The 140579-nt window shown below is 54.5% G+C and overlaps 2 protein-coding genes, 1 long non-coding RNA gene and 1 pseudogene across 10 annotated transcripts; 2 read left to right on the plus strand and 2 right to left on the minus strand.

The window, feature by feature from the left end:
- The first annotated feature begins 6475 nt into the window (after nt 1-6475).
- On the plus strand, nt 6476-62502 carry PFKP (phosphofructokinase, platelet). 7 transcript variants are annotated; one of them, XM_047067141.1, is made up of 23 exons: nt 6476-6618; nt 19153-19226; nt 29400-29477; nt 32478-32667; nt 33599-33764; nt 36430-36474; nt 36586-36694; nt 39252-39347; nt 40488-40580; nt 41173-41298; nt 43424-43488; nt 43948-44017; nt 44143-44289; nt 46783-46853; nt 48494-48581; nt 49400-49552; nt 53075-53227; nt 55324-55488; nt 55559-55620; nt 56912-57023; nt 58160-58259; nt 61734-61836; nt 62096-62502. In XM_047067141.1, exons 1-23 carry the CDS (start codon nt 6507-6509, stop codon nt 62241-62243), a joined length of 2526 nt encoding a protein of 841 aa, XP_046923097.1. In that variant the 5' UTR covers nt 6476-6506; the 3' UTR covers nt 62244-62502. The 7 variants fall into 7 exon arrangements, 6 of the variants coding, with proteins under 6 accessions (XP_046923097.1, XP_046923092.1, XP_046923096.1 ...); XM_047067137.1 differs by lacking the exons at nt 6476-6618; nt 53075-53227 and adding exons at nt 18606-18662; nt 18801-19041; XR_006959912.1 differs by lacking the exons at nt 53075-53227; nt 62096-62502 and adding an exon at nt 61272-61446 and having other exon boundaries at nt 61734-61825.
- An 815-nt stretch (nt 62503-63317) lies between these two features.
- On the minus strand, nt 63318-106871 carry PITRM1 (pitrilysin metallopeptidase 1). 2 transcript variants are annotated; one of them, XM_047067134.1, is made up of 27 exons: nt 106789-106871; nt 104180-104279; nt 101604-101710; nt 101116-101267; nt 100500-100614; nt 100324-100420; nt 98967-99127; nt 90912-91038; nt 90558-90646; nt 89698-89826; nt 88960-89073; nt 88681-88777; nt 88015-88149; nt 76143-76281; nt 71897-72013; nt 71175-71307; nt 70036-70156; nt 69857-69933; nt 69440-69605; nt 69092-69192; nt 67385-67505; nt 66641-66712; nt 66096-66208; nt 65040-65165; nt 64227-64372; nt 63826-63928; nt 63318-63728 (listed from the first exon to the last, which is right to left on the minus strand). In XM_047067134.1, exons 1-27 carry the CDS (start codon nt 106839-106841, stop codon nt 63635-63637), a joined length of 3105 nt encoding a protein of 1034 aa, XP_046923090.1. In that variant the 5' UTR covers nt 106842-106871; the 3' UTR covers nt 63318-63634. The 2 variants fall into 2 exon arrangements, with proteins under 2 accessions (XP_046923090.1, XP_046923091.1); XM_047067135.1 differs by lacking the exons at nt 98967-99127; nt 100324-100420; nt 100500-100614; nt 101116-101267.
- LOC124502467 (uncharacterized) lies at nt 66189-67571 on the plus strand. Its single transcript, XR_006959913.1, has 2 exons — nt 66189-66616; nt 66852-67571. It is a non-coding gene; the product is annotated as an uncharacterized LOC124502467 (long non-coding RNA).
- Nucleotides 74552-74667, minus strand: LOC124502842 (uncharacterized; annotated as a pseudogene).
- Nucleotides 106872-140579: the final 33708 nt, after the last annotated feature.

A 140579-nucleotide genomic window follows, 5' to 3' on the forward strand; every position in this document is an offset into this window, starting at 1 on the left:
GGGCTGGGCTCGAGGGGAGGAGGGGCGGTGTAGGAGGGGTCGGGAGGTGGAGGTGGGGAGGGTCTGGGGCTGGGCACGAGGGGAGGAGGTGTCGAGGGGAGGAGGGGTTGGTGTGGGAGGGGTCAGGAGGGGGAGGTGGGGAGGGGCGGTGTGGGAGGGGTCGGGAGGAGGGGCGGCGTGGGAAGGGACGGGAGGTGGAGGTGGGGAGGGGAGGGGGTGGGCATGACGGGAGGAGGGGCAGTGTGGGAGAAGGCGGAGCAGGTTTGGTGGTGATGGAGGCCCCGGCCTGGGCTGCAGGGAACCAGAGATGGTGAGCGTCAGTCCCCCCTTCCCGCCCGTGTGTCTGTCTGTCTGTCTCCGTCCTCCAGGCTCCTCTGCTAAGCAGGCTGACTTGTCCCCATGACGAGCGAATGGCCCCAGAAAGCGCCCTTCACCGGGGCCCTGACAGCAGAGGGCCTAAGTGACCCGGTCAGTGGGGCGCCAGGGAAACAGGGGAGTGACCCCCGGGCCTGCCGCCTCTCGGGACCGCCGTGAGGGGGACAAGCAGGTCCCAGGGACGCGGCCTGTGCAGAGGTGCTCAGCCTTGCTCGGCTGGACGCGCGCTTGAACTGAGGAAATACGGCCCGAGGGAATGGCTCAGGGCCGGAGGGGGGGTCGCCAGCAGAAGACTAGTCAGTCCAAGGGCGTCCACATGTCCCCTCTCGGTGGGAGACCCGGGAGCTCCGAGGTGGCTCTGGGGGCTGCGGTGGGGCGGGGGCGGGGGGCAGGAGGCGCCGTCTGAGCACAACAGACTCAGGCCCAAGACGGCCAGCTTCCTCCCAGACCCCTTAGTCCCCGTTCGGTCTGGGCTCAAACATCCCCAGCTGAGCTCAGCCTCCTAATATAAGAGTGCTTGCAGGGGCGCCTGGGGGGCGCAGTCGGTTAAGCGTCCGACTTCAGCCAGGTCGCGATCTCGCGGTCCGTGAGCCCGAGCCCCGCGTCAGGCTCTGGGCGGATGGCTCGGAGCCTGGAGCCTGTTTCCGGTTCTGTGTCTCCCTCTCTCTCTGCCCCTCCCCCGTTCATGCTCTGTCTCTCTCCGTCCCAAAAATAAATAAACGTTGAAAAAAAAAATTTTAAAAAAATTAAAAAAAAGAGTGCTTGCAGGTGGGCAGCTGGAGAGAGGCCGTCCACGACTCAGGACTCAGAGATGTCTGCGCCCCCCCCCCCCCAGGGCTGGTGACCAGGGCTGTGCCCTCCAGCTGCATCCCGGGCCCGGCCACGCCCACTGCCCCCCGGCCCATGAGTCCCCTCGACGGTCAGCGGGCGCCAGCTGCGTGTGCACGTACGCACTTGGGGGCAGAGGAAGAGGTCTGTGGCTTGCGTCAGACCCTCAGAAAGTTTACCCCCCAAATGTTAAAACCTCCCGCTGGATGCCGGCACCTGCCACGGACGCACGTATGGTCTGTGCGCCCGTTTGCAAGCTGAAAAAGGGTTACTGTTTATGGCTTTGGCCTCAGATACTTCGGTGTTCGCTCTCGACCGGCTCAGCCACGAATCACTTCCATTCCGAGAGTAAGGAGCCCTAGAGACCAGTCGTTATAAATTCAAACTTTCAGACGCCCGCAGAGGACACAGGTGTGCGTAGGCAACATGCCAACGTGCATTCAGGTTAGCAACGCGCAGCGACCACAGGTCATGTATCTGACCTGCTGTGTGTGCTAGTCACGGCTGTCTGGAGAGACGGAAGCAGCGGGATATACTTACACACACACGAAGAGCTGTGTCATCGGGCAGCTCTAGAGGCTGAGATGTCCCCCTGTCCGTGCGCGGACTGGGGATCCGGGACAGCCGGTCCAAACCCACAGGCCAAGAACCGCGAGTGCGGGAGAAGGTGGATGTCCCAGCTCACGCAGCACGCAGAGGGCACCAGTGCCCCTTTCTCCTCCTTTTTAGCCTATCCGTGCCTTCAGCGGGTTGGGGGAGGCCCACCCACAGCGGGAGGGAAATCTGCTTTACTGAGTGCCTGCACTCAAATGCTAACGGGATCCGGAAACAGCCTCGGAGACACGCCCAGAGGCGTATTTAACCAGACATCTGGGCAGCCTATGACCCACTCAAGGGACACGTAAGATTACCCATGAGGCCGTAACCGCGCTTGAATCAGCGTTTCCTTTTCCAGCTGGGAAGTTCCTCTATGACTTCTGTTTCAAGCCGTCTCTCTCCCTCCTCAGCCACGCACCGGTAACTGTGGATGTGCTAAGACAATGTGCGTCTGAAAGAACGGGTCAAGCCCTCCACCCAGTCACCACGTCCCTCTCACACAGGACTGTGGCCTCCTGTTGCTTCGATGTGTTAGAAGCACAAGGAAGTCTCCACTAATCAACCTGCGCCAACGTCGCAAGAAGGAAAACGTTATTCTGCGAGAGGCTCCAGTTCCCTGACGGAGTTACCTCGAGGGTCAAAACTCGGAACAGCTAAGACACTGCCAAAACTCTGTACCTGGCAGATGTAAGGAGACCGTCTTCTTTTCCACGTTTTCCCCAGCGTCTAGATATTCTAAGTGGCTCAGGGCAATGTGATTCTGCATCGAGGTCCTGGAAAGCATCCAACTGCTCTATATATAATTTAAAGTTTGGCCGTTAGACTCAGAGCAGAATTATTTTTAAACGTGGACAAGGACACAGAAAGACAGCAGGCCGGGGGAGGAAGGGGCTGCCGAGGCATTCCCTAGTCTAGCAGATGACTGAGCACTGGTTCGCGGACTTACCAAATTCTGGGAAGAAGGAGAAGGGATGTGAGGCATGCGGAAAAGGGTGATGGCTATGGAGTGTTCTTGCCGATTAGCTCCAAGCTGTCCCCATGGTCGGAAAGGAAGGAAATTGCCAAGATGAGGGACGGAGTTACAGCCTGCAGCCTGGGCAGGGCTGAGGCCCTTTGACCAACAGCCCGGAAGGAAAAGAATCCTGCCAGCAGCGTGGGGGGCTGTGTGCAGAAGGCAGACCCTTCCCTGCGGAGCCTCAGATGAGCCTTGAGACCCCGGCCGACGCCTTGCTGCAGCCTGTGACAGACTTTGGGCAGCGGCTAACAGAGCTGCCTGAGTCCCTGACCCCTGGACAGTTATTCCTGTGACGTGAGCGTGTGCTGGTATGCCACAAAAGTTTGGGGCTCCTTTTAGGCAGCGATGGGGAACTAGCCCTCAGGTCATGTGCTTCTGGAGGTCCCTACGGCCCGCAATCTCCCCTCTCCTATCAGGGATTCTATCCTAAGGCCAAAGCTACATAAAAAAAAAAAAAAAAAAAAAAAAAAAAATCAGTCGAAGGTTTGAAAAAAACTATTGAGATACATGTGTTGCAAAAGAATGAGAAAGGAGACGTGGTTCTGTGTTTCCACCTTAGCTGGAGAGCTGACCCTCCCAGCCGTGGGTCTGAGCTCCAGCACAGGTGGGGAAGAGTAATGTTCACGCACATGAACCACAACTCTGCACACATAGACCTCAGCTTCTGCAAAACAGACAAAACCTTGGGGGATCTGACAAGTCTCGGCCTTATCTCTTTTTTTTTTTTTTTAATTTTTTTTTCAACGTTTTTATTTATTTTTGGGACAGAAAGAGACAGAGCATGAACGGGGGAGGGGCAGAGAGAGAGGGAGACACAGAATCGGAAACAGGCTCCAGGCTCCGAGCCATCAGCCCAGAGCCCGACGCGGGGCTCGAACTCCCGGACCGCGAGATCGTGACCTGGCTGAAGTCGGACGCTTAACCGACTGCGCCACCCAGGCGCCCCATCGGCCTTATCTCTTTTTGAACTCACTCTCACATGTTTATACCCAAACCACACTTGCTCATTGCAGGAAAAGAGAATTCTCACAGTAATCAAAAGGAAATAAAAATATCTCGATCTGCTCACATGTAGATGCACGCACGTGTGCACGCACACACATAGGCTTGTGGTTTTTGTCTCTCATGACATACCCTGAACATATCTCCATGTCAATAGATACTTATCTTCAGAATAGTAACAATAATTGAAAACTTCCAGTGTGTGTTTTTTTGAGGCATGTGACTCTTTTCTTTTTTTTTTATTTTTTTTTTAATTTTTTTTAATGTTTTTTATTTATTTTTGAGACAGAGAGAGACAGAGCATGAACGGGGGAGGGGCAGAGAGAGAGGGAGACACAGAATCGGAAACCAGGCTCCAGGCTCTGAGCCATCAGCCCAGAGCCCGACGCGGGGCTCGAACTCACGGACCGTGAGATCGTGACCTGAGCCGAAGTCGGACTCTTAACCGACTGAGCCACCCAGGCGCCCCTCTTTTCTTTTTTTAATGTTTATTTATTTATTTTGAGAGAGCACGTGCAGGAGGGACAGAGAGACTGAGGGAGAGAAAGGAAGAGAGAGAATCCCACGCGGGCTCTGGGCAGTCAGCACAGAGCCCGACGTGGGGCTGGAACTCGTGTACTGTGAGATGATGGCCTAAGCGTCTGATGCTTAATGACTGAACCCCCAGGCGCCCCTCAGGTGTATATTTTTACAATAATTTACTTAACCTATTGTCATGTTTGGACTCCGTTCATTTCTATTGTTTTTGTCTGTTGCAGACAATTCAATGACAATGACCAATCTCTAACTTCAAATTTAAAAAGTATCAATTGTCCAAGAAGCTATAAAGGGCTTTTGGCCAAAATAAAATTCAGCGTGCACCAACTTTCTGAAGCGTAGGATGCTCTAGGAAGGGGTGGGTGATTCTAGAACACACACCCGAGGCTGGGGGTTCACGGCCTGTGGGTGCAGCCTGGCTCCCTCCTCTGCCCTGGGAGAGCGAAGGGCACCCACCAGCCACCTACCGGCCCCTCCCCCAAAGGCCCAGCCTTCCTTTTCTGCAGCCCCTACCCTGCTCAGGCTCACGGGCAGTCACCCAGACTTGGCAATCATCAGCACACTCCCCGGGCTTGTTAAAAATACATACTGCCGGCCGCACTCCAAAGGTGGGCCTCAGGGGTTGTGCTGGGGGAGGGGAAACCAGGCCCGGTGGCTCTGAGGACCGCGGTTTAGGGACTCACCAGTAATTCTGACCTCCAGCCTCGTCTCTTTCACAATACAGTTTTGATGCTCAGAGAGGTAAGCTAGGGGCTGGGGTGGAGCTGGGACGGGGCAGGCACCCCATAAAGGTGTGTACCCCCATCATTTGGCTGGGGGGGGCGCCTACAGAAATGGTTGTTCGTGTTGCTGTCACAGAGTTCTCTGGGTTATCTCCACGAGTCCGGGGGCTCTTTTTCCACCTTGTACCCACTGGACAAACATTCCCTGAGCGGCTGCAGGCTCAGGCGTGTGCTATCCCCACCCTGCACGGTCCATGGGCGTCTGTGAGCGGTCTTCTTTGGGGTAACTGTGACCCAGCACAGGGCCGTGCGCCGGGTCACACAGGCCTCTAAGAGGGACCGGCTCCACGTCCGAAGCAGGTAACTGGCAGTGAGCTGAGCTCTGCAAAAAGTCGGCCGGTCCATCCGTCACCGACATGCTGCATAGGAATGTTTTAGGTTTGGACATTCCCAACAGAGTGTGGGAGCTTCTGGCTGACGACGCAGGAGCTAGTCGGGGTCCTTAGGTAAGAACTTAGGTCTTAGATCCCCCCACCCCAAGCCTTTCCTGCCCCCCGCCCCAGCCCCCCCGGCTTCTGGACATCCAGGTCTGGCGCCAGGATGTCGCTAAGGCCACCTCGCGGGGTCACTTCCTTCTCCTCCTGCCGGGGGCGGGCCCAGGGCTTGGACACCGCCAGCCAGCGCTGCCCACTTTTGCCCACCGACGGGAGGATCGCGGCACGTCCCCCCGCCCCGGGCCGCAGGTGAAAGCAGGGAGAGCCCGAGAGAAAGCGGGGGGCGCCCGCAGCGCCGCCCGGGAAGAATCCAGCGGGAAGCGGGGAGCGCCTCGGTCGGGGTTCCGGTCCCCTACGTGGCGCGCTCCCTTCAAAGGCTGCGATCCCGCCCACCTAGGACGCTCCGCCCACCCGCGGTGCCAGTCCCGCCACCTGCGGGGCCCCCTACCCACCCCGCGCTCTCTCCCGCCCGCTCCCTTCCCCCCCGCCCCCGCCAGCGCCCGCTACGCCCGCCCCCTGCGATGCTCCGCCCACCGGGATACACCCGCCACCTGCGGCGCTCGCGGCCACCTGCCAGGCTCCCCCCGGCCGCTGCGATCCCGCCCACCGGGACGCCCCGCCCACCAGCGGTGCGCCCTCCACCTGCAGCTCGTCCCCCACCCCGTGCCACCTGGAGCCCCCTCCCCCCCGCCCCGCCTTGCCCCCGCCCACCTGCCGCGCTAGCTCCGCCTGCCCCCCCTCCCGGATTGCCCCCACCTGCCGCGCTCCCCCACCGGCGGCTGGCGCGCCCCGGCCCCGCCCCCGCGCCCCGGAGCCCGCCCCAGGCCGCCCATTGGCGCACGCGGCGCGGCCGGGGCGGACGGTTCCGAGTGGCGGCGGCGCGGGCGGGGTCCAGGCTGCTGCGCGCCCGCCCCGGCACTGCTCGGCCTGCTCGCCATGGACGACGACGACGTCTCCGCCCGCAAGGGCTCCTTCCGAAAGTTCCTGGAGCACCTCTCCGGGGCCGGCAAGGCCATCGGCGTGCTGACCAGCGGCGGGGATGCCCAAGGTGCGCGGCCGCCCGGCCGGCCGGGGAGGGGTGATGGGAGGAGGGCCCGGGAAGCGGGGACGGGGTGCCCGGGGCGAGCGGGGAGCGGCGATGGGAGCCCCGAAGAGGCGAGGAGGAGGGGGTGCGCGGATAAGACGGGGGGTGGGGGCCCGCCCCGGCGCCCGGGAGCCGCAGGGGGGCCTTCCGGGGCACGAGTGGGCGGAGCGGCCTCGGAAGGGGTGGCTGCGGCGGCGGGGGGGGCGGGCAGGAGGAGGGGGGTTGTGGCCCGGGGACGCTTTATCAGGAAGATCGGTTAATTCCCCACCCCCACGTTTATGTTTTAAACTGGGGCTGGGGACGGGGTCTCCCGAGGTCATTTCTCCTCGGAGTCGTAGGGCGGGGCGATGCCCCTCCGAGGCTTGGGGAGAGCGCGGCCCCCCGGATGCCGCGGCCCCGTCCCCCTCGACCCCCCTCCCCTTGCGGGAAGAACGGCCGGTCCCCGCCGCGCGTCCTGCGGATTCGCGTCCCCGCGCGGCGCGGGCGGGCTCCCCGCTGTTGCATTGCGGGGCGCGGCGGGGAGCGCGAGGGGACCCGCGCGGGGGGCCCCGGCCCGGTTTCCGCCGCTCCGCGGACAAAACCGAAGACGGGAATGGGTCGCTAGGCCCGCCCCGCCGGCCTCCTCTGGGGGGGAAGGACCAGGAAGCCGGGGACTCCGGGGCGTCGCCAGCGCCCGGGGCGCGGACTCCAGCCCTCCCCGCCACCCCCACCATGTGGAGGCCGCCTTGGGGAGAGGGGGACGCAAGCCCGGGGCCGCGGACACCCAAGAGATGTTTATAGTTTAGAGGGGGGGGGTGACCCGGCCACGCCCGGCCTCTGGCGCTGGGTGCACGTGGGGCCACAGGAGCTCTCGGACGGTGGGGTTTCCTGGCCCAGGTGCATCGATGGGTGGGGCGCGCCGACCGCTGGGAAGTGGACCCGAGGCGTCCTCGCAGCCTAGAGATGGCCGGGGCCGCAGGCGCCCACCCAGCTGGGTCTGCTGGTGTTTTCTCCCCCCTCCTGCTCCAGCCGGACGCGGGCGCGGTTCTGGGCCACGCGAGGCGGAAGGATGCTGGAGCGCGCTGCCTGGCACTTCCCCTCCCCCCCGCCCACCGCGCCCGTGACCTTCCCGTTGCCCTTGAGCCGGGCGTGGCTGGCGCGGGGGCGGCAGGTTGGGGCGCTGTGGCCTCAGCCCCGCCCTTCGCGCGTCTACGTGATGCAGGGCCAGTCGCCACCCTCGCGCCCTGCGCCCTTGGCCCTGGGCACCCGGCGCGGGGACTGCGTGCTGCCCGCACCGCGGAGCGGGATTCCCGGCGGGAGTCCCGGCGGGAGCCGCCTCTTCCACCCTGGGAGGCAGCCGTGCTGCTCACCGCCCCCCTTCCCCCACCCACACAGGCCCGCCTTCCCTTCCGGAGGGGGGACCCCCGGCTGATCGAGCAGTTCCCCCGGTGACCTAGTATTCTAGTAAAGTGATCCCGGGAGTAAACATTCCGGAGGCGCGAAGTGTTGTGACAGGGCACTGGCCCGGCCTGGAAACACGGGGGAACACTGTATTGTCGCTTAAGTAAACACCCAAGGTGTGCCACGTGGAGTCCGGGTGGGGTCGCCGTGGGGCTCAGAGTGGCTTCCCCGTCAACCGGCGGCTTGAAAAGCACGTGCGTGTGGAGACGTGGGCTGGCACACGTTCCGAAGCATCCTGGGTGAATCTTAATCTGGGCCTCGACAGGGGGATGCACCGTTGGGCAGGAAGACGAACTGGCTTTTAAACCACAGGGCTTCAGGGTCAGAGTTTCAAGGTTGTTTTACAATTAAGGCTCTGTGTCTGGTGAAAATACATGGACGGGTCATTCTTTTAAACCCCCGTCCAAAAGCTTGCTCAGCTACCTGGTAGGTGACGTGCACGGACTCGAGGTGATGGCACAGGAGAGTCAGCATTTTCTGTCCCTTCTCCTGGCTCAGCCACCTGTGAGTAGTTGTAAGTAACAAGAGGCCAGTTGAGTCCACACAGCTGGTCACTGGGAGAGGAAACGTTGAGACCCAGACGTGAGAAGGCCGCTCGGGTGGTGTCAGATTAATGGGAAACGCCTGACACTCTCAGCTGGGCATCGGGCTGCCCCTGGGAGAGCCTCCCGTGGTCTGGGCATTTATCCGGCGGAGCTGAGGCCTTGGACTCCGTGCTGTCTGGAACTCCATGGGAAGCAGCATCTCCTGCTTTGGTATTTTGAGCTCTGACTGAGGGTCTGAGAAAGCTCCTCCTGGCGTGTGCTCGGTCAGTCTCAGCAGCAGCAGATTTAGAGACCCCTGGAGAAGGTTGTTCCTAGAGATGCTAAGACGCTCTGTTCTTTCCCCATTTTATCTTGATTCCAGATTCTGTCAGCCAAGGTAGGAGAGTTTTGCTCACAGCTAAAGATCCCGGAGAGCATGTGCAAGCCTTAATTTCAAGGTAGTTTTCTTTTTTCTTTAATTTTTAGAAATCTTTTTATTTATTTTTGAGAGAGAGAGAGAGCATGAGCGCATGAGCGGGGGAGGGGCAGAGAAAGAGGGAGACACGGAATCCGAAGCAGGCTCCAGGCTCCGAGCCGTCAGCACAGAGCCCGACGCGGGGCTCGAACTCACGGACCGCGAGATCATGACCTGAGCCGAAGTCGGACGCTTAACCAACTGAGCCCCCCAGGAGCCCCACAAGGTAGTTTGCTAATCCGGTGTGGAATGATGGTCGGATTCCACGTGGAGATGACCATGGCTACTATTTGGGGGGCCGGGAGCGCTACGCTTCCCGCCTCCAGGCCTCATTACGTTACTCCACGGTGCGTATGTCTTCATTTTCGAGGTGGGGAGAAGGTCCTACAGACTCGCGGGTGACTTCGTTCAGGTCACGCGGCGCATACGTGGCAGTTGGCAGGATTTAGGCAAAGCCCTGTGAGCTCTCAATCCCCGGTACTTCCCAGCAGGCCATGCTCTCCGGGGGCCTTTCTTCGGGGAGGCTGTAAAGTTCAGGTCCAAGTTAACGCTCCAAAGTGTGCAAAGCCCAGCTTGCTCAACACTATATGGATGGTTTTTCCACAGCTTTGCGAGGAGAGCAGAAAAGGCCTGTTTACAGCGATAGCACTGGGGTAGCCGAAGCAGCCCCACGTCGATACCCGAGTGATGGAGTGCTTTTGTTTTCTACTCGAGTTTCGTGTAATTATTTAAAAAATAAGAAGAAGAAAGAAAAAAAAAATCCCCTCATCTGTATTCCCACAGCCCCCCGCCCCGCCCCTTAAGGAAGGCAATTCCTAGCCCTTATTGTTCTTCTCCTTCTTTGGGTTTCTTCTGTTGTCGCAAGGACGTCTGCAAGTTTAAACTGATTTTCCACCTTGCTGGATGGACAGCCTTTCCGTGACTAAGCAGCCACCCTCCAGCAAGATTGTGTCACTCACCAGACATGATTCAGAGTGTGGGCTCCGGGAGGCCGGGTGCAGCTGAGAAGGTGCAGGAACCCGGGGCAGCGAGGCTGGGAAGGCTGAGTCCCTCTTTGACCTGACGCAAAGCAAGCATGAGTACGGTATTCGGGGAGCTCACATGAACGGAGTCTCGATCAGCCTTTCCAGCATCAGCAAGAATAACTCGCGGGATGAGTACCTGCCGTCTGGGCTGTGCAGGTGCTGCTCTGTGCTAATTTTTTTTCAACGTTTTTTTTTTTTTTTTTTTAATTTATTTTTGGGACAGAGAGAGACAGAGCATGAACGGGGGAGGGGCAGAGAGAGAGGGAGACACAGAATCGGAAACAGGCTCCAGGCTCCGAGCCATCAGCCCAGAGCCCGACGCGGGGCTCGAACTCACGGACCGCGAGATCGTGACCTGGCTGAAGTCGGATGCTTAACCGACTGCGCCACCCAGGCGCCCCTGCTCTGTGCTAATTTAGTGCACACGGGGGGCAGGCGGGCTTTGTGGGGAGCTGCCTGCCTTCAGCTCTAAGTGGTAGACAGGGCCGGGCCGCGTGGGTGCAGAGGGCCCGGGAGGCGGGGGACCCCGGTGTCTCTCCCCAAGTGCGTTTCTGGGGTCCAGCACAGGACGCGGCACGGGGCAGGCTCTCGAGCGTTTGCTGCACGGCTCCCCTGACTCTCCCCGAGGCCTGTGGGCCACTCCCTGTCGCAAAATGCCGGGCGGCTGGAGTTCTGGCTCCTTCCTTTTCTCATGAAGTCATTTCGATGCCTGAACCTCACTAATCAAAAGCAGTCCTTCTGCAGAGCGGTGCCTGGGAACGCCAAGGCCTCGAAGATTCGAACTTGAGCACCGTGGTCGGGAATGTGAGGCTCTGGTCTCGGGGCCTCAGGCACGAGGGTGGTCCTGCCGTTGAACACGCGACAGGAGCCCAGCTCGATGCAGAGGGAAGCGGGGGCCGGTGGGCATCTTGTCTCCGAGGGCTCTGGGGCCCCTCACTGCCCTGGAACTCTGTCTGCGTACGTTCTGTAATGGGTTTTTTTTTTTTTCCACTTAAAATGTAATAATTAATTTAGCAAAAACTGTTGCGTCCTGGCAGCGGTGTGTTAGAATCACAGCGGTAACCCCGTGAGCGCCGCGGGCAATCAGCCATCGCACCGTTTTCTGGAACTGTGGCACACGCACCGTGTGGCACACCCAGGTGACTTAGACTCTGGACACTTGGTCGTCTTTCAGAAAAACTCAAACCCGGTTACGGGAAGCAAACAGCTTTGGCTCGGAACTGAAACGTTTCATCGGGGGGAGCCGGGGGCCCCCGGGGGCCGCTCTGCCCACCAGAGGGGCCACCAGGAGCCATCACCGTTAGAAACACAGAGACGGGCCGGGACGGGGTGACAGCAAACGTGGGGACCCAGAACTGTATGCTTGCTGCGATTGTAATTAGGTCAGGAGGGTGTATTTGGACAAAGGGCAGGGGGCTTTATGTTAAAAATGGCCGGGGTACTGTGTGTCCGCCTCCCTCTTCTCAGCAAGCTCCGCGGGGCGCACTGTCTGTATTTGGTGCACCTGCCCGGGGGGCCCCCCCACCCCTTTTTCCCAGATGTCTTTGCCGCCATGTACTTAGCGTGCCTGGAATTACACACGTTGTACCTGTCAGGACGAGAGTGTGGAGAGAGTGTGGAGCCGGGCCTCCCAGAACCCTGGGGCCGTTGGGGGTGAATAGCCTGGTTCCTGCTCTCCACCAGGGTCCCGCCGGGGTCCCACTCTCCCCTGGGCAGGGCCTCCAGTGCTCATTTGCATAACAAAGCCGCAGAATCGCTCACCTGCTGTCCTCTCCCCAACTCCCTTCTTGCTCCCCCTGCCTCTCCCCTCCTCCCCAGTGAGGGTCTTCCATCCAGGGACGCTGCCCCGCCCTGCTGCCCCTGGGGGCTCTGGAGCTTTGTCCCCCTGGTTTCGCAGAAGCCACCCAGGGGTCTTGCGGAGGCGCGTTCTGGTGTCGCGGGTCTGGGCACCGCACCTCTGGTCCCTCTGGTCGGCTCAGGGCCACGCTGGAGTCGGGGTCCACGGGGCAGCTCGGCCCATCAGGACGAGGACCTTGACTGGGAGGGTTACGCATAGGACTCCTTGCACAGAGCGTGTAAACAAGTGATGTGGCTGGACGTGTCTTCGACTGGGAAACGGTTGGCAGAGTAGGTGCGGTGGCCGCCCGCGGCCCTTCCTCCTCGGCTCAGCTCTGGATTAATATTCCGGGGGTTTGATTCCCCTTCCCGTGTCCTCCTCCCATCAATGAGCGAGGCTGCCTGGGTGCGGAGTGATGCCCGGGGCAGACGGCGGACGCCCTCTGTCAGGGAGCTGGACCCGGCAGAGAGCCTGTTTCTGGAAGGCCCGGGACACCTGTGCGCAGAGACTCTCCACACGCCCCATGGGGGGCTGAGGGGTGAACCAGCGCACAGTACCCTGGCATGGGGGCGGGGGGGGGGCGTGCAGGGGCTGGGGGAAGAGGTCAGGGCCAGGTGGGTGAGGTTCCGGGGAGGGGCAGGCAGTGAGGACTTTGGATTTGCCTTGTGGGTTCAGGGAAGCCACCTGAGGTGTGGGTGCAAAGCCCAAGTTTAGGGTCTCATGGGGAGCAGGATTGGGCCATAGCTGGAGGGTTGCAGGACTGGAGCTGGGCCCCTGGCAAGACGCCCCTATGGCGGGGACCCAGGAGGGTCGGGTGACTTTGCAGGTGGAGGGTTTGGCCTCAGGTAGGAGCTCACGGTAGGGCAGGAAGAAAGGCAGAGCCGGGAGCAGCGGTGGAAGCAGGCAGGTTGGTAGAATGTTCTTGATAGCCTTGCTTAGACTAGTGAACAATGGGAGGTCCAGGGAAAACCCATCAGCAGGGGATGAGCTGTTAGGTGCCTGGAATATTCTCCGCCTTTCCAAGGAGCTTTGCTCTGATGCTCCCGGCAAGAGACCACACCACTGTTACGGTGTGGGTTCAGAAGTAGATTCCACTGCTGTGCGATAGAAACCAGGCTCCCATGTGAGGCCCATTATGGATGTCACCGTGTAGCCACCGCATTACAGAAGGGAAAACGGGGGCTCCTGGGGGGCTCGGTCGGTTGAGCGTCCGACTTCGGCCCAGTTCATGATCTCACGGTTCGTGGGTTCGGGGCCCACATCGGACTCTGTGCTGACAGCTCGGAGCCTGGAGCCTGTTTTGGATTCTGTGTCTCCCTCTCTCTGCTCCTCTCTTGCTCATGCTGTCTCTCTCTCTCTTTCTCTCTCTCCCTCTAAAATATAAATAAACATAAACAAATTTTAAAAAGGGAAAAGAAACAGGCGACGTTAATTGTAAATGCGTATTTTATTCAATCTAGTATTTCAGTCCGTCATTAATATAAAGACCATTAATAGGACGTTTCACTTTTCTGTTTCCGTGCTGAGCCTTGACATGCGCTCTGTTATCGGACACAGTGCATCTTGGCACAGTCCGGGGCCGCCCCAGGGACAGTGGGGCTTCAGCCCCCGCGGTGGTCGTGGCTGCTTGGATATAAAGGGTCCCCCCCCGCCCCCCAGCCTTTGTGTGGAAGCTCGGATGGCGTGCAGGGGACTGCTGGCTGTGGTCTCGGTGTCCGTGGTGGGCACTGGGACGCGGCGTGTGGCAGGCTCGGAGTGCCCGGCCTCTCCCGCTCCCTGTCACCCAGGCTTCCCCGGGGTGGGCACGCTGGCCCCGCTCCACCTCCCACCGGACCCCGCACCCAGTCCCCCAGCCCCGCTCTGCCCGCGCTCTCCTCCTTGGCGGTGTATTGGTTTCTCGGGCCCGGGAACCGTCCCGTTTGGCCAGTGATGTAGGGCACCAGTGCCTGGCGAGGAGACGATGCCCCATCCGTGTGCACCGGACGGCTGGACGAGTGAACGCGTGCCCACGTTTTCCCCCGACTTTTCACGCGGGCAGTGATGTGGATAGCACAGGATGGGGGGGAGCTCCCAGCTTGCCAACTGATCCCGGGGGAGGCAGCCCCAGACACAGCTCTCCTGGTGACCTCCCCCCTCGCCCCTCCTGCCTACATTATTAAACGGGGAGGCTTAACGGAGAATCTCAGGAGCAGGAGCAAGGTAACGGTGCTTTAGCTTGTTTTCTGACACACACTGACGGCTGCTTCGGTACAAAGAGGCACGTGAATTCAGACAGAGGCCGGTGAGAGGGCTGAACAGCTGGGCTTTATTTTTCCAAAAGGAATTTAAGTAGGGACTAATTAGGGAAGGGAAGGTGACGAGTGGGGAAAATCGCTCCATACCGCTAAGAGGGTTAAGTCGGGAGGTTGATTATACTCTTCTGATCACGTGGGAAACACAGGACGAGCCCCACTTATTTTTATTAGAATCAGCATATCCCTTACTTCTTACAGATGAAGTTTCTTTTCTTTTTTTTTTAAGTTTACTTGTTATTTATTTTTGAGAGAGTGAGAGAGAGAGAGAGAGGGAGACAGAGACTCCCGAGCAGACTCTGCACTGTCAGCACAGAGCCTGACACTTAAGTTTACTTGTTATTTATTTTTGAGAGAGAGAGAGGGGGGGGGGGAGGGGAGGGGCAGAGAGAGAGGGAGACAGAGACTCCCGAGCAGACTCTGCACTGTCAGCACAGAGCCCGACACAGGGCTCGATCCCACAAACCCTGAGATCAGGACCCGAGCTGAAACCGCGAGTCAGACGCTTGGCCGACTGAGCCACCCAGGCGCCCCAAGATTCCTCAGAGTTTAAACGTCATCAGAACAGACCCCAGGAAGCGTTTGGAAACAGGTCCACGGCGCTCCCTGACCTCCAGGGCGGGAAGATCTGACCAGACGCTCCTACCTGCACCCTAGTTTGGTGAGAAGCGGCGAATACGGAAGATCAGAACAACTTAAGGGTCCGATGTTTCTGCTGCGTCTCAAGTCACCTGCACACATTTCCCACCTCGCTGCCCCCCCGTTTTCCCAAGGTTTGGTCGTTCTGGGTGCCCGTAACCGGACTCCACATTCCCTGAAGGCCGGGTTTACATTTCTGCCAACGACGAGGCGACTGCTCTCGAAGCACCAAGATTCTGACTCAAGATGACATTTCCCCGTGATAACGATTAGGAGAGTTGCTTTGCTTCCCCGACGTGGCCACCGAAGCGAAAGCGAAAGCACGAGGAAGGAACCTGTGATGCAGGCTGTTGGGGAGCAGGGGTGTCTTCCCCTTTCCCTGGCTTTTGTCCTCCTGGGTCCCCTCCCTGGAAGGCGGCCACCTGCCGGCCCAGCCCCGCCCGGTGGGAGGAGGACCCACGAGGGCTGACTAACCACAGGCCCCGCCCCGAGCACTTAGACAGGAATTGGGGCCCCGGGGGCACCTGGATCCCTCGCGGTTGGCTTTGGGGATTCCGGCACAGCCTTCCTGCTGCAGAATCTGCACCAGCTCTACGTCTGACTGAAGGCCAAGGCTTACCCGCCCGGTTTTGTTCCCTGGGCGTCTCAGTTTCTGCGCCCGGAGCCTGACTTCCTCATCCGCCCAGGGGGGCTCCGGACCCCACAGGCTTCCTGTGAGCGAGCGTCCACCCCAGCTGGTTATTAGCCACAGGCACGGCCCCTCCCCAGGCCCCAGGCGGAGCTCCGAGCTGTGGCAAGAGGCCAGCGGGCTTCACTAGATGACTCACTTGCAAGTAAGTGAGTTAAAGCCCAGTGAGTCTTGGAGGGGGTTTTCAGGATGTACTGGCCGGACTGTTCTCCGTCTGCCCCTCCCCGGGAACTTGGTGGAAATGCTCGGGCTCCTCCCTCCCCCAGAAGCCCCCAGGGACTCTGCCGGGGCCCAGGGGGATACCCAGCGCTAGGTGGGCACTGAGTGGGATGTGAGTGTAGGAGTGGGGTGCAGGGGTGGGGTGCAGAAGTGAGTGCAGGGGTGAGTGCAGAGGGAGGATGCAGGGGTGGGAGGCAGGGGTGACTGCAGAGGTGAGTGCAGGGGTGGGAGGCAGGGGTGGGATGCAGGCAGGGGGCCTCCGATGACAGGTTACAGTCGGGGCAGGCTTTGATCCCACAGGGACTCGGGGGTGTCCCCTCCGGATCATGTCTACTTGTCACAGTTCCTTCCTTCAGCCGCTTACGTGGCGCAAAAGCCGCATTTATCGTGCCTGTGTGAGGGGCCCCTTGGGAATGACGCCTCGTAAAGGAGGGGCGTTCAGGAGGGTGACGGCCCGGAAGTCGATGTTTATCATACTTCCCACCCGGTGACGGTGCCGTTGAAGGGCTCGGGGTCAGTTTCCCTGTGACGGTGGCTGCAGCGTAAGCCCCGGAATCCTGGAGCCTGCTGGGGGGGACGCTAAGCAGCTGTGTTGTCCCCCCAGCCGCCCACCTGACACGGCCGCGGGGGACGCACAGGCCGCCCGCACAGGTGTGAGAGCCCACACTGTGCCACTCCTCCAGGGACGAGGGGTGGGTGGGGGCTCGCGGGGAGTCTCTGGGGGTCTGGGGCCCCATCTGCAGGTCGAGGGAGGGCATCCAGTGTGTCTGACCGGGACGCGGTGACATTTCGGGGGGAGCTGTGGGCTTGTGCTGTGGAGACGACTGACCGTGAGATTCCAGGTCGAGCATCCAGGTGGGGCCGAGCAGGTGGATAGAGTCCCCGTGCTGGACAACCTGTCCCTGAGGAGTTTGGCTTGACGCGTGCAGGCCCTGTCGAATCGAGGGCAGGGACATGGGCATATCCGAGTTTGTGGGTGCTGACGCAGGAGGCCCCGGGGCGCCTGGGGGGCTCCGTCGGTTAAGCATCTGACTCTTGATTTCCAGCTCAGATCATGATGTCACTGATCTGTGCTAAGCATGAGTCTGCTTGAGAGTCTCACTCTCTGCCCCTCCCCCACCCGTGTGTGCACCTGTGTGTGTGTGTGTGTGTGTGCGCGCGTGCACGTGTGCACATGCTCTGTCTCTCAAAATAAACATTTTATTTTTTTTTTTATAAATTTTTTTTTTCAACGTTTATTTATTTTTGGGACAGAGAGAGACAGAGCATGAACAGGGGAGGGGCAGAGAGAGAGGGAGACACAGAATCGGAAACAGGCTCCAGGCTCCGAGCCATCAGCCCAGAGCCCGACGCGGGGCTCGAACTCACGGACTGCGAGATCATGACCTGGCTGAAGTCGGACGCTTAACCGACTGCACCACCCAGGCGCCCCTCAAAATAAACATTTTAAATGGATAAATGAACTTATTAATTTATTTTGAGAGAGCGAGCGAGAGGGAGGGTGGTAGGAAGGGACAGAGAGAGAGGGAGAATCCTTGCTGACCCCGCAGAGCCGAAATCTCATGAGCCATGATGAAGACCTGAGCCGAAATCAAGAGTCAGACGCTTAACTGGCTGAGCCACCCAGGCACCCTGTAATACTTTAAAAAAATTTTTTTAATGTTTATTTATTTTTGAGAGAGCGAGAGACAGAGTGTGAGCAGGGGAAGGGGCAGAGAGAGGGAGACACAGAATCCGAAGCAGGCTCCAGGCTCCGAGCTGTCAGCACGGACCGCGAGATCGTGGGCTCGAACCCACAGACCGCGAGATCGTGACCTCAGCCGAAGTCGGCCACTTAACTGACCGAGCCACCCAGGCGCCCCGTAGTTTTTTAACAAGAAGAACGTATTTATAAATTGCTTGTGTCGTGACTAACCAGAGACAAACAGCCGTTCCAGTCCTCTGGCCGTGGTGTAGATAAGGTTAGAGGCACAGGGCGGGATGTGGGGCAAACGTGGGGAGAAATGCCAGTTTCGAGGGCAGAGGCTGTCGTGGTGTGTGGGTCCAGCGTGGGCAGCAGCACGGAGAGCACGTACGGGAAAGGCAGCACGTGGGGGGCGTGGAGGCTGTGCCCTGATGTGCAGCGTCTGAGGGTCCGGAGGACCGAACAGCTGTTAATCCGTAGGTCCTCAAACGGGGTTCGACCGGGAAGTGATGGCTCGCAGATGTGCACGTGTCCGCGGACGTGTATGTTTTACGTGTGCGTTAAACGTGGACTTATTTCTAAGGTCTGGGCCCCAAGCTCGTCCAGCCACGTGAGTACTGTAGCCTTTGAGAGCTGACAGCCGTGTTCTCGGGTCTCAGACGTGGCTCAGCTGTGACCATCTCTGCCTGTCTTCTGAGTGGCTTTGCCCTCCCGGTACGTACGAATTTCGTGTCCGTGTCTGTAACGCTCCTGGGAGCCAGGTGCCTTCCGTGTATTACCAGGGGTGGCCTTTCCTGCGTGGCCCGTGTTCTCCAGCCTCTGCAGTCCTGACATTTGTGTCTGAAACGTGAGTTAGCGGGGGAGGCGGGGGAGCGACCCGATGTCCCGCATGTCGGCTGGGAGCCGGGAGCTGCCTGTTCAAGGCCTGGGACCGACCGTCCCCTCCCGAATCCTGGTCTCGCGGGCCGGCCTCTTCGTGATGACACAGGGTTTGCAGTTTCCTGTTCCCTCCGCTCTCCCCAGGGCTTACCCGGCCCAGGTGCGCCGCTCAAAAGTGGGGCTCCCGTGGAGAGCGAGTCGGGGCGTCGTGAGAGCACGAGGCTGTGTCGCACAAAACCGCTTTAATCCCCTCTAGGTAGCGTCCTCTGGGCAAGTGTGGAGCATGTCCGAGATTTATCTTGAGGAGGTATTTATTCATACCGTATCGGGCTGGCTTTTCTTTTAATAAACGGCGTGACTTAGTTTGAATTTAAGGCCCTTCACTGAGACATCCTTTACACCGCCAGCTGCTAACGAAATAACGATTTTCCTCCTCCGGTCGCAGAGGCAGCCCTCGTCCGTGTCAAGTTGAGTCCGTCTAACTACAGATAAGCCCCGGTCTCTCTGCTGTCTCGCCGATGGGCTGTGTTGCCTACCAACTCCTCCGGGCCGGGGTCCCGCCTCTGTCTGCGGTGACCGTCAGGGTGCCCCGGGCTCTGGGACAGTGACGCGCCCCGGCCGTGTGCCCTCAGCGCGCCGGCCGCCTGGCCCTGACCCCGGACGTGCACGCCAGGCCCGTCGTCCGTGTGAGGAGCCCGCCGCGCGGGCTCGTGGGTCCCCCATGGTCACAGCGGGTTAAATGGCAGCACGCGAATCGCCACAGTCTGGTCACTGACTCTGTCCCCTTCCTTCCGCAGGTATGAATGCTGCTGTCCGTGCTGTGGTGCGCATGGGAATATACGTGGGGGCCAAGGTGTACTTTATCTATGAGGTCAGTGTTGCGTCTCCCTCCCGCTTTCTCTGACTCGGGGACCCGTGCCTCACGCTTGCCCGGGCGCTGTTGACCCAACACGAGATGACGGGTGGTGGGCACGCCCCTCAGGCCAAAGCAGGGCCCCGTGTGCAGGGAGGGGGCGTGCCCCAGGGAGTGGGGAGGTCGCACTCCTGGTCTGGGTGCAGGTCTGTGAGGTTTGTGCCAGGGGTGAGGGGCTGGGGGGGAGCACGCGGGGCGCAAAATGCCGCTTCGTGTTACCTGCTGGCCCCGTGGGATGACCGTATTTGTCTGCAGCCCTCCTTCCTTACGGAAGTGATCTGTCACTCATTATGGGGCTGAACGCGAATAAACATTGAGGTAACTGGGAGAAAGAGGCCACTTTGAGCTTTGTGTCACCACCGGGAAACCCAGACCACCTCCCCGGCAACCCTTTCCGTACCAACTTCAAATGAAGAGTCTGAGGTGAGCCAGGGGCCACGGGCTGTGATGTCCCACTTTCCAGGGGCTGACCACGTAGCGGTAGGCGAGGTTTGGAGGGGAGGCGCCCGTGTAGTTTGGACCCGGGCGTTTACGTCAAAAACTATGAGGGATAAATAATCTCTGTTTAGGTTTTAAATTTATGAAACCTGACAAAGCGGAAAACACGGAAAGAAGAGAGCACATTTGTGTTTTATTCTGATCCTCCCCAAGACTGTATGTGAGAGTCTAGAAGGGGATCTGAATGTTAAAAAATTACAGCAAATGGGGGGGTGCCTGGGGGGGCTCCGTCGGTTGAGCGTCCGACTTCGGCTCAGGTCATGATCTCGCGGTTCGTGGGTTCGAGCCCCGTGTCAGGCTCGATGCTGACAGCTCAGAGCCTGGAACCTGCTTTCGATTCTGTGTCTCCCTCTCTCTCTCTGCCCCTCTCCTGCTCACGCTCTCTCTCTCTCTTTGTCTCAGAAATAAACATTTAAAATTAAAAAAAAACTACAGCAAATATATTTTGTGCAGTGTTTTCCGCCACGATCCCTCTCCACACTTCAGGTTTCTGCGATATCCCACCACTGGGGACTCCCATTTACGTGACCCCTCGTTTGCGGGATCATTCCTCTCCCGTGCGACTGGTGACACCCCACTTTTCAAATGTCCTGACACAGGAGACCCGTGATGGTGTGTGAAGCCATTAGGTGTTTTGTGCGATTACCGCGATCCCAGCGCAGGGCGCCGACGGGATGGCCCGGGCGGCAGGGATGGTGGGGGGGGGGGGGCGGTATTTTGCCACAGTGGTTCCTGAAACCGGCTCCAGGCCCTGACCTCCCCCCCACCCTGCCCTGGCCCCCCAGAGCTGGCCCGGGCTCTCCTCCTTCTGGGAAGGGGCGGGTCACAAGCCTTTGCTCGTCGGGCTGGATAACAGTTTGTGTGTTGTTTGCTGGAAAGGTGTTTTTTTTGCCCCATTCTTGGCTTTGCTCTTCCGAGCTGCGGCTCTGTGGCTCTGGGGTTTGCGTCTCTCCGATTTGGGCGCTGTGAAAAGGATGGGCCCAATCAAAGCGTTTCCAGACTGTTGTCTGGGGTGCCTTCGGGGTCACGTCACCCCTGTGGGCGTTGGCCCTGGGCCGGGGCGCTGGTGTGGACAGAGCCCGCCCCTCCGGTGGGTGTTTAGCTTGCTACAGTTGCCCGCGTGTGTTCCTGCCGCTGCCGGGGACCGCGTGCACGCGCACCGAAGCCCTCTGCCTTTCCATTTGGTTCCATTTCACCCTGGGGAGGGGCTGCCTCTGCCTTGGAGCTCCAGCCGGAACCCCCCCCTTCTCCCGCCTGCTGGGGGCTGGGGCGGACTCGGACCAGGTTCCTCTCTCGTGACCGACAGCGTGTTTTCGATTCAGTGCAGACGATTCTGCCTGGACTCTGGGCGTGCAGCACGTGGGCCCCACAGTGTTTGTCCCCCTCGCTGGGGACGCTGTGGGGGTTCTCCAGGCTCCAGCTCTGTCACCAGCGGCCACTGGGTCTGGAGGGTGACTGCGGGTGCTGGAGGGAGGGGAAGGAAGTCATTTCCGTTATTTCATAGTTGAAGAAACTGACTGGTGTGTGTCTTTCAAAAAAAGAGACTTTGCTTTTTCTGTGTCTTTTCGTCACGGGCAGAGCTGGGGAGAAAGCCCCAGTCCCCCATCCGGCCGGTGACGGGGATGGGACCTACCCCCGGGGACGCTGAAGTCTGCAGACATTTCGCGGCTGTCACGTTATTAGGGCTCCCGGCATGTGGTACCTGGGGACCAGGGACGCCACTCAGCTCCCTGCGGTGCCCAGAACAGTGGCCACAACAGGGAGTTAGTTACCTGGCCCCGAATGTCCACACTGCCCAGGTCAACAGGCGGAGGAGGGCGTGCGGTGGGCCTGGTGGCCGTGTGCATGCCAAACCTTTGGGTGTTGAATCCGGCCTAGTAACTGTCAGCATTAATCCTTGTCTGGTTTAAGAGTTCTGTTGTGGTTTTGTTTGTCGTCACTGGCCCTGTGTCCTGGGGGTATTGAGATGGGATAGTCAGATGAGATCTCTACCACCAGACTTCACAGTGTCCCCAGTTCAGGAATCGCCTTGGGGCACATCAGCTATGCCCGCCCCCAGGAACGTGGGTTCCTTGGGAGAAGAGCATCTTGGGTTTTCTCTGGAAGAGTCTTGACACAGGAAAGCAGACTTCTTCTCCCCATCGTGGGCTCCGCTGCCCGCTCTCGTCCCGACCACTTTTGGGGCCGTATTCTCGGTGCCCTCCCTGAAGGGGTGGGGTGGGTGGGGTCCTGTCGGCTGGGCGAGCCCGGCATCCCGCCCCTCCCCGCAGGTGGGCAGTGCTGAGTCCTGAGTCTGAACAGATCCCATTTCTTTCAGGGAGGGTCTGTGTGCAGGGTGGTGTAATAACTGCTTTACTGGTGACTGGCACCTCGGGAAGAAGGTGCCGGGGACAAGAGCAGAGGGCAGTGTCTGTGGCTCGGCCCCAGGAACGGCCGGCCCGTGAGTCCCAGCGATGGGGAGCTAACGGGGGCAGCCTGGGGAGGGGCTCCCTTGAACCGAAGGCATCCGTCTGGAGAAGACACCTTGCTTCTCGTGACACCCCTCCCCCCCACCCCCAAAAGAGGAATTCTAGGGAACAGCCTGTCCTTTCTGTCCCCATGGGGGGCCGTCCTGGGCTCACTCAAAACCCTGTCGCCTCCCACCCTCAGACTTTGCACCGGGAACCGATAGCATCTCATCGAAGTGAATCCGTTCAGGTACCATCAGCTCTCTGTCACCGACGTGAAGGACCCTGTCTTTGAAATCCACCCGACTCCGAAATCTGCTGGGTTTTTTCCTAATTCATTCGGGCAGCAAAATGCTCACCCTTTACCCGCCCGCCTGGTGTGACCGTCCCTAGGACGGGCAGGGGGCACCGGCCGGGACCACCCCCTTCCCCACAGTCGTGACAGAAGTGTCTCCAGACGTGGGCAGTGGTGCTGGGCACAGTCACCCCCGTTGGGGGCGGCCGTCCGAGACCTCTTGGGGCTCAGATTTACAGGACGTTTGGTTTTCTTTCTCCAAAACCTCACTCAGCAGCCTATCCAGCTGCCTGTCGGTGTGTATAGCCCCCCGGAGCTTGACTGGAGCTTTCGAGGTTCCCCGCGCGCCTGAAGAGTTAAACGGGTTAGTGTTACATAAAGGAAGGGTTTTTGGGTTTTTTCCCTCAGCAGAAAGTTTGTGGGAAGCGTACTGATGGGAAATCGCTGGCAGTCCTGCTTCAGGCCTGGCACCCGGATTGTTCTGTCTGGCTGCCGCCGGGACTGCTGTAAATCCGGGCCAGGACCACGTGCTGTTGTGCTGAGCCCTTGGGCACCGTCTGGCGAGGAGGGGGCGGGGGGCCGATTAACCCGTTCTTCCCACCTGGTGAGTCAGTTGTCGGTTTTTCTCCTTTTCCTTCCAGGCTCGGGTTTTTCCTTAGAGACCTACAGGTGTCTCTAGCTGTCCGGGGACGGCGATGACGGGCACATCACATGGTTCCACAGGACTGTGCCCGGGACGAGGTCCCGGGGTTGAGGAGGGCCGTTAAGCCCTCTGTTCCTCCTGTCTTTGGTTCTGGAGGCCAGTTCTCAGGTCTCCTATAATCTGCAGACTCAAAATCCTATTAGCAGAAGGTTTTTCTGCAGATTTACAGAAGTTATAGCTCTTTAAACATGACTCACTTAAAAGTCTTTCTTCTTTTTTGTGTGTTTATTTTTTATTTTACGGAGAGAGGCGGGGAGCTGGGGAGGGGCAGAGGGAGACAGAATCCCAGGCGGGCTCCCTGCTCAGAGCACAGCCCGACGCGGGGCTCGATCCCACGACCCTGGGATCATGACCGGAGCCGAAACCAAGAGGTGGACGCTCGGGGGACTGATCCCCCACCCCAGGCGCGCCCGGAGTCTCTCCTCTCTGAGATAGCGCTTACCAGTTGGGCATGGGCACACAGACCTGGAAATACCCACAGGCCCGTCTCTGGTCTTCCGAACCCTGAATAAAGGCAGGAGTGATTCCCGGCACATTCAGCAGCCGACCTTCTTGTTAAAAGCACGCATGTCAGACTTCCTGGAGAGAGGGGCCTCGGCCAGGTCAGAGCCGCGACCCCGGCCAGGTCAGAGCCGCGACCCCGGCCTGGCCGGCTTGGGCTGCAGGCGGAGACCCTGCTCGTCAGAGCTGACTTAATGCCCTGATAAACCAGCTCTAATCTGTCTGTTAACAGAGGGGTGTCGTTTTCCCCTTCCGAACAGAAACCCCGTTTGCCACGGGGCACGTGACTTCTGACGGGCTGCCTGCGTTCACCGTCTTTAAGCAGGAAATGTCATGCTCGGGGCAGAAAGACAGTGACCACCCAACCCCCACTTTCCAGCCAGGCCGGGTGGGACAGCAGCGGTCCCCTCCTGGCCTGCCCTCCTCTGCTGGGCGTGGGGCGTCTGGGTGTGGTGGGACGTGGGTGCCCCCCGTGCTCCTGACCGGGGATGGCGAGCAGGCCAGGTTGCCCAGGGTGACTGCTGGGGGGCGTGCTGGCCTGCTCGGACCCACCCCACCCCTGCCTCCGCCTCCCCCCACTCTCCACCCCGAGTGCTGGGAAGGCCAGGTGGCCAGAACCACACTGTCTTCTCCTGCAGGTCTGACGCTTAACTGTTTCTACATTTTAACTTCCTTAGAGTCAGAACTACTAACCCACAAAGCACCTGTCTAAAAACAGTAGTAGGATGGCCCGAACGAGCAGTCAAGTGTGTGTCCCTTGCAGCTGACTTGCGGGGTCGGCTGCCCAGCTCCAGCAGGCCCGTCCGCACGGTTACTGGGTTCACAAAGGTCCTGTGGCCGCATGCAGCCGGATGACAGAGGTAACGGGCATAGGGCTGAGCGTCTCTCCCACTGAGGGCCCGCTCCGCGACCCGTCCTCGGACCGTCCACATGCTGGTCCTGCTTGACACGGCCTTGCCCCGGTTCCCAGTTTAGTGTTTTAATCTCGGAAATATAATCTCCTTCTGGGCCTTTGCCCCGCCCTGTGGTATCACCGCGGGGCCATGTCATGCTGATTTGCCGTGACCCGCTGTGGCCGTGGGTTTTGTGACCGGCCTGGGACTCTGTGTCATCCGCTTCGGCGTGGAGACATCCGATAACGCCGGGGGGCTAACGCAGCACGCCGGTGGACCGGCCGGTCTCCACAGGCACACCGTGCGGGGCTCCGCCGGGGCCCGTCCTGTTCTAACCAACTGTAGAATTCGAGAGTCTGACCGCAGCTCGGTGGGACACGTGCGGAGGCGGCTCTGGGGCATCGTCCCGGAGGTCCCGGCGCCCTGAGCGCTCTCAGACCCGCTAGGCTGGAGCATCTCGGTCCCAAAGAGCCCTGGGGTTGGGGGGGGTGCGGTGAACTGGGCGCTGGGTCTGGGAGGGCCTGCTGTGTCACCGGGGGGTCCGCCCAGAATCTCCTGCAGCAAAACAGCCGACGTTCCTGGGCTTCGAGGGCACCACCGTGGAGGACCCGTGCCCGCCGCTGTCCCACGCCCACCTGGTTTAGCAGGATGGCATTTCCTGACTCCAAAGCCTCCAGCGGTCGAGAGCGCACCTCTCGTGTGCTTGCCGTTAAGTCCTGTCGGTGACGTGCTCTCATTTGTGAAGGACTAAAGCGGGAAGCCAAAACACGTATCTACGCAAAGCAGCAGAAGCCCGGGAGAGGTCTCTGGTGTCAGCGGTCACATCCAGAAGACGCTTCGCGGTCGCGATCTTGGCCACAGCGTCTCCGCTGGCAGCTGGAACGCGTGCCACTCAGACGGCGAGATGCCGGGCGAAAAATGCCAGAAACGGGATCCGGAAGGAGGATCGTCTGGCTGAGGAGACGGGTGGACGCCTGCAACGTGAGCCTTCTAAATCACAAAGCGTCCTTCCCATAGCACGGGACTCCGGTGTCCTTCTGGGCCTTTAATTAAAAAAAATTACGCAGGGGGCGCCTGGGTGGCGCAGTCGGTTGAGCGTCCGACTTCAGCCAGGTCACGATCTCGCGGTCCGGGAGTTCGAGCCCCGCGTCGGGCTCTGGGCTGATGGCTCAGAGCCTGGAGCCTGTTTCCGATTCTGTGTCTCCCTCTCTCTCTGCCCCTCCCCCGTTCATGCTCTGTCTCTCTCTGTCCCAAAAATAAATAAATAAACGTTGAAAAAAAAAAAATTACGCAGTATGAGGTCTCTCGTGAGAGGAAGCCACCCACCGTGGACTGGTTCCGACTCTTCTCAGAGCCGATTTAACAGGTGCCTAAAAATGCAGGTCAGAGTGACCTCTGAAGGCAGCACGGGGTCCTGGGGACAGACTGGGCCCCCAGGCCTCCCTGGACATTGCTCAGGACGGTTCCAAGGGGGTCAAACTGACTTCAGAGTCTGGGGCACGTTTGGGGACGTCACCAAGAGGTGCCGCTCGAAGCCTCCACAGGTCGTCACACTTGGTGCGGCCGCGAAGGGTCTCTCTCTGGCTCAACACCGTGCAAACGAGGGCCAGCCAGGCGGGGAGCGTTACTCTGGGGTAGAAACTCAGTGCGGTTCTTCCGGCTTTTGCGTGCCTTTACTCCCGTGTGAGTCATGGAACTCGCTCTGAAGTCAGACTCCAAAGAGGATGGCAGAACATATTTTGGGCTCTTGGCTGTATTGGAATAGGCATTCAAACCTCGAACGAGGCTTCAGTAGAAAACAGCTCGTCTGAGCTTGTAAATTATGGTACGTTTGTGTAAAACCAGCCTTCTTGATTTAGTCACGTCTTCCTGGGAAGCGAAGGATGGCTTAAAACTGCGCTCAGATGTGCCCGAGCCCCCGGCCCCTGCCAGTCACTTCCTGCGGCCCAGCCCACGGGTGCTTCCTTTCCCGTAGACAGCCGCGCCGCGCGAAATAAACCGTCTAGGGAGGATATTCTGCCTTTCCAAGTGCGTGTCATGTTTTCTAGGAGGATTTCCCACATTCCTACTCCAGGAGCAAAGGGATTCGGAAATGTTTTTGTTGAGTCAGTGTTCAAGGCTGAGCGGTGACAATACAGGCAGAGGGAAATTTGCGTTCCCCACAGAGGCGCCGCGGGCAGAAGCTGTGGAATGCCGTGTGGGGCACACGAGTTGCCCGAACTGTCCAGGGGTCCGTGCCGCCAGCCAGGTGCAGCGGAGACAGCCCTCGACAAGCTGGGGACACTGCCCCGGCCTCCGCGTCCTCGCCGGCACTGGGGCGCCCGGGGCGGCCCCTTCCCCCGGGTGTCCTTGGTGACCTCAGGACGGAGGGTGCCGGAATTACTCTGGCGGCCGTCGGAGCGGGGGAGCGGGGTGTTGGCTTTCTGGGTGTTGCTGAGGGGTTAGCGCGCGTCACCCTGCCGTGCGCGGGACGGCCCTGGTTTTCACCTGCCGTTCTGGCCTCGTTCAAGATGTTTTCTCTCGTCGTCGGCCCACGCGGGTTTGGGGCTGAGGCATCGTGCTGTGCGCTGGGTCCAGTTCAGCGCAGGCCTGTGTCCTGTGACACGTGCTGTGTCCCTGCATCCCAGGCTTCAGAGAACGGAGCTCGGAAAGCCGGCACCGCCACGGACGTCGAGTGCTGTTCCCGTATCTGAGGAGTGGCATGGCGTGTGGTGCGTGCAGAGTGACGGGGGGTGGGGGGGGTAGTTCTTAGCAGAAACTGGGGAGTTACTTGGCAGGGCTTGGTGACAGGCAGTCCTGAGGCCGGAGGCTCCCTCCCTCTGCGTCCTCTCCCTGCTCTCTGTCTGTCTGTCTGTCGTCTGTCTACTGTCTAGCTACCCGTCTCTCTACCTGTTTGTAACACGCTGCTCACTGTCCCTGGGAGTCCCTTAGAAGCAGGGAGGGCCTGCCTTTGCATTGGTCCCGGGGCAGCGTGTGCGGTCGGTGACTCACAGCTGGCACAGCACAACTCACACCTCTCGGGAGCCCCCCTGCCAGGGGCCGGGCCTGGCCCACGTCACCCTCCACAGACATCCTCGGCGGCCCCATACGTTATATGCACAGGGCTAAAAACGCACACCCGGTAGGCTTTGTCGCTGCCCCATGAAGACGGCCTATTCTGGGGAGCTGTGGGGAGCCCGAGCCCGGGGGTCACGTCCTCAGTACAGGAGGCGTGGGGCGGCCCGCCAGCTCCAAGGCGAACCTGCTCACAGCTCCTCTGCCCCACTTTAGTCCATTCCATTTGTCCCTCTGCTGTTTGTCACACAGAACACCAGACTGTGACACGTGCATGGGTGTACGTGTATTTAGATGTTCGCATACTACATGGTGTAAAACGTTATGTGACTATAATACATTGTATGCAACATATGTTCCGTGTAACATATAAAGTATGTATTTGCTATATTTACGATTGTAATTATATTGCTATTTTGTAAACGCATATGGTTGTATATTGTACACAACATATTACGTGTTACGTACAATGTGTATCTATGTAGCCTATAAAAATATATACACAGACACAGGTGTGTGTTGATAGCCTGGTGTTATGTGTGTGACAAACAGGAAAGAGAGAGGTGGTCTGGAGTGAAATAGAACAGAGAGGTTGAAGGCAGGTTCATTCTGTATAATTTATAGACATACATCACGTATGTATTCTCGCTATATAACACAGAAATAGTAAGTTCTATAATACGATGTTTCAGGATGTAAAGATAACGGTAATGTATCGTATGTCACGGTATACGATATAATATGTTAACGTGTATCATATATTATTACGATACAGTATATTAACACGGTACGTTACATCATATGGGAACATATTTTTGACGGGTAAGCACGGGTTCACGCAGTGATTGCCCGTAAAGGCTCCTGCCCTGTTGATTAACTTTCACACGCGGTTCCCTACTCGGTGGGCCATTTCATTTTGAAAAAATCCTTACTTTTTTCTTTCCTCTTGACCTCCACGAGGGTAGGAGATACGAATCCACCGTAACAATCTATTATGATCAACTTTCAAAGTGGTTAGTGCCTGTTCCTTTTTAAGGTTAAATGTCCTGGGGAGAGAGAGTCCGGGCGGTAAAGACGCAAACGGGTGTGTCTGTCTTCCTCGATCTCGTGCGGTCTGTGGGGAAAAGCGAGATGCCCTTAGAGCCGGGAGGTCCTGGTCCTCGGGCGCCTTGACCCCTGCTGGCTCACCGCCCCCTCCGGCGAGTCAGATGCAGCTAAGCACAGGGTGAGGCGGACCGATGGCTGCGGTGATCCTCAGCCGTGCTTTTCAGAAGCCGAACGCGGTACGGCGTGTGTGTCGAGAGCGGCACGGATAGCGGCCCGGGGAAACTGAGGCCCAGACGGGAATGCTTTCTTGCACGCGCGGCGATTGACACCACTGTTTGCACGTGAGTTTGTCACATTACGATCAGCGTTAGGGGAAGTATCTCCCCTTTCAGCCTGCGTGGACCTGTCAGGTGACAGGCAAACTGGCTTAGTCCCCGTAGTGCCCCGGACGAGTCTGGCAAGAAATTCCCATTTGTTGGGGGTTAGACTGAGGAAGATTTTGTGCACATTTGCCACCTAGAAGCAGCACGGGTGGCGCCCTGCTCGGAACTGCTGGGGTCCTGGGGGCTCAGAGTCCTTCCTCACTCCTCGCACTTACTTTTTCACAGAATGTACAGGTGGATCTGACGTCTCAGTAGAGTTGAACCCGGTGTTTTTTTTTTTTTTACAAGGATGTCCACCCTCTTTCCGCAGGGTTACCAAGGCATGGTTGATGGCGGCAGTAACATCGTGGAAGCCAACTGGGAAAGCGTCTCCAGCATTCTGCAAGTGGTACGTGCTCACTTCCCATACTCTCTGTGTCTCCAAAGTAAGTCACTCTGGTAGTTGGAAACCTTTGGTCCTTTGGCTCCGGTGATGCTGGAGGCACGTTAACGTGCTGGCTGGCATTACCGTCCTCGTCCACTTCTGTGGTAGGGACACATCCTCAATCGGTGGCTTAATTAAACTTTTCAACACGCTTTGCGTCGTGCCAGCAGAGGATTATTCTTGCACTGGAGAGTCACGCGTGACAGCTGGGGTTCACTTGCGGACCTTGTCGTGGATTTCGGGTTTGTTTCTGGTTTGTTTTTTTTTTTAATTTTTTTTTTTAACGTTTTATTTATTTTTGAGACAGGGAGAGACAGAGCATGAACGGGGGAGGGGCAGAGAGAGAGGGAGACACAGAATCCGAAACAGGCTCCAGGCTCCGAGGGGTCAGCACAGAGCCCGACGCGGGGCTCGAGCTCACGGACCGCGAGATCGTGACCTGGCTGAAGTCGGCCGCCCAACCGACTGCGCCACCCAGGCGCCCCTGTTTCTGGTTTTTTCAGGCCGGATTGATGTTGAGGCAGCTTCAGCTTGTTGGTGCCTGCTGGTTGTTCGAGAGCCACCGGGCCTGGGAACGATCCCCGCCGTTGGCCTCCGAGGGCTGCGGGCTTCAGCGGGAACGCAGCTCCCTGTGCCGGGCTAAGCCAGATGTGGCTGCCGGCTTTGGCTGTGCACGGCCGTGGGACCGTCCTGCTGTGGGCAAGACGGGTGCCGTCCCGGGACGTAAAAGGAGCCTGCCCGGACGTCTCGTGCCGGATGAATTCCCCAAACACGGTCGCTCCGTGAAGGTCCGAACCGGTGGAGAATGGATGGCAGGGAAAGAATGGATTTCACAACACAGGTCTTTACTGGTGGTTCCGCACCAGTTAACGTGTCGCTCACGTTGAGCGTTTTTCAGTAGAAGGAAACCGGACTGATAGACTCTCGCTGAAGGTGCTCGTGCGACAGAAGGACGGACGGAGTAGATGGTGTCTGAGTGTGAACGGAATGTATTCACCGTAGGAAGGAAGGAAGTCCCGCAACTCGGGACGGCACGGGCGGACCTCGGGGTGTTGTGCTGAGGGGGGATGAGTCAGACCCAGACAACGTCCGTACGGTCTCACGTGCAGGTGAGATCTAGAAAAGCTGAACCCGCAGAAACAGAGCAGAGCGGTGGCCGCCCAGGGCTGGGGGTGGGGGAAACGGGGAGTTGCTGGTCCAAGGGCACGGACTCCCAGGTTGGGGGTGAGTAACCTCCAGACCTAACGTACAGCATGGTGGCTATGCTTAATAATTCTGTTTTGTACACTCGAGAGTTGCTAAGGGAGTAGATCTTCGTTCTCAACACACGTGCGCGCGCACAGAGGTTACGGAGGTGATGGAGATGATAATGAACTTGCTTATGGCGATCATTTCACAGTGTAGATGTGCGTTGAATCATCGTGTCCTAGGCCTTAAAAACTCTTAACAACGCTGTATGATATGATGCTGAAAGTTGCCAAGAGTAGATATTAAACGCTCTCACCACAAAAGAAAGCTCATGTTGTGAACGGATAAGCAGGTCAGTGAGCCTTCTCGTGGCGACCCCTTCGCAACACGTGCATGCATCAAATCAGCACGTTGTGCGCCCCAACTTACATCACGCTCTAGGGGCGTTACATCTCCGTGGCCCCCGGTGGGGAGGAGATCGCCGGGTGTACGTTGTGAGGCTGGTTACACACTCGTAGGTCCTATCCTCTGCCCTCCCCGGAAACAGGCCGGAGGGACTTTTACAGCCGTCAGCACTTAGAACGCTATTTGCAAAAAATGAGGACGCGTCTTCTGAATTCCAGGCAGCAAACCCACGTGTGACAGGACCATTTCCGGTCTGGTGCCGCGACCGCCCAGGGAGATAGGAACCCAGGCGGGGTTGTGTGGGGCGCGGAGGGCGACTCGTTGGCGATCCTCAGTCGTGGCTTAGCTCCTGAGGCCCCGCGAGCCCCTCGGTGTTTATGGGCTGTGCCCGCTTGACCTCCAGTTGTCAGCAATCCCAGGACCCTCGAGTCGCTCTCGGTCACATCAGAGTGACCAGTCCCTCTTTGTCCTTGCCCGGCACCTTCCGCCCCGGCTCACCTTTGCTGGGCCACACCGTGCCGCTGTCTCCGCCATACTTCCCGTCAGTCGCACGGGCTCCTTGGGGTGCAGAGCACTGTGCCTTATGAACTGAGCTCGTACGTGAAGGATTGTGTGCAAATGGAGGTGTTATAAGTGAATTCACGATGCATGTAAAGAAATCCTGCTTTCTTTTATTTATTTTTTACTTCTTTAATTTTTTTTTAATGTTTATTTTTGAGAGACAGAGACAGAGCGTGAGCAGGGGTGGGGCAGAGAGAGAGGGAGGCACAGAATCCGAGGCAGGCTCCAGGCTCCGAGCTGTTAGCACAGAGCCTGACGTGGGGCTCGAACTCATAGACCTGGGAGATCATGACCTGATCCGAAGTCGGACGCTTCACAGACTGAGCCCCCCAGGCGCCCCTGCTTTCTTTTAACTCGTGACTAGGGGTCTTTCAGTTTTGAGAGACCGAGTGTGAAAAGCCCTGACTTGTCTCTCCTGGAAATGTGGGTGATCCAACTGAAGTTTTCTTACGACTTAGCCTTTAATAGAGGGCGGGGGGAGCGGGGGGAGATGTTAAGACACAGATGTCTTTGGCTCACAGGTTTCTATTCTGCCCGCGTGGGGAGCTCCAGGAGAACGGGGGCCTTGGTACCCGGGCGGCTGGCCGTGCCCATTCTCCGGTCACAGCTGCTGGCCCGCGCCCGCCCGTGGGAGGCTCGGTGGGTGGGGGCCGTGGCCGCCCCCGCCGTCCTGCTTCAGCCCGGGCCTGGGGACGGCTGGGTTATCTTGCGGGCTCCTGTGTTCTCTGCGTGTTCACTGACGCGCTGGTAACGCCCCGTGTCAGCTCCTGCGGGGAGAAGGCACGGACACGTGGTCTGGTTTCTTTCCAGGGAGGCACCATCATAGGCAGCGCTCGCTGCAAGGCCTTCCGCACCCGGGAGGGTCGGCTGAAAGCCGCTGGGAACCTGGTTCAGCGGGGCATCACCAACCTGTGTGTGATCGGCGGGGACGGAAGTCTCACCGGGGCCAACATCTTCCGGAAGGAGTGGAGCGGGCTGCTCAAAGAGATGGCCGAAAATGGTACGTCTGTGCGCCCGCCTGTCCCCCGGGGGGTTTTCTGTTCCCTCCGTTCATTTGCCGTTCCCCTCGGAGCGCTCCGAACTCACGCGTCCGCCCAGCTGACGGTCGCGGGGCGTTTGGAGGTGAGGGTGCGGGTGTCCACCACCCCGTGCGTCCGGCTCTGCCGGGGACCCCCCGGTGTCTGCCTTGTTGCGAGACTTGAGGTGACTTGTAGCGGAGGACCTTCTGTGTTCCGCGGCCCGTACCTTGGAAGGGTGCTGGTGCGGAGGTGAGGCTTGGCATCCGACACGGCCCGCGGCAGCTCATGGCCTCAAGGGACAGCCCCTTCTGACGGGTGGGAAGCTGCCAGGAGCAGGGGCCCCAAGTCTGCGCCGTCTGTCCGTGGATGGGCGGGCGGCCGTCAGGTCCCGCGGCACCTGCCGCCCGCTGCACTCGGGCCCACAGCAGGCTCTGTGGCGGCACAGGGGGGTCACCGCCGAGTCCCTGCCCGCGCCCCCCTCGGCAGCTCTCTCCCGAGACCCGGAGGCGGGTCCCCACCACCGCCCCCCACGTCGGTGAGAAATCCGCGGGAGCACACGCAGCGTCCCTAAGCTCCCGGGCCTGTGCGACTGACACCCCCTCACACGGAGGGACGCGTGCCCGAGGCCGCCGACGGAGAGACGTCGGGTTTTACTAAAGCCGGACGCAGCGCGCTCCCCCTTCCCTTTCTGCGCTGAGCCCCTGTGCCCGGCTGGTGACATCTCCCGGCCGCAGGGTGGCTGCCGTGCCCTCAGCGCGCGGACTGAGCTTGTTCAGAAAACACAACGACACGTGGGAAACCGGGGCGGAGTGGCGGCTTTGTCTCCCCGGGGCGCCCCGCTTCTCGCTGGCCGAGTGCCTGCGGGGTCGGCGGCGGCCCGTGTTCAGGGCCTGCGGTCTGTGTCCCACGCAGGCGACATCGACAGGAAGGAGGTGCAGAAGCACGCCTACCTCAACGTCGTGGGCATGGTTGGCTCCATCGACAACGACTTCTGCGGCACTGACATGACCATCGGCACCGACTCCGCCTTGCACAGGATTATCGAGGTCGTGGACGCCATCATGACCACCGCCCAGAGGTGAGCCGGGAGCGGGCGCTCGGCTGGGACGGGCCGCGGAGCAGATGTCCCTGCCAGCCCCGGGAGGTCCCCTGGTGGGCATTCTGGGCTGCGGTGTGGACCTCAGTCCCGACCCCGGGAGGTCCCCTGGTGGGCGTTCTGTGCTGCGGTGTGGACCTCAGTCCCGACCCCGGGAGGTCCCCTGGGGGGCGTTCTGTGCTGCAGTGTAGACCTCAGTCCCGACCCCGGGAGGATCTGAGATGGGCGTCCTGTGCTGCGGTGTAGACCTCAGTCCCAACCCTTGTGGGCGTTCTGTGCTGCGGTGTGGACCTCAGTCCCGACCCCGGGAGGTCCCCTGATGGGCGTTCTGGGCTGCGGTGTGGACGTCAGTCCCGACCCCGGGAGGTCCCCTGGTGGGCGTTCTGGGCTGCGGCGTGGACCTCAGTCCTGACCCCGGGAGGTCCCCTGGGGGGCGTTCTGTGCTGCAGTGTAGACCTCAGTCCCGACCCCAGGAGGATCTGAGATGGGCGTCCTGTGCTGCGGTGTAGACCTCAGTCCCAACCCTTGTGGGCGTTCTGTGCTGCGGTGTGGACCTCAGTCCCGACCCCGGGAGGTCCCCTGATGGGCGTTCTGGGCTGCGGTGTGGACGTCAGTCCCGACCCCGGGAGGTCCCCTGGTGGGCGTTCTGGGCTGCGGCGTGGACCTCAGTCCTGACCCCGGGAGGTCCCCAGATGACTGTTCTGTGCTGCGGTGTAGACCTCAGTCCTGACCCCGGGAGGTCCCCGATGGGCGTTCTGGGCTGCGGTGTGGACGTCAGTCCCAACCCCAGGAGGTCCCCTGGTGGGCGTTCTGGGCTGCGGTGTAGACCTCAGTCCCGACCCTGGGAGGTCCCCTGGTGGGCGTTCTGGGCTGCGGTGTGGACGTCAGTCCCGACCCCGGGAGGTCCCCTGGTGGGCGTTCTGGGCTGCGGTGTGGACCTCAGTCCCGACCCCGGGAGGTCCCCTGGTGGGCGTTCTGTGCTGCGGTGTGGACGTCAGTCCCGACCCCGGGAGGTCCCCTGGTGGGCGTTCTGGGCTGCGGTGTGGACCTCAGTCCCGACCCCGGGAGGTCCCCTGGTGGGCGTTCTGGGCTGCGGTGTGGACCTCAGTCCCGACCCCGGGAGGTCCCCTGATGGGCGTTCTGGGCTGCGGTGTGGACGTCAGTCCCGACCCCGGGAGGTCCCCTGGTGGGCATTCTGTGCTGCGGTGTGGACCTCAGTCCTGACCCCGGGAGGTCCCCTGGTGGGCGTTCTGGGCTGCGGCGTGGACCTCAGTCCTGACCCCGGGAGGTCCCCAGATGACTGTTCTGTGCTGCGGTGTAGACCTCAGTCCTGACCCCGGGAGGTCCCCTGATGGGCGTTCTGGGCTGCGGTGTGGACGTCAGTCCCAACCCCAGGAGGTCCCCTGGTGGGCGTTCTGGGCTGCGGTGTAGACCTCAGTCCCGACCCTGGGAGGTCCCCTGGTGGGCGTTCTGTGCTGCGGTGTGGACGTCAGTCCCGACCCCGGGAGGTCCCCTGGTGGGCGTTCTGGGCTGCGGTGTGGACCTCAGTCCCGACCCCAGGAGGTCCCCTGGTGGGCGTTCTGTGCTGCGGTGTGGACGTCAGTCCCGACCCCGGGAGGTCCCCTGGTGGGCGTTCTGGGCTGCGGTGTGGACCTCAGTCCCGACCCCGGGAGGTCCCCTGGTGGGCGTTCTGTGCTGCGGTGTGGACGTCAGTCCCGACCCCGGGAGGTCCCCTGGTGGGCGTTCTGGGCTGCGGTGTGGACCTCAGTCCCGACCCTGGGAGGTCCCCTGGTGGGCGTTCTGTGCTGCGGTGTGGACGTCAGTCCCGACCCCGGGAGGTCCCCTGGTGGGCGTTCTGGGCTGCGGTGTAGACCTCAGTCCCGACCCCGGGAGGTCCCCTGGTGGGTGTTCTGTGCTGCGGTGTGGACCTCAGTCCCAACCCCGGGAGGTCCCCTGGGGGGCGTTCTGTGCTGCAGTGTAGACCTCAGTCCCGACCCCGGGAGGATCTGAGATGGGCGTCCTGTGCTGCGGTGTGGACCTCAGTCCCGACCCCGGGAGGTCCCCTGGTGGGCGTTCTGTGCTGCGGTGTGGACCTCAGTCCCGACCCCGGGAGGTCCCCTGGTGGGCGTTCTGTGCTGCGGTGTAGACCTCAGTCCCAACCCTGGTGGGCGTTCTGTGCTGCGGTGTAGACCTCAGTCCTGACCCCGGGAGGTCCCCTGGTGGGCGTTCTGTGCTGCGGTGTGGACCTCAGTCCCAACCCTGGTGGGCGTTCTGTGCTGCGGTGTAGACCTCAGTCCCGACCCCGGGAGGTCCCCTGGTGGGCGTTCTGTGCTGCGGTGTGGACGTCAGTCCCAACCCCGGGAGGTCCCCTGGTGGGCGTTCTGGGCTGCGGTGTGGACCTCAGTCCCGACCCCGGGAGGTCCCCTGGTGGGCGTTCTGTGCTGTGGTGTGGACCTCGGTCCCGACCCTGGTGGGCGTTCTGGGCTGCGGTGTAGCATCTTGTAGAAAGTGGGTGCTCTCTGAACTCAGGCACTGCCATCGGCAGGAAGCGGCTTTGCTTCCAACTTGGCTGTCGCAGTGCCTCTCTCTGTGCTTTTCATGCTGTTCCCAGGGGTGGTAAGTCGATGTTTCCTCGTGTCTTTTGCAGCCACCAGAGGACCTTTGTGCTTGAGGTCATGGGGAGACACTGCGGGTACGTATGTGCGGGTGCCGTCTGCGTGGCCAGGACCCTCAGCCTGGCCCCTTGGCCGGTCCACGCGGGAGCCCGCCGCTGCCTTACGAAGCCACCGCCCTTTCCAAATAGGTACCTAGCCCTGGTGAGCGCCCTGGCCTGCGGGGCAGACTGGGTGTTCCTTCCAGAATCTCCCCCGGAAGAAGGCTGGCAGGAGAACATGTGCGTCAAGCTCTCGGAGGTAACGCGCGTCCCGTTTCCCGTGCCTCGCAGCGGCTCCGGTCACGCCGCTCTGACCGTGACGGGTGACAGCCGTGGGATTTCCGGCGGGGACGGACTTGGAGACACGTGGGAAGTGTGGGGCTCTGAAGCGAGGTTGAGCCCAGGGCGTCGGGTCTCCTCGTGGCTCCGTCTGCTCCCCAGCGATGCAGAGTGCGGGAGAGAAACGCCCAGAACGCTGCTCTCCCTGCACGGCGGCCGCTGGTGCTTGAGGTGGTAGAGGCCGTGGCCGTGAAAGGAGTCGAACCTGGGGAGCAAATCTGCTTCCTGTTCCTCCTGCGCTTGCCAGCGTGAACAGCCCTGCGCTCTGACCGCCGTTTCCGCACACGCCGTGCGGCCCAGGTCACAGCCCCCCAGCTCCCCCTTGTGGCCCCCGCCCCTCTGGGCGTGCCTCCCGTTGGATCGTTTACCGGTCGCCCAGAACCAGGCTTCTCCCGTCCTCGCGTCTGTCGTCTGTGGCTCCCGCCGTGCGTTATTAGCCCCGGGGAGGCACACGAGGTCAGCTCTCAGGACAGAGTCCCCGTGCCTGGTGAATTTCCCTGCCGTGTCACCGCTGCCCTGCGGGGATGTCTTTAAGCGTGTGGCGTAGGCCACTGACGGTCACACTTAGCAGACACTTGGGCTGAGGGTGCACCAGGGACACGTGTGCGGTAAGACATTGCCGTCACCTTCAACGTGACGGGTTCCGAGAAAGGACTGTGGGCAACAGACCGAGTACGCTCTGACCTAAAAACAGCGTAAGAAACTCCTGACGGACGCCGCGCCCTTGCCGGGAAGAGCCCCGCACGTAGGAAGATGAAGCTTAGGCAGGGGACCGATGAAGCCACCGACGTCCCGGGTACGGGCGTTACCAGTGACGTAGCAGACACGCTCGGTGTTTCTCGCCTCTGACCCGGGGACGTGGGAGGCACCCCCACCGGCCCGTTGGCGTGGGGCCACACATGGCTGGCTCGTGAGAAGCACAGTGCTTCTGCATGGCTCACCACCCACCCCCCCCCCCCCCGGTGGGGGCCGTACCCGTCCCTGCCCGCCACCGGTCCCCCTGCCCCCGGCCTGGCCCAGGACCATGCCGTCTCGGGCCACGTTCTGGCCTTCGGGACGAGGAGACGCAGGCCTGCTCTGGGGCCGCGCACAGCGGGTCAGAGGGGCAGCGGTGAGGCTGTTACCTGGGGGGTGGGCGCTCGTGTTTAGCTTTGCCCGTCGTTTCCGTAACCGTGTGGTCTTCTCTGCAAACGTCCTTGGGTTTCAGACTTTGTAAACGGCACTGCGAGCTGGGACGAGGACAAGAACGTGGTGGGGTCCCCGCGTTAGGTGTCGGCAGACTGAGGGCGAAACGCTGATCATTCTATCCGCAAGGAATTTTTATCGGGCGTGAACGTGGCGCTGGGAGCATTTCCCCAAATGTCCCGCCCGATAAACGGGCCCGGGAAGCACACCTCACAGCGTCCGCCAGATTCTGGCTACTTGGGTTTGAAATCGGAAAGGCCGCCCCGAGGCAAGACCCGGGCTCGGGCCCCGGCCCCAGGTTCCTCCGCTGTGCCGCGGGGAGATGCTTCAGCTCCCAGTGACCCGAGGGGATTCGTGGGTGCACGGGGCCCAGTGGGGAGCCAGGGCTCCTGCCGTGCCCTGTTCGGGGCTCGGGGCCTCCCTCCCCACGTGAGTGTGGGTGGCGTGTGGCCACGTGGCCAATCCCGTATTCGTGGACACGTCGTAATCACTTGCGACCACATCTTCGCACGTCTGAGTTGCTCCAAGTAGGGCAGCTTAGTATCTGTCTAGTAGAGGGGAAAACCACCCCGCAGCAAACAGCCTGTGTCCTTGTGACAGCCCCCTCCCCCCGAGGGACTGCCCACCTGTGTGACGTCTCCCGGCCTCCCCGGGAGGGTCTTTCACTTGGGACTCGGTAGACAATGTCCTTGCTGACCGTGGTTTCAGCACATCGCGGGGTGACACCCCCTCCCCCCCCCAGGGGGCTGCGGGGACAGCAGGTGTGGGCTCAGTGCCAGGCTGGCCGGTCCTGCACAGGTGCGGCTTTCCCACGTGCGTACTCTCTGTGCGACCCGCCCCCCCCCGACCTTCTGCACGGGACTGGGGCTCCGTGCTCCCCCTGCCCGCCCAGGCCTGGGGCTCTGTGCTCCCTTTGCAGGGGCAGGAATTCCCTGCCAGGTTCACAGTGAGTGGGTGGGAGGCTCTGGCTTCAGGAGGAGATCAGAAGCCTGGTTTGCGGTATAGACGCGCTGCTGGGGCCGATGGCCGAGCTCACCGCCTTCTGGGACCAGATGGCAAACGAGCGTGGTCCCCAGCCTGGAGTCACCTGGATGCTGGCCTGTGTCCGGGGTGACCAGCCTCCCCCCACCCCGACCCCCCTCACCCAGAGCGCCTTCACCCGCCCGCGGTAGTCGGTGACCCGTGTGCAAACTTGGGTGAAGATCTCTACCTGGAAAGAGGCCAGTGCGTTTGGGGCAAAGGGCCCTGGGTTTGTCTCTTGTTAAAAACGATTTCGGTGTCCTGTTTCCTAGAACCGTGCCCGGAAGAAAAGACTGAATATCATCATTGTGGCGGAAGGTGCCATCGACACCCAAAATAAACCCATTACCTCTGAGCAAATCAAGGAGGTGAGTGTGTCTGGTTTCGTAATGCTCAGGCGCCAGCCTAGAAGTGGGGGATTTTAACAAGGCTGGCGGGGTTCGCGTTTGGAACGTTGTGTTATTATCATGAAAACATTTTTTGTTCTTCCTGATGTTTAAAAATGTTTTGGTAATGACTCATAACTTTTAACGGCAGGAGACTCCCGCGGCTCCCGCGTACTGTCCTGAATATCCCCAGAGGCCTGGGAGCCGCCCTGACAGTTGAAACGCAGCAGGGGAGGGACAGGGACAGGGGGTCCCGGCTCCGGGCGCCAGCCGCCCGCCAGCGACAGGGGTCGGGCCCCAGTGTTCTCACAAACAAGATTGCCTTGTTGGGTTCACGCCCGTGCTGCGTCCGGCCTCCAGGGCAGCCTTGTTGCAGCAGGGCTCGCCCGAGGGCGCTGGCTTGTCACAAGGACCCGGGACAGGAGGGATGGGCCGGCTCTCCCGTTAGGCCGGCGATGGCTCATGTCTGGACAGAACGCGGGGGAGACAGACAGACGGGCAGGCAGCCTCCGGTTGAAGCTGTCCATCAGGGCAAAGGACGTTATCGGCTGCCTTTGCGAACTGGTTTCTCTGTCCTGCCTTTCGTTCCTTCCCAGACCAGCCGTGCAGCTGAGTATTAGAACAGGGGGATCTGTCTGGGAAAGTTATCTGCCGTTATCGACAAGAAGTAATCAATAAGATCAAAGGCTTTCCTTTTCCCGCTTAATCAAAGTTGAGATTGAATCATGGGATACGAGAGCAGGAAGGACCACAGGCGCCACCTGGCCCGGCCCGTTGCTGGTACAGGAGTAAGCGGGGTGAGTGCGGATGGCAGCCCGGCCCGGTGACGCTCACGTGGGGCCGCCCTGGGGGGACCCCGTGGCTGACCACGGCGTCCACGCTGTGCTTTTCACTTACAGCTGTGCAGATTTACGGTGACTGGGGGGGAAACGTCTGCATTTCTAGAAGGTATTGGTAACGATGTGCCCTGATCTCAGCTCACCATTCACCTAAACGTTCCTCTAGGAAGCGAACTTTAGACACTGGAAGTCTCCCCCGCGTAGGTCCGAGGAAAGGACTCCCGAGTCCCCAGCCCCGGCACAGAGCGTGAGATGACGTCCTGTGTCGCTCTGTTTCCCACAGCTTGTGGTCACGCAGCTGGGGTACGACACGCGGGTGACCATCCTTGGACACGTGCAGAGAGGCGGGACTCCTTCGGCCTTTGACAGGATTTTGGTGAGTGAGGATAGACGTCGTGGGGCGCCTCCCCCCAGGAGCGAGAAGGAGCGTGTTACCGGGAAGTCCGACGCTCGCAGAGCCATCCGGTGGCCATCCGGTGAAGAGCGTCCCTGCCTGCAGAGCCCGTGGCTCGTCCTGGAGACCCGCTCGGCACCCCCCCCCGGCACCCAGACGCTGGGGGACCCCCAAACACAGGATGCTGAGGGGGAGGGCGACGCATGCAGGTTTCTAGACGCGGGCCCCAGGGTCAGCAGAGGCCAGTCCAGACTCGTGGGTATTGGTCTGGGTCTCTTTGCACCTCCGAGCCCCCTTCAGGGCCCCCCGCCAGCCACCGCCTAGTGGGGTCGAAATCTCGTCGAAATCTCCCCGTTGGCGGTGGGTTAGACATGATAGGATAGACCGTAAGGAGCTCATCAGGACCCATGCCAGGGGGACGGGGGGTCGGGGGCACGCTGGGTCCGGCCGAACACGGGCCAGGCCTCTGCTCACGGGTGCGTCTGTCTGCTCACGGTCGTGCCTCCCAGGAGCTGGTGGACGTGCTGCCCGGACCCGTGACCTTGCCTTTGACCTTCGCGATTGTCACTTACAGGCCAGTCGCATGGGGGTGGAGGCCGTGGTCGCCCTTCTCCAGGCCACCCCAGAGACCCCGGCCTGCGTGGTGTCGCTGAGCGGGAACCAGGCCGTCCGCCTGCCCCTGGTGGAGTGTGTGCAGATGGTGAGTTCGCCTGGGACGCGGCCGCCGCCCGTGGGGGAGGCAGGGGCTCGGTGACACCAGGACGGAGGCAGCGTGCAGCGGAACCTCCCCCAAGATGAGCTCCGTCTGTCGGGAAGGAGCGTGTGCACATCACCCGTTTCTGCCAACAGGACGAGATGTGTCGGGACCCGGGTCTGTGAGGCATCCGGGGCGGGGGGCTTCACGGGGTGCGGTGGACGGGGCGGAGCCTCTCCGATGGCAGCCGCCCCTGCCCTCTGTCCCCGAGGACATTCCCATCTGAGACGTGGCGCTGGAATGCCTAGCTGGGGTGACATCCTGGGGTGCACCGGCCTCCTTCGGGCCCCGGGGGTGGGGCCCCTGCACGCAGCAAAGCGGGCTGGGGTTTTCGAGGCAATTGGGCACTACGTGAGGTGGCAGCGAGCTGCATCAGACGTTGTCAGTGTCTTGTCTTTCCCGAGGCCTGTTACTGTCCTTTTATTTGGCCTTTCCGGTGGCTCTGAAGCGTTTGTACTTTATAACCTGTGCAGAGAGGTGATGAAGCAATTCGGTCTTGGACTTGTTGCAAGTGGCCGTAGAAACGTAATTGCCAGAAGGCTTTGGAGTGAATAAATGTGTGTGCAAGTGTGCATGGCTACGTGTGTGTATGTGTGCGCATGTTTCTGTGTGTGCAAGTGTGCATGGCAGTGTGTGCGTGCATGTATGTATATGTGTGCACAGCTGCGTGTTTGTGCATGGCTACACGTGTATATTGTGTGCATGTTTCTGGCTGTGCACCTGTGCGTGGCTACGTGTGCATGTTTCTGTGTAAGTGTGCATGTTTCTGTATGTGCAAGTGTGTGCAGCTGCGTGTGTTCACGTGTGTGCGTGTTTCTGTGTGCGCACGTTTCTGTGTGTGCAAGTGGGCACGACTGCGTGTGCATGTTTCTGTGTGCAAGTGCGCACGGCTGTGTGTATGTGTGTGTGTTTCTGTGTGTGCATGGCTGTGTGTGTGCAAGTGTGCATGGCTAGTGTGTGTACGTGTATGCATGTTTCTGTGCAAGTGTGCGCAGCTACATGTGTGTGCATGTTTCTGTGTAAGTGTGCATGGCTGCTTGTGCATGTTTCTGTATGTGCAAGTGTGTGCGGCTGCGTGTGTGTTCACGTGTGTGCATGTTTCTATGTGTGCAAGTATGCACAGCTGTGTGTGCATGTTTCTGGGTGTGCAGGTGGGCACGACTGCGTGTGCATGTTTCTGTGTGCAAGCACGCACGGCTGTGTGTGTATGTGTGTGTTTCTGTGTGTGCATGGCTATGTGTGTACGTGTATGCATGTTTCTGTGCAAGTGTGCGCGGCTACATGTGTGCATGTGTGTGCACGTTTCTGCTAGTGCACCTGTGCGTGGCTATGTGTGCGTGTTTCTGTGTAAGTGTGTGTGGCTGCTTGTACATGTTTCTGTATGTGCAAGTGTGTGCGGCTGCGTGTGTGTTCACGTGTGTGCGTGTGTCTGTGTGTGCAAGTATGCACAGCTGTGTGTGCACGTTTCTGTGTGTGCAAGTGGGCACGACTGCGTGTGCGTGTTCCTGTGTGTGTGAGTGTGGATGGCTGCGTGTGTGTGCACGTGTGTATATGAGTGCCTGGCTGCACGTGTGTGTGTGCACCGGTGTCTGTCAGGCACTGTCCCCGGGGTCCCGCACGTACCTACAACCCAGATAATTTTGGAAGTTGGGCTATTTTTCTCAGGCAACCGATGAGGGAATGGAGTTCAGAGGCGTGAATAACTTGCCTGAGGTCCTCGGGCTGGAAGGGCCGAGGCGGTGTGAGTGGTGCTCCCCGGGCCGCCCGCCCCTGCTCCCTCCCCGGGTGGCCCCCCCCCCCCCCCCGAACCGGGGGTTGCCCGCAAGGCCGTGTGCGAGCTCCACCTCGCCCTGGCTGTGCTGCTGTCCCTGGGGCCTCAGGGTCTGTGGCCCCGGCCTTGCTTTATCACGGCAGCCTGGGCTCGGCCCTCGCAGCCGGGCAGGCGCAGGTGCAGCCCCGCTGACCCCGGGCTGCCGGCCCGGACGGTCGGACGGAGCGCAGGGCGGGGGAGGGGAGGACCCGGTGTCGGAGTCGTGACGTGTTCCTTCTTCCTTTCCTGACTGGTTTGAAGACCCAGGACGTGCAGAAGGCCATGGACGAGAGGAGATTTAAGGACGCCGTGCGACTCCGCGGAAGGTGACTCTCCCGAGGGCGCTGCTCTCCTGGGGCCCTCGCTCCTCAGCGGTGCTCAGCCGTGCTCCAGGGCGGTGCTCCTTCCCAGCCGAGAAAGGCCGAGCCCGGCCTCGGGCAGCGTTCTGCCGCCTGCAGGCCTTGATGGGGAGCGGCGGGAGCAGTTTGCTGTCTGTGTCGTGTCCTGGCTGGTGGGGTTGCTGAGGACTTGGCGAGGTTAGGACGGGACGTGGCACGGGGCTGGCATCTTGAGAAAGAAACCCGAGTGTGTGAGAGGCCTGGTTCCTTGGCCGCGGACACCACGTGCCTCCTACGTAACCGGACGCACCAGGGCCCGGGAGGTGGGGTGACCGGCCCTGAGAGCCCAGCACAGGCCCCTGCGGACGGTCTGCTTCGGCACAAGCCCTTCCCCGACCCGGCCCCTCGCGCCCTGACCTTGGCCCCGACGGCGGCCTCTCCTTCCAGGAGCTTCGAGAGCAATCTGAACACCTACAAGCGGCTCGCCATCAAGATGCCAGATGACCAGATCCCAAAGGTGGGTGCCGCCGCGGGTCGCTCCCGTGAGGCCCCCCCGTGTCCCCCGCGGACCCTGGCGTCCTGGGCTCCCGGGCTGCGTGCTGCTGTGAGCCCCCCGCGTGCGAGCCCTCCGCTGTCTTGCAGAGCAACTGCAACGTGGCAGTCATCAATGTGGGCGCCCCCGCCGCCGGGATGAACGCGGCCGTGCGCTCGGCCGTGCGCGTGGGCATCTCCGAAGGGCACAAGATGTTTGCCATCTACGACGGCTTCGAGGGCTTCGCCAAGGGCCAGGTGAGTCCCCGGGGGGCATCGTGGGGAACGGGGCCTCCCTTCCAAGGCTTGAAACCTGGGGCTGTGTCATGTGACGAACGCGGGGCCCAGATCCGCCCTGGGGCGCACGTCCGAGGCCACGTGGCGCTCGGCAAGGAACGCACTGCCCGGTTTTCTCGGGGGACAGTCGGCAGTGACGCCCGTGGGGCCTGTGGACGCTGGCCCGAGGCTGTCCGCGTGGGGGATGCTGCAGGCCCAGTCCTCAAGAACGGCAGGCACCCGAACGAAAGCCTTGCCGGAGAGAGCGGGCGCTTCTTGAGTGCTTGCTGTATACACTCCCTGATCCTACGGGATCCGCACGTTAACCCATTTAAGTCTCGCAGCAAAGCGGCCGTGTCAGCCCCGTTTTGCTCACTTGATCGAGGTCACACGACTCAGGAGCTCAGATAGCGGGGAGGCTGCAGGCCCCACCCCGTAAGCCAGCGTATCCTGCAGGGCAGCGTGTGTTCCCCCCGTTATTTAATGGTAACGGTGCGCGGAGTTCTTCCGGGGGGCATCCAGCTAGGGCCAAGGCAAAGCCTCGCTCGGCAGGGTTGCACCTTCAGGAGGGAGAGGACGTTGAGGGAACAGATGGTCCACAGGGCGTGGTCGCTGCCCAGACCCACAGAGGAGGAGGGGTCAGCCGCGGGGACGGGAACTCAGACCATAGACGGAGGACGCGGCCGCAGCAGCAGAGTCGGGAGGTGCAGGCGGCCGGGGCAGGTGGCTCGTAGGTGATTATAGACTTGGGCTTGTGCTGGGAGCAGACAGGGCTTTGAGCAGGGGTGTGTGAGTGCATGCTGAGGGTCTCTGACCAAAAGCAGGAGCAGAACCAGGAAGATGAGCTGGGGCTTCTGCTATGAGCCAGGGGGAGATGGCGAGGCAGGGGGAGATGATCCTGCAGGGGGAGGTGCTGAGGTAGGGGGAGTTGGTGAGGCAGGGGGAGGTGCTGAGCCAGGGGGAGATGATGCAGGGGGAGGTGCTGAGGTAGGGGGAGATGGTGAGGCAGGGGGAGATGGTGAGGCAGGGGGAGATGATGCAGGGGGAGGTGCTGAGCCAGGGGGAGATGATGCAGGGGGAGGTGCTGAGGTAGGGGGAGATGATGCAGGGGGAGGTGCTGAGGCAGGGGGAGATGATGCAGGGGGAGGTGCTGAGGCAGGGTGAGATGGTGAGGCAGGGGGAGGTGCTGAGGCAGGGGGAGATGGTGAGGCAGGGGGAGATGATCCTGCAGGGGGAGGTGCTGAGGCAGGGGGAGGTGCTGAGGCAGGGGGCGGTCCTGAGGTGGGGGAGATGATGCAGGGGGAGGTGCTGAGGCAGGGGAGATGGTGAGGCAGGGGGAGGTGCTGAGGCAGGGGGAGATGGTGAGGCAGGGGGAGATGATCCTGCAGGGGGAGGTGCTGAGGCAGGGGGAGGTGCTGAGGCAGGGGGCGGTCCTGAGGTGGGGGAGATGATGCAGGGGGAGGTGCTGAGGCAGGGGAGATGGTGAGGCAGGGGGAGGTGCTGAGGCAGGGGGAGATGGTGAGGCAGGGGGAGATGATCCTGCAGGGGGAGGTGCTGAGGCAGGGGGAGGTGCTGAGGTAGGGGGCGGTCCTGAGGTGGGGGAGATGATGCAGGGGGAGGTGCTGAGGCAGGGGGAGATGATGCATGGGGAGGTGCTGAGGTAGGGGGAGATGGTGAGGCAGGGGGAGGTGCTGAGCCAGGAGGAGATGATGCAGGGGGAGGTGCTGAGCCAGGGGGAGGTGCTGAGGCAGGGGGAGATGGTGAGGCAGGGGGAGGTGCTGAGCCAGGGGGAGATGATGCAGGGGGAGGTGCTGAGCCAGGGCGGTTGTCCCGTCTGGCAGGGGTGGAGTGGGCGAGCCGTCTGCAGCACCGGCCGCGTTTTGAAGGCAGGGCCAGTGGGCTTCACCCCCGGAATGGACACAGGTATGAGAGAAGGAAGCCAGAATGACTCCATTTGCGGCCCGAGTGGCAAGTGGTTTCGTGGGAGGCGTGTGTCTACCGGACGCCCTGGGGGAGGCGTCCAGGGAGCAGACGGCGGCGCGCTGGGGTCTTTGAGGACGTGGGCGTGACGGGCTCCCCTCGGAGGGAGGGAGGGAGGGGAGAGCTGGCCAGGGAGGCCGTGCCCGGCGGGCCTCAGCTGGGTTCCTCAGATGCCTCTCAGTTTTCAGTCAAAGAAGTTACATCAATTTAGAAAGACAACAATGTCCGTCGCTCCTTAATTCCCACGGGTAGAGTGTGGCCCGCGGAGTGTGGCTCTGGAGCCCGCGGCGGGAGGGCGGGGCCCTGGCGGCCTGGGTTCCGGGTTCACCCCAGGACCCACGTGACTTGCTCGGTGTCGCGACGGGAGCGGCTTCCGAGGGGTGCGCGGGCCCTTCGGGACGAGCGGCCCGCTGGAGGCTCCAGGCCTGGGAGCCGGCCTCAAAGCTACCCCGTCCTCTGTCCCTTCTGCCGTCTGACTCTGTGTTTGCGCATCAGATAAAGGAGATCGGCTGGGCGGATGTCGGAGGCTGGACCGGCCAAGGAGGCTCCATTCTTGGGACCAAACGGTAATTTCTCCGTCTGGACTCTGACCTGCTCTTTGGGAGGAGAAAGCTCACGTTCTGTCAGAGCAGCTGGTGCAGAAGCTGCTGCTTTGGGGTTTTTTTTTTCATTTTTAAAATTTACTTACTTGTTTTGAGAGAGAGGGTGAGAGAGCGTGAGCGGGGGAGGGGCAGAGGGAGAGAGAGAGAACCCCAAGCGGAATCCGCGCTCGGCACTGACCCCGACACGGGGCTCGATCCCACGACCCTGGGATCACGACCTGAGCTGAAATCGAGAGTCAGACGCTCAGCCGACACCCCAGAAGCTGCTGCTTTGCCCTTGCTGTGAAGGAATCCATGCCCCAGCCCACCCCACGAGGGACCCGGGTCACGTTTTGGGGAGCCCACGGCTGGGCCCCGGACCAGAGCCGAGGCAGATGACTTGGGAGCGGTTTCGCCTCCAGTGAGCCTCCCCAGCGTGGCGGGTGCCCACGTGCCCAGCCGCTCGCGAGCTCACTGCTTCTCCGGAGCGGCTTGCTGGCCATCGAGCCATCTGGGCGGCAAAGTTCTGTTGGGAGGTGGGCGCCTGCCCCCCCCGCCTCCCGGGCCCCTCCTGAGCCCCCAGCGACACCCACTTGCGTCTGCTTCTCCAGCCCCAGCCCTGGCTCTGGGCTGAGCTCACTGTAGACACGGGGCGACCTTGTCGCTGACATCATGAGGGTTTGCCCTGAGGGTCCCCGTAAGCGTCCCGGAAGGGTGAACGTTGTGAGAAGCCGGCACAGAGGGAAGAGAGGGGCGGGGGGTGGCCGGCGGTGCTCTGTCTGGTTCCACACGTGGGCCGTGGGGCTCGAACCAGGAGGTAGGACAGGAGAAGACCAGCAGGTGTGGACGCGTGTGGATGTGAGCTGAGATCAGGTTGGGCGAGCTGTGTGCACCGGACTCGGAAACAGGAAGCTTCCGTTCAAACAATTCCCGTGAACGCTCACGAGCTCTTGGGGCGCGTTGTTTTTTTCTGATGAGGCACTGGGGTTCTTTTGAGGCCCAACTACTGGACGATGAGCGTTTCTTTCCCTTTTTTTTTTTCCTTTTTTTAAAGAAATTTTTTTTTTTAACATTTATTTATTTTTGAGACAGAGAGCATGAACGGCAGGGGAGGGTCAGAGAGAGGGAGACACAGAATCCGAAACAGGCTCCAGGATCTGAGCAGTCAGCACAGAGCCCAACGTGGGGCTTGAACTCACAGACCGCGAGATCATGACCTGAGCCCAAGTTGGACGCTTAACCGACTGAGCCATCCAGGCGCCCCTTTAATGGTTATTTTTGAGACAGAGAGACAGAGACAGAGAGTGAGCAGGGGAGGGGCAGAGAGAGAGGGAGACACGGCATCCGAAGCAGCTCCAGGCTCCGAGCTGTCAGCACAGAGCCCGACGCGGGGCTCGAACTCACGGACCGCGAGATCACGACCTGAGCCGAAGTCGGACGCCCAACCGACTGAGCCACCCAGGCGCCCCTCCTCCTTTTTTAAACAACGCTCCCGGGAGACTTGATTTCCCGGCTCTGCCGTCCAGCCGCGGGGCCCGGCCCAGGGAGCGGGGTGGGGGGTGCCGGCGGGGTCCGTCCACTGCGCGAGGTCCGTCTGGCCTCACGTGTGGCTGCACTGTTTGTAGGACGCTGCCCGGGAAGTCCCTGGAGGCGATCGCCGAGCAGATGCGGACCCACAGCATCAACGCGCTGTTGATCATTGGTGGATTTGAGGTACGTCCTTGTCTCTGTGCACCTGCGGGCTCGTCGGGGCCGTCGGTTGTGGGGGGAGGCTTGCGGCAAGCACAGGGCGGGGGGGGGGGTGGTCCCCCGGGCCCAGCTGCCACTGGGTAGTCGTCGTGCTGCCGTGGGACGCTTCCCCGGCTCCCACGGAGCAGCTGGATTGGGGAGCCAGAGCTGGGCCCCCCACGGGGGATGCACCTTGTCGGTGAGCCTCACACATCTGCAGTCTGCAGAAATGACGGCGTCTCTCGAGTCCGAGGCCTGATGGCCGTCACGGAGCAGGGCAGTCCCGTGGCCGCGTCATTTCTGATCGCGCGTCGGACCGCAGACCTTCGTGTCTCTTTCGTTCGACCGATAAGCTTTCCGTTTGCCTTAAAGAAAACGTGAGGGCCTCAAGCAATGAGACCCTTGCGAAGAGGAGACTCGTGTCTCTTCTGCGTGACGCTGACCTCTGGGCTCCTTTGCGCTCACAGAATTGCTGGTCCCCGGTGACGCGAACGCCCTCTGGTGTTTTTTTTTTTACATTTTTTTTTTTTTCAACATTTATTTATTTTTGGGACAGAGAGAGACAGAGCATGAACGTGGGAGGGGCAGAGAGAGAGGGAGACACAGAATCGGAAACAGGCTCCAGGCTCCGAGCCATCAGCCCAGAGCCCGACGCGGGGCTCGAACTCACGGACCGCGAGATCGTGACCTGGCTGAAGTCGGACGCTTAACCGACTGCGCCACCCAGGCGCCCCTACCCTCTGGTGTTTTTTAACGGCCCCTCTGCTCCCCTCCCTCCTTCCCCACAACCGCACGCCTGACAGGCCTACCTGGGACTGCTGGAGCTGTCAGCTGCCCGGGAGAAGTACGAGGAGCTCTGTGTCCCCATGGTCATGGTCCCCGCCACGGTGTCCAACAACGTGCCGGGCTCCGATTTCAGCATCGGTGCGGACACCGCCCTGAACACCATCACCGACGTAAGTCTGCGTGGCCAGCAAAGCGGGTGCCGCGGACGCTGAGCGGGAGGGCGCCTCCTGGCCCGCTTTTATCTGCCAGTGCACTAGAGACGGAAACCAGACCCGGGTTTGTTTCCAGAACAGCAGTATTCTGTTTTCTTTTTGTTTTGAAGTCTGGCAATCTCTAATCCAGCGCCCCTTTTCCTGTGCCTCGGCCAGGACGACGTGTCCCTGCTGGGCGCACTGACGGGGAGCGTGCGGCACTCAAGTCGTGGCGGGTTACGGTTTCGTGATTTGGATGATCGCGACCGTTCGTTTTTCTGACCGGGCCAAATTTACTTCAGTCCCGGAACGTAACTTAATATGATGGATCCTGGGTCCGGTGGCCCCTGCGTGGATGTTTGGGGACGGATCCCGAGCTCCGTTTTGTGTCACTTTTTCCACCCACCTGAATCCGCGGGTACATCCGTCCTGCTTCTGGCTGTCGCCATGAGCATCATTCTCCCCCGTTGTACCCTGGCCACGTTCAGTCGCATCCGAAAACAACACGGATAGTACGTTAGTTTATCTGCCAAAAGGCAGTAACAACAGAAACACGCCCGTGTTACCATGTGTGAAAACCACACTTGCGAAGTGGCGTGGGAGCTTAAAGCGCAGCGACCGACAGAATACGTTTCTAATTTTTCATCTGGCGTCTAAGATCTTTCAGCAAATTCACGAGTCTTTATTTTCCTTGTGAGACACCCATCCCATGAATGTTTTCCTAGGATTTTTTTTTTTCTTAAACCCACGGCGTCAAAAATTGTTTCTAGTGCTGGTAAATAAAAGAAACGCTTTTAACATAAAATTCACATGGTAAGTAACGCTTAGAACTTCATTTCTGCTTTTCTTTCCTGAGCTTCCTAAACCCTGTGTGCTTTCTTTACTAAAAAGCCCCACCCGTGTGTCCGGTGTCCCCTCGCTGGAGCGCCCCGCTGGGCCGTGACCCAAGCTGCCCTGCTTTTGCTGCTGTGACCCGATTCAGCTCCTGATCAGGCTTCACCTGTGCACTGAAGGGCTGCTGGCCGTGACCTTCATCACTGTCTTCCTGCTCTTTCCCTGCCCTGGCTGGAGGTTGCGCCTGCTTACGCTCTGTGGAAGCAGCTGGGAGCTCGTGTTTCCTAACGGTCACCTGACTGGAGCCCCTCTTCGGGGTGGGTGGGTGGGGTGGGGGCTCCGGAGGTTGTCACCTGCACGCCTGGGCCCCGGGTGGGGTGTATCTCCCCGTGACATTTGATGTGCGCTTCGAGGCACGAAATCTCTCACTCGTCCATCCAGGCTCCCTCTGCTACGAGAAACTGTTTACAGCCTAGAGAGATTTGATACTCGTGTGTTGCTGACAATCCGAAAACCGGAATCGAAAACCGGAATAGGCAGGGGGACCCCAGCTTACCCGCTTGCTTCCCTGGGATGCGGAAGTTTGGCGTATGCCCGTTTGGAGCTGGTCTTTCGCGGAGTCTCTCAAAGCCAGTTAACCGGTGACAAAGGCACCGGCTCGCGGTCGGGGCCGCAGCGGGCGAGCAGGTGTGCGTGTGCGTCGAGATCCAGATCCGCAGGTGGCTTTGGTGGCGCCACGGCGCCGGGCCTGGCTTGTGACGGGTGGTGAGCCGGGCGCTCGGGGTGACGCCCGCTCCCGCCCCGCTCGCCGTGTCCTGGAGGTGTAGGGACTCCGTCTGGAGCGCGCGCGTCGCTTGGTTTCTTGCCGGTTGTGGTCGTGAGAGCCAGAAGGAAGTGGTGTGGTCTGGGGGAGGTCTGGGTTTGGGCCGGAAGCCCGCTGAGGGGCCGAGTGACGAGTCACAGGCGCCCCACGTCCCTCCTGACCCGCCTCGGGGGATCCGGGACCAGAGTGGGCTCCGTGTGGGCCCGTCCCCCGCACTCAGGACACCTCTTTCCCGGACGGGCCACCCGCGGGCCTGAAGCCTCGTGTCCAGATGCCCCGGGGGCATCTCCAGCGCCGGCCCCCCCTTTTGTTGAGATTCTGCCCCCAGGGGATGTCGGCAGTGCCCAGGGACGGGTCTGGCCATCCAGCCGCCGCGGGGGTCCCAGAGGCGATCTTACTGTGACGGTCCTGTCCTTCGGCTGTTTCGTCTTTGTCCCGACGGATCTCTGCGTGTCATGCGTCACAGCACCCCGTCCGAGCAGGGGTTTGAATGCTGTTCCTACGTGGGCAGAGCCACAGCTGAGGGCGGCTGAGCCCCGTGTGGCCGCGGACGCCGAGAAGGCGGCTGCAGTGCTATTCGCCCCCAGAACGTCTTGCCTTTTCTCCGAGCGCCCGGGTTGGGTTGGCGGTGCTGTGCTGTGAGACGCGCCCAGAGCGGACGTCCGTGTCCCTGCCCCCAGGGCCTCGGGCGGGACGTCTGTCCCCAGAGTTGCGCGCTCGCTTTCCCCGCTGGCCCGTCCCCCGTCCCCGCTGGAGGGTCCCCCTCCTTTTCTCGGGACGTGAGGGAAAAAGGAGCAACAGGAACCAGAACGTGGAAGGTGTTTCCAGTTACGGACACCCCATTTATTGCTGCCGAGGGCCCTCCCGGCCTCAGGGGCTGCCCCCCGTGACTCCCCGTGACCCCTGCCGGTGCCCCGTGTGACTTACGTGGTCTGAGGTGGACTGGGGCCGCTCCCCGAACTAACCTGCCACGGGCCCACCATCCACGTGTCCTCGAGGCACAGCCGCCCTAGAACCCTATGTGTTCGGGGGAGACACAAGGCAGCAGAGAGCACACGCCTTTCCAGGAGGACGTGCACGTCCCTGTAGCAGGTGCACAGGGGCCTTGCAGGCGGGACGAGGAAAGACCGTCCGGGGGTCCATTCGCCCGCAGGTGGTCTGCCAGAGTGTCCAGCTGCTCAGCGAGCCTGGGGGCCTCGGGGACGGTGGACGGTGGGCCCGTGGCCGCTCACGAACATTCCGGTTAACACACTCCAGGGCAGAGACCGCAAGCGCCTGCCCCCTGCTTGAGAACAGCTCCCTTTTGTGACATCAGCTGCAAACGTTTTCACCTTGCGGTTCCAGAGCAGCGCTGGGGCTCCCCGCCCCTGTGACGAGGGCCCGGGGACCAGCAGAGGTGCGCCCAAGCCCTCCGGCCACCTTCGGGGCAGGGGCGACCCGCTCCAGTGACCTGGGTCATCGTGGAGGCCTCGCTGGCGGGGCCCTGCACCCCCACCTGCTGCACAAAGCTGCCAGGCCGGCCCTGAATTAAGTCCCCTCCCAATCGGCCTCCCTCGCCTCCTCCGAGACGCCAAGAAGGGACCGACTGGCTGTTTGTCCTCCACTGACACGCCGGCCCCTGCTTTGCTGCCACCTGCCTGCGTCCCCTCCTCCGGGAGGCCCCCCACCCTACGCCCCACACCCCGTGGGTGTCCCCGCTCCCACATCTCACCCCACTGAGGCCCCCGAGCTGCCGCACCCTGGCCCGTGAGGACATCCCCCTGGCCCACGAGGACGCGGCCCCGCCCGGTGGCGTCAGGGAGGTGCCGGGGACGCCCCGCTGACTGCCCGCCCCACTGCTTCAGGCGTTCGAGGGCTCGGTCCTATTGGCCCAGGCACGTGACAGCCACCAGGAGTTCTGCGTCCCCATTTGCATCGTGCCGGCCACCATTAGCAACAACGTCCCAGGCTCAGACATCTCCATGGGTTCTGACACTGGCCTCAATGTGGTGGTAGAGGTAAGAGGGCCCTGTCGCCCCTCCGGCGACACTGCCGGTCAGGCCAGACTCTAGGGACTTCCTCTTCCTGCCCGGACGCACGAGGCAAGGGGAGGAACCCCCCCGGGCCTGCAGGAGTAACGAGCCACAGTTCCCGTTACTTCCCGCCGGCTGGAGTTCACGTCACACCTTCCACGGCTGCGTGACCCTCCCTGTGGTGGGCAGGGCTGACCTTCATCGGCTAAACAGGGAGCCTCTTCCCGTGTCCTGGGTGGGGTCTGCACCCCTAGCCCCCGGAGGCCCTGCTGTTGCGCGGGCTTGTGCTCGCGCTCAGGACGACAGCCGGCCCGGACGTGGTGTCCGGGGAGGGCCTGGCGGGAGTCCGGGGAGCACGCCACGGGGGTCAGGGGATTGCGAGGGTGAGCGCTCCGGGGGCAGCGGGGCACGGCCACGGCGTGGAACCACCCGCCTGTGGTTGTGCAGTGGGGGGCGCTGCTCCCGGGGAGGATGTCCCGTGCCGGAGGGTCTGGCGGGCTCTGCACTGGCCCCGTCTGGTCCGTGCTCGCCGAGGACTTGTCGCCCGGCGGCGGGCTGCTGTGGGGCAGTGGCCCAGGGTTGGCCGCGTCCTTGACGTTCGTGTGGCCCGGGCTCCCACGCTTGCCACACGGAGCCCCCTGTCTGCCGGAGGCCCTGGGCACACGGCAGCTTGGGTCCCGGCTGGCAGTTTGGAGCTGGATCACAGTGAGGGGACGGGGGCGGCTGTCTCCGGGCCTCCGTCCCCAGCGCGCTGTGCCGCAGCCTTTAGCTCGTGACACGTGCACTGTAGTGTCATGCTCGTTTGCTCACCGAATTTGCTGCTGGGAGGGGAGCTCGTTCTGCTTCTGAGTAGGGCCACGGCCCCCGAGAGGCTCGTTCCCAGGCTGGCGGCTCCCACCCGTGACCTGCTTGGAGTTCTGTTTCTCCGCGGGTACGGTAGGCCCTCGGGCAGGCCAGGAAGCGGCCACCGGCCACGGAGCGCGGCGAGGCTCCAGGGGTCGGGCCTCTGGTGCTCACGTGGCTCCGCCAGGGGTCTGTGCTGGGTGGGACCCACCACGCCCCTGCCCCGCCCGGTCTGGTCCCCCCAAGCCCCGCTCAGCAGACACCTCGTGCTGAGGGCTAGCTCTTGGGCCCGGCAGGCCCACGTCCTCACACCCAGGTCCACGGGCCCTTTTCCGTCTTCACTGTGCTCTCAGCTCCACCTCGTTTCCGCGTGATGTGTGGTCTTGAAGCCCCGGTGAGGCGAAATGTTAGCCAGTGGGACCAGCCCAGGGATCGCGCTGGGAGAATCTTCCGGCTGCCCCTGCGGGGCGCCCAAGGTTGGGAGGGGACGTTCCCACTGTGAGCAGGCCAGGGGGCGTATCAGCACCCCTGGATTCCTCCTGCTCCCCACTAAAGGCAGAGCGCCCCCTGCGTGTACCACCAGCCCGGGACAGGGCTGCTGTCCATGCTGGTTTAGGAACCCGGGCGGGGGCGGCTGGCTGAAATAGCCGGGTCAGGACCCGGTGATGCTGGGGGCTCCTGTCCTCCAGACTCCACACCCTGGGAGCAGGGCCGGCCTGGGGAACCCGGAGAGGGGCTCTGACCCATACTCAAAGGTGCTGTTTTGGGGCCCGGCAAGGCTAGCGCTGGATCAGAGCGGTTGTCGTAGGCGGGCCCGGTGAGTGGCGCTGTGGCCCCCGGAGCGTGCATGGTGGTCCGGACTGGTGGGGTCCCTGAGCCAGTGTCTCGAGGAGGGCCCGTGGGAGACCTGTAGGCTGAGGGTCTGGAAGGGTTCTCAGGACCTTGGTCCAGGAGCTGCTATCTGGCCCAGAACACAGGTGCCCTCGCACGACGTGCCGTTCGCAGACAGAGTGACGATGCCCAAAACCCAAATGTCACGGGGAGCTTTTTGGAAGAAACCAACCGAACAGAAATTCCCACTGAGCCCATCAGATGTCAGGGCGCCCACGTCCCGTGGGGCCACGTGGGCAGCGGGGGTGAGCCGGTCCCAGGCGCCCCCTCCCCCCCCCCCTCCCCGCGGTGGGCAGCGGCAGGGCCCGGGGGTGGGTGGGATGACCCGTGTCCTCCTCTGTGGCCAGACGTGTGACCGCATCAAGCAGTCGGCCAGCGGGACCAAGCGCCGCGTGTTCATCATCGAGACCATGGGGGGCTACTGCGGCTACCTGGCCAACATGGGGGGGCTCGCCGCCGGAGCCGACGCCGCCTACATCTTCGAAGAGCCCTTCGACATCCGCGATCTGCAGGTGCGTCCGTGCCACGGGGCCGCCGCGGGCGACAGGGAGGGCGCCTGATGAACGGAACACTCTTCCCTAGGCCAACGTGGAGCACCTGACCGAGAAAATGAAGACCACCATTCAGAGGGGACTCGTGCTCAGGTACGGACGCCCCCTCCTCGCCCCGCCCCCCCCAGCCGCGGCTTCTCAGAACCATCCGGGTTCGCGGTCTGAGCGCGCAGGGGCAGCAGTCCGGTCTCTGCCCCGGTCCCGAAGAAACGCGGTAGTCGTTGCGCGTTGCGTTAAAAACGGCGTGCGCTTAAGTCACTGAAGGGCACGTCTTAAAAATTCACTTTTGCTTCGTGGTTAGCTTTGTTTTTGTTACCATCTCACCAAGCCAAGTATGTGCTGAAGTCCCTGGCATCTGCAGGGAAGGGCGCGTGGGGTGCAACGGGACCGGCTGCCCGGCCACACCCTGAGCTCTGGCCCACCCGCTGCCCTGTTCTGAGCCCCCCCCCCCCGCTGCTGAACACCCCCTCCCCCACCCGCATGCTCGAAACACCCCCCCTCACTCCACCCCCCCGCCGCTGAACACCCCCCTCACCCACCCCCGTGCTCTGAACACCCCGCACGGTCACCGCCCCCCCCCCCCCGCTGCTGAACACCCCCTCCCCCCCCCGCATGCTCGAAACACCCCCCCCGCCGCTGAACACCCCCCTCACCCCACACCCGGCCACTAAGCACCCCCACCCGCGTGCTCTGAACATCCCCTACCCTCACCCCACCTGCCCCCCCGCCGCTGAGCACCCCCTCCCCCACCCCCGTGCTCTGAACACCCCGCACGGTCACCGCCCCCCCCCCCCCGCTGCTGAACACCCCCTCCCCCCCCCCGCATGCTCAAAACACCCCCCCTCACTCCACCCCCCCCCGCCGCTGAACACCCCCCTCACCCCACACCCGGCCACTAAGCACCCCCACCCGCGTGCTCTGAACATCCCCTACCCTCACCCCACCTGCCCCCCCCCCGCCGCTGAGCACCCCCTCCCCCACCCGCGTGCTCTGAACACCCCGTACCCTCACCCCACACCCACACCCTCACGCCCTGCGGAGCAGCCCCTCCCCCACCCCTTCCTTCACGCCCAGCCACCCCCTCCCCTACCCCTTTCCCCTGAATACCCCCTCACCCCACCCTCCCCCCCACCGCTGAGCACCCCTTCCCCCACCCGCATGCTCTGCAGCCACCCCCTCCCCTACCCCTTTCCCCGAATACCCCCTCACCCCACCCCCCAACCGCTGAGCACCCCTTCCCCCACCCGCATGTTCTGAACACTCCCCCACCCTCACCTCACCCCACTCCCCTGCCCCCCCACCCACGTGCTCTGAACACCCCCCCACCCCACCCCCACCCCTCCCGCCCTCCCGCTGAGTAGCCCCTCCCCCCACACCCTTGCAGGAACGAGAGCTGCAGCGAGCACTACACCACGGACTTCATCTACCACCTCTACTCCGAGGAGGGCAAGGGCGTGTTCGACTGCAGGAAGAACGTGCTGGGCCACATGCAGCAGGTGGGGCCGGGACACACGGCGACCCGTGGCCGCCGCCCCGGAGGCTCTGTACGGGGAGGCCTGGTTTGAGCCGCGGTGGGGAATGTGTGCTCGGAAGGTGGTTTTAATCCCGTTGGCGCTTCCTTCGCTAAGCGATGTTCTGTTGAAAAGCTGTACTAAACACCACCGGCTTTAGGAATTCTGTTGTGTGCGGGGGGGAAGGGCGCTGTAGGGAAAGCTCTCAACTTTCATACAGTCAAGTGCTTCCCGCAACACCCGGCCTTCCTACCTATTTATGGATCAACCGGTCCTTGAGGTTTGCACAAGTCAGAATGATCTGCAAGGAGTCTTGGGGTGGCTCTGATTTGCAGGCGTGCCCCAGAGGTCAAAGCTGGAGGCGGGTGTGGACCAAGGGGGCGGCATGCCTGTCCTGGTCCCGACACCCCCCACCCCCCCACCCCCCACCCCCCAAACCCCCACTGGTATCTTAGGGTTTTTTTTTTTTTTAATTTTTTCTTTTTAATGTTTATTTTTGAGACAGAGAGAAAGACAGAGTGTGAGTGGGGGCGGGGCAGAGAGAGAGGGAGACACAGAATCCGAAGCCGGCTCCAGGCTCCGAGCTGTCAGCACAGAGCCCGACGCGGGGCTTGAACTCACCGACCGTGAGATCACGACCTGAGCCGAAGTCAGACGCTTAACTGACTGAGCCACCCAGGCGCCCCTCTTAGGGGTTTTAACTTCGGGTCTACTCATTCCTCCAAAGGGCCCGTCACCGTCCTGAACTTATGTGGCGACCTGATGCCCATCTGTGTATTTTCGTGGACGCTACTGGCCCACAGAGGGGATCACGTTCTTAAAGGAAACCGTGACCCGCTCCCCATCCCCAAATACGATTAAGGAATCCTGGAAAAAGATTCTAATAATGAATGAAGCCCCCCGGGTTGCGCAGCCCAGGCTGGGGTGGGGCGAGTACTGGGGTGCCGCCTCACAGGCTGGGCCCCGACTACACACAGGGAGATAAAAACTTGCAAAAGCAAGACAGAACCCCCCAGAGCCGCTGCGCACACCGTCTCCTGAGAATACGAGGCCAGTTTTGCTCAATACTCGCGGCTCTCACGGCGGTTTTAAATGACGTTTCCTGTGACTCTGACCGACAGGGTGGGGCGCCTTCACCGTTTGACAGAAACTTTGGAACCAAGATCTCCGCCAGAGCCATGCAGTGGATCAGCACCGAGCTAAAGGAGGCTCGGGGGAAGGGTACGGAGTGCCGGCGGGAGGGCGGAACCCGGCGCGGGGGAGGGGGGCGCCTCTCCGGCCTGGGTTCGCCCCGCCTCGAGCCCCGCCTCGAGCCGCGCGCGACACTCCGCGCTGGCCATCTGGCCTCGGGGTCGTGACCAGGGGCGTCCGAATCCACGCGGTCCCCTGCCGGGGAGTGGCGTCGCTCCGCCACAGCCACGGAGAGCCGCGCACACGCTGGGCTGCGGCGGCAGGCCCCAGCACCTGACCCTCCCTTGCGCCTCCGACACTGATCTGGCTTGCACTTAGCACACCGGAGACTTGGATTCACTCGTGACCGTTCTTTTCGGCGAAAACCGGGAACTGGCAGGTGCCCGGGCCGTTTGCGCCTTCAAAGCCGGAGTGTGTCCTTCCCGCACGGTCCGCTCCCTCCCACCAGGGGGAGGCCTCGGGATCGCAGAACCAGTGTTTCCTGGAGTCCCGCCACCTGGCACGACACCTTCAAAGGCTCTCGTAGTTTAGCGCATATAAGCCCACAGCGTGCGTGGCCCTCTGATGTCGCGTTAGGGTTTGGAGATTTGCCGCGTGGGTGTGCGCGTGTCTGGGGTTCCGGCGCTGGAGCCCCGCCCCCGCCCCCGGGGCCCGCTGGCTTGCGCGGTCCGGCAGGGGAGACGGGGAGACGCGCTCACCAGCCACAGGCTCACCCTCGCGGTGTGCGATTTCCCCGTCACTTTCGGACGACTGGTGTGATGTGGGTGCGAGGCAGCTTTGCTGTGGCGTTGAGGCGACCTTCCAAAGCGATGGAGGAAATGCCAGGTTCCCTCCTGTTTACCTCAAGGTCTTGCTGTTCCGTGGGCTCTTTCAGTACTCTCGTCTCTTAACGAAGTCCTCCGAATCTTTATGCAGCCGGTATACTTTTTCCTTTACGATTTGAGCTTTTTTTTTCTAAAGCATCCTTCTATGTCAGTGTGTTTGATTCACTGGAGTTGATAGGAAGCGTCAGGTCTGAGTTCATTTTCATGTGGAGAGTCACGTGGGTGCCATGTGCGAAGTGTCTAGTCTCCATCACAGACCAGCTATGTGTAAACTTATCGGGACCATCCGTGGGCTACTGGAGTCACCGTGGGGCACTCGGTTACTGACCCCTGCAGCGTTCAGGTTTATGAACAATTACGGATAAGCCGGTCCTCCTTCCATTTTCCAGCCATTCTTGGGCCTTGTGAGCTGGCACAGAAATAGAAGCCGATTGTTAGGGCCCGCCAAAAACCGTGTGGGGTTTTTTGAGAGAATTACATTTAATCAAGAATTTACAGGTAGAATTGACATTAAAAAAAATTTTTTTAACGTTTATTTTTGACACAGAGCATGAACGGGGGAGGGTCAGAGAGAGAGACACAAAATCCGAAGCAGGTTCCAGGCTCTGAGCTGTGAGCACAGAGCCCAATGTGGGGGCTCGAACTCACGAGCCGTGAGATCATGACCTGGGCCACAGTCAGACGCCCAACCGACGGAGCCCCCCAGGCGCCCCTTATCTCTTATTAAAGCATAAAGATCTTACATATCTTTTGCTAAGTTTACTCCTAACTTCTTGATATTTAAAAAAAATGTAAGCGTTTTTTTTTGTTTTGTTTTGTTTTTTACGAATTGCTGACATATAGAAATACAGTTGTTGTAAACGGAGCATATGATCAGTAATGTTTTACACACTCTTAGATCGTAGATCTGTTTTTCACATCCATGGACATCTTTCCGTGTGCATACAACCTTACACTCGCGGGTGTGCGTTTTACTCCGGAGAACTCTGAAGAGCTGCTCTGATGGCGGGATTCCTGCCCAGGCCTCGGCCCCAGTGAGAACAGGGGACGCTGTCAGTGCTCCTTGACGAAGCATCACTGTCCTCTGAGGTCTCTCTGCAGTTAGCGTTTGCTGTTGGTCTTTGGTAAACTTCCGATACTTGAGGCTACTGGTGTTCACTACGTGTTCGTTTGGTCACAAAAGGATACTTTGCCTTTTTCTTATCTTTGAAACCATCTCGTAAGCCAAAATGGTATAAAGTGAAGAAATGATTCATTTATGCCAGAAAATTCCTGAGCATCCCTAGACCCCCCCCCCCCCCCCCGACCACTTAGGACACACATGCTGCTAAGGGTGCACGAAAGAAACTGAGGTGACGCCCAGAGGACACACAGCTCAAGGCTCGCATGGCTGGTGTGCGGGTCCCAGGGAAGGCGCCCGGTGGCACCAGTCTCACTGCCCCTGCCCACTCCCTGCAGCAAAACAAAGCTCAACGCTCTTTGCCCTTTTTGTCATGTTTTTTGTAAAAGAAAAAATGTTTGGTTTTTAGTTAACGGAAACAGGTACCAACGCGGTCTTTCATAAAAGCAGGGTAGCTGCACACACTTTTGTGTAGACCGAGGTGGTCGCGTGCCTTTTCTGCACCTGCTTTCCTGCTCCCTGGCCCCGCACAGGCCGGTGTGCACTATCCCGTGATGGCCTTTCCCTTCGGTGATGTCCCCGCTGTCCTGTCCCCGGCAGGTGCGGGGTGCCAGCCTGCTCTGTCGTAGGAGGTCTAGGGGTGTGGGGGCTCCCTGCGGAAATCGGGGAGACGGGAGTTTTGCCCTGCTTTCTGGAGGGCTGAGACCCCGCCCCCTCAAGCCTCCTGCTTCCTTCACAGGGAGGGTGGAGCACGGTTTCCCTGACGTTTACAGAGCTGCTCCTGCTGTCTTTAATCTGTTCTGGAAGCTCTATTCTAGGAATTTCCGGGTGCCTGTGGCGCTCATAACCCCCTTTTCCTGCAGATGCTGGTTACTTGTGTGAGTGCCTGTCCTCACCCCGTTTTCCTGACCGGGGCTGACTAGATCTCTGCGTTTATTAGCAACGTCTAAGAACCAGTAATGCAAATGCATCCAGCCTGGTTTTGGTCTCAAAGAACCGACTCGGGCTTTGGTTCTTTCCACGACCGTCGGTTTCGTACACTTGTTTGGGGTCTTCTTTTCCCAGTTCCCTAAGGACGCTCATGCCCTTAACTTCCAGCTGGTCCCGTAGGTGCGCTCGTGAGCCTCCGCCTCCCGTAACATTTCACCGAGGCCGGCTTGTTCTGCAGTTGGCGCCAGCGTTCTGATTCCAGCATTTAGGGAGACACTCAGCCCCAACTCTCAGGGCGCTCCTTTCCAGGCTCTGCCCTCTGGGGGCGGATCGCTTAGTGCAGGTAACGGCACCGCTCGGGTTGAGTGTGCGAGAGGAGGCCACGCCTCCACCCACTTTCTCATCTCTGCCCTCCGCCCCTGGCACGGCCGTGTGTGGTGGTCCCCCAGGACTTGTCCCACCTGGTCAAAAGCCCTGGGAGAGATCAGGGCCTTGCCTCCTGCTCAGAGGTGGGGTGGGGTAGGGGCACCAGGCATCGGGTCTCTGCCCCGCACCCCTCCCCTCCTCCCTCGCTGCTCCTTCTGTCCTCAGCGTGACAGATCATTTGCTCTGACACCCCTTATTTTACAGGAAAAAGGTTTATGACCGATGATTGCATTTGCGTGCTGGGAATAAGCAAAAGAAACCTCCTTTTCCAACCTGTGGCACAACTGAAGAAGGAAACAGACTTTGAGTAAGTAAATAAAACAGCGCGTGTAAACCTCACTGCCCTTAGAAGCGTGAGCGACAGAGGGACACCGCTGCTGGGGTCAAGGTCAGTAACTCGTTACCGCAAGTGACTCGGAATTAACACGAGACGTAGAAGCGGCAGGATTTCTAGGAGCGTATAGAACGGTGTCGCGTACCTCACGAAACCGCTCGATCGTCCACGCCTCCCTGGGCCGCCTCGGCTGGCGCGGGCAGCCCTCACGGCCGCTTCCTCCCGTCCGCAGGCACCGGATCCCCAAGGAGCAGTGGTGGCTGAAGCTGCGGCCGCTCATGAAGATCCTGGCCAAGTACAAGGCCAGCTACGAGGTGTCCGACCCCGGCCAGCTGGAGCACGTGCACCACCGAGGCCACGAGGAGCCCGCCGCCATCTAGACGCCGCCGGCCCGCACCGCCCGGCTGGCGCTGCTTCCGACTTCCCGTTTACCGCCCGTTTTTGTAACACTTAAGTTATTTATCGGCACTCCGCGTGAGTTCTGCTGACATTAACACCCGGTCACAGAGCCCCCCGTCCCGTCTCCCTCTCCCCGCGGACCCCCAGGGCTCCAGCACGACTTGTCTGCTGCGTCTCCTACTGTTTCCCGCTTTCAAACATGTGTACCCGGTAGAATTAAACGTTTGGCTAAAACTCCAACCATGGGACTCAATTGGGTTTTTTAGGTAGGCCCTTAAATCCTCAGGATAAAGGTTTTGTCGGCAGTGTTATGGGCAGGTATTGACAGAGTGTTTTGACAGGGATCAGTGCACGTTCCAAGTCATCGCGGGCAACAGAGATGCCGCTTTGACACACGGTACACTTGCCAGGTGCGTGGAGGTGGCCCAAGTCCCAGAGTGACCCCACACGTGGCGTAAGTGATAGAAACTGGGAATGTGTCTTCAGAACGAGGTGAGCTCACACAGCGGACTTCATTCCCAGCCGCACACTGACGCCAAGGTTCTCCTACCGAAGAAGCAAGTCAGTGTCCGGTGGGACCCACGCTCGGGGCTGTGGGCAGTCACAGGCAGAGGGACGGGGACGGCCCTGCTTCCCTGAGGGCAGTAAGATGGTCACCTCACATCTGTGTTCAGTGAAAAGCATTCCTGCCTGTTCTGTCGTCTAGAGACGACGCGAAATGACCCGGGCTACAGACCCGAATGCAGGAAAGGCATCGTCTGGAGATCTGCTGAGGGGCAGAGAGTGGAGAGGCAGACGGGGACCAGCACCGAGCGCGCTTTCTGTCTGAAATATGCACAGTGAGCAACATGGGAGACGGTGGGAGAAGGGTAATGCTTACCAGGCCGCCCTGGTTATCACCCATCTGTTCCAGACTTTTCCACGGGGCCTGGCTGTGACCACACTGGTTCACACATCAATGCACGTCGGATACCTCTGTTCACTTACTCATTTTTTAATAAGGGCCCCAGGAGCTCCTGTAGCAAAAGGTCATTTAAAATAATGACTAAAGAAAGTACGGGTGAATCAGTTGCCCTTTATTTTTAAATTTTTAAAATAAATACTCCATGATTTGCGGGTAAAATAAGCACTTAGACGATGAGAAACTCTGAGTTATAATCTGTGTGTCTCTAGCACTGAATACACCATCATGATCATCTCTTTCCTTCTAAGGGAGGAGTTTGGTCTGACCTGCCACACAAGAGTGACACATGACCAAGATGGGGGGAGGGAGGGACAGTAACTTTCCCACCTTTTAAGTTAAATTAGCTCAGGCTTCCCTTCAAGGGCTATGCCTGCCTGTCATCCCATCCCACTCCCGAGCACAGACGTGTTATCTGACTATCCATGACGGGTCCTTAGCGATTTTTGCGTTCTCCGGTCCGAGCAGGGCCAGGCCACGTGTGCCCCTCCCGACGCCGAGGTACCTGGAGGGGGGGGTGGGGGTAGGTCAGGGTCAGGGCCGTTCCCGCACGCGAGCCTTCGCGGGCCGCAGGCTCCGGACACTCGTCACGCGGCACTTACTTGTCGCTCACGGCGACGAGACTGTCGTGGCTGACGGCAAAGAGCTGCTCCCGGTGCACCTGCTTCAGCTCGTCCGAGAGGCCGTACAGGAAGTGGTCCAGCCCTGCAGGCATCAGAAAAGCCAGTTCCCGTGCTGACCTGCTCCAAGGGCACCCGGTGGACACTCTTCCAGCAAAGGTCAAGCTGTTGCGTGGCCCCTTCCCGCAAAGCCTCTCCCCCGCCAGGGGCGGAAGCCACGCTGCGGGTGGTGCCCCTCTGGCACCTCCCCCCCGCACCCCTGGGCCTCAGGCCACTCAAGCCCTGGAGTGTTGGAGCCCCCAGACCCTGCCCGAGCATGTGTGTCACCGAGGAGGCGGGGACCTGGCAGAGCTCAGACCGTGTCCGTCAGGAACAGCAAATACCTCTGTCTGAAGGAGGCACAGGGGCGTCCACGGAGGCGAAGACGGAGAGCTTGGCCTCGTCGATGTCCTGCTGTGTGAATCGCCCAGCCTTAGCCCAGTCGACGGCCTTCGCAAAAGACTGGAGCGTTTCTGTCGAATGCGGGTCCCTAGGAGGCCAGAGAGACTCACGCGTTCGCCCCTTCACCCTTACACCCTCTGATTTCACAAACAGAGGAAACCACGTGGACAGGGAAGAAGGCTCACGCGGACCAGACACGCTGAGGATGGTTGGATAAAGCCCCTCAGCTCCTTAAGGAGCACCCAGAATGCCCTCATCAGCAGCCGTAAGCGGGCCAGTCTGCAAGGACAGCCGGGGAGCCCTCCCTGCTCTGCGCACAAGTCCTCGAGGCCCCGCGGGACCTGGGGGAGGCGGGGGCGGCAAACTCCTCCTTCCAGCGGATTTCTAACTCGGGTCCGCGGAAGCTCAGGAACTGGTCTAAGGAAAGGGCGGGAGCAGTCAGGGCACGACAGCTCCACGCCCGGCACCCACACCGGGCCTCTGGGATCGCTGGGAGCCCGGAAAGCTCTCGGCTCCTGTCCTCGGTAACTAAATCTTGGTCTCGGGTAACCGCAGTATTTAAGCCAAACTGTTTCCCGTCAGTACTGCGTCTCCTAGACACGAACAACCCAGAGGACACTGCTGGGTGTGGTTTTGCGTCCAAGAAGCGAGAAACAAGGGGAAACGCTTCTCTTTCAAAGGCTCGCCCGCCGCGCGTACACGCAGCCCTCGGGTGGTGAGCGGGGCCGGTGGCGGGGAGCGCGGGGCCCACTCACCGGTAGGAGTAAAACGTGAACATCCCGTCGCGGCCGAGTCTAGCGCCTGCGCCGTAAGCGCCGCCCTTCTCTCGGATTTCTGTGTGCAAGAACTTGGCCGTCATGAGACGCGCGAGGACCTTGAGGCTGAGATGGATGGAAGACCGCGTGTTACAACCGTACCCTTCCCACCAGAAGGCTCTCACTTAACAGTGACACACGCTACGCCTTCCCCTTCTCTAAGGCCGAGAATACACACGGGGAGAAAAATCTGACGTGAATTTTCAAGCGGGGGCTGCGGGGAGAGGTGGGGAGAGGGGTGGGGGCGCCCCTCTCGACTTGGGACAGCGCACAGGGGGCACTGAAGGTCTCATCAGGTGAGGTCACGAACTTCATCGCTCGGGCACACGTACAGACCCTCGTTCCTCTAAACCCCCACCTGCCCTCTCTCTCGCTCTCTCCCGAAACACGGGGAGCTCTTCAGTACGTTTCTACGGGGACCCTCCCTGAGAAAACACTCCAACAGAGCGAGTTCTACCAGTGGGTCCCACATTCCTGTTGGGGGCTCACGTCCTGGGAGAGAGAGCCGGAAGCTTCCAGCAGGCATCCTCACAGGACAGAGAGCGGCCACGCCCGGAGCCCCCAGCCCTCCACACGTTAACTGGAGGAGTGAACGGGTGCCCCTCCAGACGGCGGTGGGGGAGGTGCTCGCCTCATGGGCGCTCCGGGCCAGACCTGGGCAGACGGGCTCCCCGCATCCCAGCAGGGACCGGGGGTTCACCCCCATGTATCGTCAAATATTCTGTGTCATATAAGGAACACAAGTTCACAGTTGGAAAACTGTAAAATACAAAGGAAGGGGGAAAAACGATACTCCTCCTCCCCAGGAGTGCTTACGACACGTTCATGCTTTAAATGTACTTAAGAGTAGAAGTGCGTGGCCTGGTCTGCGTGGCTTAGTGTACAGAGCACAAGTTCAGTTCCTACGAACACAGACCCCCCTCTCCCTCGAGCCCAGCGGCAGCCCTGCGCCCTCCTGGGCCCTCCTCGCCCTCCCCGTCCTCCTGGGCCCCGCACCTGGCGTGGTCCGGGTCCGTGTAGGGGGCGGTCCTCACGCATTCGCCCACGTGGTTCACGGGGAAGGGGAGCAGGAAGTGTGTCTTCATCTGGTGTGGTTTGAAGGTGGGGTCCTGGGGGGACAGGCGTGGCCGTGCTGGCTCCCACTTGCAGGCCCACGGCCAAGGGCAGGGCGCTGACCCCCGTCGCTCCTCACAGCTTCTTGCTCTACGATGAAATATCCCAACCCCAACCCAAGGAACACGTAGTTCCTCAACTAGGAGCGTTCCCTCCTACGTGGTCTCCACCCAGCCCGCTGCGTGACCCCGTCTTTGCATTCGTCCCCAGACACACGTTAAGTCTTCGCATCTGTGATGAACCACACCACCGTCACAGCCCCTGAGGCAGCGTGGGAGGGGCCGCAGCGCTGACTGCACAGTTGGAGGTGAAGGCGGCCGGCCGGGACGCGACAGGAGCACAAGGCCCCCGGGACGTGTCCCCCACACTAGCAGGGCACGCACAAGCCGCGCTGCTCCTCCCAGGTGACAGGGGCCGTGTGAACTTACCGTGATCAGCTTCCTTAGGACTCGGGGGCCGCTAATGTGCGTGCTTCCACTGGACCCACTGGGGGCGGGTTTCTGAAAATAGTTTCCAAGAGAAGTGAGAAAGCCCCCAAACTCACCTGATACACTTCAGGTCTGGTCACGAAAATTCAGAGCCAGTGACAGGCGTGAGGGCACACATGCTAAGTGTTTTAAACCAGTGTAATGTCTGCAGGTTCTCAGAGCCTCAGGGAGAGGCAAGGCTGTCGCTGGAAGACGGGCCGACCAGTCCTGACCGGGGAACGGGCACAGGGACACGGCGGAGGGGGGGCAGAGTCCTGTCTGCCAAGCCTGTGGATGGTCACCCTTCCCTGCACGAAGATGCACTCTGCAAGCCAACAGAGCAGACTGGCCTCTGCCTGGGAGGCCGGGACAAACGTCTGCGCGCTACAGAGTCCCCTTGAGGGGCCTTGCCAGCAGCCGGGAGACCCGCCTGAGCGGGAGGGTTTCTCGCTGCTCTCCCGCTAGCACAGAGGCTCTCAAACCCACTGCTTTTCCGCATCAGGAAAGCGCCCACTGCAAAGGCCCACGTGCCAAGAAGGGAACGCAGGACGGAAGGCCGGACGGTGGGGTTTGAATTAAGCTCTCACCTGGGTTGACACTGGGCAAGCTACTTAACCCTGCTGTCCTCTGCTCCCTCCCCTCAGCGGGACATGACAGGGCGGCCGCAGATGTAAGCACTGGGGCCCACGCCCGGCAAGGGCTCACCTCGACCACGGACAGGTGCCCCGGTTTCCACTCTGCCTTACTCCGACCAACGTTTTGAACAAACTTTTCGACCTCTTTTTCTGCCAGAGACATCTGCTGAGGCATAGCATTCACGGAGCATCTGTTCAAAAAGCCATATATACGTAGGAGAGCTTTACTGAAAAAATAAAACACTTTTACTAATTCATCACGTTTTGTATGAATGACACAAAGGAGTGAATACTACGTATTTACTTTTTGTATCAAATAATGTTTGAACTGTTAAAGAGAAACAGTAGCCAAATACAGAAGTAACAGAGCCGTCTTCTCCAAAAAGACTCCCCCGTTATTTCAGTGCCGCAGGTGGGGACCAGCCGTCAGGACATAGTGACCGCACGCCTGACACTGACTGAACTGTGTCCTTGTCCCTTAAGGAGAACACACAACGTATCGCCATCTGCCAAGGGCTTACATTACCTGAAGGTGGAAAACCTAAATTACTGTCTAGGAGGGAAATCAATTTGAAAACATAAACCGGTCGTTAAAGCGGAGAAGTTTAAGTTGCCAAGGAATTACCATGCTCTCCAAAACTATTCTCACACAAGTCTCCTCAATTCCACGGCGTCACAAACCCTGCTATCACGTACCGGTCGCTTGAACGGTACAGACCACAGACGCTGTCCCTCTTTTCCTTTGGACCCTAGCCCCTGAGTTCCTGTCACTAACAGTAGGTACACCCAGATCGGTGCTAACTGTTCCAGACGCTACACCAACTGCTTCGCACACAGTCGTTCATTTCCTGCCATAAATACGTGAAGCAGTGTTTTATGGAGAAGGAAACAGAAGGTCCGAGTGGTCACAGTGCTTAAGACACCTGCCCTCCCAGGGATGCCTGGGTGGCTCAGTCGGTTTAAGTGTCCGACTTCAGCTCAGGTCATGATCTCGCAGTTCATGGGGTCGAGCCCCGCGCTGGGCTGTGTGCTGACAGCTCAGAGCCTGGAGCTGCTTCGGATTCTGTGTCTCCCTCTCTCTCTCTCTCTGCCCCTCCCTTGCTTGTGCTCTTTCTCTCTCTCTCAAAGGTAAATAAACATGACAATTTTTTTTGAGGACAACTGTCTTCCCAGTGGTCGGGGAGAACCTGCCGTGATTCCTGAGGACCAAAGGGGAAGACACTGGGGAGCTCTAGAAAGAACTAGAGGCTAATCTAGATCTGTGTCCTTGACAGTGAGATGCCAAAAATACACCGTCAGTCATTTTAAAATTCCCTTCACGCTCACAGACCTGAGGGCTCAGGGCCGACTGACAGTCACCGGTGCCACGGCTTCCCTCATCCCATCAGGCACCTGTTCTCACGAGAGACGCTGCGTGTTCACTCTGGTCTCGAGCGAGCGGACCTTCCCTCGGGCTCACCGACTGCTTGCTTATGGAGCATCTGCGGTTTTACTTTTGGAACCACCGTAACTAAACGTGTGCAAGAACTCTACTTTGCAGTTGTAGGGTTAAATTAGCTTGCTTCCTCCCCACCCTCCACAGCTGTTCTTATTCTCAAATATGTTTCTCCCGTGAAGAACGCGTTCTTGGTTATCAGAGGGCGTGAGGGCTCGAAAGCGACTGCCGAGCGTAAGGCAGGTTTGTGCTGCCGCCTCGAGGGAGACACGTCCGACGGCCGCACTTTGGGGAACGGGGGGAGCGGGAGGAGGGCTGCCACGAAGCCGGCGGGAGCCCCACCTCATGTTGTCACGGTTCAGCACGTGCTTCGTGATGCGAGGCAGCTTCCTCAGGACCCGCCCGATGTCGCTCATGCCCACCATCCTCTTCATCAGCTTCACCTGAGCCGGAGAAAGCCACACCTGCACGCGGGCCCCCAGGCACCCGTGCCCGTCCGGAAGCCAAACCCCGACTCGAGAATCTGGCCGTGCCGTGTGTGGGACTCGCCGGCCAGGCTTGGGGGTGGGGGCTGGGGGGAAGAAGGTGAATTACAGGAATCTTTCCCTGTAAAATGCGATCGGCTGGAGTTAGCTCTCCTGGGACACAACAGTCCGGCGCCAGCGCTGGAGGCCCCGGCCGGTGAGTCACCTGGTCCATCCCGCTGAAGGTCTCCTGCAGGTCCCCCGCCGGCGTCAGGGTCCTGCCGGCTCGGACCATCGCGTACAGATGCCCCGAGTCAGGCACTCCGTTGGACAGCTCTTGAGCGGACATCGTAACCAACACTCGGAAATATTCTTCTTCTTCAAAGCGTGGGCTTCGGGGAAAATAAAAACGTATTCAGTTCCTGGAGACCCGGCCACACCCCTTTCGAGATCCGGAAAGTTCATGAAGTGTCGGTTTCCAGCCGATGCGAACACCGTCAGAAATTTTACGCGCCCACAGGAACGACAACTAGGATGCGGGCAGAAGCCACAGACGACAAACGAGGAACGACTCCTGCTTTCACAACCCTGGAGACTCAGCCCTCTGATGTAGCCCAGGAGGGAGGTCTTTACAGACAGTTACCTGTGGAATATCTCACTCCACAGCTGCATCATGTCTGTCAGGTTTCTATCGAGGCAGAAGGATGAAAACAGCACACCCTAAACCACGCAAGAAGGAAGAAATGACGGCTTAACTTCAGGGACACAGAACATGCTGGAGCAACGCCGCGGAGCGCCCGGTGACGCAGAGGGAACCGTTACCTGCTCGTACACGTCCAGGTGCGTGCCATCAGGGATCACGTGGGGCGACGCGGCCATGCCCCCCGTTTTCAGCTCGATCTGCTGAGCCTGCTGTCTGTAGTCCAGAAGGCCGCAGCCCAGCCTGTCAGAGCAAAGAAGGGTTCCCCCACCGCCGGTGTGGTCTGGGCCGTGTCACCCTCCGCTGTGAGCCGCTGGCACGACCGTGGCCACGGCCTCCAGCGACCCGCGTCCACACCCCTAACCACACCTGCCCACCGCTCGCGCCCCGTTCCAGGCAGACGCGATGTGTGCGGGGACTCCAGTCAGTGGCATCCCGCCCGCCCAGCCCACAGGCGGCCACTGCCCGGCGCTAAGCACGGAACCCTAAGCCCTAGCTTTGCAAGGCCGAGCTTCCCACGTTCTTAATGCTTCCTGTTCTCTCTGCTTCTAAAACGTTCTGGCCCAGATTTCATCTGCTCAAGTGTTCGGTCTCAGAAAGGAGACCTGGAGAACCGGCCTCTGTGAGCTTTTAAGAAAAGAAGTCCTCTCGGCACGGGTGATGCTTTTGCAAGAAACAGCCTAACTCTAGCTCCCAAGGTAAGAGAGGACGGAGGCCACGGTGACACCCGTGAGGCCCCCCAGAAACGGCTGTGCCGTGAAGGACAAGTGGGGGGGCTGTGTTCAAGCAAGGGCAAGAACGCTGCAAAGGTCGCAGGTGTCTTCCCATGACCTCTGCTAGGGCGCACGGGACACGAAGCCCACGTGTGTGACGGGGCACCAGCCTACTTGCTACAGGGTTCCATCCCCCTGGTGTCCCGGCACACGGACACAGAGCTGTGGCCCCGCCACGGCCTGCCACGGAGACCCAGAAGAGGAGCGGGCCGTGGGGCCACGTACAGCCTGCCGTGATCTCAAATCCACCCGGATGCCCGCTCTACCAGGGGTCATGGCGTCACACAGCTCAGTGGAGGCCACACGGCCTCTCCGGGTCACCCCACGCCTACGTGGCCGACGTGCGGATGTTTTCTGATCAGGACACCGTTGTTTTCACAAAAGCACTAGGGGTTTTCCAAACTAAAACGACTCGCTAAAAGGTGATCGCCGACGCACCGAGACACAGCAGCTGTGCGTCCGTGCACAGACCCACCCCAGGCCCTTACTTGGTGAGGACGTTGCAGAAGAGGGGCACGTAGGGCCGGAGCTCCTCGGGAAGGGTGTGCAGGCTGCAAAACGCTCTGAAGTACATCACGCCGTTGGTGGGCTGGGCGCAGTACTGCACGGGGGTCTCGCCGGCTGCGGGGGCACAAGCAGCCCACTTCTCAGTCACCTCCTCACTCTTCGGTATGCCCTCCTCAAATGCTCCCCACCGAGGACACCCACACCCCCGGCCAGGCCCGGACGGAAGGGGCGTTCCTCGGGCCCTGCGGCTGCCCTGCCCACCGCCCCCCCGCTGCGTGCGGCCGTCTGAGCGGTCTCGGGGGGCTGGCAACACCCGACCCCGTTCCCTTGCCTGTCCCATGTGCTCCCCGTCCCGCGGTGAAGACGTGGGGGACGTTAACCCTGCTTCCCAGAGGCCTCGTCCACTTATGTGCACACACACTACCCGGTGGTGGTAAACACAAGGAGCCGCGTTAAGACAAAGCGGAAGCGAGGGTGCTTCTCAAGATCAAGGCGATCCCATGACCCGAGTGACACAGCCCAGGTGTGGGCTCCTCGGGCACGTGCCCCCCGGCAGGGGGCATCGCCGCCCCCCCACAGCCCCACTCCCAGCACGGCCACGCGCTCCGGCTCCCCACGCGGCCGGCCACCTCCCCCGGACGGGGCTGGCTGGGCACGAGGGTGCCGGCGTGGACACAGAAACAAGACCGAGCCTCCCGCTCACCTGCCAGGGCCACCTCCAGGTGCGTGAGCGGGATGGTGGGCTCGATGTCCGACACCTTGAGCGCTGGCAGGCAAGACGTGTCCTGAGCTTTGCTCTGCTGAGTCTGTAATTCCAGACCTAGAACCACGCAGAGTGACGAGCAATCAGGGCAGGAGCTGGGAGGTCTGACGACCCGCTCGCCTGCGCTCGGGCCAGCCCTCACGGACGGCAGCCACCCGGGGCACCGCGGCTTGCCAGCTCTGCCGTTGCCGGGCAAACCCAACTCGGCACAACAGCCTGCCGGGGAGGCCGAGCTTTCCTAAGTGCCCTCCTGCCCACGACGTGAATGGAGAGCTGTGCTGGGGCCACTGCTGTGCTGAGGGCTGGGCCGGGCTTGCTCAGGCTCCTCTCCACCCCACCAGACTGTACTAGAGCCTGAATGCTCGGCCCGCTGCTTTCAGACTTCCAACCCATTCCTTGCTGGACCGGAATTTCGTAACTTTCGCACTGGCTTTGTCTCCTTTCAGCCGTGCCAGCCTCAGCACGGTGCGTGTGCGACCACGGGTTTCGCACGTTCTGCAAATGCTCCAGCAGACATTTTCTCGGCCTGACCTCTCACAGCTCCCGAAAGAGGGGAGAGGCCCCTCCTTCCGGAGTCACAGAACCTCGCAGCCCGTCAGGGCGGGAACCCCAGAGGCTCGGCGCAGAGTCTGCAACGGCGCACGAGGGAAAAACACTGCACGGTCTCCAGTTCCGTCAAACAAACAGCTTCATTTCTCGCGCGTCCGAGGAGCTGAGTGGACCTGGCCTCCGCATCTACCTCCGAGGTCCCGACACCTGACGGCAGACTGCCAGCCTGTCCCGTGGGGGCCCATCCCCGGCACAGCACTGTTGCCGAGGCTGGCCCACAGCCCTCGCTCCGGGAGACGCCAAGGAGTGGGCTCTTGGCGGCTTCCTGCAGACTGCCAGGCCCCCACCAGCTGTGGGCTGACTCCCCCACCCTGCCCCTCCACGTCACCTGGGTGTGCAGGCGGGAGCTCAGGAGCCCGCCCCGTCCAGGTCTAGGGCCCCCTGGTCCTGGGCGGCACCCTCACCTCAGCACCTGCTCTCCCAGAGTGCCCGGGGTCAGCACAGAACTCTCCGGCAGCCCGTCCTCTGCCAGGTGACAGGCTCCCGGCTCCCGACGGCGGGGCCAAGGCACGTGACCGGTGACGCAGACACCCCAAACTGGAAGACCGTTCCAAGTCAGTCTCCCGCCCCACCGTTCCCACCGCGCTCCTCTACAGAGTAAACTCGGACGCACAGACCGCTCGAGCCGCAGTCCACACCCGGGACGTACTGGCCGGAAAGACCCCTCACGTGCCCCAGCACCGTGTCACACTTAACGGAACTGCGCAGTGATCTGCAAGCGAAAAACACGTTTCCGTAACGTGGGCCTCCACCCGCTCACACGCGAGTGTGGACCAGAGCACATGGGTTTTCTTAGAACCGAGCACATCTCTGCGGCCAGGCCAAGAGTCTGGCACAACTCAAGGAATGTACCAGGTCCTGTTGCTTAGGCCTACAATTACGCTCCGGGCCACAAAGGGCTTTAATCAAAAATGGAAAACGGGTGGGGCTGCAGCAAACTAAAAGCTTCTTCGCAGCAAACTATCAACAAAACGAAAAGCAGTACGGAATGGGAGAAAATATTTGCAAATTACAGGTGATAAGGGGTTAATAGCCAAATATATAAGAACTTCTACAATTCAGCAGCAAAAAAGCCTGAATAACCTGATTAAAAGTGGGCAGGGGATTTGAACAGACGTTTCCCCAGAGAAGTCATCCAGAAGGCCGACAGGCCAAGATGAGAAGATGTTCAGCATCACAACCACCAGGGAAATGCACATCAAAACCACCACGACCTGTCAGAGTGGCCAGAATCAGGAAGACCAGAAGCGCGGGCTGGTGACGGTGTGGACAACGGGGAGCCTCGGGCACCGCTGGCGGACGGAGCGCGGGGCAGCCGCCGCGGAAAACAGACGGAGGTCCCATTCCATCACAGGATCGAGCAATTCTGCCGCTGGGCGTTTAACTAAAGAAAACAAACTCTGACTTGAAAGGTGTCCGTACCCCCACGTCCGTTAGTGTTGTCCACGCCAGCCAAGATAAGGGAACCACCTGGGTGTCCATCGGTGGGAGAAGATGTGGTTATACGTACAATGGATTATATGCAGTCGTAAACAGAGAATGAAATCTTGCCGTTTATGACAATACAGAGGGCATCACGCTAAGTGAAATGAGGCAGAGAACGACAAACACCTTGTGATCTCGCGCACACGTGGCATCTGAAAAAGCAAACGCCAAGCTCGCAGCGACGACAGACTGGTGGATGCCAGAGGTTGGTGGGAGGCGTGTGAGGGATGGGTGAAAGGGTCAAAAGGTACAAACTTACAGTCTAAAGTCACGGCACGGACCGCACAGCACGGGGACTGTAGGTGAGAACGCTGTGCTGCATGTGTGAAAGTGGCTAAGACAACAGATGTCACGCGTTCTCATCCCACGAAAGACAAATTGCAACCGTGTGGGGACAATGCTGACTAGCTGCCCTGTGATCATTTTGCAAGATGTACAAATGTCAACTCACTGCTATATCCTGAAGCTAAAATAATGCTGTACCAGCTGTATCTCTGCCTTATGAACTTATTAATAAATCCATCTAGAAGACTGTCCTCGGACAGAGAACATATCAGATATTAAACGTATCAGAACAGACAGTACAGCTGACCTCGGCCAAAAGGCCAAGAAGCAATCAATTAATTATACCTCAGTTTAAAAAAGGAAGACGGAACTTGACGACCAGCACTCATAAAACAGAAGGAATTATTATTATATTACTCACAATTAGCGAGCTCCGTTTACGATTACTCACAATTAGCTGGCTACATTCATGAAGAGCTTAAAAGAGCTGTATGCAAAAACCAGAACTCCAAGGTAAAGAGTAACAACTTACATGCTCAAATTACCTTTACTGGATAGACTAAATCATCTGAACCTTAGCGTTACTGACTTCCTACCTAAAGCCAACTCCGCTGCCCGATAAACCTGATAATCCCTCACGTGATCCCAGCCAACTGCTATTCTGGCCGGGTGGCCGTGTCCCTGTGTACTGCAGATCTATTCTGATGGACTTTATTTATTCGTGTAATTTACCTACGCTAAAACCCACAGTTTTAAAGATACAATTCAATAAATTCTACAAACGCGTAAAGTTGTATAATCATCACATTGCGGTATCATTTCCGCCCCCAAAAAGTTCCCTCCTGGCTCCCTGCAGGCAACCCCCGAGCCCACTCGCCTTCTGTCAGTATAGTTTCACCGCTTCTACAGTTTCATGTAAATGACTCACTGGGCAGCAGGCACTGTTTCGGCCTGGCTAACTTCACTTAGCACAATGCTTTTGAGGCTCTCGTCACTATGAAGTGCATCGTACTCTGCTCCTCTTTGTGGCTGAACAGTATTGTCACTGCACAGATATACCGGGCTGATGGAAATGTGAGCGGTTTCCAGTTTGTGTGGACATGTGCTATCGTTTCTCTTGGGCACATCATGTGGAGGAGACCACTGGGCCTTACGGTGTGTTTAGCCCAGGAAGGGATTAGGTACCCGTCTCTGTCTGCACCCAGGCCTGCGCCACCCGGCCCCCCGCCGTGTGTCACGACCGGGGGGAGTATGTTCTGAACTCCCCAGTGGATGCCTGAAACCATCGATAGGGCCAAACCCTGTATATACGTACGCATAATCAAGTTCAATTCATAAACTCGGCACAGCAAGAGTGACAACAACTGATGGCGACACAGAGCAGTGACAACGATGAACTGAAAAAAAGGTTACGTGAACGCGGTGTCTGGCTCTCTCCAAATGCGTTCTTGTGCTGTGGGTGAAAGACATGAGAGATGCAGGCACCATAACACAGCTCTGACAATGCACAAGGAGAATCGCTTCCAGCCCTCGGGTGACCGTGGGTCACAGGGTGTGTGTGTGGGGGGGCGGACCACAGTGCCTTTCCTCTCTAGCGCTCCTCCTTTCCTCACCCACAGGATGAAGCTTCTGAGAACAGGGCGATCCTACTGGGGTTGAAGCCATCGCATCCAACTGTGACCTTTGTCGGTGCCCAATAAATACGTGTTAGTTCAAATGATACTTGCCTCCAACTATCCTCTCGTTTCACAAAGTTCACTGGGGTTGGGGGAAGGCTAGGGAATTAGGACGAAACTAAACATCTGACCTTTTTCATAGATCTGCTTCTTGTCTTTCGGGGAAAGACAGTCGATCTTTTGCTTCAGTTTTTCTGTCTCCTTCTGTGTTTGTTTCTCAAAATACTTGTCGTCGGGTTTCATCGACAAAGTCAGCTTATGCGGATTATTCTGCAAAAGGCACAGCAACAAAAAGAGAAGCTGAAACAAGTTTCACTGGAGGCCAACCTGCTGACGAGCCGCTAGCGCCATTCCATGGGCCGGCAGGTGCACCACCCGTTTTAAATAGCCATGACGATAGAACATACCTCAAAGGTGGCCCTACGGAAAGTGCACGAGCCGCGTGAGACCCCAGCCGTCACCCTCACACACGCTGTTCTTCTCACTACTGGGTGCTTACTGTTACAGTTACTAGGTCTAAACCAGGAACCTATCGACGTTGAACATTCTCTTTATACCTTACTTGCACATTTGGACATTATAAATCTTTGACTTTAGTCTAAATCAAAAAGAACTGAAGAAACTAATGTAATGTTTATCTAGACTTCTTAAAGGTTAGAACTAAATTCTTCAGGATTTTGTCAATTATGAGGACAAAGTAAATATCCACCTAATGTAAAAATGTTAGATTATTTAATGTGCGTCTCTCACTCAACAACACACACACACACACACACAGCACACCTGTCTGTAGCACTACAGAGAGGAGAGAGAACCGCACTACAATACAAACTTTATACAAAGTAACCTGTAGTAACAGATGGCAGGTCGAGTGGCCGACCTATGCCCTACGTCCAAAATATGTGCCCATAATATGTGCACAGTGCACAACCGAGCGACCCTTCACTACACAACAGTCCAAGCCCCATGGTGAAGCCTTCTAAGTCCCACCACATTCATGGTCATCTTCCACGGAACACACACCAAGTACAATGCCCTAAAGCAATGCAAACAAATGAGCAAGCATCAAAAGAATCCATCATAAAGACCAAAATACCCACACATTTAAGGGACTGTTGTATTCTCGACAAAAGTCAAGGCTTCACCCAGGTGAATTCTACCAAACGTTTAAAGAGTTAACATCTATGTTCCTCAAACTACTCCAGAAGGCACTACATAAAAGAAAACAGGAGGCCAGTATCCCTGATAGACACAGATGCAAAATCATCAATAAATTATCAGCAAACCACATTCAACACTAACATTAAAATGATTACTCGCTGATAGAGGCAGAAAAAGCATTTGACAAAATTCAACATATGTTCATGATAAAAACTATCAACAAAGTGGAGTTAGAGGGAACACAGCTGAGCATGATGAAGGCCATGTATGGCACACCAAGGGCTAACATCACACTCAAAGGGGAAAAACTGAGAGCTTCTGCTCCAACATCAAGAACAAGACAAGGATGTCCACTGTCACCACTTGCATTCAACATAGTCCTGAGGTCCTGGCTGTAGCCATCAGACAAGAAATATAAAGGCATCTAAATCAGGCAGGACGAAGTAAAACTGTCACTGTGTGTAGATGACATGATACCATACAAAGAAAACCCTAAAGAGTCCACCAAAAACACTGTGAGAATAAACGAATTCAGAAAGTTAATACATAGATATTGGGTGTTTTCATACACCAATACAAAGGTAGTAGAAAGAGAAATTAAGAAAACAGTTCCATTTATAAGTGCACCAAAAAGAATAATACGCAGAAATAAGCCTAACCAAAAAGTCGAAAGACCTGTGCTCTGCAAACTCGGAAACACTGATGAAGGAAACTGCAGACGACACACACAGAAAAGACACACCATGCTCACGGACTGGAAGAAATCACACTGGTAAGTGCCTACCCTACAAAGCACTCTACAGATTCAGTGTAATCCCTATCAAACCACCAACAGCATTTTCCACAGAACTAGAATACTCCTGTAATGTTTACGGAACCCAAAAGACCCCAAACGGCCAAAGCAATTTTGAGAAAGAACAAAGCTGGACATAGAATCCTAGATCTCAAGATTTACTCCAAAACTGTAGTCATCAAAACAGCACGAGGTCGGCTGGGAAGATGGCGGAGGAGGAGGACTGTAAGCTCACGTGGTCCCAGGGACACAAGGAAAAAACACCCACGTCAGTGCACAAAACCCAGAGAACGACCTGGACTCTGGCAGAACTGTCAGTTCTTGCACCTAGTGGGGCATAAAGCCTGGAATTTTATTTATTTTTTTAAAATGTTTTTTATTTGACAGACAGAGCGAGAGTGTGTGCAAGCAGGGGAGGGGCAGAGAGAGGGAGAGAGAGAATCTTAAGCAGGGCCCATGCTCAGCATGGAGCCCAACACGGGGCTTGATCCCATGAGCCTGGGATCATGGCCTGAGCCAAATTCAAGAGTTGGGACACTCAACTGACTGAGCCACCCAGGCACCTGAAGCCTGTAATTCTTTTTTTTTTTTTTTTTTTTTATGTTTGTTTATTTTGAGAGAGAGAGAGTGCACGAGCAGGGGAGGGGAAGAGAGAGAGGGAGAGAGAGAAAGAATCCCAAGCAGGCTCCATACTGTCAGCACAGAGCCTGAAGCAGAGCTCAATCTCACGAACCGTGAGATCGTGACCTGAGCTGAAATCAAGAGTTGGGACACTCAACCAACTAAGCCACCCAGGCACCACCCGAAGCCTGTAATTCTAAAAATCAGCATGAGAAGATGTTAGTAAGTGGAGTTCCCACCTTTAAAGAGACAGCACACCAAAAAGTCTTTGCAAATACAGCACTTTGAGAAATGTCAGGGGCAGAGAGGAAGGAGAGTGATCGACTCACAGCGAGGCCCAGAGAGACAGGGATCAAGGGAGACCCCCTCCAGGAACAAGGGACGTGACCGGTACCATTTTCCTCTCCCATCCCCAGCACAAACAATGGCCACCTATGGGAATCAGCAGCACACTGACACTCTTTATGAAACTGGCTTGCACCAAGCCACGCCTCCCCCATGCTTCCAGGGATCTGTTCTTCCTAGTCACACTCGCCTCAGTCCTGGCACTGTGGGCTCCTCCCCCAGAAGACTGGCACAAACCCTGCCAACACCACATCTCCGACCCACGTGTTTTGAAGGACCTCAGCTCCAGTGGCAGCAGGGGAAGGACTCATTCTTCAAGCAGACCACTGCATATCTTGTTATATCGTGCCCCACACCTGCTGGAGAACAAACACTGCCCACAAGGCAGAGAGAGCCTCTGCAGACAAGCAGACTGAAGGAAGAAGAGGACAGGGCTCAACAGCAGGGCACACAACTCACCTAGGAGACACCCCCTGAAGTGCCAGGCCCTGCGGAGCAGGGGACACTGCACTGCCGGGCACAACAGGGCATCTTCATAAGGCCACTACTGTTACGAGCAAGACAAGTAGCTCACTTTCTAAACACACGGAAACAGATACAGAGAGTTGGACGAAATGAGGAGACAGAGGAATATGACCCAAATGAAAAGAAAGGACCAAACCACAGCAAGAGACAAAAGTGAAACAGATAAAATAAAAAATACAACTGATGGAATAAACAGCAGACTAGATGAAGCATAGGACCGAATTAGTGACCTGGAAGACAGAGTAACGGAAAGTAACCAAGATAAACAGGAGAGGGGAAAAAATTACGCAAATTGAGAATAATCTTAGGGAACTCAGTGACTCCCATCCAACAGAGTATAGGGATCCCAAAAGAAGAGACAGAAAAGGGGCAGAAAATTTATTTGAAGAAATAGTAGCTGAAAACTTCCCTAATCTGGGGACGTTAACAGATGACAGATCCAGGAGGCACAAAGATGCCCCTCTGACCCAAAATCAACCCAAGGAGGTCCACACCAAGATACACAGTAATTAAAATGGCAGAAAGTAGTGATAAAGAAAAAAATCTCAAAAGCAGCAAGAGAAAAGACATTACACACAAGGGAAATCCCCACAAGGCTATCAATGGATTTTTCAGCAGAAACTTTACAGGCCCGAAGGGAGTGGAGTGATATATTCACAGTTGAAAGAAGAAAACTCTGCAGCCAAGAATGCTCTATCTAGCAAGGCTATCGTTCAGAACAGAAGGAGAGATCAAGAGTTTCTCAGAAAATGAAAACTAAAAAAGTTCATGACCACTAAGCCAACCCTGCAAAGAGATATTAAATATTAAATATTAAAGGGGACTCCAAGTGCAATTATGAAAAGTAAAAAACACAAATGCAGTAAAAACAAGTGTTTGTGCAAAAATCAGTCAAGGGATTCATAAAATAAAAAGAGGTGCAACACCACATACTTAAAATGTGAGGGAAAGAGATGTTAAAGAATGGGTTCATATTTGAGTGACGAGTCAACTTAATATAGACTGCTGAATGGAGAAAATGTTATACACAAGCTGAATGGTAACCACAAGTCAAAAACCAGTAATAGATACACAAACACAAAAAGGAATCCAAGTATATCACTAAAGGAAGTCAACACACCATGAAAGCACGAGAAGAAAGGATCAGAGAAAATCTATGGAAATGACCACAAAACAAGTAACAAAATAGAAGTACACACCTATTGATGTAGAAAACGCTGGGGTTTGAAGCCGATGGCCAAGAAAGAATTCATGAGGTGTGTTTGGTGCAAAAAGTTGGTTTATTAAAGCCCAGGGGTGGGACCCATAGGGCGGAAAGCTCCACCGGGGTTGTGACGGGCGACTGACTACCTTCAGGTTGGGAGGGGATCAGGGACAGCACAAACCTCCAAGGTATTTTGGAAACAAGGTTTCCAGGACCCTGAGGGGACTAGCTACTGTTAGGAAAAGATCATTTATTACTGTTTAGTAAACCTTGGTCATGAGACCCTAGAGATGTACATCAGTGAGCCATGTGCTTGGGGAATGATTGCTAACATATATTTGGCAGAGATAAAGGAAGTTTTCAAAGTAATTTTTATATGTTAAAGTAGACTTACAGGATCCTGGAGGTCAGGATAATGTTAAGCTTCGATTGCCTTTTGCCCTTTAGCAAAGTGTCACTGTCGAGGCAGCAGAGGGAGGTCACTCTGCCTGTGTCAAAGATGGTCAATGGACTGTAGGCAGTAAGGACATTTCATTTTTCATTTGCCTCTGTTTCCCACATCACCTATCAATAATTACTTTGATTTTTTTTTTTTCCCGGAGAACGTGTGTATGTGTGCACAAGTATAGAACGAGCAGAGAGAAAGACAGAGAGAAAGATCTCAAACAGGCTTGCCCGATGCAGAGCTCGATCTCACGACTACGAGATCATGGACATGAGATGAAATCAAGAATTGGACACTTAACGGACTGAACCACCCAGGTGTCCCCATAATTACTCTGAATGTGAACGGACTAAACACTCTGATCAAAAGAAACAGGGTGACAGAATGAGTAAAAAAAAAAAAAAATAAGACCCATCGACATGCTGCCTGCAAGAGACTCATTTCAGACAGAAAGACACCTGCAGACTGAAAGCAAGAGGAATGGAGAAACACCTGTCGTGCAAACAGATGGTGAAAGGCTGGGGCAGCGATCCTTACACCGGATAAAACAGATTTCAGAGCGGACTCTAACAAGAAAGAAAGAAGGGCACCATATGATATTAAAGGGGACAATCTAACAAGAAGATGTCAAAATTGTCAATATTTATGCACCCGACATGGTAGCACGCAAATACATGAAATAGTTAATAACAAATATAAAGGATCTACTCGACAATCATACAATAACAATGGATGAACAGATCATCAAAAGAGAAAATCAACAAGCAAAAGTGGCTTTGAAATGACACACTGGGCCAGAAGGAGTTAACAGATATTATCCAGAACATTCCATCCTAAAACAGCAGAATACATATTATTTCCAAGCGCACATTGAGCATTCTCCAGAATCACATATTAGATCACAAAACAAGTCTCAGCAAGTTAACAACAAAAAATCAGGCACCACAATCAAGTGGGATATATTCCGGGAAGCAAGGGTGGTTCAATATTTGCAAGTAATCAGTGTGATGCATCACATCAGCAAGAGAAAGGATAAAACATAGGGCCATTTCAACAGATGCAGAAAAAGCATTCGACAAAGCACAACATACATTCATGATAAAACCCTCGGCAAAGCAGGTTGAGAGGGAACATACCTAACATAATAAAGGCCTTATATGAGAAACCCACAGCTAGTATCATAGTCAATGGTGAAAAATTCAGAGCTTTTCCCTTAAGGTCAGAAGGAAGACAGAGATGTACACTCTCACCACTTTATTCAACACAGTACTGTAAGGCCTGGCCTTAACAGCAATCAGACGACAAAAAGAAATAAAAGACATCCAAACTGGTAAGGAAGAAGTAAACTCACCATTTATGGAGGACATGTGACCATACAGCGAACCCTAAAGACTCCACCAAAAGACCAGAACTGATATGTGAATTCAGCAAAGCCACAGGATACAAAATCAGCACACAGAAATCTACTGCATTCCTATATACTAATAACAAAGCAACAGAAACTGAAATTAAGAAAACTATCCCATTTACAACTGCACAAAAAACAGTAAGATATCCAAGACAAAACTTACCTGAAGAGGTGAAAAACCCATACTTGGAAAACTATAAATACGGATAAAAAAAATTCAGGGCGATGCAAAGAAACAGAAAGACATTCCGTGCTCATGGGTTGGAAAAACAAACAGTGCTAAAATGTCTATACTGCCCCAAACTATCTCCAGATTGAATACAATCCCTGTTCAAATGCCGACAGCATTTTTCAGAGAACTGGAACAAACAATACTAAACTCTGTATAGAACCACAAAAGACCTTGACTAGTCAAAGGAACCTTGAAAAAGGAAGCTGGAGGCATCGCCATTCCAGACTTCAAGTCATATTACAAAAGCAGGAGCAACTGCAACATTACGGTACCGGCATAAAAATAAGTGAGAGACACTTCTCCAAAGACACAGCTGGCCAAGAGACACAATGAACGCTCAACGTCATCACTCACCACCAGGGAAGTGCAAATCAAAACCATAATGAGGTACCACCTCACACCTGTCAGAATAGCCGGACTCAAAAGAAAGAAATAACAGGTGTTGGCGAACATTGGAGAAAAAGGAGCCTTTGTGCGCTTTTGGTGGGAATGTAAACTGGGGTGGCCACTGCGGAAGGCAGTATGGAGGTTCCCTAAAAAACCTGGGGCGCCTGGGTGGCGCAGTCGGTTGAACGTCCGACTTCAGCCAGGTCACGATCTCGCGGTCCGGGAGTTCGAGCCCCGCGTCGGGCTCTGGGCTGATGGCTCAGAGCCTGGAGCCTGTTTCCGATTCTGTGTCTCCCTCTCTCTCTGCCCCTCCCCCGTTCATGCTCTGTCTCTCTCTGTCCCAAAAATAAATAAACGTTGAAAAAAAAAAAAACAACTAAAGATAGAAATGACCTATGATCCAGTCATTCCACTACTGGAGATTTACGGAGAAAAAAACGAAAACACTCAATTGAAAAGATCTGCGAGCCCGTGTGTTTACTTCAGCTTCATTTCCAACAGCCAAGATACGAAAGCAGCCTAAACGTGCCTGATAAACAATGAAGATGTGCTATACATTCAATGGGATGTTACTCAGCGATAAAGAATGAGATCTTGCCATTTGCAAGAACGTGGAGGGACCCAGAAGGCATTATGCTAAATGAAACAAGTCAGTGAGAGACAAAGGACGTGTTTTCACTTACATGTGGAATCTAAAAAACAAAAGCGGAAACAGGGGTGCCTTGGTGGCTCAGGTGGTTGAGTGCCCGACTCTTGATTTCCGCTCAGGTCATGATCTCATGGGTCATGAGGTCCAGCCCCGCGTCAGGATCGGCTCTGCCGGAGCCTCTTTGGGATTCTTTCCCCGTCCACCCCCCGGCCCCTCCACTGCTCGCATGGGTTCTTTCTCTCTCAAAATACGTAGATAAACATTAAAAAAAGAAAAAAAAAAAAAGCAGAAACGCAGCCATAAATACAGAGAACTGATGCTTGCCATGAGGGGGGGGAGGGGTGAGGATGAACAAAACGGGTGACGAGGAGTGGGAGGTCAAGGCTTCCGGTTATGCAATGAACAAGTCACGAGCATGGAAGGAACAGCATGGGGAACAGTCAATACTGTGACTGCACTGCAGGTGACAGACGGTAGCTGCACTTACGGGGAAAAGAAGAGAACCTTCATAAAAATAACCAGAATGTTCACAGAGTTAGGGGACTGTTTTGTATTCTACGCAGGCGTATTTTCTTGTGCTCCGTTTTAACGAGCTTTGCAAATACCGCATTTTTCGCACAAACTGAAGGTCTCAGCGCTGCGCTGAGCCGCATCTGCTCGCTTCCTGTCTCTGCGCCACATGGTGGTAATTCTCGCCATGTCTGAGACAGTTGCCTTGTATTTATTATGCTCATCTGTGATCGGTGATCGCTGAGGCTACCACTGTAACGTTTTGGGGAGACGTGAACACACCCACACAAGACGGTGACCTTAATCGATAAAGGTGTGTGTTCTGACTGCTCCACCCGCCAGTCCCTGGTCTCTCTCCCTCTCCTCGGGCCTCTCTATCCCCTGTCACACACCGGTACTGAAATTAGGCCAAGCATTAACCCCACAACGGCCTCTGAGTCTTCAAGCGAAAAGTCACACGTCTCTCACAAAGAAGCTCAAGACAATTAGGGGTGCCTGGGTGGCTTGGTCGGCTGAGCGTCTGGCTCTTGATTTCTGCTCAGGTCACGATTTCAGTCCGCGAGATGGAGCCCTACACGGCCTCTGACAGCGCGGACTCTGCTCGGGATTCTCGCCCTCTCTGCCCTCCCCTGCTTGTGCGTTCGTTCTCTTTTTTCTCTCTCTCTCTCAAAATAAAATAAAGCTAGAAATGATTAACTTACTGAGGAAGGTATGTTGAGAGCTGGGAGAAGCCAAGCCCAGCCCTTGCACCGGTTGGCCACGCTGTGAATGCGAAGGACAAGTTCTCGAAGGAGACGAAAAGTGCTGGTCCAGGAAACACACAAGTGAGAAATGAAATCACCTCACTACTGATACAGAGACAAGTTTGAGGGGTGTGGATGGAAGATGAAACCAGTCCCAACATTCCCTTAAGCCGCAGTCTCACCCAGGGCAAGGCCCGACCTCTCTTCAATTCTAGGAAGGCTGACAGGCGAGGGGAAGCTGCAGGAGCTTGAAGCAGGCAGAGCTTTGAAAAGTCGTCTCCAAACACGGCAGCGCAAGGGGAAGGAGCGAGTTACCCAGATAAGTATTAGGTATTGACCAGGAAGTTATTAACGTTGGCTACACTAAATGAAAGATGATCAATGTAGACGAAATGGCCATAGAGGGAAGAAGACACCACCTAGGACTTACCATAGCTAGACAGGAGTCCACGCCTGGTTTTAAAGCTTTGAAGGACAGGGTGACTTTTGTCAGGGGCTAATGCAGCTGGTGACTTCGGGTTGAAGCCAATGCCCATTGACCATTCCAAAACGCCCAGCACCCTTCAGAACTATGCTAAATCCGTTCTGCCTGTGCTCTGGAAATGAAACAACAGAGCCTGGATGACAGCACTTCTGTTTACAACATGGCTTACTGAACATTTTTTTATTTATTTTGAGAGAGACAGAAATGAAGAGAGAGCACAAGCAGAGGAGGGACAGAGAGAGAGAGAGAGAGAGAGAGAGAATCCCAAGCAGGCTCCGCACTGTTAGCACAGAGCCCGACGTGAGGCTCAAACTCATGAACTTCAAGATCATGACCTGAGCTAAAACCAAGAGTCAGTCGCTCAACTGACTGAGCCACCCAGGTGCCCCGTAGTTTCCTGAATATTTTAAGCCCACTGCTGAGCCCCACTGCTCAAGACGACTCCTCTCAAAATATGACTGCTCATTGACAATGCACCTGGTCACCCAAGAGCTCCGATGGAAATGGATAATGACATTATTATTGTTCTCATGCCTGTTAACACAACACCCATGTTGTAGCCCATGGCTCAAGGAGTCATTTCAACTGTCAAGTCTTATTATTTAAGAAATACATTCCATGAGGCTATCACTGCCATTCCTCTGATGGATCTGGGCAAAGTAAATTGAAAACCTTCTGGAAAGGATTCTCCATTCCAGATGCTATTAAGAACACTCATGATTTGTGGGAAGGAGTTCAAAATATCGACATTCGCAGGATAACAGGAGTTGGGAGAAGTTGGTTCCAGCCCTCGTGGATGACTGTGAGGGGCTCACGACCTCAGTGGAGGGAGTCACTGCAGATGAGGTGGAAACAGCGAGAGGACCAGAATCAGAAGTGGGGCCTTGAGATGGGACTGAATGGCTGCAATCTCAGGATAAAACTTGAACGGATGAGGAGTTGCTTCCCATGGGTTCCTGAGATGGAATCTATTCCTGCTGAGATGCCGTGAAGATTGTTGAAATGACAACAGAGGATTCAGGATATGACACAAACTCAGTTGTAAAGCAGCAGCAGGTTTGAGAGCATTGACTTCAATTTTGAAAGTTCTACTGTGGGTTAAATGCTATCAAACAGCATCACCTGCTACAGAGAAATCATTCGTGAAAGGAAGGGTCAGTCGCTGCGGCAAACTTCATTAGCTATCTTATTTCAGAAATTGCCACGGCCATCCCAACCTTCGGCAACCGCCACCCTGATCCGTCAGCAGCCATCACCATGGAGACGGGACCCTCCACCAGCAAAGATTAGGGCTCCCTGAAAGCTCAGGTGGTTGGCATTTTTTAGCAATAAAGTGGTTTTAACTAAGATATGTACGTTGTTTTTTTAGACATAATGCTACTGCACACTTAATAGACTTCAGTGTAGAGTAAACATAACTGTTACATGCACTGGGAAACCAAGAAATTCACCTGACTCGCTTTATTTCAATATTCACTTTACTGCCGTGATCTGGAACCATACACACGATATCTCTAAGGTACTGCTTATGGAAGGAAAACTGGAAAATCAACAAATACAGGGAGTTACACAACACATTCTTAAACAACCAATAAGTTAAAGAAAAAATACCCCGAGACAGGTGAGCCTACAGGCAGAACATACTGAAAACTATAGGCTCCCACAAATCGCGTTAAGAGTGATGTGTACACAGTAAACGCGTACATTGAAAACAAAGGCCACAAAGCCCAATGGGTAACCTGTCACTACACATTCAGAAAACAGAAAAGTGGGATCCACCCAAAACAAAGCTAGCAGGATAAAGGAAATGATGAAAATTAGATCACGGCCAAGACTTCTTCACACAGACTGCTGGACGTGACGGACCTTTCGACAGACAAGAAAAAAGGAGGCTCAAGTAAGCGCAGAGATGGAGAGGGGTGCCTTAGCACCAACAGTACCAGGATCAGAAAGATCAGGGAATAAGAGTGCCAGGGAATACTGGACAATCACACGCCAAACCGGACAACCTAGAAGAAATGGACGAATTCCTAAAGCCACACCCCCCAGACTGAAGTGTGAAGAAACAGAAAAATCTGAGAAAATCAGTAACTACCGAGGACACTGAGTCAGTCGTTTGCCAAAAAAAATTAAAAAATAATAAAATAAAAACCAAAAGACTCCCAACGAAGAAAATCCCAGTACAGTATTTCTTCGCGGTGAACTCCACCAAACTCTGAATGACAAGGGAACACTAATTCTTATCAAAACCTTCCAAAAAACTGCGGTGAATGGTCTCATCTTTCTCTCAACAAAACAGAAAAAAATGCCCGCAGATGTTTTGTTAATTAGTACACACGCACACATATATTCCTCTGTAAAAAACACACTCCGGTATTCACGTAAAAAGCCAACTTGCATCAGGATCCGGAAACTACATTTCTGAAGTTATTATGAGCATTAATTAATAATTAAGAAAGGCTGTCCCCATTCACATAAATCCTCCAAGTTTCTTACCTTAAAATACTGTTTTACTTTTTCTCGCAAGAACTCTGGATTCTCCCGGAGGCACTGTCTGAATCGAGCCACCTGACTTCCCAGCTTCAGGAGCTCCACCGGGTCCCCGTCGTGGTTCCAGCAGGGAGCAATGTACTGCAACCGAGAATTTCAAAGCCACAGCGCGCCTCACTCTGTGAGCTCTGCGCTTGCTCAGGAAACAGCAAACGGGACATTTTACTAAAACACCAGTTTCTGTGTCTAAAAATACCACAGATGACGGTTCAAAGCAAAGATTAAGTCATTCTTTGGTCAGGAAAATTTCAGATCTGTTTTTTTCTTAATAAAATAAAGAACGGGTTTTGAAATAATTTTTAGAAGCATAATTACCAACAGTCAACAGTTATAAACCTCTATCCATAAGTATTCTGTGTCAACTTATCTTGCCTTAAAACATAAGCTATCAAAAGGCCAATTACACTGGTAAAAAAGACACAACATATCATAAAACTAAGTTAAAAGTAAACATATCCGATCCAAAATGGCACAGCTTTCAAGGTTCAGATGAGAGGCGCTGTGAATATCTGTATCCTCAGCTGTCAAATACCCATTGGTCATGAAAGTTAAAGCAAAACAAAACCCACAATCAGAGCACGAGAGGAAGGAGGTAGATGAGAAATTACACACAGACGTCAGGGTGAGTCCAAAGCTGACGGACTGATGCTTCATCTGTATTTCGATTTTATGTAGAAGAGCCTCTATTTGATCATCTTCAAATCCTTTCCTAAAAAACAGAGAACGGAGATGATGATTTGCAAGGAGGCACTAAACAACCGTAAGTGGACGAATACGAGTTTTATGAGGAAAAAAGCCCAATGATGCGGCTGGGGTGGGGAGGGGGGTCCCGCGTGGAAAGCATCAGGGATGGAGAAGGTCGGCCCGGCGATGGCCAGCAGCCACACGCACTGGAGTACTTCCTCGATGGTCCTGTCGATGATGTCCCGGACGGCCTGGACGTCCTGCTCGGCGACCCCCTGCAGGCCCACGCTGAAGTAGGCCTCCCTCGTGGAGCCATTGTACCTACGACACAAAGGCAGACTGTGCGGCAGCCGCGGACACCTTCCACGCGCGGCGTGCTCGCTGGAAGATCACGCACTCTCGACCGCACAGCCACGGACGCTTGAGGCTCCCGAGTCCTCCAAGAAAAAGCCAGTGACGGCGGTGCTCTCGGACATTTGGTCCGCGCACACGTGCTGTTACACGTGTGTCCACTTAACATTTCTAAAAACCAATACAATTTGAACTTTATAGAGTTAAGGCAAAATTAAATCTAAAAACAGAACGGCTGCGCTTTTACAAAATTTTAAAATTTGAAAGAGTATTTAACAACCTGGCTTTTAAAACGGGCAGCAGTATGCCATCCTGAGATCTTGAACAAGCGATCTTTCTTTTCTCTTTTTCCAAACGTCCCCTCCAGGAGATGGAATTATCTGTACTGGACCCACAATCTAAGGCACAGTTCTGTGCTTGGGGTGGGAGCGGAACCATCCCGCGACTGTGAGGTGTCAGGCATCCTACATCCTTCACACCACCCACCAGGTGCCGACACCCCTCCCTAGTCGTGTCGACTAAAAACGTGTCCAGACACCGTCAAATGTCAAAACTGGCCCCAACCGCGACTACTGACCCGATCGTGAAACCTACCCGACATCAGGAGAGAAGTCTGTGCCAAGCCCAGATTCAATTAATGCTTTGTAGAAGGGGGAGTTAGGTCCACTGATCAAGAGTGACGACAGAAGGTTTAACGTGAAGGCTTCAAACGTATCAGTGATGCTTAATGCAAAGGGCAGGGGAGAAAAAGGGAAACCGTTGGCCCTCATTAATGTTTTCAAAATCATTAAAATCACCAATAAATCGACGTTCATTTCCAAAGCTGACCTAATACAAATTCTTACATTTTAACCTCTATTTTTAACTTACATGGATAAGAGAGAATAATTTTTTTTTTTTTGGTTTGCAAAGTTCTAGTAAACTGCATTATTTTGGGGTCCCAAACCATGAAGCTGATTTAGCCGCATATCGAATGTTATCATACTACAGTGTGCCAAGCACTCCGACCTGTATCATCCCAATCACAACTGCACTGTCTACACCTCGACAGGAGCAGCACGGCGGAGGACCCCTTCCTGCCCGCGTGCCCCACGTGGCCACGTCTCCACAACTACAGAATTGTGTGTGTCGTACGTTTTTGTCAAGCCGGCGTTCGCTGCGCTCCTCTCCCGCTCAGTGGCATCGGGGATCCCACCCCACAAATGTTAACTGCTGTCCGAGCCACCTTTCTCCACAGAAATAAGCTTTACAATGTAGCGAGAAGAGAAGTTACATTTTTCTGGATAGCTAGTGAAAGTGATTTCCCCCAAACCATCCCAGACGCTGCTAAAGCCCTCCCTGACATCCACCGGCTGCTGGACTTGGAAATTCCAACCGCCGACCCATTTACACTTGGAAAACTCACCTCCAAAGCTGCTAACCTGCACTTTCCCCAGTTCACAGCGGACACTTACTCTGGTAAGAGGAAGCCGACCCCGACGGTTGTCTGTTTAGAGGAATCTGCAGCCAGTGCGTCTGGGCCACATGTTATCTGGAACTCCCTCTGTAAAGCGACACGATGCTTTAAGTAGGGACAGAGTAGGAAAGACTAGGTTTAATCTAGTAAGTTCCCTGTGTGTGTATAACGTGGCCCAGGAGATGCTTTTCACTAAATTAACTTTCTTTTCAGACACATAACTGTTCCTTAGGCTCAAGAAGCTCTTACGTTCAAGGCAGAGCCCTCAACATTTGAAAATCCTGTGACTAGTACGCAGTCTGGCTCTCCATTTCAATGTACTGAGTGTCTATTCTCTGGATGGGGCACTTACTGGCTTATCCCAAGGCTTCTGAGTGGGCACTGCAGTATTCGGCTTAATTTTCTCAAATTTACTCAGTGCTTCTTCGTGAATTTGTCTCAGATGCTGTTCTAACGGGAAATTGCCGTAAGTGAAGAACCTGAAATGTTGAGAGAATGTATCAGTCTAGCTCAGTTTACACGACTGGGAATCTACACAGATGTCTTTCCGTATCAAATGGAAGGTACACAGAGTAGGAAACCCCTCAGCTCACCTCATCCCACAGACACAAGCAGATCCAGTCCCATCTAGGTAAATCACCCTGGAAACCACGCGCACACTGCCAGAACAAACACCACAGCTAAACACAGAGGAGAGTCCACACTGAAGAGGGAAGGACGGGCAGAGTCGCTGTGGGGAGCTAAGTGGACCAGCAGACCGTCTGCTGGAGGAAGGGCCCATGGGCGGGGAGAGGGGACAGAAACAGACTGTCACTCCGGGGAGAGCACGTGGGAAGATGAATCCCCGTAATATTTGGCTGTGAAAATGAGAGGGGCCGGATCTCACGAGTTCTTACAACTAGCGAGACCTAAAGCTGGAACTTTAAAAATTGGCAGGCTGTTTCTGGGAGAACCTGGAGGCGATAGGAAGCGGAGTCCCTGCCCTTGAAGAGAGGGCATAACAAACAGCCAGTGGAGATAATGCAAAGCAGCAGCAGCTTGAAAAACAGAGGGGCAGGCAGGAGGGCGTCAGAGCGTGTCCCGAGGGACAGAGACGACGGGAGACTCCGCCAGGAGCAAAGACCTGCTTACACTGTGCCCCCCGATGCCCCCCTCACCCGCCTCAGCCCCAGTGCTGGGGATCCCCTCCCACAGGAGCCCAGGGCACACCTTCCCATCACCGTGTTTCCTAAATGCATGCTTTACAGGGGTGGCAGCCACAGCAGCCGATCACCTCCAGTGGAGGACACACACCCTGGTAAGACTGCATGCCCCGCGCACGCGCACTTTGCAGATCTCCCCAGCTGACCCCGGTCTCCTGCACGGCAGCACATCCCCTCTGGCAGAGGACCAGTGTCGCCTTGTTAAAAGTGTGCACCTGCCCACTACTTTCAAGAGCGGGGGACACAGCTGACTTTCACACAGAACGGATACTGAGAGCGAGACAATGAGGACACACAGGAATGTGTCCCAACTGAAAGAAGGAGACAAAATGACAGCGAGAAACCTAAACAAAATGGAGAAAAGCAACGTGCCTGCTAGAGAATTGAAGGTAATGGTCATAAAGACACTCCCTGGACTTGAGAAAGGAGAGGAAGACCTCAGTGAGGCCCCAGCACAGACCAAAAAAGGACCAATCAGAGATGAAGAGCACAACAGGTGAAACTGAAATATTCTAGGTGGAAGAAACAGCAGACTGGAGGAAGCAGAAGAAGGAATCAGCAACCTGGAGGACAGAGCAATGGAAAGTCATCAATCAGGGAGAAAAGAATTCTGTAAATGACAACAGACTTAGGGAACTCAGTGACATCATCAACTGTAGTTAACATCTGCATTTTAGGGATTCCAGAGGAAGAAGAGTGAAAAGGGGGCATAAAGGTTATCTGAAGAAATAACAGCTGAAAACTTCCTTAATCTGGGGGAAGAAATCCAGATCAAGGAGGCTCAGAGAGCCCCGAACATAATCAACCCCAGGAGGTCCACACCAGGACACCTAGTAATTAAAATAGAAAAAAAAGTGATAAAGAGGAAATTTTAAAAGTCACGAAATAAAGTTATATACAAGGGAAACCCTGTTAGGCCATTAGTGGATTTTTCAGCAGAAACTTTGCAGGCCTGAAGGGAGGTTCATGATGTATTCACAGTGCTGAAAGGAAAAAATCTGCAGCCAATGATACTCTGTCCAGAAAGGCTATCATTCATAACAGAATGAGAGATAAAGAGTTTCTCAGATAAACAAAAATTAAAGAAGTTCATGACTACTAAACTAACCCTACAAGATGTCAAAGGGGACTCTGAGTGGAAAGGAAAGACCATTAATGACAGTAAGAAAATTAAGAAACACAACAGCAGTAAAAACAAGTATATCTGTAAAAATCAGTCAAGGGACTCACAACATAAAAGGATGTAACACAGGACACGATATACCCAAAATATGGGGGAGGGATAAAAAATGGGTTCAAACTTAAGCAACCATCAACTTAATATAGACTGCTATGTGTTAAAGAAGACATATACAAACCTAATGGTAACTGTTTATCAAAATTCAGTAACAGATGTGAAAAGAACAAACAAAAAAGAATCCAAGTATATCACTAAAGAAAACCAACTTAGAGTGAGAGAAGAACTAGAAAAATAATCATAAAACAAGTAACAAACTGGCAGTAAGTACATACCTATCAATAATTGAATATACATAACCAAATACTCCAATCGAAAGATATAAGGTGATGGAATGCATAAAAAACCAAAACCCATCTATATGCTGCCTACATGAGACTCATTTCAGACTTAAGGACATCTGCAGACTGAAAGTGAGGGGATGGAGAAACATCTATCATACAAATGGAAGTGAAAAGAAAGCCAGGGTAGCAATACTTACATTGGATGAAATAAACTTGAAAACAAAGTCTGTAACAAGAAACAAAGAAGGGCACTATATAATCATAAAGGGAACAACCCAACAAGAAGACAGAACAATTATAGGGGCACCTGGGTGGGCTCAGTCAGTTAAGTGTCTGACTTTGGTTCAGATCATGAACTTACAGTTCATGGGTTCGAGCCCCACATCGGGCTCTGTGCTGATAGCTCAGAGCCTAAAGCCTGCTTCCAATTCTGTGTCTCCCTCTCTCTCTGTCCCTCCCCCACTTGCAGTCTTTCTAAAATAAATGTTAAAAAAAATTTTTTTTAAAGAAGATACAACAACTATAATATTAATGCACTCAACACAGAAGCACCCGATACGTAAAGCAGCTAATAACAAACATAATGGAAGTAATCGATAGTAACACAGTAATAGTAGGGAACTTTAACACCCCACTTACATCAATGGACAAATCATCTAAACAGAAAATCAAAAGGAAACTGTGGTTTTGGATGATATGCTGGACCAGATGGATATAACATATATTCAGAACATTCCATCCTAAAACAGCAGGATACACATTATTTTCAAGTGCACATGGAATATTCTCCAGAATAGATCACATATTATGGCACAAAACAAGTCTCAACAAACTCAAAAACACTGAAGTCATACCATACATCTTTTCTGATCATAACACTATGAAACTAGAAATCAATCACAAGAAAAAAACTAGAAAGAGCACAAATATATGGATGCTAAATAATGTGCTACTAAAAAATGAATGAGTCAACCAAGAAATCAAAGAGGATATCAAAAAAGACATGGAAACAAATGAAAATGAAAACACAATGGTCCAATCCTTTGGTTGGTATAAACCAAAAGCAGTTCTAAGAGGGAAGTCTGTAGCAATACAGGCCTACCTCAAGAAGCAAGAAAAACCTCAAACAGACAACCTAACCTTACACCTGAAGGAGCTAGAAAAATAACAAAGAAAATGCCAAACCAGCAGATTAAAGGAAATAATAGATTAGAGCAGAAATAAATGATACACAAAACTAAAAAAATAGAATACATCAATGGAACCAAGGGCTGGTTCTTTCAAAAGATCAACAAAACTGATAAACCTTTAGATGGACTCATCAAAAAAGGGAGGACTCAAACAAAATCAGAAACGAGACAGAAGTAACAACCAGCACCACAGAAATACAAAGGATTATAAGAGAACATTATGAAAAACTATATGCCAACAAATTGGACAACCTAGAAAAAATGGATAAATTCCTGGAAACATATAAACTACCAAAAACGGAACAGAAAATTTGAATACACCAATAACCAGGAAAGAAACGGAGTCAGTAACTGAAAACCCCCAATAAACAAAAGTCTGAGACCAGATGGCATCATAAGCGAATTCTACCAAACGTTTAAAGCAGGGTTAATAAATATTCTTCTCAAACTTTTCCCAAAAATAGATGAAGAAGGAAAACTTCCAAATTCATTCTATGAGGCCAGCATTACCCGATACCAAAACCAGAAAAAAATATCACACACAAAAAAAGAGAACTACAGCCATTATCTCTGATGTACACAGACACAAAAATGCTTAACAAAGTATTAGCAGTCCAAATCTAACAATGTATTTAAAAAATTCTTCCCCGTGATCAAGTGGGATTTATTCTCAGGATGCAAAGATGGTTCAATATTCACAAATCAATCACTGTGCTACATCACACATCAGTAAGAGAAACGATAAAAGGGGCACCTGGGTGGCTCAGTCAGTTAAACGTCTGACTCTTGGTTTCAGCTCAGGTCATGATCTCATGGTTCATGAGGTCAAGCCCCGCAGCGGGCTCCACGCTGCCGGTGTGGAGCCTGCTTGGGATTCTCCCTCTCAGCCCCTCCCCACTCACGCATGTGCTCACTCTCGCTCACTTTCAAAATAAACTTAAAAAAAAAAAAAAGATTAAAAACCGTAAGATCATCCAACAAAGAACAACATCCATTAATGATAAAAACCCTCGACAGAACAGGTTTCAGGGAAACCCCTCAACATAACAGAGGCCATGTATGAAGAACCACCAGCTAACGTCATACTGAATGAGCTTTTTCCCCAAAGTCAGGATGAGAATGTCCACCCTGGTCACCACACATTTATTCAACACGGCACTGGAAGTCCAAGCCACAGCACTCAGACAAGCAAAAGGGATAAAAGGCGTCCAAGCTGCTAAGGAAGAACCAAAACTTTCCGTGTTTGCAGATGACACATCATGCAATACAAGACCCTAAAGACCCCACCAAAAACTGCTAGAACTGATACGTGAATTCAGCAAAATTACAGGACACAAAATCAACATACAGAAGTCTGTTGCGTTTCTATACACTAATAACGAAATAGCAGAAAAAGGAATTTTGTTTACGAAAATCCCATTTACAATTGCACCAAAAATAATAAAATACCTAGGAAAAAACTTAACCAAGGAGTGGAAGATATGTACTCCAAAGACAATATAAAAAACTGATGAAACAAATTGAAGACGACACAAACAAATGGAAAGACAGCCCATGCTCAGGGATTGGAAGAACACTGTTAAGAAGTCCACACCACTCAAAGCCATTACAGATTTAATGCAATCCCTATCAAAACACCAATATTTTTCAGAGAACTACAATAATCCTAAAATTTGTATTGAACCACAAAAGAACCCCATATATTATCCAGTAATCACACTATTGAGTATTTCCCCCAAAATACAAAAACAGATTCAAAGGGATATAGGTAGGTACCCCTGTGTTTATTGCAGCGTAATTATTTATGGAAGTCCCAAAGTGTCCACCGACAGACGGATAAGGAAAACACAGTGTGCATATTAATACACGCACATACACAGAATGGAATGATAAGAATGACATTTCGCCATTTGCAATGACACGGATGGAGCTAGAGAAGATAATGCGAAGGAAAATACTCCAGTCAGAGAAAGACAAACACCATGTGATTTCATTCATTTGTAGAACTTAAGAAAGAAAACAAATGAACAAAGGGGGGGAAAAAAGGAGACAAACCAAAACAACAGTCTTTATTTAATTTTTTTTAGTTTTAAGTTTCTTTTGAGAGAGGGAGAGGGAAAGGGTGAGCTCGCTTGCATGTGAGCAGGGAAGGGGCAGAGAGAGAGAAAGAGAGAGAATCCCAAACAGACCTCACACAGTCAGCAAAGAGCCCAACGTGGGGCTCGAATGCACAAACCACAAGATCACGACCTGAGCCAAAATCAAGAGTCCGGCACTTAACCGACTGAGCCCCCCAGGCACCCCCAAACCAGAACAAGTCTTAAGGGCAGAAAAGGAACAGACGGTTGCCAGAGGGGAGGTGGCTGGGCGTGAAAGGGGTGACAGGAGCCCCGATGGGCACCGACTGAAGTGTGGAACTGCTGAATCACAATACCGTCCACCTGAAACTCCTACAACATGAGACGTTGACCAGAGTAGAACTAAAATGAAATGTAAAAATGGAAGTTATGCACCGAGAGCAGCTAATGACGAATGTGTCCCATACTGAGATGAAGTCTGTATAAAAACACGTTTTTTTCACTTACGTTATAACTACAAAGACCAAATACAGGCTTTTGATCTTGTTGTAAGATAGGTGGCTCAAACACAACATAAATCACGCAGAAAGATGTAGTTAAATGAAAACCTGCCAAAAGTTTATTTTAAACATACTATATAAAGGTGTTCCAACAACGAAGTAAGTTGCACGCTAAAACGTTTCACGGCCTTAGCTACAGGAACGCAGTCCTCCGTCACGCTGACAACTGAAGAAGTTCACAAAGTTTAGACCGAGCCTACAAATTCCAGATTACGTGTTTTTAAGACAGCACATTCATCCAGGGGGCAAAGGGCACAAAGACAGAGTTGATCTGGTTTTTTTTTTTTTTTTTCAGTACGTTGTTCTCCGAGCGAAGATTCACAGATACGGAAATCAGAGTGGTGGCTGCCAGAAGGAGGGGGTGGGCGAAACGGGTCAAAGGGGTCCAAAGTTGCAGTCGTAAGGCGAGTGAGTCCCCGGGATATGAAGGACAGCATGGTGACCACAGGTCACCACAGTGCACTGCGTGTGACCCGCGTGACCCAAACCGCCTGGCTGCACACCTAAACCTAACACAATGCCATCTGTCAGCTATATCCCAATGAGATAAATAAATCGGATTTTGAGAACTAATATCTGAAAGATCCTTTGGAACTCTCCACTCGTGGTTTCCAGAGTGACAACCAGTAAGCAGCAGCATCCTTGGCGTCCAAGGAGACCCCGGGCCCTAAAGACCATGGCTGCCTCCATGCAGCCGCAGGGCTCCTTACACGAAGAAGTGACCACAGATCTGGAGCAGGACGCGCCTGGATCAGGGCAGGGGCACAGAAGCTAGTACTGAAGACCAAAGAAGCCGTAAGAAAGGGAAGGCAATTAAATGACTTTCCTCGGGCCACAGTTGAAACAATTTGAGCATAAGGGGAAGAAAAAAGACAACAGATCTCATTTGATTCTATCATCTCAACTACACACATATACAAAAATACTTCTGTGAGGTCATCGTGGTATTACAATACAACAGGCCAGCCTCTTCTACCATCTCCCCCTAGAACAGCCGAGGAAGCAGCAGGCACCCGCCCTTGCCCTCAGACTGTACTTCAGGGTGACCCGGCGGCCCCTACTGAGGAGGGAAGTGCCTCCTCACGAGGACCAGCCGCTAAACGTAAAAGAAATTAGAGAAGTCTTCGGAAAACTCTGCCAACTCTACGAAAGGAAGTGCTCCAGGCAATAAACATGGGTCAGCCGTAAGTAAATAAAAGCACAGACAAGGAACAGAGTATTCACAGGATCCCACAACACCAACCCGCCAGATGTGTCTACACGGAGAAAACCAGCTGTACAAAACACGCGGCTCGTCTGGGCCGGACGACCATTCCGGGGACCACCTGAAAATCCGGAAGGAAGTACTCGGTGCTTTCAGGCAAGCATCAGCGAGTGTGGATTGGGAACTTCAGCAGGGCACATCCTTGTGCTCCAGGGACACAAACTTAACTATTAAAAGTAAACCACCAGGACCCCTGGGTGGCTCAGTCGGTTAAAGCGTCCGATTTCAGCTCAGGCCATGATCTCACGGTTGGTGGGACGGAGCCCCGCGTCGGGGTCTGCACTGACAGCACGGAGCCTGCTTGGGAGTCTCCCTCTCTGTCTGCCCCTCCCCTGCTTTCACGCTCTCTTTCCCAAAAATTAAAAAAAACACAAAATTTTAAAAAAAGATAACAATAAAAAGTTCTTGCCGCAGACTCTCAGAATGAGCGTCCACGTACGCGAGAGGGGCAATCCATTAAGAATCATCTAACCTTACAGAGTTCTTGAGCAAACAGTTCTTGGCCACACGTGAGAGAAGCCATGTCACTTACTGTATGCAACCAACTCTGAATCAACCCACCATTAACTCAGCTTTAAAACTGAAACGTTACCTAGCATTACTAGGGTGATAATGGGTGGCGTGGAACTGTTTAAGCTGCTCCCACGTGAGGTCTGGGATGCACAACGGATGGCCCCCGGAGATGACCGAGTACGTGTGGTCAGGCAGGAGTCGGTTCTGAAGGTGCTGCGAGAATATCCTCTCGTTATCTGTCTTCAAATGAAAAAAATTGTACACAGAAGTGTAAACTAACACACACTGTTACATTACAACACAGCAAATTACTAACCCTCTGGGCGATACACCTGTAACACCTTGTGATTCAAACTGTGACGATGTAAACAAGGCCGTGGGTGCAGACACTGTCTAACAGAGTCCACCCAGGGTTTCTGCACAGGACCCAGGGATGACGTGTCTCAGAAAAGAAAACTCACTATGCAGTGTGCATGGCCCACAGAAAGTGCACAGCGGAGCGCGGGCAGCGGTGTGCACAACAGTGCGCAAGAGTCCCTGCCGCGAGCTGCGGGAGGGTCCGTGGGCTTCCGGAGCAAAGGCTGTCACTCTAACTTGAATTTCCAGAAGGTGCTGGAAGGCACGGGGCCCGAACCAAGTATTAATGGCTAAGGAAGCAGCACGGGGCAGGAAAGCAGCCCGCGTCAGGGCAGAACTCCAAAGTGCGAGGGGCTGTGAGGACGGGGCCCGGAGAGAGGCTCTCACACCACCTGGTCTCCAGAGCCTCATATCCTAAAACTCAGGGAGGCCCCCAAAGAGCTTTCCATGAGGTGGGTTTCCTGATTACATAGGAGTGTGTGTACACATAGCTTTTCTGTTACAAATTAAAGCTGAGACCTTTTAAAAAAGTTACCTGTTCACTCATGATCTTAACCCATCACTACACGTTAGCAAACATTTTTTAACAAAGCAGAAATACCACTGAGAAGAATAGCACTGTTTCTGCACATTCTGCAAATAAATCTTCTTAATGTCTGGCTTAACAGGAGACCGCTGGATTTTCCTATCTGCTTCCGGATCCGATAAATGCTATCACACAACACGTAACACAGGCTCGGGAACTGCACTTGGGCAAGAACGAGCAAAAATGGCCATGTCCTAGCACTGCCTCGCGCACTTTTATCTCCCAGACTCCCGCAGACCAGATGCCAGGGCCCGAGACCGCAGTGGGGGAGCTGCTGGTCTGGAACACCGGGTCCTAGAAAATCGGGAGCTTGGCCATCTCGTCTTATGGCCGGTGCTCACTGCACAGTCCCCTGGCTAGTTCAATAGGGCCTGCGCCGTAAGCACATTACATGACATGAGAGAATGTCCACTCTCCCCCAGACCTTTTTATGTTCCAGTATTTTACACGGGAATATCATTTCTACACAATTTTACAAAAGGAAAAAACTCACAAATGCTCCCTTCATCTCATTAAAGACGACTCCCTTGAAGGTCAGGGGTGTCTGGGGGTCCCTCGGATTCTCATGTTCCAGTCGCCATCCTTCCTGCCTAAATAACAATCAACGATTGATTACACAGTGACAGGGACTCTTAACACTGAAGTCCAAATCCATCTGTCCTCACTCACCAGAAATCTAGTTCCCGCAAGCAGGGAAAAAAGGTTGCATCCAAGTACACAGACAGGAGATTCTGGAAGTCCTTGGGATTTTGTGTGGAGAACGGGTACAGAGTATAATCGCTAGCTGGGTATAAATGAAAAGATTTTAAAACTCGCCAGATTCCCGGGGCATTGGCCACTTGCAGCCTCCCCCACCCCCCCCCCAACAGGGACCCCTCACTGCCCAGGGCGCAGAGGCCACACCTCACGCGCCTAGAAAGACGACCTCATCTACAGAGAGCTGATGCCATGAGCGTTCGCCGCAGCCCTCACCGCACTTCCGTGCACACCATCAGTCTATTGGCTGGCCTGTTTCCAAGCCCCGCCACCATGGCATTAACGTGACGCTACAGATGTCAAATTTTGTAGCAAATTTCCCAGAAACATCTCAGCTGCCCCTCCCCTAAGACTGCAGTTTGTATAAACCGATCCCCATGCGGCTTTCCTGGAAGACTAAACTTCCAGCAGGCTAGAGAATGGCAAATCCGTGCTGGTCCACAGCTGCCGGCTCCCCCCTCCCCAGCGAGGATCCCGGTGGGTGCGGCAGCCAGGCCCAGCGCGGCCCCGGTCCCAGACGCCAGCTGACCTGTGAAGGCGTTCATGAAAGTGGACAGGGACCTATTCAGCATCTTGAAGAAGGGGTCTCTGCACGGGTACTTCTGAGAGCCGCACAGGACCGTGTGCTCCAGGACGTGCGGGACGCCGGTGCTGTCCAGGGGGGTGGTGCGGAACTGCACGCTGCGGCAAAGACCAGATGGCAGGCGGGAAGGTCAGGCGGGTGGTACGGCACACTTTCCCAACCTGTGACACCCGCGGCTACCAGATCTGGTCACCGTAACATCGTAACCCTTCGCGAAAACAGTCTCGACCACTGAGTATGAAATCGCTAATTCAGGCTGCAAACTTGCACTGGCTGTGGCTTTAGACACAAATCCACTTACCTTCCCCTCATGTTTTCAGGATGCAGCCAACAAAACTAAAACATTCGTGAACCGGGACCTTTAACCACGTAACGGACGGCAGACGTTCTCGGTGGAGACACTCGAGAACGTGCTCCCGAGATGCACCACACACCTGAACAAGTTGTTTGTGTCTTCTCGGGCCAAGTGCAAGTATTTGGCTCCTGTGCTGTCATGGCTAAGCTTCACCGCGGTCAGGGACAGTTCAGGGATGTCCGTTACCTGAATGAATAAAGACGCAAACAGCTAGACTCAGATGGAAAAGCGCTCAGGGCAGTTGCGTTCACTGCACTGCAGGGCCTGGCCTGACTGCCTTTAATCGGGCAGCACCAGGAGACTGGCATGGTGGGGCCGGGGGCACATCAGAAACCACCTCGTTCAGACCCTAAACCTTAAGAACAAGCCAAGGGCTGACGACGCTACGCATCTCTTCTTTCTGAACGCTCACTGTTTGCGAGACATTTTCCCAAGAGTTTACGGGTCATCTTATGAGAGAGGGATCCTCAGCCCCATCTACAGACGAAAACATTGAGGCACAGAGCCGTGGTCATAGAGCGGTAGTCCAACTCCACCCATCACACCAGGCCGCCCTGGAGGAGTCCTACTCCCACTGGCAATGCCCACTGTGTGGCTTCCTTTTACACACACCAGCTCGGGAAAGCGCAGAATGGCCCTGCTGGGAGCTCAGTGCTGGAGCGCCCACGGCCTGGGATGGAACTTTGCTGTGTCTGGTTCACGCAGTTCTAAGGACCAGTTACCTGCTCCTAGCGGGAGGGTCCAGGAGGGTACAAATCACCTCCGATAAAAACAAACGCATCCTGGGACACCCAGGTGGGTGGCTCAGTTGGTTAAGCAACTGACTCTTGATTTTGGCTCAGGTCATGATCTCACAGGTTCATGAGATCAAGCCCCATGTCGGGCTCCGCACTGACAGCATGGAGCCTCCTTGGGATTCTCTCTCTCTCTCTCTCTCTCTCTCTCTCTCTCTCAAAATGGATAACCATTTTTTTAATAATAACAAAAAAATAAGTTCTTACATAAAATACTTCTAGATAATTTTCCCTCTAAGCATCTGCAGTTCTGTAAGACCAGACCAAATGCCTGCCTCCTCCCCTGGTAGGCTAAAAACAGGCTCTTCCTTTTTAAACTTGCGCATGTTTTGGAGCTCCTGGGTGTCTCAGTCAGTTAAGCATCCGACTTTGACTTCGGCTCAAGTCATGATCTTGCGGTCCATGAGGTCGAGCCCCGCGTCGGGCTGTGTGCCGACAGCTCAGAGCCTGCTTCGGATTCTGTCTCCCTCTCTCTCTACCCCTCCCCCGCTCACACTGTCTCTCTCTCTCTCTCTCTCTCTCTCTAAAATAAATAATAAAACATTAAAAAATTTTAAGGGAAAAAAACAAACGCATCCTCACCCCCAAGATGGTAGTCTCCTATCTACGAAAGCCTGCACAAAGGCACTTCAGAAACGGCTGTATCGTCCCCACCGTGCCGGGGGCCTCTCCCCCCCAATCACAATAGAGCATCACTATGACAACCACACTGTTTATCACCCCCACTTTCCAGGGGCTGTCTGTGCTTACAGCAAGCTGCCAGCAGGGCAGAGATTAGAATCCGGGTGTCCTGAGCGTGTTCTGGGGACCGCCCACGCAAATGACATTGCTTAAAGAGGCCTGTGATACCTGCTGAGTTTACAACCATTAAATTATTTATATCTTACTTTGTAAGAGATGATCAATGTGTTTACAATCAGTCGCTATGTGAACTGTCTGCCCCCTAACAGCTTTCACGGTGACTGCTTCTTAAACAAGGATCGTATTTTACCATAAATCTCTACAAAACTTGAAAAATAGAGGAAAGAACTCTGAATGAGGTCCTCAAGAACAGTAACTACTTTGAGTGCAAACTCCTCTGCACGGCCCTAGGGACCGCACGAAGGCCCTCCCGCGCCCGCGTCAGGAGCCCCTCACCCAGCTGCACCACTGCCCATTCCCGAGCCCTGCGGGGAACTGCTGTCCCTGTGTGTCCAGCCTACAGGGAGGCAGCTGTCCTTACGCACCGCTCCCTTCTCCCGGAACCTGCCCCCCTCTCGCCCCCCATCCTTTTGCTCTCCGCACTCGCACCAGGATGCCCATCCAGTTCTCCTTGTATCACAGCTGCACCTGTGTCCCCCTGGGCTGTGAGCTGCCCGCCCTTCCCTGCGCTAAGTGCTACCCACAGCATGAGGCCGACGGCCAGTCAATGATGTGAAATACATAGTTTTCCATCACTGTGTAAAAGAAAAAAAAAAAACCAATGTGAACACAAAATTAAATAAATGCAGGACCACAATCCATCTTCTATAATTCTGAAACCCCAAAGGCTCGAAACCAAAGTTTTTGCGTAAGTGCGGAACAAACTCGTGCTAGGAACACGCAGCCCCATGTACACATGGGACAGATGTGGGCCGTCTTCACTCGGCGCAGAGAACAGTCAGGTGTCTGGGTGCAGAAACATCAATGGGCTGGACTCACTTTCTAAAACCTAAAGAGGCATTGGGTTGGAGGGGTTGGGATCAGGGAAGGGCCGGGGAACTGCACTTATCGAAGCATCGGGAAATCCCTTCGCTGGCAAACTCCACTCGGTCGAGCCCACTGTGAATCGGGCGAGCCAGGGCCTGGGACAGAGACCCCAAGGGTGTGTGGGCCCGCGCACCTGGCTGACGGTGAAGCCGTGGATCCGCTCCCCCACCTCGTGCTGCAAGGCGCGCTCACAGGCTGCGGTGCCCCTCCTCCTCCGGGCTCCCAGGCTGGCACTGCCCCGCGGAAGGAAAGCAATCGAGGTTAGACGCTTCTGCAGGACGCTGTGTGGCTAACGTAATTCTGCAACACCATGAGGGCATTTGTACGTGACAAAGACATTTCAAAGAAAAAGCAAGCCTTACATTTTCCAAACATTTCAGAAAACGAATTTCTGCACTTTTTAGTAAAGTTCTTTCAATTTTAAGACCTTTATCTCAACTCAGCTGAAGCTTCACTATATCAAGCTAATAAATGCATGTTGCAAGCCTTTTATACGTCAACGCTCGTAACTGTAACATGATTACGATACCAATTTCCCTCACCTGCACCAAAAACAATTCTCACATGACACGACATTTCCCATGTTGGTACACGATGTGGCCTCAAACTCCTATTACACATCTACTGAACTGGTAAAAAGCAAGAAGCCTCGCTTCACGGGGAACTCCTACACTGTAATTAGGTGTGCAAATGGTAACAATCCTGGAATAACATTTGGCATCATTTAAATGAGAATCACTGGGGCGCCTGGGCGGTTCCGTCGGTTGAGCATCTGACTTGATGTGCGCTCAGGTCATGGTCTCACGTTGGTGGGATGGTCGGGCTCTTGGCTGACTGTGCACAGCCTGCTCGGGACTCTCGCTCTCCCTCTCTCCGCCCCTCCCCTGCTCTCTGTCTCAAAATAAATAAATAATCTTTAAAAAAACGCACTTGGGAAAAAAAAAACCAAGAACTGATGGTGGACGGAGGGGAGGGGGTGGGGGTGAGCGAAATAAAACAGCGGCTGCCACGTAGCTACTGTATGACTGGAACTTAATTTTGTATACGCACACACACGTACACGGATCAAGAGGAGCAGGGAAACAGCTCTCTAGCAATCGCATCTAAGAGGGCGGGAGAGTCAGTCGTCTGGAGGTGATCTGGGGAACGGTGGCACGACCGCACCATATGCTTGCTTTAGAGTTTTCTACGTTAGCATTGTCTGACACAAGTATTTCCTTTGAGACACGCACAGAAGAGGAAAACAACAACAATGCCGAGTCGGTCGCCACCAGGCAACATCACCAAGATGAGCCGTCACCTTCCTGACTCGGCCGATTCCGCGATCACAGAAGAGGATTTGCAGGTGTTCTTCACCATCAGGAGCACAAGCACAAAGAGCAAATGCTGGCGCCGAGCACGCAGAAGCAGCCCAGCACCTCGGGCTCTCCCGCCCGTACTCTCTGGTCACCGGCGACTCGTGTAAGGCCCCTGCCGCCATAGTCACACGAGGCACGAGGACACCCCCATGCTTCTTCACCGGCCGACTGCTCAACCGCACCATCCGTCACACAAGGTTCTGCGAATCAGCAGGGATCTTATCTACACACTCCTGGCGCACTACCATCACTCAAGGTTGAAGTGGGTTTTTCTCCATAAACCGAGTCCATTTCTGGAAGCTACAGCTGTGTTAAGAACACCGCAGCTTAGGGGCACCTGGGTGACTCAAGTGGTTAAGCATCCGACTTCGGCTCAGGTCATGATCTTGCTGTCGGTGGGTTCGAGGCCCCCGTTGGGCTCTGTGCTGACAGCTTGGAGCCTGGAGCCTGCTTCGGATTCCGTGTCTCCCTCTCTCTCTGACCCTCCCCTGCTCACACTCTGTGTCTCTCAATAGCAAATAAACGTTAAAAAATTTTTTTAAAAAACAAAAAAAAGAACACCGCAGCTTAAATAAGAACTCCGTGTGGAAGCCTCAGGTGTCTCGAGGACTCCCTGCCCACAACTGGTGACACGGGGGTAGCCAGGTTAATGAGAACCGCAAGCCAACAATTACTTTAATCACGCCTATTAAAATCCACATCAATGCCCATTTTCACTTCAAAAGCCCCGACAACCGCACACAGGGCCACCCACTCTGGGACCGCCTAAGGTCCCAGGGTTAAGGCCTCTTTGGGCCAGGACCCGCTTTGCCCAGACTTCAGGCTGCAGTTCCCAACCCTGGCAACTGGACAGGAACCTCTTTCCTTTGCTAGGGGGAAGCGATGGAAGGACGCCTGTGCGGTCCCTCATCCAGGCTCTGCAAGACTCTTGGGTCGGGCTTCGGGATCCCGGGGCTATGGGCCTCAGAATAGGGCTCCGGGCTCCCCGGGAGAAAGGTCTCCGGGTCCGGGCTCCCCGAGAGAGGGGTCTCAGGGTCGGTCTCCGGGTTCCCCGGGAGAAAGGTCTCCCGGGCTCCCGGCTCCCCGGGCGATGGGCCTCAGGGTCGGGCTCCGGGCTCCCCAGGTGAAGGGTCTCCGGGTCCGGGCTTCCCGGACGAAGGGTTTCGGGTCGGGCTCCCTGACGATGGGCCCTGGGGTCAAGGCTCCCCAAGAGGAAGGGTCTCGGTCGGGGCCCGGGCTCCCAGAGCAGGGAACGGTGGTGCGGCCCTTCAGGGCCCGGACGACACCACAGAGCCTCCCGGAGTCTCCCCGCTGTCGGGACCGCCCCTTCCTCCCTCTCTCCCACCCGCCTCTTCCTCCCTCTCTCCCACCCGCCTGCTCTCACCCGCCCCTCAGCCGCTCCAGCAAACAGCGCGTCCGCACGCCGCCGCGCCACATGGCTTGTGACTAGCACACGGGGCCGGACGCAGCTTGATTTATCCCGACGCAGGGCGCGGGGGCGAGACGCACCCGCCGCGACTGCCATTGGTCAACGAGCACGGCGACGTTCTCTCCAATAGGCTGCCGAGGAAAGGGGCGGGCTCCGGATGCGGCGGGGCGGGACTCGAGGGCGGTGGGCACGGAGTGGGCCAAGGCGGTAGGGGGCGGGACGTCGCGGGCGTCGGAGCGTCGGAGCGCGGCGGGGGCGGGGCCCGCGTGAGGAGTCCTGGGCGGGAGAGGGGTGGAGTCCGGCGGGAGGGAGGGCGGCAGCTGGGCGCGGAGTCCGGGACTTGAGGAGGAGCGTGCAGGGTAGGGGGCGGGGACTGTGCCGGGGAGGGGCGGGGGCTGGGCCGGGGAGGAGCAGGTAACTCTTCCGGGGGGGGCGGGGGCTGGGCCGGGAGAGGCGGGGACTATGCCGGGGAGGGGCGGGGCTTGAGGGGGACGAGCGGGGACAATGGTGTCGAGGGGCGGAGACTGCGTGGAACAGGAGGGGACTGCGCTACGAAGGGGAGGGGACTGTACTGTTGAGGGGCGGGCCTTGCACGGGAGGGGCTGGGGCTGGGGCTGGGCCGGGAGGGGCGGGCGTACACTGCAAAGTCGAGGGGCGGGCCTTGCAGGGGAGGGGCGGACTCACGCTGGCCGGGTGAGAGGCCGGTTCCTCACGCCTCCGTGTGGGCGTCGTCTCCTGGAGAAGGTTGCGCGCCTGCGCTGTGGGCGCTCACAGGTCTAACTGGAGCAGTTAAGTGAGAGTAGGGCCTCCAGGCGCCTTAACCCCCTTGCTACCTGGCTTTGTGGAAAGGGCCCGAGGCCTGCGCAAGAAGATTTCCAGGGCCGGGGTACCATGACATCATCGTCCTCAAGACTGGTCTGGTACAGGATGTCCCCAGGGAACCCCAGGACCACCGTCCCCCCCCAACAAAGCGCCTGCAAGGCGCTTTCCCTACCTGCATTTCGTGTCTGGGAGGACTCCACACTTATTTATTTTATTTCATTTTTTTAATTATTTTAGAAAGAGACAGAGCAAGCGGGGGAGAGGGAGACAGAGAAAAGCCCCAGCAGGCTCCATGCTGTCAGAGCAGAGCCTCACACGGGACTCCATCCCACAACTCTGGTGGGATCACGACCTGAGCTGGAATCAAGAGTCTGACCCTCACCTGACTGAGCCACCCAGACGCCCCGAGACTCTACACTTCTAAGGGTCCCAAGTACCCACGGGCCCTTCCGGAACAGGAGTGCAGATCATGCGGATCTGCGCACTGTGGCTGCGGAGGTGGAAGACCTTTGGGATGAACCACATCTGGGCCCTGCAGGGGTGGGGAGAGGCCCCGCCTCCTTCCGTAGATCCTCAGGGCCCTGGTCTTCTTGTTTTGTTTTGTTTTGTTTTTAATATGAAATTTATTGTCAAATTGGTTTCCATACAACACCCAATGGTCATCCCCACAGGTGTCCTCCTCCATGCCCATCACCCACCCACGCACCCCGCCCCCTATCCACCCTGTTTGTTCTCAGTATTGGAGAGTCTCTTATGGTTTGCCTTCCTCCCTCTCTGTAACTTCCCCCCCTTCCCCTCCCCCCTGGTCTTCTGTTAAGTTTCTCAGGATCCACATATGAGTGAAAACATATGGTATCTGTCTGTCTCTGCCTCACTGATTTCGCTTAGCATAACGCCCTCCAGTTCCACCCACATTGCTACAAATGGCAGGATTTCATTGTTTCTCATTGCCAAGTAGTATTCCATTGTATATGTAAACCACATCTTTATCCATTCGTCAGTTAATGGACATTTAGGCTCTTTCCATAATTTGGCTATTGTTGAGAGTGCTGCTATAAACATTGGGGTACAAGTGGCCCTGTGCATCAGCACTCCTGTATCCCTTGGGTAAATTCCTAGAAGTGCTATTGCTCGGTCATAGGGTAGGTCTATTTTTAATTTTTTGAGGAACCTCCACACTGTTTTCCAGAGTGGCTGCACCAGTTTGCATTCCCACCAACAGTGCAAGAGGGTTCCCGTTTCTCCACATCCTCGCCAGCATCTCTAGTCTCCCGATTTGTTCATTTTAGCCACTCTGACCGGCGTGAGGTGGTATCTCAGTGTGGTTTTGATTTGTATTTCCCTGATGAGGAGCGATGTTGAGCATCTTTTCATGTGTCTGTTGGCCATTTGGATGTCTTCTTTGGAAAAGTGTCTATTTGTTCTTCTGCCCATTTCTTCACTGGATTATTTGTTTCTCGGGTGTGGAGTTTGGTGAGTTCTGTACAGATTTTGGATCCTAGCCCTTTGTCCGATATGTCATTTGCAAATATCTTTTCCCATTCCATCAGTTGCCTTTTAGTTTTGTTGATTGTTTCCTTTGCAGTGCAGAAGCTTTTTATCTTGATGAGGTCCCAATTGTACAGTTTTGCTTTTAATTCCCTTGCCTTTGGAGACATGTCAAGTAAGAAATTGCTGCGGCTGAGGTCAGAGAAGTTTTTTTTTTTTTTTCCTGCTTTCTCCTCTAGGATTTTGAGGGTTTCATGTTTCACATTCAGGTCCTTCATCCATTTTGAGTTTATCTTTGTGAACGGTGTAAGAAAGTGGTTTAGTTTCATTCTTCTGCATGTTGCCGTCCAGTTCTCCCAGCACCATTTGTTAAAGAGACTGTCTTTTTTTCCATCGGATAGTCTTTTCTGCTTTGTCAAAGATTAGTTGGCCATACATTTGTGGATCCAATTCTGGAATCTCTATTCCATTGGTCTGTCTGTTTTTGTGCCAAAACCATGTTGTCTTAATGATGACAGCTTTGTAGTAGAGGCTAAAGTCTGGGATTGTGATGCCTCCTGCCTTGGTCTTTTTCTTCAATATTACTTTGGCTATTCAGGGTCTTTTGTGGTTCCATACAAACTTTAGGATTGCTTGTTCTACCTTCGAGAAGAATGCTGGTGCAATTTTGATTGGGATTGCATTGAATGTGTAGATAGCTTTGAGTAGTACTGACATTTTAACAATATTTATTCTTCCAATCCATGAGCACGGAATGTTTTTCTGTTTCATTATATCTTCTTCAATTTCCTTCATAAGCTTTCTATAGTTTTCAGCATACAGATCTTTTACATCTTTGGTTAGGTTTATTCCTAGGTATTTTATGCTTCTTGGTGCAATTGTGAATGGGATCAGTTTCTTTATTTGTCTTTCTGTTGCTTCATTATTAGTGTATGAGAATGCAACTGATTTCTGTACATTGATTTTGTATCCTGCGACTTTGCTGAATTCATGTATCAGTTCTAGCAGACTTTTGGTGGAGTCTATCAGATTTTCCATGTATAATATCATGTCATCTGCAAAAAGTGAAAGCTTGACTTCATCTTTGCCAATTTTGATGCCTTTGATTTCCTTTTGTTGTCTAATTACTGATGCTAGCACTTCCAACAGTATGTTAAATGACAGTGGTGAGAGTGGATCTCCTGTTGTGTTCCTGATCTCAGGGGAAAGCTCTCAATTTTTCTCTATTGAGAATGATATTAGCTGTGGGCTTTTCACAAATGGCTTTGATGATGTTTAAGTGTGTTCCTTCTATCCCGAGTTTCTTGAGGGTTTTTATTAAGAAAGGATGCTGGATTTTGTCAGATGCTTTTCCTGCATCGATTGACAGGGCCCTGGTCTTCTCTTTTCTTTTCCTCCCTCATTCCTTCCCCCGGCCCACTCGTGCAAATGGACTCAAATCTCCCTGCCCCTGCTTCTGGGCTCTGAAGAAAGGCTCCTAAGTAGACAGGTGCCATCTGTTTGAATATATAAATGCTCTGGCAATGATGGGGAGGGTAACATTGCATTGAAAATCCACCAGAAGTCTCCCCAAAGCTCTTCACGGTGCTGTGGATTCTGCAAGTAACCCAGTACCTCTTTAACCAGAGGAGAAACCAGCTGAACCAGAGCAAACAGGTGATGGTTAGAAGCAACTCTGTGCATGTCCCTTTACTGCATGGAGAAGCTGGGTGAGAAAGGTTACTGGGCCACCACAGCACCTCTGTGACCCTGCGGGGACGGTGGGGTGTTATTAGCCCCGCTGTGAGTGTTCAGGAAAATGAGCACTGGGAAGTTACAGTATTATGACCTCTCTGAAGAATGGGTATGCCACATCCATCCGGTAATTGTCACTTACTGGTATATTCCCACAGGATACAACCCACACACACACTAAGAATTTATAGATAATTATTTTGAACAGTGCCCGATATAATTTTAAGTCACATGTAATCTCCATATGTGTTGAAAATCACTACAATGTAGAAATTAAAAATAAATAATTGTCTATGCAGTATCCTATGTTTCGAAACCACCTCCAAAGCCCCAATGAAATTCACTGTTTTAATCAGAGGAGCAATGATCAGAATAGGTGGTGTCTGGGATGCAGAAAGGCAATCAAGGGAATGTTTGAGTGTGACAGATTGGACTGTATCTCCCCAGAAAGATGTTGTGACCTCGTTTGGAAACAGGGTCTTGGGGCGCCTGGGGGGCTCAGTCAGCTGAGCGTCCCACTTCGGCTCAGGTCACGATCTCACAGTTCGTGGCTTCAAACCCTGCGTCAGGCTCTGTGCTGACAGCTGGGAGCCTGGAGCCTGCTTCGGATTCTGTGTCTCCCTCTCTCTCTGCCCCTCCCCTGCTCATGCTCGCTCGCTCTCTCTCTCTCTCTCTCTCTGTCTCTCAAAAATAAATAAACATAAAAAAGATCAAAACAAGAAAAAAAAGAGGGTCTTCGCAGAGGTAATCAAATTAGAATGAAGTTGTTAGGTAGGGCCCTGATCCAATGTGACCAGTGTCCTTATAAAAAGGGGAAACCTGGAGACCCTGACACACAGGAGGAGGCCACGTGGAGGGGACGGCAAAGATCAAGGTCATACTTCTACAAACCAAAGAGCACCGACGATGGCTGGGCGCCCCAGAGGCCAGGAGAGAACTGATTCCCAGACACGGCCTCAGCACAAGCCTATCTGCTGATACCTCGACCTCAGACTTCTGGCCTCCAGAGCTATGAGACAAGACATTTCTGCTGTTCTAGGCCATCCAGTTTACGGGACCTCGGGATGTCAGCCCCAGCAAGCTAAGACAGAGAAGTCAAGGTTCCTTCACCCCCGGAAGAAGGACACAAAGTACTTTGGCCGCATATGTTGTCTTCCAGGATGGCATGTCCTCGACAGAAGGCATGCTTTTTGGAAATCCTTTATTGCTGAGTCTGTCATAAACCACGAGTGGCGGGTTTTGGAAACGCGAGATAAGAGATCAGCTCAGCGCCTCCAACTTTAAAATTATAGAAATGTATACAATGTCAGCAAACAATGCTAACAGCACGGAGTAAGGCGAAAAACCCCGTCCAAAAACCAGTGAGCCCTCTGTGCCAGGACTCATTTGTGCCATCCAGCAGGTTGTTATTGAGTGTCGTCTATCTGCCAGCCCGAGCTTTGCCACAATGACTTTGACTAAAGCCTTTTTCATCTTCCCGCTGAACTTGTACAACCGGGCGGCGATTTTCTGCTGGTTTCCTCTCAACCCTACGTTTCCAAGGTTTTGTTACTTCAGGTTGTTGTGACGTTGGTAGGCATGGACTCCAGCCTTCAGCTTCATTTTTTCTGCGTGTTTAAAATGAAGCGAAGGAAGAAATTCAGATGAATTTGGCAGATTTTAGTTTGATTTCTGCTCCTAGGTATGCTGTCCAATATCCACCTTTCAGGGAGATAAGCTGTCCCCTTGAATGGAGTTTGATTTCAGGTGTTTTGAACCATTGTCTCAGAAAACCTCAGATGTTGTTGAGATTTCCTCTTGGCTAGGGCCTTTATACAACATTCTTTTTAAATGTTTTTATTTTTACTTTTGAGACAGAGAGAGACAGAGCATGAGCAGGGGAGGGGCAGAGAGAGAGGGAGACACAGAATCCTAGGCAGGCTCCAGGCTCTGAGCTGTCAGCACAGAGCCTGACGCGGGGCTTGAACTCACACTGTGAGATCATGACCTGAGCTGAAGTCGGACACTTAACAGACTGAGCCACCCAGGCGCCCCTTGGCTAGTGCCTTTAAGAATCTTAATAATTTTTAGAGATTTTACACATTTATGTATATAGATGTGAAAAAAGTCCAGGATTGATCATAATTAAAGAAAAGGTACATTGACATAAAACGGGATATTATTTTATCTATCAGGTAAAACAAGTTGATAAAACCTAAGGGAGGCTTGTGAAGTTCTGGGGATCTGGTACTTTTTAATTTATTTATTTAGTTTATTTAAAAATTTTTAAACATTTATTTATTATTGAGAGACAGAGAGAGACAGTCTGTGAACAGGGGAGGGGCAGAGAGACAGGGAGACAGAATCCGAAGCAGGCTCCAGGTTCCGAGCTGTCAGCACAGAGCCCGATGCGGGGCTCGAACTCACAAACCGCGAGATCATGACCTGAGCTGAAGTCGGACGCCCAACCAACTGAGCCACGCAGGTGTCCCAAGATCTGGTACTTTTATGCTCTGGGTACTATGTGGTACTCTCTCTCTCTATATATATATATTTACCTTTCGGAAAGCACTTTGGCACTATTTATACACATTTTAAGCGAGTGTACTTTCAGCAGAAATTTCACTTAATGAAAATTATCCTACATCTGTATCCTCACAAGAGCACGATGTATAAGTAAAGATGTTCTCTGCAGCATTTTTAACTTTAGCAAATATTGAAAAAAGTCTACCAAGAAAAGTTTTCTTAAATAAAATATAACATCCATATAAACATCCATATAATTAAACATCCATATAAACATCCATATAATTAAATACTGCACAGATACTAAAAACAGTGATATACGTTACTTTTCACATATATACCACAAATTAGTAAGAAAAAAAAAGCTAGATGGGGTGAAGCTCTCACTGAGTGAGAAAAATATACTCCCATTTGAGGGGAACAAGTCAAAGGGAGATTTTAATTGTGATTTGATTATGCTTAACATAACACTTTAATAAAAGAAATTTATGAAGAATTAATAAATGGCAAGACAGTCTATGTTCATAGACAGGAAACACAGTATGATAAAGATAACATTTCTTTGCAAAAAAAAAAAAAAAAAACATGCAACGCAATTCCAATAAAAATCCCAACAGATCAGGAGCACAAAATGATCCTAAAATACAGATGAAAGAGAAAAGATTCAAGAACAGGAAAAGCAATTAAAATTCTCTTTTTAGTGTTTATTTATTTTCAGAGAGAGAGAGAGAGAGACATCACAAGCAGGGGAGAGGCAGAGAGAGAGGGAGACACAGAATCTGAAGCAGGCTCCAGGCTCCGAGCTGTCAGCACAGAGCCCGACGGGGGGCTCGAACTCCTAGACCACGAGATCACGACCTGAGCCGAAGTCGGACGCTTAACCGACTGAGCCACCCAGGCACCCTGCATAGCAATTTTGAAGAGGGACAATGTGGGGAAATTATTTTAGCAGCTATTGAGACAAATCTTACCAGCAAGGCCTTTCAGACGTACTAAGTCTATAAAAAGCTGTAGCAAATAAGACAGTGTGTTAATATTAGCACAGAGAAGGGCAGGGAGGCTAAAGGACTATAATGAAAGCCGGGAATAGACACCTAGAAGTAGGTCAGTGGAGAACAGATTCTATAAGTCTTGTAGTTTATCTGGGAAAAACCGAACTTCTGGTTAAAGTCACTCTGTACCTACCCCAAGGCAATAGTGATATTGTGTCTCTTCAAAGGGCTTTGAAGTTTTACTTTTCTCACCTACGCTTTTAATACACACGATTTGAGTTTTGTTTCTGCTTCCTGTAATAAAGAAATCCTCAAGATGAAAATGACTGTAGGGCGCCTGGGGGGCTCAGTCGGTGAAGCCTCCGACTTCCACTGAGGTCATGATGTCACAGTTTGGGAGTTTGAGCCCCGTGTGGGGCTCTGTGCTGACACCTTGGAGCCTGGAGCCCGCTTAGGAATCTGTGATGCTCTCTCTCTCTGCCCCTCCCCTGCTCATGCCCTGTCTCTGTCTCTCAATAAAGAAAAAAATGTATAAATAAATAAATAAATAAATAAATAAATAAATAAATAAAATGACTACAGAATGAGTCATTAGACTGGACCCCCCAAGGTCTTAGAGGTGGAACCCAGGCAGAAAAGATACCCACACCCCATCTCGTCCTTAGCATGTAATTTACCGGTGCCGGAAACACTTTAGTAGGAGACAGACTCGAGTTCCAAATCGGGCAAGATGCGTGAAGTGCAAATGCTCATTCCCCTAAATTCACACCGCGACCGAATGACCTCTGTTGAGCGGTGGGCGGGAAGAAACTACTGAAAAGGAAAAGAGGTGGTAAGTATGGCAGGATTTCACCAGGTAGAAACGATAAAACGAAGAGGGCAAATGAAACCCTGGTTTCGTTCCAAAGCCATGATTATTTCCTTCAAATGTTTCTTTTCCACGGCTGGCCCTTACTCACATTCTAATCACTTTGTATATTTCTGATGTTTTAACTGCAACTCAAATGCTACTGTTTCCAGGTGAATGACTTCGTCCCTGGTGTTACTAACCCACAGCTGTCAGGTGGTTACAACACAGAACTATTCAGGTCCAGGCTCTGTGTTTGACCTTTCATCTGCTCTGTGGTCATGGGTTACAGCTTTCATATGACAAGTCATTTCATAAAACTTTTAACACTTTATGTTTGTAACTGGTTTCCAGGTAGGAGTGCAATGGGTCCATCATCACTTTGGGTGGATATTTATTGACCTCCTAGGACAGGCTACTTACTTAGCTGCTGCTAAATTTTGGATAAAGGTTTAGAAACTAGCTCTTCAAGCAGAGATTAAAGACAGTCCCCACTTTTACGGAACCCTTGGTCTAGCACAGGTTACAGAAAAATAAATGGAAAATTACTGTGTCATCCGGTGCAGCGGCCTCTGGGACGGCCAAGGTGAAGATTCTATCAGCAAATGATGGCTCAGAGAAGCCCTCCTCGAGAAGGGGACACATTGGACTTTCCCCAAAGGGTGAGTTAATCACAGTGTAACGTGTTCATCTTTATTTCCTATGGATGCTGTAACAAATGACCACACGTTTTCTGGCTTAAAACAACGCGAGTTAATTCTCTTCCAGTTCTGGAGGCCACAAGTGGCACGGGTCTCGCGGGGCTAAAATCAAGAAGCCCAAAGGGGCACTTCCTCTGGAGGCTCCGGGGAGAATATGTTTCCTTGCCTTTTCCAGTTTGGAGAGGCCACCCACATTCCTTGGCCCGTGGCCCTTTCCTCCATCTTCTACGCCAGTGATGGCTGGTCCGGTCTTTCTCCCAATGCCATTTCTCTGTATTTGATGCTTCTGCCTTCTGCTTCCCTATTTAAGGTCCCTTGTGATTACTGATGGGCCCATCCAGATAATCCAAGGTAGTCTCTTTATTTTCAGATCATCTGATTGGCAACCTTAATTCCATCCGCTACCTTAAATCCTCTTGGCCATGGGGGCGCCTGGGTGGCGCAGTCGGTTAAGCGTCCGACTTCAGCCAGGTCACGATCTCGCGGTCCGTGAGTTCGAGCCCCGCGTCAGGCTCTGGGCTGATGGCTCGGAGCCTGGAGCCTGTTTCCGATTCTGTGTCTCCCTCTCTCTCTGCCCCTCCCCCGTTCATGCTCTGTCTCTCTCTGTCCCAAAAAATGAATAAATGTTGAAAAAAAAATTTTAAAATACTGATGTTTGTGTTCTATCGGTCTATCTGTTGTTGCTGTATTAGAATATAATTGTCAGGTTTCTATCCTAAAGAGAGGACGTCAATGGCTCCCCATTCAGTACCCCCCAGGGCTTTCCCCCCCTTCCCCCCCTTCCCCCCCCCCCAGGGCTTTTCCCCCGAGCTCTTTTTTTGTTTCTCTTACTGGTCAGAATCATGATTTCACAGCACAAGTCTCAAGTTTTGTTGCAAATTGTTGGTCTTTCCAGCAGAACGTTCTACAATAGTCTAGCTTATTTGTTTGAAGGGAGAGTTTTGACATGCCAGAAACAGAAGGAAATGAATATTATAATTGAATTTCCAGACATCACTTTTTGGAGCTTTGAGACAAATACCTGTCAGTTAGAGAAAGAACAAATAGGCACATATCAGAGGAGGGGGGAGGGGAAAGAATGCCCCCGACAGCATTTATTTAGCATTTTTGTGCATTATTATCCGTGGCAGTGGAATAAATATTCATTAGCGAAATGTCTTTTTAGTGGAAACAAGCCAGAGGCGAGAGCATATTTATACAACATAAAGCTCAGGGGGGAAAAGGTGTTTTTGTTACTTCTGAATCGGTTCTTTTTTTAACTCCGAAAACATATCATCGTTAAAGTAGGTTCATTTCAACACATCTCTCAACCTCCCCACCATTGTAATTAATCACTCCTTTATTGATAATATTGACAACGAAGGGGTCATTTCCTTGCCGACATACCCTTCTTGGGGAACCCGTGAAGATCTTTTGGGTCAAGAGCCAAATACATTTGTGCTAGAGGTGGATCGCGACGGGTAGGATCTGGCCTTGCAGGATGACCCCATTTCTAACGAACGCGTCTTTAGGGGGCCTGAGTTTGAGAACACAAAGGTGGGAAGGTCTCAACTCAAATATTAAGTCCAAATGCAAGCGGGGAGAGAACTAAGAATCAGGAACTGGATGAGAGAAGCAAGCCAGAAACCAGGCGTGGGCCCCTGGGGGACTTCTGCGCATCACAAGTGAGTACTGTCTCCTCTTTCATCATGCCCCAGCCCCAGGTGGCAGGTGGCATGGCTACAGACGTTCGGCCTTTCAGACGAGCTGGGGGCAGATGTCCGGTGCGCTGGACCCTCCGACTCACAGACCCCTTACTGACTTTGTGTTGCTGTCTGATATATGTCTAGAGAAATCAAAGGTTGGGATATACATTTGTGGTCGTTGGCAAAGCTCTGATGGCAGACGGCGGGTAAGCTGGGTCGTCATGGTTCACACAGACGGGCGTTTATGTTCTTACTGATTTTATCTTTCCACTGGGACTATCTTTTGTCTCTGGTTATAAGATGGTGTTACGAGCTGCCAGCCAGCCTCGTATGCTGAACCCCCAGGACCCCCAGGACTTCGGAATGTGACTATATTTGGAGATGGGGTTTCCGTGGAGGTGACTGAGGTGAAATGAGGTCACTGGGGTGGACTCTAATCCAATCTGACTGGTGCCTTTTTAAGAGGAGGAGACTGGGACACAGACTCCCACAGACGAAAGAGCACCTCAGGACACGGGAAGGGGACGGCATCTACACGCCCAGGAGAGAGTTCCCGGGAGAAACCAGCCCTGCCCACGCCTGGATCTCAGACTTCCAGCCTCCAGGACGGGGAGACAATAAAGTCTGCTGTCTGAGCCCCTTGTTCTGGTGGCCCCAGAAACCCAGCACAGATGGCTACTGCTTCAGAGGGAACAGACAGTTTGATCTCAGGGACCCCAGATAGTTGCCCAGAAAAAGACGACAGAACCTATGGAGCTTTCATCTATGATAAAGGAAGCGTTTAAAAAAAAATTTTTTTTAATGTTTATTTATTTTTGAGAGAGACGGAGACAGAATGCGAGTGGGTTAGGGGCAGAGAGAGAGGGACACACAGAAGCAGAAGCAGGCTCCAGGCCCCGAGCTGTCAGCACAGAGCCCAACGCGGGGCTCGAACTCACTAGCTATGAGATCATGACCTGAGCCAAAGTCGGACGCTCAACCGACTGAGCCACCCAGGCACCCCAAGGAAGCATTTTAAATCATACAAGTAATGGGGCGCCTGGGTGGCTCAGTCGTTGGTTAACCGTGCAACTTCGGCTCAGGTCATGATCCCATGGTTTGTGAGTTTGAACCCCACATCGGGCTCTGTGCTGACAGCTCAGAGCCTGGAGCCTGCTTCGGATTCTGTGTCTCCCTCTCTCTCTCCCTCTCTCTCTCTCTTCCCCTCCCCCCCTCGTGCTGTGTCTCTCTCTATAAATAAATAAATAAACATTAAAAAAAGTTTTTAAATCATACAAGTAAGTCAAGATTATTTAAGAAATGATGTTGCAATAAGTCAGTTCAAAACCAACCCATCTTTTACAGCAAAAGAGATTCCAGATAGGTCAATGAGTTTCATATAAAATGAGCTCATAAAAACATAAAAGAACGATGGGTAACTTTAAAACGCAATTTAGGAATTGTGTATAAGTATGATATAAAGATCCAGGATCCCGGAAAAAAAAAAACAAAAACTGCTCCATTTGTCAACATACAATTTAAAAATATGTGTACAACAAAAGTATCATTACAAAATAAAAAAAAAAAAAAACAACAAACCAAAAAAAAGTAATTGCAAATCACATGACAGAGAAGTCCTTAGTACACAAATAAATTCTACAAATCTCTAAAAAAACTGCAAACAATAAAAAAAAACTGGCAGAGTTATTTCAAAAATAGAATTACAAGTGACCAATGAAAAAATGAAAGACCCTCAAAGATATGACTAAAGAAACAAAAATTAAAATAAAAATGGGAGGGGTGCCTGGGTGGCTCAGTGGGTTAAGCATCTGACTTCAGCTCAGGTCATGACCTCACAGTCCGTGAGTTCGAGCCCCGAGTCGGGTTCTGTGCTGACAGCTCGGAGCCTGGAGCCTGCTTCAGATTCTGTGTCTCCCTCTCTCTGCCCCTCCCCTGCTCATGCTCTGTCTCTCTCTCTCTCTCTCTGTAAAAAATAAATAAACATTAAAAAAATTTTTTTTTAGAAAAGAATGGTTATCTGTAGGGGTAGAAAGAATGTGAGGGATAGAGAACATTTATCTTTCACTTTACATCTTTCTAAAACTTTTTTCCATGTGTATATACTACAATAGTTACATCAAGTAAGTGCGTACCATTTCTATAGACACGCTCCCCAACAGATTCATGGGAACCATGAAACAGTAAAGCCTCCGGCTTCCACACAGCTCCTTTCTCGTGTGACTTTATGCTGCACACACCTTTTGCTTTTCTGTGTTAATTTTCCTGGGAAAGAACTGTATTCCTCCACTTGTCTGGGTCTCCTTGAAGGCAGGGACTGGGTCTAATTTGTATTCGTGCCATCCGTTCCCAGGGCCGTTTCTAGCATGTACAGAGGGCTTGGTGTTTTTGTCGTTGGGGGTTTTGCTAATCCCTGAAACACCGAGGTAAGCGTAGAGCAATTCCCCAACTCTATGCCCTTTGCGTCACTTCTCTCTGTCTCTCTCTGTCTCTCTCTCTCTCATCTCTCCTTCTCTCTGTCTCTCCTTCTCCTTCTCTCTCTTTCCTTTCTCTTCCTCGTCCTCCCCGTCCTCCCCATCCTGTCTTGTTTCCGTTGAGACCGGGAAGACGCTATTGGATGCCCTGTGCCTCCGTGCCCACGTTGCTTCATTGCCTCTATTCATGTAACATTTCTTCATCTGACTCTACTGCTTTTGAGCAGAATGCATAAAATATGATTCCCACCAATTTCTTAGGATTATTGAATACAGTTTCATAGTCAGAAAAGTTCCACCACTTAGGAACGATTCGACCTTCAGCACATCACCTAAATTCCTTTTTTTCTCATCACCTGAATTCGTAACATTTTGGTTTCCTGTTACCTATCTCACAGAAAATATAAAATATTCAGCCTATTTCTCTTACCGGGAAAGCTAAATGGTACTTCAACAGCTTTAGAGCTGCTTACCCATTGATACTGCTATAATGATAATTGGCCTCCCCATAATCTAAATTATCCCAAACAGATTTCTTACAGGGTCTGCTCCTTAGTTAAGAAATGCCTCTTTAAAATCCACATAAACAGAGCACAACTGCTTGCGATTCTTTGTTCCTTCACAATTTTGACAAATGCTGAAGATCTTCCTTCTCTTGGAAATACTTACATCGAACTCGATATTCTAGAGATAGTTGTCATTAACCCAAAGGAACAGATTACAATAGACTTTTCCAGACATGTGAGTAGCCCTTGAAACTACATTGCATAAAACGACCCTCCTTTGAAAAATAAAATGGGTCTAATCGCACTAGAACTCATGCCATGCAATTTTGCGGAAATTTAAGGAGATAATGTATCTGAAGTGCTAATCACATTGTCCCACAAATCGCTCCTGTGGTTGTACTGTATTTGTCCCCTAATGAGAACGCCGTTGGGAGTCCTTGTTCGCACCCTTCTTCCAGGGGTTTGGCCACGCCAGAGGGTGTCCACTCAGGAAGTGCATTTAGCAAGCCTTCCAAAGGATTTTCTGACACTTTGGTTATGATGTTAACGCGAACTGTACCAGACTACAGAAGGGTGTAGTTAGAAATTACCCGATTTAACGAAATTTTTCCCGCTAGGAATAAAGGTGCAGCCCACTGTAATGGTCTCCACCAGTTTCCGTTAAATGCCGTGTCGTGCTCACGGCCGTACATGGATGCATTCATTTGTGTTAGATCATCTAACCACCGAATGAATATATCCCACCTGGGGCTTTCTTTTTGCAACATAAGTTATGGATAAACCTTTTCAACACAGATTCTGGCTTTTAGGAGACCTTTTGAATATTCATATGCTTAGAATTTATAAGAGGAACATCAAGCTAAACTTCAGAGACAGTATAGATGTAACCAGGGGACCCGTTGAGCTGTCTTGGTCGTCATTTTCAGTGATGTGGGCCAACTAATTGGCGATCTGATCAATTGCCTTGTCATTATCTCTGTGAATTCCAATAGAGCTCGTTTGTACGTTGCCTTGTACAGCCAGCCTCCAGGTCAGGACGCGGTGGGTGTACAGACAGATGTACTTAATTGGAAAACCTGGTTGGGATTCAATCGCTTGTCCGTGATCAGCTATTATGTGAAGTGAAACCAAATTTCAAATTGTGATTTACTTTCATTCAGTAGGCCTGGTCTCTGATGACGGGAGATATGAACGTGGAGCCTTCCTGAATGGGAGCACAGCACTGGTAACGGCTGAGCGGTCCCCTGCGCTGGCCGCATTCGTACATCATCACGAAGAAGTGTGTTCTGGGCTGCTTGGTGTGGTCCACCCACAGTCTGGTTCTGGCTTATAGCAAGTTCAGTCCAAAAGCAGAGCGTGCAGAGGGTCAACCATTGAAATCAAGAGTTTGGAAACCAAAACGTTGCCAAAAGTTGAGTGTAGAAATTGGGTTAGGAAGTTTAGAAGCTTTTGTGACAGTCTAACAGAAATGTTATTTCTTTGAATCGCATATTAAACATGCAGGGTTCCTGGGATGCTTGTGTGGCTCAGCTGGTTAAGCATCCGACTCTTGATTTCAGCTCAGGTCAGGATCTCACGGTCATGAGATCGAGCCCCACGTCGGGCTCTGCGCTGAGCGTGAAGCCTGCTTGGGATTCTCGCTCCCTCTCTCTGCCCCTTCCCTTCTGATGTTTTCTCTCTCTCAATAGATAAATACATAAATAAATAAATAATACATAAGATGAAAATGTAGGGTTCCTATTTTTTATCTAAGATTTTTTTTTTTTTTTTTTGTATTTTAGAAAAAATTCAATCCACCAGAACTGGAAATCAAAGAAACACAGAACTGGTCCCACGTCAAGGGTAGTTTGGGAAATACTGACAGGTGAGCACAATGGGAAACACTCATTCACGGGTCTCCCAGCCACCTGCAGGTGACTTATCTCCTGAAAAAGACAGGGTCTACATACCTCCTTCCCTACAGTGTGACATAAGAGAGGCAGCTTGGAACAGAGACATACAAGCACCCAGGTCGGGGTGTGCAGGGCAGAGGTGGGATTCTAGTCTAGAAGGGAGCCGTAGCTGCTGGTTTATAGTCAGTGGTTAAGGCCACAAAAGGAGGTGGAAATGAGTTGTTGGAGACTGTGATTTGCAGGTCAATGTTGGACAACTGCCTTGGGGGGTAAGGGAGGGAAAGCCCTATCTGCAGCCTCTGGAGACTCCCCTGGGTGTAAATACACTCATCACGGGTGACTCCACAGGACCCTGCCCGAGCCAGCTCCAGTGCACCCTTGAGCCACGCTAAATATCCCGGGAACTGCAGAGGGGTGAATACGAGAAAGTAACAATGTCCACACAGAACGGCATGGATCTCAGAAAAGGACTTCCAATGAGCCGGAACAAGAGCACAGAGAAAAGTCGGCAGGGCCAGGGATGTTTCTCTTAGCCCCTGGCCGCCTCGGATGAAGGCGCTTCCCCAGCAAGTTTGGATGATGATGCCAGAGATGGGATGCCCGGTGTATCCTGCGTGCGTGTATGTTTGTCATTTGGCTAAATTGCATACGCATTTGACTTAGTCGTTGAAATGATAGAAGTTCAATAAAGGACAACAAGGCTTCACGGAGTTTGGGAGTTCCCAAGACACTCTCAGACTTGACCATGCCCTGGAAGGACTCACAGAATCGCAGAAAGCTGTTTTGCTCATAGTTGTGTTTTATTACGACAGAGGAATAGAGATCAAAGTCAGCCAAGGGAAGAGGGGCCCTGGGGCAGTGTCCTGTCCCCTGGAACTGTGGCCGGGGCTGCCTTCTCCTGGCAATGACAAGTGACAATACCCATGGAGTTTTGCCAAACAGGGAAGCTTCTGGAGCCTTTGTATTTGGAAATTTTTATGAGGATTCCATCATAATTGACTGTCCGCCTGTCTGACGTTTAGTCTCCAGACCTTTTGAACTTGACTGATACCACATGGCCCACAGCCGCCACCTTAAATCAGGCTTAGACTATCAGTGCGGCCCGAGGCCTCAGGTTAACAGAGATAGTCCTATCAGGAAGAACATTCCAGGGGCTTAGAGGTGATCTTCCAGGAGCCCAGGGCAAAGGCCAGCCCTCTCTGGGTATGGCTAGTTCTTTACTGTATATACTTCAACATATTGCTACAAAAGTACTTTTGAACTTAAGAGATACTAGTTGAACCACGCAGGTACCAGACCAATGCTCCCCAAGAGGCCAGATGAGCGATGCCCTTTACAAAACGTTGCTCCCCAAGGCTTATTCTCGCATTTCCACGGGGAATGCGCAATGTACTTCCTTAAATTAACACACATGTGAGACAACTCAGTCACAGGGCCTGGTGTATCCACAGCCCCTCAAGAAAACGGCCACCACTTCTGGGGCGGCCAGTGTTTTTGTCAGCTACAATGAGTCCCACCACCAGATCCTTCAGCCCAGGCTGGGCCCCTCAGCCAGTGACGGCCCGTTCACAGGCTGCCTGCGGGTCTGTGACACGACTCAGTGCCCAAGGCTCCACTCAGATGTGATGAATCAATGTTATTACCTGAGTCTACTGAAGCCTTCTCCTAATGATTATATTGGAAACCAAAGAAAGGCCAAGCCAGTAGGAAGGGAAGGGAGGTGTAGAATACCGAGTAGTTGAATTATGTTAATGAGGAGTGGGGTCCCAGGTTCCCTTCTTGTGGGATCTTGGCGTGGCCTTGGGTGATAATGCAGTTACCTCCATACAAGCTGGGACTCTTATGATTTTTTAGAAGTTTCTCTGAGGTTCAATTTCCTCATTGCCTCTCAGGGGCACTCAAGCTGACGCCTCCTTACATAATCAAGCCTGAGCACGTCTATCCCCTGTGACCGACATAGGCAAGCTGAACCAATTATCAAAGGTCAGGGCTGAGTCAGTCAAGGGCACAAGAGCGTAAGTCCTCTTCACTCTGAACCTTAGTTGCAAGTTTTTCAAAATCTAGGCAATGCAAATCCTTAACGCTTTCTCCTTGATGAAACCTTAGTGCACCTTTAAAAGCAAAATGGTGAGCATTTAAAAACGTGTTTTAAAATGTAAATGGCGGGTCGAGATTGACCACGTATTACCTGGTTCTTCACGTTCGGTATCATTTTGTTTTATTTTCCACGAATATTGAATATTATAGGCCGTTTTTTTCTCTTTTCCTGTTATGCCCAGAATTCGTGATCCCCAAAGACCACCAGGGAGCCGAGTCCAATGCAAAAGCAAAAGAGCCTTTATTCGAGCTAGCTCGAGCTCAGTCCCCTACCTGCACCGAGGCAGTGTTGAGATACCGGGGAGAGAGAGCGAGTTTCAAAAGCACAAAGGTTTTATAGGGGTCTAGGGGCAGCCTATTGGCTGGGGAAGGGGCGTGGCCTCGGCCGATTGGCTGGGGAAGGGGCGTGGCCTCGGCCGATTGGCTGGGGAAGGGTCAGAGTCCTGTTACGCAGGTCGCCGGGCGTGTTTTGATCAGGAAGTTTGAAGGGGTGAGTGGGAGGTTACTCAAGGGGAGGAGGCGCGGTCTGAGGTTTCTGCGATTTTCCCGGAAAAGGGGTCATGTCGGGGACACAGTCACTCAAGGTGGAGGACACAGAACGAGATGGAGCTGGCCGGCGTAGGCCCGCCCTTTCATCCAAAGTGATATTTTTGTCACAGTTCAATAAGGAATATTTAAACATATCTTGTGATTGTTTTTAAAAAAAATTTTTTTTAATGTTTATTTATTTTTGAAGGAGAGAGAGACAGAGTGTGAGTGGGGAAAGGGCAGAGAGAGAGGGAGACACAGAATCCGAAGCGGGCTCCAGGCTCCAAGCTGTCAGCACAGAGCCCGACGCGGGGCTCGAACCCATGGACCGCGAGATCATAACCTGAGCCAAAGTCGGTCACTTAACCGACTGAGCCACCCAGGAGCCCCTGTCTTGTGATTGCTAATAAAAAAGTTTGTATCAAACTCTAATCTAAGCGATCTAATGCCAATGGATCTGTAGGATGGAAATAATTCAACGAAACATTTCATAAGGAAAATAAGTCTTTTCTGTGTGCCATCAATTCTGTTCAGTTCCCGGACAAAATAAAGCTGTTCCATAAATAGCGTCTGTCCTGTTTCTGATTTCACAGATAAACTGTTCTTTCCCAGGTTTTTGGCAGGCATTTTGCAAGTTTCAACTGAATGTCAACAAGGCCGCACAGAACAAGGGCCGGGACATAATTCTGGTCTTGAATAGTGTTTGGGAGGCAGCAGAGAAGTGTGCTTCACAAGCTCTGGACTGGTTGTGGAGGCCTGGTTTCCGCTTAGCTGTGTGGCTTCGGGAAAAGCACATAACCTCTCTGGGCTTCAGTTGCATTGTCTACAAAATAGAGAGGTTCCAGCAGACCTCCAAGGTCTCTTTCTGCTCTAACATTCTGTTATTCGAGGAATTTGTTGGACAGCAACGATCACGCTGGGAAGAACTCCAGCTTACACACAAGGACCCCCTCTCTTCTTGGAAACCTGCAAACATCAGCAGAAAACAGATCTCGGTCCCCCGTGTCCCTTCCATCCCTCCTGAAGCAGCTCACGCCCGGTTTCACATCGGACACGACAAAAATTCTGCTGAGAAATAGACTAGATGGATAGACTCGATCGTACAAATACCCGTCACAACGTACATGTGTGTGTTTGCAATGTTTTAAAATGTGACAACAATTTTGTTCCCAGAGAGCATCCCCTCCGGGCAACCCAAGAAAACGTTATCCTTGCTTTACTTTTTACTCATTTGTGTTACACCTGTATGCCATCATAAACTGTACTTCTTTCTTTCTTCTTTCTTTCTTTCTTTCTTTCTTTCTTTCTTTCTTTCTTTCTTTTTTATATAAAATTTATTGTCAAATTTGTTTCCATACAACACCCAGTGCTCATCCCTACAGGTGCCCTCCTCAATGATCATCACCCACCCTCCCCTCCCTCCCATCAACCCTCAGTTTATTCTCAGTTTTCAAGAGTCCCTCTTTCTTTCATATGAGATGATATGATACCATAAAATGATAATTTGGGGGCTTGTCCTCTCTACTTACTGTGATGTTACCAGGACGTACCTCAGTGGCTGTGCAAGTCACGCCGGTGGTGGTGGTATTGGGTCCTAGGAACGTGAAGGAAGCCGCACCTGCTTGTATCACTGAAATACGGTGGTCGTGGACGCGTGGACGGCACCAGTCGTGTGCTGCAGACTTGAGCTTCCGGGAGTAAACCAGGAGCAGGGTTTAAGTGATCACAGACACAAGGAAGTGACATGAAACTAGTAAATGAACATTAACAAAAAATAAAAAAAATAAAAGCGCAGAATAGTGTCCACGCTTCAGACACCTTACTTCCTCTCGCCAATAAGGTAATTTTCCCCCCACAGAGCGGCTCCCAAATCCTCGGGTCAGGTGTCGGGGAACCTGTGTGTGGGCAGTGCGGCCACCAGAGGGTGCCTTTCCCTTGAACTTCTTCTGGCTTGTGAGCAAATGCATCCTTGGTGCGGTTTATTTATTTTGACAGAAGTGCTTTCATGACAGTGACCCAAACGTACAGCCATCTCAGATTGGGACTCAGAGTGAAGATACTGCCTTCTTCACTCTGGCTCCCCACATGAAGCCGGCAGAGAGCAGAGTGGGCCCCCCACTTCCCCCTGCCCTTGTGCTGCCCGAGGCTCTCTCTACTCCGGGGTTTTGACACCTTTATCATTTTAAGCCAGTGAGGGTCTCTTACTGACACCCCAGCCTCTGGAGATACAGAGTCGGAATTCACCTGCCGCTGTCCTGACCCGGCTGCCTTCTCGCTGTAATCTTGGGCAGGTGCCTTGTTCCTGCAGATGCCCGCCCTCCCCACGGCTGCCTTCACCCATTTTGCATTGTTGAGGTCCCTGGTGTGGCGTGGGTCATAGCACGAGACACCCGCTAGTTGGCTTGGGAATTTCGTAGCAGACTTCGTGGACGGGGCTTCATCACCCTCACGGAAACGTGTCCATCTTTCCAACCCGGGGAGGGGGGAGGTTTGACTCAGGTTCATCTGTGCACGGATTCTGCACGCCAGCCTAAGCACCTAACATCACATAGGAGGTGGAGGGAGATCAGGGGGACGGGAGGAGAGACTTCAGGTGTGTCCTTTCTGTGTGGGGACCTGGTTTTCTGGGGCCCCATCTCTTTACGGAACGGACTCTTGGGTTTTGCTGGCTGGATGACCGTCCGAAAGCCACCATCGGTGTTGTGACTTCTTGGAAACAGCCGGGGTCTCCAAAGGAACTCCACGGGCAGGTCAATGTCATGTGCCAAGCGCAGCCGACGCTCAGGGCTTTATGCTGGCTGTTCCCCTCACCCAGGGTGGGCTTGTTCCAGACCACCGTGCTCCCTGCCCCCCTTCCTGCAGGACGTTCCTCGCCTGTGGCAGCGTCCCTGACCAACCCCCTAAGCCTTCAGCGCTTTCTCCTCCCCTGCCAGTGTTGGGTGTTTTTACCCCCAGGTTTCCCCTATGCACCTGCTTCTTTTTTTTTTTTTCAATATATGAAATTTATTGTCAAATTGGTTTCCATACAACACCCAGTGCTCATCCCAAAAGGCGCCTTCCTCCATACCCATTGCCCCCCCCCCACCCCCATCAACCCTCAGCTTATTCTCCGTTTTTAAGAGTCTCTTATGCTTTGGCCCTCTCCCACTCTAACCTTTTTTTTTTCCTTCCCCTCCCCCATGGGTTTCTGTTAAGTTTCTCAGGGTCCACATAAGAGTGAAAACATATGGTATCTGTCTCTCTCTGTATGGCTTATTTCGCTTAGCATCACACTCTCCAGTTCCATCCACGTTGCTACAAAGGGCCATATTTCATTCTTTCTCATTGCCACGTAGTACTCCATTGTGTATATAAACCACAATTTCTTTATCCATTCATCAGTGGATGGGCATTTAGGCTCTTTCCGTAATTTGGCTATTGTTTAAAGTGCTGCTATAAACATTGGGGTACAAGTGCCCCTGTGCATCAGTACTCCTGTATCCCTTAGGTAAATTCCTAGCAGTGCTACTGCTGGGTCATAAGGTAGGTCTATTTTTAATTTTCTGAGGAACCTCCACACTGCTTTCCAGAGCGGCTGCACCAATTTGCATTCCCACCAAGAGTGCAAGAGGGTTCCCGTTTCTCCATATCCTCTCCAGCATCTCTAGTCTCCTGATTTGTTCATTTTGGCCACTCTGACTGGCGTGAGGCCTATGCACCTGCTTCTAAAGATATGCTTATACATGCAGTTGCGCCCTGAGACCTGGGTTTCTCACACACTCTCCCTGCTGACACTCCTATGTCCCCATACATTCTTCTGCGTTGTGATCCTCACTGACCCACAATCAGACCGCCCTGCCTTCCCTTCTGCCATTCTGCTGTCAGAAATGCTGAACATTAGTTGATCTCTTCGAACATCTTCTTCCGCGGGTGTCCGGGCGGCTCAGTCGGTGAGTTGTCTGACCCTGGGTTTCGGGCTCAGGTCCTGATCTCACGGTTTGTGAGCTCGAGCCCGAGTCGGGCTCTGTGCTGACGGTGCGGAGCCTGCTTGGGCTTCTCTCTCTCCCTCTCTCTCTGCCCCTTCCCCACTTGTGCGCTCTCTCTCTCAAAAATAAGTACACATTAAAAAACAAAAGAACATTTTCATCTGGAGATTCACAGCCTCTCTCTCAACATTAAAAATAACCCTAAATTCCCCTAGGAAGCTCCTGGCTTTTCTTTTCTTTTTTTTTTTTTTCCTGGCTTTTTTTTTTTTAATTTTTTTTTCCCAACGTTTATTTATTTTTGGGACAGAGAGAGACAGAGCATGAACGGGGGAGGGGCAGAGAGAGAGGGAGACACAGAACCGGAAACAGGCTCCAGGCTCTGAGCCATCAGCCCAGAGCCTGACGCGGGGCTCGAACTCACGGACCGCGAGATCGTGACCTGGTTGAAGTCGGACGCCTAACCGACTGCGCCACCCAGGCGCCCCTTTCCTGGCTTTTCTAACATAAGATACATTTCCTTTTCCTAAAGAGCTCCTCAAATCGCAATCATTTTGGGGAGAAAATATTCCAACAGGAAATCGCAGGGGGATCGAACGTTCGCAGTGAGTCGAACTGCGCGACTGCGGACAGAAGCGATGCCCGCCTGCATCCCGTGGCGGCTCCCCCTTGGGCTGGCGGGAGGCCCGCTCTGGTGCCCGTGCTTTCTGGGTCAGGAGGACACAATTCTCTTCTCCGTTCATGTCCCCCATTGTCGCAGTGAGTCATTCCGGGCACTTCTATTAATACGATTGGACTTTGTGTTGAATATTTTGGTGCACTGCAAACTGTTTTACAAAATCAAACTTGCAAAAGCGTCTCCTGGGAGTCGGGTCTAGAGGATGATAATGAGAATTGAGTATTAGGTGATTACAATTCAACAGAGTTAACATTTTGGTACTTAAGGATTCCCTATTAATGAAAACGCTGCGGCAGTTTCCATCTCTAAGTTTTTATCCCTGTTACAATAGAAAATGGAATCTCTAACAACACTTTTCAATTTTTGTCCACCCGTTATGACTATTGTCTCTCTTTCCCTCAGCTGCATTTCTTTATATTTAAAAATAAAAATCCATCGCCGTAGTACAATACCAGCCTTCTGCTCAAATCCGCATGGATACGTACTTACGTGCACCCCCATTTCTAAACTGAATTCTTGGGGCGCGTGGGTAGCTCAGTCGGTTAAGTGTCCGACTTCGGCTCAGGTCAGGCTCTCGCGGTTCGTGGGTTTGAGCCCCACGTCGGGCTCTGTGCTGACAGCTCGGAGCCTGGAGCCTGCTTCGGATTCTGTGTCTCTCTCTCTCTCTGCCCCTCCCCTGCTCATGCTCTGTCTCTCTCTCTCTCTCTCTCTCTCAAAAAATAGACATTAAAAAAGAATAAAGTGAATTCTATTCCACATGCAGACAGAACGTGCATGGTGGCAGATTTGACGCTTTTCAAAGCAGGAATCAACTATGCTTCAAAAAGCGTATTTGTTTTTGTTTGAGGTACCCACCTATTTCCTGGGCAAAATGAGGGGCATCTGTCAGATGCTTGGTCATATTAATCTGACCGTCATATGGAGAGTTCTACTCTCTGCAGGGTCCTGTCCGATGTGCTATATCTAGTTCTATGCATATTTAGACATTTGCTGATTAGTCTATATTTGCCTATCAAAATAGTATCTGGGGGCATCAATATTGCACCCCTCCTATATATTTCGTGCTTTCCGGAAAGAAAGGTGCCTTGACTTGGGAAAAGTTGAGCGACAGGGGAAATAAAACCACCTTGAGAGAACAGGTAGCAAAAAATAGGAAGCTTATGTAAACTCATTTCAAAACAAATTTTCATCGGAAGTTTAGGGAAATGTTTTCTAGAACAAGACCACGGCTGGGATGCTTGAACTGGGGTGATGGCCAGAATCAAGGGCGTTGGCGGCGACGGTGGGGGGGGGGGGGTCTGTCCAGGCGGGATGGCACTCACACCCCGACAGCAGCTGCTGAGATGCGGCCAGAGGGCCCAGGAGATCCGGGAGGGGCTCCGTTAGCCCCTGCTCAAGGCACAGTCAGTAAGACCCACTGTTGGGTTCTGGAGTGGAGTTCTGCCCAGCGGAAGGGATTCTGTCCAGCCAAAATAATTTGAAAATAACCCAAACTTTCTATTTTAGCTCCTAAAACTCCATGAAAGGCATAACGGACCTCCAGCAGTGTTTCTTCAGCCCCCTCCACCCACCTTCCAGAAGCCTGCCGTCTGATGTCTACGCACAAGGAGGTGACTCAGCGAAACAAGCTCTGGTGGCCACACGGGTGCCTGTGGTGTCCTCCTGCTCTCCTGGATCTCCCACCACGGGCCCAGGTGCCAGCGGGGACAGTGCGAGTGGGGACGGGCCGGGGGGCTGCACAGGAGGGGACGTGGAGGGAGACAGCAGGACAAGAGGACCCAGTGGGAATCTCATAATATGCTCACCTCTGTCCCGTTTGTCACATCTCGGCCACTCTGCCCCTGCGTGGTTCTCCCCGCCTTCTGTTTTCTCCATGGCTGGTGGTCCTGGCGGGTGGCATGGGCCCCCTGTGGACTTACGGACCCCCACCGAGAAGGTAGTGGCTCCCAAGGAGGGAATCCTGGCTCGTGTCCTAAAGAATGGAAGGACACGGGAGCCCAGGCAAGCAGACACTAATGCTTCTCTACTGGCCTCCCACGGGCTCTGCCGTGAGACAGGGACGGGGGGAAACGCCACGGTGCCCCCACCGCGGGCCCCAGCCTCCAGCGGACTCCCGTGCTGGCCTTGGCGCATCAACACTGACCACAGCCTGCAAATCTGCCAGCGGCCTTGTCTGTGTTTCCTGCCCTGCTTGAAATGTCCCTAAAGTTGGGGCAAGGTCCCTCTTGTTCACTCCTTTTTTGTTTGTTTGTTTATTTATTTATTTTTGAGAGAGAGGGAGAAAGCATGATCGGGGAGGAGCAGGGAGAAAGGGAGAGAGAGAGAATCCCAAGCAGGCTCAGTGCTGTCAGCACAGAGCCCAAGTCGAGGCTTGAACCCCGGATTGTGAGATCATGACCTGAGCCGAAGTCAGATGCCTAACTGACTGAGCCCCCCCCACCCCCCACCCCGGTGCCCCATCTTGTTCACGTCTCACGGCGCCTAGCCCATCACGGATGACCTCCTCACGTCCGGTAAAGGAGCTGCCCTCAGGAAATTCCATGGAATTTCTGGCCATGGAATCCAGAAAGAGGAGCACCTAGCCTCCTGCCCGGGTCTGCAGGGCACGTGTGGGCTCACCCCAAGAGACGTGTTCAAGCTGAGAAGCTACAGCTGAGGAATCTTCGTTCTACCCGCTCCCCATGTTGTCTGGGGCTCTCTGATGGGCTGGGGGGGGCAGAGAGAGAGGGGGGCAGTGCAGGGGAGGGCAGACTGCACCTTCAGGGGCTGAAGACAGAGCTGCTCATCTCGCATGGTCGCCGCGGGCAGCAGGTGAGTATGCAGAGTGCCCTTGACCGTGCAAAGGACTGTTGATTCTTTCTGCTGTGAAGGTCAGGTCAGCGGTCAAGAGTCCAGCAGGAGCTAAGTTGTTGGATGTTTGCAACATGATTTCGGGTCAGAGCAAGTGTCTCAGCATCCACAGGACTGGGAGGGACGGAGAGGTGACAAGCGGGAACACAGAGGTCACGGGGGAGATTGACTGTCCTGATGCACTCAGATCAACGCTTAAAGACCGAAGCCAAGCAAACAGCTGGCAAGAAACCGGGAGTGGAGGTGAGTGGACGTCACATTCCAGCTTGATCTGTCATCTGGTTCACGGTAAAGCGTGAAAAAGTCAACTGTCTTACTAGGTGTTTCCATCTCTAAATATTGCACACATAGTAGATATATACATTTCACTTTTTTTTAATGTCTATTTATTTTTGAGAGAGAGAGATACACACACACAGAGCGTGAGCAGGGAGAGGCAGAGAGAGAGGGAGACACAGAATCCGAAGCAGGCTCCAGGCTCCGAGCTGTCAGCACAGAGCCTGACATGGGGTTCAGACTCACAGACCGTGAGATCATGACCTGAACCGAAGTCGGACGCTCAACCGACTGAGCCACCCAGGCGCCCCAAAGTTACTTTCTACCAAGAGTGGTGGCTGCAGCCATGTGCCCCTCCACCACCAGATTGTCCCGTCCCACTCCCAGACTTGCGGGCCACCTTCTCCTCGGAGAACTTCACAGCCATCATTCAAGGCTCATCACCTTGCCCATGCTTGTCGAGGGCCCTGAATACACTCCTTACTGTCCTTCTGAGCTACTACAGGACATGCTTTCAAGCCAGGATGAATAAAATAGGTGACATGGAAGCACAGGTGAGCCTACGCTTTGTTTTTGAAAAGATTGGCCATGAAATCTGACGTGCGATAATTCCACGGTCTTCAAAGGGTTCCAGGGACAGCTGGAGACACCACCTCGAAAACTGCCGACACTGAGTGTCACCGGGGGGAAGGCGAGAGCCCCGGGGAGCCCCACAACCTCCAGGGCTGCGTTTCAGGCCAACGCTCTCTTCCCAGACGTTCCCCTTACATGCTGCTCAGAAGTTGGTTTGCTTTCGCTTTGAATCTCTGTCACCGACATACACTCTGTGTGCTGGAGTGACCACTAAAAATGAAACTCATAGTTGAAAGCACAGAAAGTCTCCTAGTTTTTCTTCCTTTTTGAAAAAGTTTCATTGTTCTGAATCCCAAGTTAGGCACAGTAATGAGACTGTTTGTCTTGGGCAATAGCAGTGGAATATCTGGATAACTTTGACCTCAGTAAAAACCCCGAGAAGATTCAACCACGGGAGTCACACAAAAATCAGCCATCGTTACCGTGGCAGTAATGAAAGGAGATAAGCTCAAAATGGGGAACGCCATCCCGAAGAGCCAACCAGTCAGCTAACAACCCCCCCGAAAGGCGGCTGATCATCTAATTTTCTCTCTGCTAATGAATGATACCCCCCTCTCCTTCTAGTCTATGAAACGACATTCAGAAAACAAAGGCAGCAAAATCTAAAATAATATCCTGGGGAGATGCTGAGACAGATATATTTTGTTGAGTTTTATTAACAACAAATACATTACCAACCAAAGCTATGGTCTTAAACACCAGTCTTAAAAACATACAAAGCCCTCTTCTCTATCAGGATCCGGGGAAGTAAGACTTGTTATGAATATTTATGGCTTCCTCCTGAGGGCAAGACTCTCTGAAACCCCAGCAAGTTAATGCAATTCTCTCCAACGGTCTTTTTCTCTCCCAGCCTGAGAGTGTTTTAAGGACATATTTTAAGGACATAAACGGAAGACAAAGCACTCTGTGGTCATGAAGATCGGGCTGCAGGACACATAGAACCCTTCCAGAAACCCTGTAGAGTCAGACAGGTACTGGACAGCAGCCGGTAATGCGGTGGGCACTTCTCCTGGGAGGCCAGCCTGTTCCGACGTGCGATAGGTGCCTTGTGCCGTGCGGAGTTGCAGCGAAGGGCTGTCCCAAGGACCCAGTGCCCCTCTGCAGTTGGAGACGATGAGTATTTTCTCCAAGTGGACCCCTGAACCGGAAATCCTAGCATGAGCGGTCCACAGCTGCTCCTCCCTACAATGGACGTTGATGGGCTCTTTTCCACTTTCAAGTCTGGGGTCAGGTCTATGAAAGTATCATGAAAACAGAAAAGGAAATATGAAAACTTGTTTGGGGGGGTAGTGGAAACCCCAGGAATGTGTAAGACAAAGATTAATGAGCATATTGAGAGGCTTGATAAAGAAAAGAACATATTCTGGAAGAAGAAATATTTAATACATGTCCAATTAATCATGAATCCACATCGATGTGACAGCCCTATGAATCGGACGTGACATAGACGCTGTTTGTCTATATCCTGTACCGCACGCGGGATCATGCAGTTCACGTGCTCTGTTTTGCTTCTGACCCTCGGGCCACGTGCTATTGTGACATTCAACTCGTGGCTCTGGCCACAGCGGTTTGCTGTCTGCTACGATTAGAGGGGCATGAGGCACGTCATGGTAACAGATCAGTGCATAGCCCAGCTCTGAGTTCTTCGTGCTTCCTCTCTCCTTCCAGCCCCAGCTCCTAAGCTTCCAGTGCTTCCAGAACATTAGTCCTTTCAGCCATATGATACCTGAGATAATAAGTTCCACCCTCTTTCTGTGGCATGGACAGGTATTCCTCCAACCGCCTCTCAAATCTAAAGTTCCCTCCTTCACCAAAGTTACACTCTGACCAAGCTAAAGCTTTCATCCAAATGCTTCCCATCAGTTGTGTTTCCAGACCGAGATGTCTCACGATGCTCTCTGGTCGTGAGAGTTCCTCTCGCCTCTGGACCGCTCGGTTCCTGTGGGTCTCTGTTGCGTGTCCTAGGATGGGGCATACAGGGCCCCCTGGAATCTTCCAGACAGGACACACCCTGGTCTCACACGAGAGTAAGAATGTGCTGGGTGCCTGGGTGGCTCAGTCGGTTGAACAGACAACTCTTGATTTCGTCTCAGGTCATAATCCCGGGGCTGTGGGACTGAGCCTCGTGTTGGGCTCTGTGCTAAGCACGGAGCCTGCTTGGGATTCTCTCTCTCTCTCTCTCTCTCTCTCTCCTTCTGCCCCTCCCCTGCTTGTACTCTCTCTCTCTCTCTTTCTCTCTAAAAAAAAAAAAAGAGTAAGAACGTCCTTTGCTTGGTCATCACTTCTCTCTCCTGACGCTTTATGTCTGTCACATTGTTTACTATGGACATACTATCCAACTTCAGGGTTTGCCACGAATCACGGCTCTTAACCCACAGCAGGAAGCTCTGCCAAGGTCTACAGTCAAGAAAACATCTTCCACAGCCAAGCTTCCCCCTTTATTACAACTTCACCCACACCTTGCTCTTCTCGTGAGTTTGTTCAATTCACATTGGGAAGTGCTAGTCCCATGACGTCTCCGAGGGCACTTCACGTCATACAGGTTGACCCCAAGAGGCATCCCGTAAGTACACACAGACATGTCCAGTATCTTTAGTGTGGCACAGACCCTGCAGAATCGTTTTTCATCTCTGCAGCGTCCGTGTTGCCCTAGCTCACAGGACCGGACGCTCAAGTTGAGGTCAGGTCTCCGTGTCGGAGCAGAAGTTTTCATGTCATCTCACGAGGCTGCCTCAGGTAGGTCAATCACATCATGAATGAGGCCACTGCTAAGGGTCAAACTGGTTATTGACTATCAGGCTAAACCTAAAAGAGTTCAGGTCCCGGACTTTGTCTTTTAGAAATAACTGGGTTGCTTTCGGTTGTGGTGTCATCTGTCCTGTGCGATGTGACAAGGAAAGCAGTAATGAGGGACAAAGCCTTCGAGAGCTGTCCTACCCCACGTGGATGGAGTCATGGCCAGATAGGCTCTTCCTCTCATGGCATCTGCTCCCGCCTTGCTCCAGGGGCCTCACACCTCGATACTCTGGAACTTCATGACTTTCCCAGTTACTTTGACCTTCAGGTCCTCCTACTTTTCTTTTCTTATTTTTATTTCCTTTTTAAATGAAAAACAGGTACCCCACTTCTCCATGGTTCTGTCCCATTGGGGAACATTTGACAGGTTTGGCCCCTAGGACTTCACATTATGACTCCAAGCCCAAGGGCTATCAGAGGAAAGCCAAAGAAATGGGGACAGACCCTAGTTTGCCTTTCTGAAGCTTTTTCTCCAGAACCTGCTGGAGCTGGTTCAAGACCAAGTGACAGTCTTGTGTGTGGACCCAGAGGCAGCTCTGGTCTGCATTTTCCCTACACATCTCACATATTCAGGGCACATTTCCCATGGCGAGAGCTGTTACCTCCTGAACGAGGAGCTATTGGTGACAAAAGTAATGTTGCATTTAGAGTTTTCCTGTAAGATTCCAAGTTGTCTTTGGGGTAAGAGGTCTTAGGGCTACTGAAAGATTGAGGGGTGGGATAAGGCAGAAGAACACGCTCTATGTGGGGATGGAAAAGCCCTCTCGCTCCCAGTTAGGGACTGAATTACGTCTGCCACCCCACATTCACATGTTGACCCTAACCCTGAGTATGGTGGTGTTTGGAACTGGGGTCTCTGGGTAGGTAAGTAGGGTTGATTGAGGTCATGAGGGTGGGATCCTGATCTGATAGGACAGGTGCCTTTGTAAGGAGAGGAAGAGACGCCAGAGGGCTCTCTCTCTGCCATGTGAAGACGCAGAGAGGAGGAAACCATTTACAAACCGGGTAGAACGTGCTCACCGGACACCATCCCTGATGGCACATTGATCACACCACGGGCTGGGTCCACCCACGCGCTTTGTGTGTGCTACAGCATTTATTTGAACACGGGTCTTCTTCGTTCTTTGCATCCCTCTGCCCTGCAGACGCGAGATTCAGCAAGGTGAGCAGTCAGGTCCTCCGAAGCACTGGCAGAGACCTTCCGCATTAAGTACCAAGTCCCAAGTACACCCAGGTTCACCGTTCCCAGAAGCACACACGGACCAGCATCACGGATGGGGGCGCTACTGGTTTTCCTTCCACTTTCCCTCAGAAGGAGGGCAAGGCACCAGAAACACAGGGGGGCCAACCGGTGGTGCGCGGTGTTCTCAACAAAGCTGTTTGTTAAAAGTAACTACAGTCCTGGAAATAATTCTATTCAAAAAACGTTAGGAATACACATACAGAGTTTTCGTCTTCTGGGTTACCAACATTGTAAGCATTATTACCCCAATTGTTCTATGATTTAAAAGTCAGAATAAGTACCTACAAAATAAATAAAGTCAAGAATTAAATTACTGCATTCTAGAAACTCTCATGATGCATGTTTTTGAAAGATAACCAAACACAATCACCAGGAAAAATCTTTGATCGAAGATATGCCGCTTTTTTGGCCTCCAAGTTACATTATCTTCCTCAGTTTATGTTAATTAAAGAAGATTACCTTTAATAACATAAAATAGAGATATTTTGGGTCCCATTAACTTGGAGTTCAAGCTTGCCTCAAGTACTAAAGAGAAAAAAATAGGGGCGCCTGGGTGGCTCAGTCGGTTGAGCGTCCAACTTCGGCTCAGGTCATGATCTCACAGTTCGTGAGTTCGAGCCCCGCATCGGGCTCTGTGCTGACAGCTCAGAGCCTGGAGCCTGCTTCACATTCTGTGTCTCCCTCTCTCTCTGCTCCTTCCCTGCTCATGCTGTGTCTCTCTCTGTCTCAAAAATAAATAAACATTAAAAAAAATGTTTAAAAAAATAAAGAGAAAAAAATATCCTCAGCTTTGCTTACAAAGAGGGATATACCACGCCAATCCCAGAAATTTGTGCAGCGTGTCCATCATTATTAAAACATAGCTGGAGGGGTGTCTGGATGGCTCGGTCAGTTAAACGTTCACTTCGGCTCAGGTCATGATCTCGCTGTTTGTGGGTTCGAGCCCCATGTCGGGCTCTGTGCCTGGAGCCTGCTTCCGATTCTGTGTCTCCCTCTCTCTGCTCCTCCCCTGCTCGTACTCTCTCTCTCTCTCAAAAATAAAAATAAATAAACGTTAAGAAAAATTAAAAAATAAAAAATAAAAATGAAATGAAATGAAACATAGCTGGGCCCTCCGTGCCCCCAGGCACGTGGACACAGTGACCTGGGAGACGGGAGTCTGGTCTTTGAGAATGAAAGAGAGAACACTGCTTTTTCTATCAGGTGGAAACGTCACAGATGAAACGCTTATTCCTCGCACGATGCCATCAGTGAACACCGTCGCCACGTATTTGCAGACCTCGTCACAGCAGCCCCCAGGTTCCCTTCTGTTGCATATTCACGGCATTTTCGCTCATGGCCTTTTTACACGTGTGTTACCTGGTGCTTTAGTCGGTCCGGGCCACCATCACGGGCCATCACGGGCCGGGGGGAGGGCTTGTAAACAGCAGAAATGTACTCCCCGTGGCTCTGGGGGCTGGAGGACCAGGATCAAGGCACCGGCAGCTTCAGTGTCTGCTAAGAGCCCGCTTCCTGGCTCACAGATGCGTCTTCTCGCTGTGTCCTCACCTGGGGAAGGGGGCGGAGGGGCTGTCTGGGGTCTCTCTTACAAGGACACTAGCCCCAGTGAGAGCTCCACCTCACGACCTCCTCCCGCCGAAGGCCCCACCCCCTGTGTGTGTGTGTGTGTGTGTGTGTCCAAGTGCAGGAGGCTGAGGAATCTGACTCGGGGATGGTGTGCTGTGCCCCACAGGCGACCACGACGCTTTCAGTTACAGGAAAGGCTCTACCCCCCGGCGTCTGCTGTTGAGTATGGCACTCACGGCCTTCCAGGTGCTTCCACACCCCAAACACCAGAGCCTTCTGGAGAAGCTGAGACCCATCCCCACTTCACACCTGGAGCCCGAGGCCGGGACGCATCGCGGGCCTCCGCAAGCCCGCACAGCCTGTCGGGGGCCGGCCGGGAAAGACACGAGGCCTCCGTGACGCTGCACCTGCCGAGCGCCGGGGTCCCGCGCCTGGGAAGGGAGGCGGCGGGGCTGGGCCTCTCCGGAGGGCCTCGGCCCGTCTTCCCCTGGCGTCCGAGGAGAGGGCCCCCCGGACGCACACCGCGGGCCGGCTGGACCTCCCGGAGACGCCGGGCCAGGGCCCTCCCTGTGTGTTATTTTCTTCTCTCTGCCGACGATAAACTGTGCCCTTCCATTTCAGTGAGTGATGGCCATCGAGAGCAGAGCCGGTCGACACGGCCACCTGACCTCTCGCCTTTCCTCCTCCTTCTTCTCAAAAATGCTCGTGAAGATGTATTTGCGACCACAGAGAAGAGCCCTTTGGGGAGGGGTGGGTGGAACAGAAATAAAACGTAACGTAAGAGCCAAGTGCTTGGGCCAAAAAGTGATGTAAATTAGTGGGAGTTTGGTCATTTTAAAGCCAAGTCCCAGACTCATCCTTCAGCCCAGCCTCCACACCACAGGGTCCCGTGTAATAAAGCAGGGGTTTTAGCCGTCTGCCTCTGACATGTTTATGGGCTCCTGGTGCACTGTCCTTCCCAGGGTCACAAATCTCTGGATGGCCGTCTTTGCAGCAAAGCCAAGGAGGGGGCAGGATGCCTCTGAAAATTAAGCTGCTCTCACTTGACCTTCAGCACTCTGGGTGAGGGCTCAGCCAGCGCCGGCTACGTGACGGGGGACGGCGTGCAGGCCTCGGTCAGGATGAGGCTGGCGGGGCCGAGGGATGGCCCAGCTTGGGCGCGGGAAGCTGGCCCTGCTCACCAGGCAGTGACAGCCGGGGGGCACCGGCGGCCTCTTGGGTCGGCTCCCCACGTGGGCTTCCCAAACCCCGAGCTTTCTGCCTCGGTTTACGTGTGTGCACACAGCTGGGGGACATCGTGATAACAAGTGTGCTATATTTACCGTCTTTGGGGGGGGGTGTGGTATGGAGCCAGGTCGTTGCATCACAGAATGTTCGAGAACCTGCCGCCTCGGTCCCTGGAGTTAGTGCTGGAAGGGGCTGAGGTTGTGTCTCAAAGCCAGAGGGGGGGGGGTCCCTCCTCAGTGAACGTCA

This window comes from Lynx rufus, unplaced genomic scaffold (genome assembly GCF_022079265.1).
Source record: "Lynx rufus isolate CCGP_SWC_20201006 ecotype Redwood Valley unplaced genomic scaffold, mLynRuf1.p SCAF_7, whole genome shotgun sequence".
NCBI lineage: Eukaryota > Metazoa > Chordata > Mammalia > Carnivora > Felidae > Lynx > Lynx rufus.

What these genes read in the sequence shown, in the direction of transcription:
- PFKP (XM_047067141.1), top strand. Translation starts at nt 6,507, where the DNA reads ATGGACGACGACGACGTCTCCGCCCGCAAGGGCTCCTTCCGAAAGTTC. An exon ending in TCGACATCCGCGATCTGCAG is followed by an intron (nt 55,489 to 55,558) that starts GTGCGTCCGTGC and finishes ACTCTTCCCTAG; the next exon opens with GCCAACGTGGAGCACCTGAC. An exon ending in CAGAGGGGACTCGTGCTCAG is followed by an intron (nt 55,621 to 56,911) that starts GTACGGACGCCC and finishes ACACCCTTGCAG; the next exon opens with GAACGAGAGCTGCAGCGAGC.
- PITRM1 (XM_047067134.1), bottom strand. Translation starts at nt 106,841, where the DNA reads ATGTGGCGCGGCGGCGTGCGGACGCGCTGTTTGCTGGAGCGGCTGAGG. An exon ending in TGGAGTGAGATATTCCACAG is followed by an intron (nt 69,606 to 69,856) that starts GTAACTGTCTGT and finishes TTTTCCCCGAAG; the next exon opens with CCCACGCTTTGAAGAAGAAG. An exon ending in TGTGCCTCCTTCAGACAGAG is followed by an intron (nt 63,929 to 64,226) that starts GTATTTGCTGTT and finishes TGATGCCTGCAG; the next exon opens with GGCTGGACCACTTCCTGTAC.